The sequence below is a fragment of the Halichoeres trimaculatus genome, unplaced genomic scaffold, assembly GCF_033239565.1.
Source record: "Halichoeres trimaculatus isolate MK-OKI-2021-1 unplaced genomic scaffold, fHalTri1.1 fHalTri1_scaffold_12, whole genome shotgun sequence".
Lineage (NCBI taxonomy): Eukaryota > Metazoa > Chordata > Actinopteri > Labriformes > Labridae > Halichoeres > Halichoeres trimaculatus.
Genome location: NW_027437190.1, coordinates 19,712,011 through 19,833,906, shown reverse-complemented (window position 1 = coordinate 19,833,906; position 121,896 = coordinate 19,712,011). Strand labels below are relative to the sequence as shown.

The 121,896-nt window shown below is 39.5% G+C and overlaps 5 protein-coding genes across 9 annotated transcripts; 2 read left to right on the top strand and 3 right to left on the bottom strand.

Moving 5' to 3' along the window:
• The first annotated feature begins 10,465 nt into the window (after positions 1-10,465).
• On the top strand, positions 10,466-28,313 carry LOC141800607 (protein lifeguard 1). The gene is made up of 12 exons (XM_074683270.1): positions 10,466-10,564; positions 18,105-18,355; positions 19,269-19,377; positions 21,760-21,919; positions 22,345-22,423; positions 22,893-22,946; positions 23,245-23,335; positions 23,485-23,522; positions 24,117-24,204; positions 26,890-26,979; positions 27,544-27,591; positions 28,164-28,313. The coding sequence occupies exons 1-12, from the start codon at positions 10,466-10,468 to the stop codon at positions 28,311-28,313; spliced, it is 1,257 nt and encodes a 418-aa protein (XP_074539371.1).
• Positions 28,314-28,710: 397 nt separating this feature from the next.
• LOC141800420 (ankyrin repeat and IBR domain-containing protein 1-like) lies at positions 28,711-63,932 on the bottom strand. 4 transcript variants are annotated; one of them, XM_074682935.1, is made up of 20 exons: positions 63,629-63,932; positions 61,260-61,543; positions 59,949-60,249; positions 58,318-58,500; positions 57,518-57,635; positions 54,001-54,209; positions 49,790-49,878; positions 49,508-49,652; positions 49,028-49,194; positions 47,237-47,325; positions 46,294-46,424; positions 42,589-42,723; positions 41,349-41,435; positions 40,958-41,024; positions 40,256-40,401; positions 39,587-39,765; positions 39,412-39,463; positions 35,264-35,375; positions 33,393-33,436; positions 28,711-32,455 (listed from the first exon to the last, which is right to left on the bottom strand). In XM_074682935.1, exons 2-20 carry the CDS (start codon positions 61,445-61,447, stop codon positions 31,529-31,531), a joined length of 3,369 nt encoding a protein of 1,122 aa, XP_074539036.1. In that variant the 5' UTR covers positions 61,448-61,543; positions 63,629-63,932; the 3' UTR covers positions 28,711-31,528. The 4 variants fall into 4 exon arrangements, with proteins under 4 accessions (XP_074539036.1, XP_074539039.1, XP_074539038.1 ...); XM_074682938.1 differs by lacking the exon at positions 63,629-63,932 and adding an exon at positions 63,382-63,493; XM_074682937.1 differs by lacking the exon at positions 63,629-63,932 and adding an exon at positions 61,690-61,806.
• A 2,319-nt stretch (positions 63,933-66,251) lies between these two features.
• eomesb (eomesodermin homolog b) lies at positions 66,252-71,298 on the bottom strand. The gene is made up of 7 exons (XM_074683827.1): positions 71,140-71,298; positions 69,248-69,925; positions 68,950-69,104; positions 68,658-68,779; positions 68,003-68,161; positions 67,654-67,715; positions 66,252-67,397 (listed from the first exon to the last, which is right to left on the bottom strand). Exons 2-7 carry the CDS (start codon positions 69,769-69,771, stop codon positions 66,623-66,625), a joined length of 1,797 nt encoding a protein of 598 aa, XP_074539928.1. The 5' UTR covers positions 69,772-69,925; positions 71,140-71,298; the 3' UTR covers positions 66,252-66,622.
• A 16,722-nt stretch (positions 71,299-88,020) lies between these two features.
• Positions 88,021-94,704, top strand: cmc1 (C-x(9)-C motif containing 1). Its single transcript, XM_074682660.1, has 4 exons — positions 88,021-88,159; positions 88,566-88,658; positions 93,801-93,891; positions 94,087-94,704. The coding sequence occupies exons 1-4, from the start codon at positions 88,132-88,134 to the stop codon at positions 94,205-94,207; spliced, it is 333 nt and encodes a 110-aa protein (XP_074538761.1). The 5' UTR covers positions 88,021-88,131; the 3' UTR covers positions 94,208-94,704.
• A 550-nt stretch (positions 94,705-95,254) lies between these two features.
• On the bottom strand, positions 95,255-106,877 carry azi2 (5-azacytidine induced 2). 2 transcript variants are annotated; one of them, XM_074684247.1, is made up of 8 exons: positions 106,723-106,877; positions 104,235-104,488; positions 103,489-103,605; positions 103,170-103,275; positions 102,419-102,552; positions 102,101-102,165; positions 100,030-100,154; positions 95,255-97,484 (listed from the first exon to the last, which is right to left on the bottom strand). In XM_074684247.1, exons 2-8 carry the CDS (start codon positions 104,451-104,453, stop codon positions 97,051-97,053), a joined length of 1,200 nt encoding a protein of 399 aa, XP_074540348.1. In that variant the 5' UTR covers positions 104,454-104,488; positions 106,723-106,877; the 3' UTR covers positions 95,255-97,050. The 2 variants fall into 2 exon arrangements, with proteins under 2 accessions (XP_074540348.1, XP_074540349.1); XM_074684248.1 differs by having other exon boundaries at positions 103,176-103,275.
• Positions 106,878-121,896: the final 15,019 nt, after the last annotated feature.

Sequence of the window (121,896 nt, the reverse complement as noted above, 5' to 3'; positions counted from 1 at the left end):
AGAGACACATGGAGAGGAGGAAGCCATGGATTAATGTGTGACATTTCATCTTGTCAATGAAGTGTTTAGACATGATGTACAGCCGTTCAGTAAAGGATTGTGCTATAAATCATGGGCTGCTGGCATTTGGGATTTGTTATCATGCATGCTCTGCAGAAAGTGAAAGTCCTTTCAGAATGAGACTGAAGGGGAGGGGAGAGTGTGCCACATGTGATGCTATCTAAGCATATGATTGAGCATGTTTGTTCTGAGAGGACCAGTCACATGGCTTCTGGCTGATATTAATGTACCACAGTGGTGCCTGCAGCGCTCTTTGAACGAGGGCGGCTTATGTTGTCAATTAAAGGGCTCAGAGAGAACTTGTGAATTGCAGGAAATCGTGTCAAAGTAGCAGGTACAAGGACAGCTTTGTGCATCCACAAATGTGGCGTTTTGTTGAGTTGACATGAACTGAACTATAGCTCAGTGGAAGGACAGCCGCTGCATGTGTTGTGTGAAAAGTCATTTTAAAGTCAAGTATCACTGGTTGTGTACTTTTAGATGCTTTCCTGCTCACAACAGGTCAAAAGCACAGAAACACAAGTGCCCAGCTGCATTCTGGGATTGAAGAACACATCATTTCGGTCTGTTTGTGGGTAATTTGGCAGATTTTATCTTTAAGTAGATAAATTAAATCACTCGTGCATTAAAGCAGTGCAATCATTTTTCATCCAAGCTGTTTACTGTACATAATGGCTGTGTGTTATAGCGCTTGTGCGCGACATAATGTATGAGTTAGGGAGTGCGGGGGAGGCTACATTCTCTGCAGATGTCAGGGACTGTTTGATGGATGACCCAGACTGTCCCTGCAGTCTGCTGCCACTTCTGTTTGGCTCTTTGCTAAATTTTGTTGAACCATCTCTTTGGACCAGAGTACATGAAGAGTACAGAACATGCGTTATCCCCCCCAATCTGATCTAAACCAGGGCCCCATCTATTGACCTGTGGCTGTGCATCAAATCCCACACAAGGACATTGGATTCCTCTTGGCTCACACTTTTGTTCTCCTTCTGCTCAATTTATAAACATCACTTAATAATCTCAGCCTTCTGTTCTTTCTTTTACTTTTTCACAGATTTTCAAGATAACCAAACTGCAATAATCCCTCTGCAACTTATTATTCAGAGAAACTGAGCATCTTGTAAAACAAGAAGTAGAGCAAAAGAGACAAAGAGAGAAACAGATGTACATAAAAAAGATGTATGAAAGCAAAACAAAATAAAGATCAAACACTTTGATTCAGTTTGTGAATCTACCAGGTTGGCTAAAGCAAGCAGCTACATATATCAGGGCCTTTGCATTAAAAAGAGTTGAACTCTAGGCATATATGTTTGTTGCTCAGGGGTATAAAACGTGCTATTTTAAACCACCATTGTTAACTGATAATTACCTGCCTCTGATGGCAGATACCCATAACATGTTGGTACCTTTTGAATAAAATTTGTTTTTAAATATTTAGTTTTTTTGCAATTGACAGTATTAAGGGCATAAATCATTCATAATTTCATCCATTTTCTACGACTTATCCTGTTCAGACTGGCAGGTAGCTTGAGAATATTCCAGCTGTCTTGGGGCAAGAGGTAGAATAAACCCTGAATGGACACGAGTCAATCACAGGGCTGACACACAGAGACGGACAACCTCTCGTGCGCACACACACACCTACAGGCTATTTAGAATCACCAATTAACCTGAGTAGCATGTTTATGGACTGTGGGAGGAAGCCGGAGAACCCGGAGTGAACCCAAGCATGCACAGGGGGAACATACCAACTCTACACAGAAAGTCCCACCTTGTCTGGACCAGTAATCTAACTGTTGACCTTGCTGTGAGCCCATGTGTATATCCAGCAAAAGACATATGCTATAGAATCTGTACACCGTCTTTACTTTCACTTTACAGTTACAGAAAAGGAAAGCTGTCAGATTTGAATCTTGGCTGCAGCTCTTAAATCACAAACAATAGAAGCTGATACACACTCCTGAACCACATGTTGTTCTATTCTCTGTTTCACCCTGGAGGTTTTGCATTGTTCATGCAGAAAAAAAAGAAAAGCAGTTCCAGGAGCAGAAATCTAAAATACTGTCCCAGGTTTGTTTCTCTCACACACTGCAGGTGCTCTTCGTTTGTTCCCTCACAGTTTGCTCAGGGCTGAGGGCACAAAAGAATATCTGACAGCTGAAGTTGCTCTGTAGCTGCTCTGGCCTCTGCTCTGCTGCAGACCGAAACTGTCTGTCTTTAACTAAAGAATAGCAGACACGGCCAAATCAGATTATCAAGAAATGCAGGGCATTCTGATGTGCTCTCTGAAAAAATCTGAGACATGTTCAAGCTGTTAAGGATGATTCTTCAAAACCTGACTCCCATGCAGGGTGGAAAGTTTTGTTGGTCTGTCTGTGGCTGCATCTGTCCTCTACATTCAGTCCTGGAGCAACAGCTGGCTGGACAGCTTTCCATGGAGTTTACTGTTGATATTAAACGGTCCAAGAGGTTTATCCTAAATACCTGATGTTAGGTCCCATGCCCCACCATGTCAGATAATTTAGTAAAAAGAAAGCTAAATTTTGATCACTTTTTCTTACAGTTGCATGTCTCCTGGCCATGATTAATTTGCTATTTTTCGTTTGATAATTTTTGGATTGTTAAGACTTTTGTCATTTTTAAGCGTCTCAGTCACAAATATTTGGGTATTCATTTAACAACAGGTAAAAGACTGAAAAAAATATTGCAGAAGTATCCTTCAAAGCAGTGCATTTATTCACTGAATTAGCAACAATAAGGGTTAGAGTACATATGGAAGTTTTTCTTGATTTCCAAGTTAAGGCAAAAAGGAATGGAAAGTAAATGACTGTTATATAAAGATAAACTGCTACAGGGTTTGCATCACAACATAGAATAGAAAAACAGTAAATTCAGCTGAGCAAAGCAATTTCAGTCCATCAGAGATCATGAGTGTAAAACCTGAAATGTACAGTGGGTGGTAAACTTCAGTTCACTACCATAAAAAAAAAACAATGATTCAAAACTTTAACATCTCACAGTACATTTTAACCAATATATTCATATTATACAAGGGAAAAGAAAAGATGGTACAGTGTGCTCTTGTGGGTGGAATAAGCCAGGCGCTCTTGAGTAAAACACTCACTGGAATCAAAGAGTAAGGTAAAAAAAAAAAAAAAAATTAACAGATCAAAGCCTAACTTGTTAAAACATTTCATTTGCTAGGAAAAAAAATTCCTGAGTAACTTTTGATAATTAGCTTTGCCCCCAACATTTAAACATATTTTAACTTTACCCCTTGACTCTAGCAAGTCGGGCTGAACAGACTGTTGTAAAGATGGGGCAAGGCAACTTCAGCAAAATACTTGCAGCTGGGCAGCACATACCCAAGGTCTATAGTTTTCAGCAAGTGAATAAACCCAGTCTTTTCCACTGTATATATGTGTACCATATCTCCAGTGATGTTGCAAAGTGACTGCTTCAGTGATCGCTCTCTGACATGCCCTTTTCTTATCATACGCGGTGCCTTGGGTAAATGATTCCACCACAGTAAGCTGCTTATTAGCGAGAGTTTGTTGGTTGTAGCGGTCTTGTTCACCTTGTAAAGAATGTCATTTCGCCCATTCTGCTGGATGCCTCTGTTTAGATGCTGGAATAGGTTTGTTGTACTGCTGATTTTTGTTGCTATGGGCTTTAGACGAACTTTGCAGCATCCAGTAACTTGTTCCATATCTGTTGCCACAATTCCAAAAAAGTTGCAAACTACTGATGATTCTTTCTCAGGAAAAATTTCTTGCTTTCGTAAGCTGTTGCCATGTTGTTGCTGTGTGTGCATCTCCATGAAGGAAACATAGGGGGTTGGGCTACAAAAGCTCCTGGGGTCAAGCAAGAGGAGGACTTTTTTTTTTATTTTATAAAATGTCAGCGACAAAAAAAACTATAGAAGAATCAATAAAACTGATATATCCGTCTAAGTAGATAAGAGGTAATTTTACAATTGGTACTACATGAGTGATGCAATCATACTTTTACACACCATGTATATTGAACGTAGTATATACTTCTGTTAACTGATTTGATTTGACATGAATTCTGACTAAGTGATCAATCAAATGTGAAATTTCATACAACAGATGTCATCCCTTGATCCCCACAACAAAGAAATGCTTCCATATGCAGCCTGTGCGGCTAAAAGAGGAACAGGCCGACATTTGACCACATGATGGTGGCAGCGGTGGTTCCTCCTGTCAGATCCATACCAGCAGTGAGATGCCTGTCTGTTTCTGTTCTGCAGTTGTCACAGCTTATGTGAAATCCATTTTCTCTCTTTGAATGCGTTCTGTCAAGAAAGAAAAGGCCCAAACTTAAATCGTCTCTGCCCAGTTTTTGACGGAGAGAACTGACAGCAAATGGCTGCGTGGCCTCTTCGCAGATGAGACATCCGTCTGTCCTTGGACTGCCTACTGTTTCTCACAATAAGTTCATTTTCTCTATAGCGTCTCAAGATTGCTTTACTCCTGTGCCCTTGATTGTCTGCCAGATTGGACTGGAGACGTTGCAGTGTGATCAAAACATCACAAGATGTTGAAAGTATTTGTCTCTTGACAAAGTCAGAATGCTGCTTTACATTTTTTGATATGAATAATTCTTATAACAGTCAACAGAAAACACTCAACCTGATCTCTCAGACTTCAGAGGTATGTCACCTTGGCTGTTAAATGACCAGTACTGTTGAATTAGCTGAAGGAGAGCAAGAGTTGGCACCTGCCCACACAGCCAAAGGTACCAAAAGGGGATGAAATAACCAGGATGCTACTGTGCTTGATTGGCTTGATTCCTCCTGTTTGGGGATCAATAAAATATATTGTCACCAAGGTTATAATAGTTTTGGATTTTTCATTATAGTTTAGTTTTAGTTAGGTTTGACATTTTATTTTCCATTACAGTTTAGTTTTAATTAGTTTTAGAGAGGGCATTCTAGTTTTTATTTAGTTTTGATTTTTGCAACAAGGCTTAGTTTTAGTTTAGTTTTATGACTCGTGGACTACCAGTGAAGTCAGCATTTCAGTGTTAATAATTGAATTGTTTTTTTAAAGATTATTTTTGCGACGGCAACAAAGAGTCATTATAAATGTTCATTTTAACATCACTTGCAACCAACACATTTCTATGAATAGATCCACATTTGGAGGGCTTTTACCATGAATAATGTCTGTCTGTAAAAACACAATGCTCTAATAATGAGAGATCAGATTACAGAGCATCAATTACTCTGTGTACAACAAAATGATTTTCACACTTGGGTTTCTCTAAGAGGTGAGTTTGTTTACCGCAGGGTGGAGTGTGAGACGATGGATGTGACATTAGCTACATCTAAGCATGAAGAGAGGTTAAAGATGATTAAAGATGACACATTACCTGTGGATTTCACTACAAACTCAAATAAAGCAGCAGCTTGTTAGCATGTTTAAAGAGAGGGTGTTGTTAGTCAGAAACCTGTTGACCTCACTGAGACTAAATCCATGATTTATTCAGACACTTCACACACGTTAGATAAACAGATACACACACTTAATGTAAAACTTCAGACTGATTTGATCCAAACAACCCTTATTGTGTTAGTGTTACTCTGAAAGAATAAAAATTTATATCCCTTAATGACATTTTTTTTTTTTTTTTTTTTTTGCTTTTTATTCAGGGTACATTTAGGAGGAGAATGTACAGAAGGAGACATGGGTCTCCAGTTTAAGCTCTGCTCTTTGGTTCAAAGGCACAACTTGGCAACGCCTGGAGGGAAACAGCCGTGCCCAGAAAGAGGGACCCTTGGTCTTCTTCTCCTTCTTCTTCTTCTCCTGTTTGACGACGTTTTCAGCTGAATCCGTCTTCTCTGCCCCCTTTGGCTTCTCCTCTTTATTTTTCTGAAAGTATGAAAACAGACACAACATACATGAATATATAAAGCTCACAGTTCAGAAAACAAAAAAAGGACAGATCCCTTTATTGTTTCACAATAAAAAATAATATTAAAATGATGCAGCTGCAGCACAAAAGAATCTTTACATCGAAAGGTGCTTCTTGAGCCAACAAAATGATTATTAGCTTGGATGTATATTCATCCTTACCTTTGAGAAGACTTTTCTGATGTGAATCAGGAGGGATGTCTTTTTCCTGGGTTTGGTTGCAGGCTCAGGGTCTTCAGTCACTTCACAGCCCTCTAGAGGCTCAGGATAGCTGGGCTGGTAATTGTCCATGTGTGAACTTGTCCCCTCAGCCACTGATGTGTCCTCTGGCACTTCACATGATGTAACCTGAGGGTCTGAGCCGGTCTGAGTCAAAAACGGCTCCACAGGTTCAGCTTCTGATTGTGCCTCGTCATCAGTCTCTGTGAAGTCCTCCAGGACTAAAGGAATGGACTCGTGGACTGCACCACTGCAGGAAGGTGGCTCTTGTGGACAAGCACAGTCCTGTTTGTCATCGACAGACCTGCAAGCTGTGGACCCAGGACTGGCTGAATTAATTTCACCATCCACGTTATTCTCTGGAGCTGGATTGATCTTTCTCCATGCTCTCCATTTTAAAAAGCTCCTCTTCCTCTTCCTCCTCTGTAAAAACCCTCCTTCCTCTGGTTTGTCTTTGAAGACCACAATGACCTTAAGGCTGAATGGGTCAGAGTTTAGTTCCTCAGTGACCCCTGTTTCTTCTTCGATCCCTTTCAGAGCATCGTCTTCAAGATCAAGGACAGTGACCTCTTCAGGGGTAAAGACAGCGTCCTCTTTAAGGTCAAGAAAAGGATAGCCAAGGTTGTCACTGCTGGTGATTGACTCATTGTCCTTCATTTTCTGGTAAACCTCGGGCAATGTGTGGATGGAGGATGAAGAGGACCATCTGGAGGTAGCCCAAGATAATACAGACTTTACTGAGGCCCATGATGCCTCTGATCTGATGGAAAGTCTAGAGGCTGAATCTGCTTCCAAAGTTTGGTCTTCCTCTTTGTCTTTGTCTTCTGCCTCAGTCTCCAGGTCTTCTGGGAACAAGGTTTGGCAGGCCTTTGAAATCTCCTCATCGAGATCCTGATCGAGACATGAGATGGTTTCAGAGATCTCGTTGTCAGAGGAACACTCTGAATTGGTGTAACCATCCCAGCTATCTTCGCTGTCTGACCAGGAGTCCCCGTCCTGTTCAGTTGGTGAGGCAGCATGAGAGCTGGTGATGTCTTCCTCATTCAGGACAGCGTCTAGGTTCTTGGACTCATTGAGATCAGCTGTGGTTTCCTTATGGACAGTGTTGTTTGTCTCGGCCATCTCAGAGGTTGTGGGACATGCAGTAGTGGCGCTGACTTTGTCCATTTTCTCTGTTTCTTTGTTGTTGGAGTCACGAGAAACAGGAATCTGAAGCAGAAAAACACAAACATCAGAAAACGTTAGACTGTGCTGAAGTGATGGAGAGGAACTCTTTGAAGGGGAGATATCATGTTCCTCTCAGGCTTCATTTTGTTCCTCTGAAGCTTTACATGATTCACAGCTTAAAAACCTAATTTATTATCTGTTGTCTTTGTAAACCAACATTTTAGTTGCTTTTGTTTTTAGCTAAAGCCTTTTGAAAGACCCCTCCCTCCCCCTACAAACCCACTTTCTCATCAGTAAATGTTTGCTGTGAGCAACACATTTTGATCAGATCTGATATATATGTATTTTTTTCTGTTGTAGCATCTACAGGACAAGACCAAGAAAGCAATATGATGTGAATCTCTGCCCACAAGTGATCCGAAAAAACAACAACACAGACTTCAAGTTTTTAACAGGAGTCTGAAAATGATAACGATTGGCTTCATTAATTTTGATATTGCAAATGCAAATATAGATTTCAGTGAAGAATATTTACAGGTAATATGAAAGACGGTTGTTGGGGAGAAATTAAGAAGCTGAAACAGAAAAAAATGTAGTTCAATTTGTGATATAGTGGGTTTATCCTTGTTCATTAAATCAGATTCGCTAATAAAAACACTGGGTATCCAGAAGTTAAAGCTCTTCAGTTTACACCTCGTCCCCAAGTAAATCAGATTAACTAACTTATTAACAGCAGAGTAAACTCAATTTGTAAACTATTTACCTCTTTTGAATATATTTACTCAATAAAAAAACTTAAACAACATGACCTTAAAGTGTGGGCACAGCTCACCAACTTACCTGTCTAGGATCAGACGTCATCAAATGAATTATTTTTTGAATGAAGGTTGTTTCTCTTCCTCTGAGCTTTCTGGACTCAGTCAGTCAGTCTCAGTTTAGGTGGAAGGAAAATGTTCCAAGTTTCACTGTAAATGGTTTGTACTTCGTGCAGGTGAGCGCTCGATAGAGTTCGTCTCTGTGAAGAAATGTGAACTGAAATGCTGGTCTAGTCTGAAAACTGTAGAACATGTTCTGTGAGGTCACAGTGCTGTTGGAACTCCTCACTGTGACCGTGTTCTGACGGAACTCTGTGTTTACATTCAAATCTCTCAACTCAGTTTAATGTAATTCAACTCAACTCAACTCAACTCAACTCAAATAGAATAGAATAGAATAGAATAGAATAGAATAGAATAGAATAGAATAGGACTTTATTTTCATTGTAAAAACGAAATTGAAGTCACAGCAGCAATCAAGAAAACAAAAGTAAGAAAGTTAATAGAAGGTGCAAAAATGTCCATAAGAAAATAGATGACGACGGCTTGTCCATCATTGTCCACTTCAGCCAGTCTCCACCTCCACAGGGTCCAGGACTGAGCTTCTTCAGCACTCTGTTCAGTCTCTGTCTCCTGGATCCTGTCTGCTCACAGTAGGTGAAGCTCTTCCAATGTGCCGTTGGTGCCTGATGTTAGATTTGTTTGCCATGTCTGTGAATAGCATGATGCTACTCTGCCCTCTGGTATTCCCTCTGTTGCTGGGTTAGCATGGCTAGCTGGTCCATCTTATTGGAGAAAGATCTTACATTCCCAGTAACGATGGAGTGTAGGACAGGTCAATGTTATCACTTCTTAGCTCACACCTGAGAACCAGCACGTCGTCCTCACCTCCTTCTCCTCACCTTGTGGGAAGACATCAGGCCTTACACCTGTTAGCATTGCATGCTACAGGCTGCTAACAGCTGAGTTCACATGTATACAATGCAGCCATGGTTACATGTAGGATCTCCAGACAAACACTGGAGAAAAAGTAGTAAAAACTACTTTTTCTAACTCGGCCATTCAGAGGATATTCTGATCGCGAGCTCCCCCAATAAGAGGCACAGCTGAGGGTCACGTGACCGACAGGTGCCCTATGGCTGTTCGCAAAGCCCATGCCACTACCAATATGGCCGCTATAGCCGATGTGCTTCATTTTCCATTTCAGAAACATATGGGTGACGCCGGTGAGACTACGTCCATGTTTTATACAGCCTATGATCGTCACCCTATTAAAATAATGGCCTAAGTAATTTTTTCAAGTGTTGGGGAAAACACAAAAAACTTTACTAAATACCTCTGCACCAAATATTCAGTTTCTTCTTGAAGCAACCACCGTCATGAAAGCTTGTTTAATTCCAGTCACACATTTTATCCTAAATAATCCCATTCTTTGACTTAGGCTAGAAATAAAATGGCCTAAGTTGCCCTCCTGAAATAGGCCGTTGTCCAACAAGGGCATAAAGAACCTTTTAGCTAAACCTTTAAGCAGTTTGAACAGAGATGGACAGCATTATCAAGAGACGATTTAAGCAAAAAACTCATTCTTGTCAAAAAATGACTGAGGCCAGTATTTTAATAGGGTGGGGATGTATTATGTAATCTTATCTACATACTTTTCAGAAGGCCAACTTTCTGTTATAAAAATTCTTTAAATTGGTCTGATGCAATGTTTATTTTCTTTTTCCAATTCTAGATTTTGTTTTCAGTTAAAAAAATAAAAATAATGAAAATAAATGATTAAAATATTTTACTGTGTGTAATGAATCTATATGAGTGTGTTGTTAGTCATTAAACCACTAAAATAAACGGACATTTCCACAATATTCTACTTTAGTGCACCTTATATAAATGATTGACACATTCTGGTTGAGCTCTGAAACACATGATGAAGAATTATTTATAGTTTTTAAGACAAATTTTAATCAAACATTCAACCACTCAAAACAAAGGAAGCGATAAGCCCTCTAAAGTGTAAGATAACATTGCTTTGGGTTGGCTTTCCTCCTGTCCTTTCACATTTAATGGGTCATCAGCCGCCACAGGTCTGCAGGTCTGCAGCAGGAACGTGTAAGAATGAGAAGACTTTCCCATCATGACGCTTGGTTTAAACCCTTCAGGGATTTCACAGAGCGGCAGCCTATATTTGACCTGGCAGCATGTACCCAGCCTGTCAGACACTACCAGGGCTTTGAAGAAACTTTCCCTAAATCCTTTCCTGGCATCATGACTCCTCACTCCACTCTGAATGAGCTCCAAGATTCCAAACTCAGCATCCCTAAAATCATCAGGAAAGTGAGCAGTGTTCGGATCCATCTGGAGGGGGTAAGATCAGTTCAATCAGGGGGTGGAGGGGGGCTTATTTCAACAGTGCTTTTAGAAAGATCACACAAATTTATTGACGAGATTCAGCATATACTGAAGAAATGGTGTCTGCTGTGATTAGACCCGTGGAGATGAGGTTATTTTTTAGAGTGTAGGGATGCATGAGATGAAAAGGAATATGCCCTGTGGAGCCACGACACTGTAGTGGTGATGAAGGGCTGAAGAGCATTGCTTGAGATTTGAATGAATTTGGAGCAGATCCTCTTATGAGTTTGTCTGAAGAACCCTGCAGGCTGAATGTGATGAGGATTGTGGGTGAACAGGGTAAAAAAAAAGGGCACATTGATTTGCTTAAAATGACAAGTGACAGCAAGAGAGCGGCGGAGATCATTAAACTTTGATAGCTCACATGGGTCGAGTCAAAAAAATAATCAGTAGAAGAAAGAGTGAAACAACCAGGGTCAGCTGTTGAGTCTGAAGCAGGGAAAGTGTCAGCATGAGGATAGTCCTCCTGGTCTATAACATGAAGGTGGACTATGCATCTCCATGTCTTATTTGTTATTCAAAAGGCGATAGGCGCTGACATATTTCTACTGGTGATGACATTTGGAGACTGTGAGGCAGGTGTTGAGGATAATGGGGTCCGTATTATCATTATTTTTTTCTACAGCTGTGAATAATACATTTAAACAATAGGTTGTACAAAATGTCAGGGAAACACTAAACAGATTTTAAAAAAAGATATTTGTCGTATTAACTCTCCACATTTCTCACAGAACCACTTCATTATTGAAAACAAGATCTGAATGCATTGCAGACACGCACTAGGATGAGACCAGATAGCAGCCATACCTTGGAGACTGTTAAGGTCTCAGTCAGCACAGCATCCTAACCTGAATTAAAACAACTTCAGGAGTTCTTCAGATATCTGAATGTTGCTGTCATTTGTATGTAATTTTATGTCTAGTGGAAACAGACCGGCAGTGGATTCACCTGTGAAATTCACGTTTTTCTAATAAACCTTAAGAAAAATAAGACATCAGAGTGTGACTGAAACAAAATCAGTGATTTTCTGTTTTAGAAGCTTGTAATGTCAAGAAACACAGAGAATGATGATTAAATCTTGGCCCAATGATGTGACAGTTTGAATCAAATAAAAAGCTCATTTGAAGGATCTTCAAAAAGTTCAAACAGAATTTTCACACCCACAGGGAGTTTGTAAGTTTATTTTTGCATTAGCTAAAACTTTGTATTGTTTTAATTAAATTTGCCCTCTCAAAGAAAGAGCACAGGGAAAACTTCTGCTGGGTCGCTTTGTCTCTTTTTAATACCAGTCTCAAGCTCCAACAACTGATTCATCTCACTGCTGAACATGTTATCACTGCCAGTCTTCACCATCTATAAAGATGTGCCCTGTGTTAGAAAATGAGACTAATAAAACCGTCTAGGGATGCTGTGGTATCATCAAGTTCACATATCAGGAGAACAGAAGTGTCTTGACACCATCATGAACCTGTGACTGTACAATAGGTCTTCTGGGTAAGAAGCAGAGCGGAGCAAATTGAGAACTACAAAGTCCATCACCTCATGTGACTACATCATATATTTACAGAGTAATACAGACATACTCAGTATTTCTCACATGAATAATAAAAAACCAAGCTCATCTTAAATTTGAAAGGCACAGAGCAGATTCATGTGCCACACTGAAAAGGATAGTGAGGGATCTCTTCGTCCCAATTGCACCTACTGCTTTTGCCCCAATGTAGTGTTAAAAAGCCAAGTGCACAGCCATCAACTAGCACCACAGCTTCATAAAGCATCACCACATACAACAGATCCAAATCCTGTTTATATGAGCTCCAGTGACAGAACTTATGTTACTAACTCCATCATCAAGCCCCTGGTGGCCCCACATCCCCGATCCCAGCCAACACATGAGTTTATGATTTTATTATGGGTCCCCATCAACTTTTCTCCTGATCACATTTAATCTGTCCGCCTGGAGTTTTAATTGATTTTACAATAATTTGGTAGATACTGAAGCACTTTGATACTTGCCCATAGGACCCACCAAAATTAACTTAGATTTCTCCATAAAGAGCTCCTGTTTCATAGCACTTGTTTTGGTTTCTTGGGGTATCAGTAGAGCCTAGAAGTTTAGTTTGCACCCCTCATGAGGCAAGTTACTGCTCTATCTACTTTCCTTTTCTCTCCAAATTAAGACTTAACAGCTTGGGCTTTTCTCAGTTGTAACTTTTACAATTCATGCATATGACCTTTTTGCCTAAACTAGAGTCCCCACAGCCCTTAGGTCACTTCTTCATTTGAATCAAGGAGTCCTTCCAATCCTAAAAGGTAAATGTGCAAAACATGCAAAGCACATGTCACTTTCACTCATTCACTCACACACTCATTCAGACACTGATGGCAGAAGCTGCATTGTTAAGTGCTCATCAAGACTAACTAATTCTGCGCACACGCACACTGAATATGCCTCCAGAAGCAATTTGCAGCACAGTGTCTTGCCTAAAGAATACTTTGGTACGTGACTTGCAGGAGCTGGGGATCAAAAGCACTTTCACAAATACCACGAATGGGGGAAATTTTAAAAGCATTGCTTTGCTTTGCGTAATAACAAAACCTTATCTGGCATGCTTAAAGAAAATACTGGGGTATTTATTGCTAAACTAGCATGATTTTCCTGCAGCTTTTTGACAGTGTAGCTCAGTGCAGCTGTTGCATTATGATTGCGCTCTGCTAAGTAGATATGTTGTTCTATTTTTGGCGCAAGTTGCAGAATTAAAAAAAAATGTAATTATTTTTAGTCAGTAATCCTTAGGCCTGTTGTCAGGGATACCACTTCTGGTCTGGAGACCCTTAGCCCTCAGATCAAGGCACCCAGGTTGATTTTTAAATATTTACAGCTTGAATTTTTCTTATGAGTTTTCTCTCTAAGCTTGCATATTTTGTTACATGTGCTGTCTTTGGTGTCCCTCTGTAACAGCATTACTTAAAACTGGATCCATGAGGTTATTCATTTCAAAGATCTGTTCTGGTATTAGATCAGACCACTCACTTTCCCTTTTATTCAGTTATTTTCCAGACAAATTGTGACTCAGCCATAGATGAAAATAACTCTATTATTCTGGTCTATCTCTACAAATACTGTTTAGGTATGTCTGCAGCACAGTTGATATTAATCAGTCAGCCCCTTGTTAAACGTACTTATATCTGAGGTTAGTTGGAGATTTTCTATAATTAGATAATTGAGCGCTTATTGTAGACACAGCTAATGTAAACTGTGACTCTAATAAGGATAAATACATCTGCAGTTTAGTGCTCTCTGCTACACTAATGTAATTAAGTAAATCAACAATTGATAACGGTCATTTATTCGTTTAATTATGTCCATTGAGTTAAGCTAACTGCGATGGGCTCTTTTGTCTGCGCTCACTCGCTGAGCAAGACAAAACAAGTCTTTCCTGAACCCAAGCATCACCGTTCCACTCTCATACTAAGTCAAAATAATGTGTCAGGATTGTTAATTTTAATGCAATCATATTTCTTACTTGGCATTGCTGGACTAGCGGATGTTATTAAAAAGAGCACAGTGCAGCGTGTCTCATTATTAACAGTAACACATGCAGTCCCTCTGTGTACTGCCAGGCTCTGTAGAAGTCTCCCATCAGCCATACATCCTGCTGCGGTTCTGCATTAGCAGTTCCTGGAGGGTTGTAAATTAGAAATGAAGAGGCATCTAGTGACATGGACCTCCAGACCTGCACAGGGGTTTTCAGAGGCCCCACACCAAACACCATTTCAATTCTCCAAATAAATCCTTCTGTGGCCAGAAGAGCCAGGAAGCAGTAATTCAAGACTGAATGCAGCGGAAAGAGAGAGAGACTCACATGGCTGCTACATCTCTGCTTCTCCTCTGAAACCAGAACTCGCTCCTCTGTGATCTCCCGTCCCAGGAGCCCCAAAGAGCATCACATCAGTCTGAGAAAACAGAGCTGTCACTGTCTGTCTGCAGAGAGACAGAAAACATATCCTGTCTGTCTGTCTCAATGTCTATCTGTACATCTGTCTTCCTGTGGGGCTGTTCACTCTGTATCAAGACAAGGACAAGATTCTTTTCCTGTCTGTCTCTCCGTTTTTTTAGACTGTCTGTCCGTCTGATTTTTTATTCTGTCACAAGTTGCATGTTTCCCGTTTTCTCTGTCCATCCGTCTGTCCTTGTATGAGTCTGTATGTTCAGCACAGTCTGTCTGCAGCATGACGAGAACAATCCGTCTATCAGTCTGCGATCTGTTTCTTGTCTGTATGTCTTTTCCTCCTTACAAGTGAGATGATGAGACAGATATCAGGTCTGTCTATCCGTCTGTCTGTCTGTCAGTGGTTCTTATCTTATATCTTGAGAATTTTCTATTATCTCAAATCTCTAATTTAGAAGTCCATTGCTTAACTGTTATGCACATATTCCTTACATTATCCATCCATCTCTCCATCTCGTCCATTTCTTTGATTATTCTTTCTTTCTTTCTTTCTTTCTTTCTTTCTTTCTTTCTTTCTTTCTTTCTTTCTTTCTTTCTTTCTTTCTTTCTTTCTTTCTTTCTTTCTTTCTTTCTTTCTTTCTTTCTTTCTTTCTTTCCTGATTCTATTACCTCCATCCATCCGTTTTCTTCCACTCTAACTGCCTTTTATCTTTTGTCTTTTGGTATATCCATCCATCAATCTCCCCTCTTTTCCTCCCTCCCTCCCTCCCTGGCGTGTCACAGTGTGTCCCCAGCTCTGCTCTCTGCACACGCTCTGCACACGCTCTGCACCGTGTGGTTTCATGTGTGTGGCTGCTGTTTGGTCAGTGGTGAGAGCATCAGATCTGTGTTAAATGCAGCCTCACTCTGGGCTCCACTCTGACTGCTGTGTCAACACAGGCTGGATTTCAACTGCCTGCTCAAATGTGACTGTTTGTCGTGTCGTCCATTCAAATCCGACTCAGATCTCATGAATAGGTGAGAGCGGGCTCATCAGATTTGAGCAGGCGGTGAAAATCTAACCCATGTTGACTGACACACCAATCAGCAGAGAACAGGGAGAATGAGTCTTTTTGTCACAGAAAAAGCTGTCTGTTCTTTGAAATATGATGCTCACGCTGCTTTGTGGGCTCTTTTGTTCCTCTGTCTTAAATAAATCTTTATTTGGGCTGTCAGAGTAGAAAAACAATCTTTTCTTCTGTGCTCACATTACTTTGAAAGAAACAAAAAGATCACATGTAGGTGAGAGGATTGGAGGGTTTGATCCAGTTAAAGTGATCTCTCTGGAGGATTTGCTGCTGCTGGTCGTGTGTGGAGGTGGCAGCAATAGAAGTGGGAGTCGCAACCAAATCACTGCAATTAGTAGAGGAAGCACAGGAGACTAGTGCCCCCCAGTGTTTGCTTTCTGTACAGGATGATGAGATGCTCCTATGCTGCTGTGAAACGATCACATTTAAAGCTGTCACCCAGGTAGAATATTCATTTTATGATGTGCTCTGACTCAGTGTGTTTTGATTAAGTTCTGGGCCCCAGTATTCCATGAAAACCCACATTTAACTGCAGATCCAATCATTCATAAATCATTCCAGGTCTCCTCTGCAGCTTCATTATCTCTTGAATCAAAAGCCAAGCAGAGTCGCTGAGTGTTTGGAGGTCTGCTGCACTCTTTGCTTGTTCAACCATGACATGAAGAGAGGCTGGAATGCCATCTAGAGGTTAGGCTGGCTATCTCATTGTTCTGAATTAGAGGCATGATGGCCTTTAACAAACGCCCTCGGTGGCCTCACACCCTTTTCTTACGGCACTTAAAGCTCAACCAAAAACAATTTTCAAATCTTAGAATAAAGCAGCAGCACACTGATGCACATGGTGTGACACAAACTTTTTCATCATTCAATTGTAGAATTAAAAAAAAACAATTATGTTCACTTTTACTCTATACTTCAATACAAAATATCTGAGATTTAGAGTAAATTAAAATTCAATTACATGTACTTGGACGTGAAGTACATCAGAGTATAGATCAGCCCGCAAATCTGTGATTCACATTTCTTCAACAAACACAACGTTGTCTGCCAACTGAGGCCTGATAAACCTACCAACCAAAACACTCATCTTGTTTTAAATGTTTGCTCTATTTGGAAATGATTCAAGGCTTCACTTTGCTGTTAGAAACCTGGATGTTTTTTTCTTCTCTACAGACGTGACACATTCCACTCTTGGCAAACTCCGCTCATCTTTTAATTTCATCTCAGCTGCTCACACGGGGTATTTTGATGTGATAACCATATCATGTGGACTTTTGGGTTGTGTCAATATGCAAAGAAAAAACACAGAGGTAAAAACCTACTTTGAAGACTCTGTTCCATTCAGTATTTCTGATTTAACCACTGAAAACTGAAGAAAGTTGATAAAAGCCGTGAGAGTAGGGAACTGGTGAGTGATGCAGACTTCAGCCACATGAGTTGTTGGTATCCTTGGATTCAGGAAGATCCAGAAATTCTTTTCCCCTCTCATGACAAGGTGTCCTCTTGTGTCCACAGCTAACTTCAATCCCTAAGAAACTCACCATAAGAATCAGACTTTTGATTTTGTTTCAGCTTAATGATAATAATGATGATAATTATAATAATACAGATTTATAAAGCCATTTTTATCAGATGATCTCAAAGTGCATAGTAAAAAAATAATAAAAAGATTGGGGGGAGCCCTATCTCCCTATCTCCCATGGTCCTGAGTCTGGTTCTGGGTGTAAAGAGGAGGTTTGAGTGAGTGGAGCGTAGGGAACGGGTTGGGTTTTGTGGATTTGGAAGTTCTTTGAGGGAGGAGGAGGCATGTCCATGGATGCATTGGTGTGTGAGAAGGGAAACCTTATACTGAATCCTGGTGGACACGGGGAGCCAGTGGAGTGAGTGAAGAGTGGGGGTAATGTGGTCATGTTTAGCTGCAGAGTTCTGGATGTATCGGAGCCTCTGCAGGCTCTTGCTCGGGATCCCGATGAAAAGTGCATTACAGTAGTCCAGTCTGGAGGAGATGAAGGCATGGACCAGCTTTTCAGCATCTCAGAGGGCTCTGGTCACTTATTCATAGATCTGACTGGATCTCTGTCACTGCTGATTGTCTGTAAATAAGCACTCAGACTGTACTGACCTACGTCATTTCATGTCCTTCCAGTATGTTATATTTCTATATCTATTCCTCTGTGATTCAGGACCCAGAAGGTCTCTTTCCAGACATTCCTCTGTCTGTCAGTGATACTGTCCTGCTGCAGGTTGCTATTAATGTATAACCAAGGTGAGCCATGAAGGACACATGACTCAGAGGATTTCACAGCGTGTCATTGTGTGCAGCATTTGCTTTTTTCTATAAAACGAGGAATAATTACCAGGCTTATCACGCACAGCCGGCTAATGATACATCATTACAGGAAATTGGAAATTTAAAACATACCTTTATTGAAATGTGTGATATAAAGTATTAACCTGATCTTAATGCCTGTGTAGATCAGTATCAATGAAAGAAAAGAGGTAAAGACAAGATTCGCTCTGATAAAGTGGCAGCCTGGTCGGTTTAATGACATTTTAAGAACTTCATTTGAATATCCCATCGAGTCTAATGAGGGATACATCCTCTTCCCCCCGGAGCTAAAGTCCTGTCTCTGTGGGAACCTGCTGATAGCAGGTAGACTTTGCCCTGAAGGGGAAGAGCCTCTACAGGAAGAGCAGCAGGGCAGGAGCTCGCCGTCACAGCCAAGGTAAGACACAACATAATGGTTTAAAGGTGTAATTAATTGATTTATGAGAAAAGACTGATGTCAGACAGCAAACCCCCACTTTGCTGAAGTCATGTTACATGAGAGGGAGACTTCTGAACTTCAATTATCACAGAGTGAGAGTCTTGTTCCAGGCCTTGTGGCGATGAAGGCAAACAGAAACTAAATCTACTTCCAGTCAAACAAATACTCAGATTTATGCCCGTCTGTTATTCAATGTTTTTCTTGAGGATAGATGTGAAAGAAGCTGAAGAACAGGGTTTAAGTTGGGAAAGGATTTATCTTTGCTTTGAGTTCAAAAGTCATTAATAATGGCTGCCATTAAGGGAGTGTAACTTGTTATCAGTTGAATTACAGCTAGATTATTTTCATTGCTGACGTTCTTTCAAACTTGACTCTATCTTACAGACTTGGTCACAGTGTGGCTGACGATGACTTCATTCTAAGGTTTATCAATGCAAAAGTAGAGACTTTTAAAAGGAATGTGTTCCTCTTGTCTTTACTTATATAAAATAAATCCAGACAGATTCACTATTTGTCTGTCTGTCCTTTGGTGACAACTAAAAATTCCTTAGAGATCAATTAACCACAAAGTATTCGGCTATTAAATATACATACAGCTCTATTAAATGGAGGCTTGGGGCCATAATTATGGATGTTAGTCATGGATGGCTTTTAGTGTTTATGTGATGCATCATTTCGTAATTACCGCTTTATTTGTTCCACTCTGACATTGCCCCATTTAGCAATTTAATATCATTGATGAAAGTGCTGACACTCTTCAGAGAGATGCCTCTGCTCCTCAGCTGTGACCGTACCTCACCTGTAACTTTGACTCTTCTTCTCTGTCAGCTGTGGGACTCAGGGGTTAAGAAGACCTGCACGTCTTTTGAAGAATGGACCATGAAAAAGGAATCAGCAGGGATGAAGAGAATGGAGCTCGTCCCCCTCCGTACAATGCTCAGGGCTATGGAGAAAATACCTACACAGGGATGAGCTATCAGGTTGATATCCAAACATTTGTGCTTGTTGTCAAGAATAAGTGGGAATTCAAGAAAGACTTTTCACATGCAGCTTATGTCGTATTTTCAGCAGTGGCAAAAGTCTGGAGCATCAGGCACCAAGCTGAAATGTTTGACTATTTGATTAATGGAAAAGTAAATAATTATTGTTTGATATTAATTAACTATAACTAATTTGGTTGTTTTTAAGCAAAGACAACCAAAAGAGTTGCTTTTCCTGTTTTTTAAGGCATGCTATGAATTATCTCAACTGACCAATACTGTTTCCTATGACTCTAGCAAGAGGGCAAAACTCTCTTGATATTCCAATACTAACTGAACATGGATGGATTCAATGAGGCTGAGGCATTTTGAACTGGCTCCTGTTGTGATGTAGCTGATGAGTGATTTTGCATATGCATGCAAAATCACCACCAAGGCTTGGATTCTGAACAATTCTTGGTGAACTAAATTAAACAAGTGTGTGACATGAAAGGAAAGAAAGTAGGAATAAAAGCGTAAATTTGACCGTACTATTCAGAGACATGCTATTGTAGTTGCAGCTACCACCCCAGCCTCTGTTTGTACCTCTCTGCAACCCCACCCCCACGACAACGTCAGGACAGCCAATGAGCATAGTTCTCATAGCACCCTCAATCTTTGCATGGATACTTAGATTGAAAAAATAATGGCTAAAGAGCCTCCACAGGATCTGAAATTTTTATGTTTACTCCTACTTATTTTAAAATCTTGCTCAAAGGTTCTCTCGGACGTATTGTGAACAACTAACAATAGCCTTATGTGGGACCTCGAATGCACGAATCAAAGCAGATTAAACTTTTATTAAGGGGCCGCTTACGCAACAACGGTTTTAGGCTCAAACGCTTTTTTTGCGTTTCAGCCTTGCGTTAATATGGAAACGGCGTTGACCTAAAACGCAAACTTTTGAAAACAGCCTCCAGAGTGGGATTTTGAAACCGTTTCCGTTTAAACAGTAAGCTAGCGTTTTCAGTGAGAACGCTGATGTCACACTCGGCCTCGTGCGAGCGCATACAACAGAACAACAGTACTGTTGTTACGATCGTCGCGAACTACCGTGTTGTGCTTGTGCTGCTCAATCTGCTGAATCTGCTGACTGTCTTCATAGAAAAAGTACATTTGTTACTCCACTTTTGCACAGTGTTGCCAACTCCTCAGCATCAGAAGTAGCTAACGGCCCACCCAAAAGTAGCTAGAAGTCGCCAATATTTTTTTTTCTGTCCAACGGTGGGTGGGTGGGTGCTAGTGTGTCCCTACACCGTACAGCCGGAGGGGGCTGAACCTTTTTTTTTTAACTTTTCTCCCGTGATGTTGGAGCCTCCGACCACCAAAAAAGTCGCTAGATTTGTCGCTAGTCGCTTTTCTCAAATTTTCTCGCTGGAGGGTCCAGAAAATCACTAAAAATAGCGACAAAGTCACTAAGTTGGCAACACTGCTTTTGCACTTTGTATTCCCCAATACACCAGATGATCGGCTCAACTCTACTTTGGTGGAGATCTCCCCAAAGCTGCTTCTGGGCAAGACAGTTATAGCACCACCTGCAGGCCTGGCATGCTTACTATAGCGTTTTCAGTCCCTCGGCATTTCCGTGTAAACCATAGACAGTAAAAAAAAATGGACGTCCGCTTGCTTGGCTCGAAGTGAGGTCTCCACAAAAACTGCCCCCCCTGGTGGCTGGCTGCAGTATAGGTTAACAAATTCGGCTTTCCAGCCATTCCAGATGGGCTGTGGTCAAACTTAAAAAAATTAATACTCTTCGTAGAAATGTTTCTCACGTCCGATTGTTGTGGGGATTTGAAGATATAATTTGGCTGTCTTGTATTCAAGTCCTCTTTTTTTCTGAAAAGTTTCATTCTCATTAGTTATCCAAGGTTAGAAACAAGGCTTTACGTCATGTTTAACGATGATTGACAGTTGCTGTTCTCGTGTATTTTTTTGGGGATAGTAAGATATGTCGGGAGGGAGAGTCAAGAAGTGATTAGACTCTCAAAAGAAAAAAAATAATTACTATTTTTGTCACCCAGCTCCACTCAGATTCTCCCAGAATCCCTTACAGTATTTACTGCGCAGACTCTGGCTGCAATTGCTACCAATGGCTGCACCTGAGATGGTGGTATTTTGGCTTCAAAACCGTACAATGATAAATGGCGGCGCCACACTGTCCACTCTATATACAGTCTATGGTGTAAACGCACATTTTTTTCACTGCGTTTTTGCTGCGTTTTAGCGTTTTTAGAAGAAACATTCTGTAAATGGGGCCTAAGAGTCATGTTTGAAAATAGATTCTTCTAAGTGTTGTTTAAAGTAATTGATTTTTTGCTGTTTGTATTTTTTTTCTTGAACGAGGTCGGGAAAGGAAACATAGCGGTAGTCTCCCCTCCTTCCACCTATGATAATGTGGCCCACTTTGAGCCCCCGGCTGGAGGCAGCCCAGACTACAGCACTCCACCTGACTACTCTGATGACACAGAGGACAGCATCTTTTCTGACCGTAACATCAGAAGAGGTGAGTGATGTAAGGGAGGAGCCATGGAAACAGGATGAAACAGAAAAAATAAGTGTGTATTTTTATATGTTTTGTCAGAGCTGTAAAAGAGTTGAGGAAAAAAACTCCCTTATTGGCTTGGCAGAGTTTTTCTGAAATTGATTTAAAATTGAAAATTGTTTGCCTGATCTCTGCAGCATTACCTTGCCTCTGCTCCTCACCTCCTACGCAAAACTAAATCATTTTAAATGAGAAGATGAAACGTGGGTTTGGAGGAAACAAAAGCATTTGGAAATGTTATGCAGAATAAACAACCTAGTTGCCTGTCTCCATCACTGCGGCAGAATGTTTTACCTGTGGTTGTTCCTCACCTTCCCGTCCGTCTTCCTCTCTCCCTGTCTTGTCTCTTTCTCTCTCTGTCTGTGTCTTTTTTTTCCTCTCCTCAGGTTTCATAAGAAAAGTCTACTTGACCTTGATGGTTCAGCTGCTGGTGACTGTCGGGATCATCTGTGCTTTTCTTTACTGGTGAGGCACTCAGTCTCAGGGGAACTCCTTTTGAAAAAAAAAAAAAAAAGACGGGTTGGTGTCAGGCACCTATCAGTCCCCCAACATTTAGAGCAGCCTGTCAGGGTGTAATACCATCCGGCATCACACAGGAGCACAGGTATCTCAGCTGTCCTTACAGAAAGTTTGAAGGCGGCCTCAGCTCTGCGAGTCTCCATGAATATGTGAGGTGAAACAAAATGCTAGATAATAGGAATACATTTCTCCCACATGATATTTTTGCTTACAGTCATCTGAGAGCTCCATATGTTTGTATAATGGATGAAGTCGAACACTACTGCAGTCATGTTTTTTCATAAATTGCATTCAGCTCCCTTGTGCACAATGCTGTGTCCTCTGTTAATATTTAATAACGTCATTCTTCTACCTCTTTTAAATAAACAGCACCTCTATTAAACCCTCTTTCTTCTCATTTTCCATCCACTAACAGGGAGGCTCTGAGGGAGTGGACACTTGAAAACCCCTGGCTCACCTATACCATGATGTAAGCCTTCAAATGCGTTCAATTTAACAGTCTAGACGCTTCACATCTTCTTGTTTTGATCGGTTTGTTCACATCCATACTGTGTTTCTTGTTTGTGAGTGGCATTAATAAAAAATGCTGCTCATGGAAATCCATACAAGTAAATCACAAACTGTCGCCTCATCTGAGAAGCTGCCAGCCAGACTGTGCATAAATAAGGCACTGTGTGACTTCACATACCCAACACAGTCGTTTTGCCCTGTTTTTATAGCCTGTTTATTTGCTATTTACGATACACTCTATATTCTCTGTGAAACAGGCCGGCAACGTTGGTTCTTGTCATGGCCTTGGCCTGCTGCGAAAACCTCCGCCGTCAAGTCCCCCTCAATTTCATCGCCCTGGGCCTGTTTGTGAGTCGACGCAGTTTCAGCCAGGCATCAAATTAAAGCCCCAGCTCACCTGCTCTATTTCACACCTGTTTTTTTGTGTCTTGTATTTCGTTCTGTTTTTCCCTCCATTTCTCCGTCCTCCTCTCCCTGTCTGTCTCTCCCTCTCTCAGACTGTCATAGAGGGCCTCATGCTTGGATCTCTGGCAGCGTGAGTGTTTGTTTCTGAGCATGAATCCTCACCTGATGCTGATTCATTTACACAATAATAACCCGATTTGATCCAGATCTGATAGCAGGCTGCAGCCCAGCAATGAAGCCATCAAACCTGATAAGATGTTATCTCGACAGGTTTGCCAATCAAACATCTCATAGAATACAGATTTTCAGGCTCCAAAAATACTGAAGAAAAATCATTTTCAGTCCCTGTAAACACGTTACCTTCTTCATGTGCGAGATTTGTCTTGTTTAACAGCTTGTGACTCCCACAGACGAGGCTTCAGTCACAGCCTGACCATCAATAAAACATTGAAATTATCATATTTATGGGATATCACCATGACTGAAGCTGTTCTGTAATTGATATGAAATGAGCAGAGGAAATGCATTATGCACTGAGTGTTCAGAGGGGGGTCCCTGTCATCCTCACTATTACATTGAAAAAAGGACGTATCCCATGATACAACACTCTGCTTCTTTTTGGAGAAGAACAAACTCTTCTGGTCCTACTCATGATTGCACTCTGCTGAAGACTTCAACATATACTTCCCTACAGCGCGTCTGCTTTTGATATTCCTTTCTGCAGGTTTTTTGATGCTGAGGCTGTCATGTGGGCAGTGGGGGCCACAGCACTGGTGTCCTTCTCCTTGAGTGTATTTGCCATGCAGTCAAAGGTAAGATCTGTCACACACTCACACACACACTGAAGTCACTTTTAGAGAGGCCAAAAGTGAAATTTCAGACGCTGCGGTCAGAGTTAAATGTCCTCGCAGAGAGTAAAGAGCTGTGTTTCCTGTGCACTCAGAAGGAAAAGTGTTAATCTGAGCTGCTGGCCAGGTTTTCTCATGCAGTGTTTGCTGTATGCAGCCACCAGCAAGGGTTTAAAACTCTGATGAGTTTGCTGCTCAGGCACAAGCTATGATTACTGCTGAGATCAGAGTATTTGTCAATCAAGTTAATTCCTTCTGTCCAGGGAAGGGACAAAGTTAAACCTTTGGCCTGTCCTCGCGCTGGCAGAGGCTTCCAGCCATAAATTTGCAGCTCAGAAATGGCCCAGAGCTTTTTTGTTATTAGCTAAATCCACTATTAGCCAAGTCTGCCCTTGTTTGTGGCTCTCATTTTTCCAAGTAGTCCAAAAAAGCCAACGTCCTGAAATGAGTTTTTTAAAAAAGGAATCATGATCCTTCTTTAGCATGTTGTTTGTGATATTGAGAAGGTCATGTTTGATAGGGGGGTTTTGTTTAATGATGGGCACTTACACTTTGAAAATAACAGTGACACTTTAAAATAACCATCATCTATAAAGGGTAAATAAGGGTTCACAGATCTTAACTATTAGCAAATAATTAGTTATTATTAAACTGACTGAAAGATTTAAAACCTTTGAGATGGCTTAAAAACATTTATAAACATTACAGAGACATGGAGCAGATATTTGTTCATGGTTTGTAAATATTTTATAAATCATCTATTGACATTATTTGGATGTTTACATTAACAGATGAAGAAACTAGGGATGGAAAGTTGGAAATGACTTATGGCTAAGGCCCAAGAGTTGGAACCAAACCCAGTTCAAAAGCTCCGAGATGGGACGACTAACTTAACCACTCCGCCAAACATGCACCAAGATTTCTTTACTTCGTGTGTGAACGACCCTTTGCATTTATTACCTCTGCCAAGGAGGTTATGTTTTTGGGAGAGTTTGTCTGTGAACAACAAAACTACAAAAGTAACAAATGAATCTTCATGAAACTTTCATGAAATATTCAAAACGGGATAAGGAAGAAGTGATTAAATTTTGGAGGTGATCCAGATTATCGTCTGGTTCCAGGATTTTTTTTAAGGATTCTTTATCATTGTGAGATGGGGCCGTTTTCACTCCACGATAAATGGTCTGATTGCTTTGCAAAAAACAATACAAGACAAGGTCACCATAATTTCTGTCAGATGTAAAGTACAATCCAGATCCTGGCAATAGTCTGGATACTAAGATCTGGAAAATGAAATCCTGCGTCATCATAATTTTCAACGCTGTCAGGCAACAAGTTATCGTACAAACCTGCAACTAACACCAAATTGTAGCAGACAGTCTGCTGAAAAGGAGTATAACATTAAAGTAGGACTAAAGTGTTGCGTGACACAACACAATATGCTTGGTGGAGGTCTGTGCTCTCTGAGTGCTTTTCTAGTTTAGTTACATTTGAATATATGTTAGTTCTTTCCTCTCTAGCAAAATAGTCTTTAGTGTTAGAATAGTGTGTGTGTGTGTGTGTGTGTGTGTGTGTGTGTGTGTGTGTGTGTGTGTGTGTGTGTGTGTGTGTGTGTGTGTGTGTGTGTTTTATCATGTATCTGTTCAAAGTTTGATTACACGTCGTGATGTTGTACCAGCTACAGTAAATGTGCACCAGTGAAGAGACCTTTTGAGACTCTCTTGGTTGATGTCTGAGCGTGCCGCTTCAATAAATGGCTCATAATCAGAAAAAAAGTAATCATAGAGTCAGTGGGGCAAAACATTAAACAAGTAAAGTAGATGTCGGCCAAATACAGATTACGTTTCGAGTTTCTCTTAATTGCTGTAAAATGCTGTTTGGCTTTTCACATGTCACCACTTATTACATCTAGAGGAGCTGCAGACATTTATTTCTACTGCTTAGGTTAAAATAAGCATATGAATATTTATTCAATATAAATCTATATGTACAGTTTAAATGCTGTTATTTAGTCCATGGAAAAAAAAAGTGTATATTTCAGATTCAACCAGCCTGCATACAGAGGGAGTAACTATGATATGGCTGCATCCTTTCAGCTCCAGGCATATTTTTATGAGCTGAGTACAGGGTCACCATGGCAAACACTTTTGGTTTATGTTTTTTTTATGACGTTGCATTGACTTTGCAGATCCCAGCACCTCTTGTGCTGAGTGCAGAGCTTTTTTATCTCTGTCGCTGTGATATAAATGTCATACAGCCTGCCTTGCATGTTTAGCTTGCTGCTCCTCAGGTGATCAGTGTTAGAGATTCTCCGGTGGTGCCTGCCATCTTTTTACTGTCTCTGTGAAAAGGGCATTTGGGCCACAGAAAGGCCATGTCTTCTCTCCTTCTCTGTGCCAGCTTGCTGATGAATTATCCAGCATCATTACATCCAGAATCGTTAGGGTTTTCTTGTGTGTTGAACTGCAATGTGTCTTCATCATTTACTAATCTGCAGCACCTCACAGCACAGCTGCAATGCAGGCGACCTTGAGCGCCCTGGCTTTTATTGCGGGGATGAGTGTAAATGAGAGATGTTCAGCAGTTTTCTGTTTAAGAGTCTTGTCACATTCTGTCCACACACCCCCCTCTCTTTTTTTCTGTCATCAGTGGGACTTCACCGCCAAAAGTGGGAGCCTGTGGGTGTTTGCTTGGACCCTCTTTTCGTTTGGATTGCTTTGTGCAATCTACCGATCCCAGGTAGATCAAGAAGACACTGTTTACACCTGTGTTTGCAATGAGAACAGGTTGGAAATGAATTGCAGTGAGACAGGCAGACGGCACATACAGACCCACAGCTTTTATCCTCGTGATGCCCTGGCACCGACCTGTGTGCTCAGCAGACTGTAAAGAGGACATCGCAACTCCAGTGATCACAGACTGATGCATTTAAATGTACACTGCTGTCTGAGACGCCTGTTTGTGTTTGAGCCTTAAGCAGAGAACAGAGCAGTGCAGAGATTTTTAAACTGCTATTTTTACACCACAGAGGAAGTGGAACGGAACGTAAACACTGCTTTCTTAAAGCATATTGTTTGCACCCGTTATCAGCTGTTTAGATCATAACTCCTGCAGAGAATAACTACAATAGAAGAAGACAAGCGAGCAAACTCACCGTCACTTTACTGATGAGCCTGAATCATTACATTCTTAGAAGTGAAACATTTCATTTCCATTTAAACATTTACCATATGAGAATTTCAACCATACTCTCAATGTATTTGTGTAGAATAAATAATCACTGCCCTCTTCTGTCTCCAACAGTTCCTTCACATCCTGTACGCCTGCCTGGGAACCTTGGTGTTTTCTGTGGTAAGTTCACTCAGACTTGAGCAACAGATTATACGTATGTGCCACACAGTAAAAATAAAATGACCTTTTTTAAATTCAAGGGAGCAATGTAAATGAGGGTTGGACTGAGTGTATGCCATATTAGGGTGGAGCAGCCTCCTTGCAGTGTCTGTCATAGTAGTTAGTGTACAGAGAGAGACTTTAAAGCCTTCCTGCCCTTTAAATTCAATTATGCACCGCTTAACAGCAGTAGGCTTCATTTTCACAGCCACCTCTCTGCTTGCCTTTGGCGTTAGCAGCAAATGTTGTGACCCGTTCTGTCAGCTGGTGGAACAAACTGCAAACACACACAGGGCTGATCAGGCTGTCAGCGCCGAGTCACAACTTATTTTCAGCTGCACAACTCTCGACTACAGGATTATTTACACGGCCTGTTTATCTCCACAGTCGCCCCTCTCTCACAGATAAGAAATACTGCCCGTGTTTTCTTTCAGAACGCTTCTTGTAACCGGCTTCCTGTCTCTTTCATCACACAAACACCGCAGCCTTCAGATGTCAGTGCTGAAGCATCTCATCTCTTTCTGTCTTTGCAGTACTTGGTGTTTGATACCCAGCTTATCCTGGGGGAGAACAAGAAATACAAAATCTCTCCGGAGGAGTACGTGTTTGCTGCTCTCAACCTTTATTTGGACATCGTCACTCTGTTTCTCCTGTTGTTGAAGCTCATCAGCATCTGCCGCTGAATCACAAACTCCATGAAGCTACTGTTAGTCCTGTGGGAAAGGGAAACCACAGTAATCTATCATGGAGGCTGTTTCAGGGGCAAACTTCAGGGTTCATGTCACTGTTAATTTAAAGATTTTATGCTGCATTGACTCACATTTTATCCAACTGGGTACAGGTAGATGTTGCTGAAAAGACCTCTGTAACAGGGAACTTTGAGTCTAAAGCAAATAATATTTAAACAATTTTCCTTTTGACAAAAATAACGTGTATGGAATGCATCGCAGCTTAAAGATTCTTAAATCTGAACTCACTCCTTTGGACGACTAAATCAGTCAGCTTCAGCACTGCCATGAAAGATTGTTAGAGTGTATTTCTCCTCTCTGAATAAAGGTTTCTCTGAGAAATAACAGACACTTTAAAACTCAACAAGTTTATTGGCATAACACATCAAACATTGTTCATATAAAGAGGGAATGTATCAAGTATAGACTATGAAAGTGCAAATAGCATTTTAAGGATTAGTTGCTTTACAATAGAAAATGTCAATGAGTTACAAAATGTTTTATGCAGTTTTAAAACCTGGACTTCAGAAGTGAATAAAAAGTAAAAACTCATTTTAGTCTTAAACCCGGTTCATGCACAGTTCACTGTAACACAAAAGGGGCAGCACACATTATCTCCTCTGTTTATTATCTCACTAACAGAACCACTAACCATATGGCACTCATAGTTTCACAACTTTAAGACACTTTTCAAAGCTATCACTATCTTCAGGTTTAATGAGGCTCTTTAAGTCTGATAGGACAGAGAAGGTGATTTACCTCAGACATTAGTCTGTACAAAAAGAAAATCAAGAACACTGATCAGTGTTCATCTTTTATCAGGTATTCACACCCATTTTCTATAACTGATCTACTTTATTGAAATAAATATCTATATTTTATTGCAACTGTTCTCTAATACACGTCTTCATGGCCAGATCCACGATACACACACAGCAGGTGAACTCTCTCCAAAGTCCATACAGTGAATTTTTAGTTTCTAAACCACAGAAAAACCAACTGTTTCAAAAATGTAGGACAAGAATCCCCTCTGCACAAAACAAGAAATCAAATATTCTTTCAAAATATCAGCAAAAAGGATCTGAAAGGAGGATATCAACCATTATCTGTTCACATCAAATCTTTATCCACTCACATGATACTAGAACCAACAAAAAGCCTCATGCTACAAGTAAAGTGGAAAACAGATCAGTAAGTCATGTGTGCACACTGTATGAGAGAAATAAATTTAAGGTAACAGGTGTTTGTTTAGTTCACACAGTAAATGCTGTGTAATAATTAGCACTCAGAATCAATGTGTGAAGAAGAAACAAGTAATGGTGGCTGACATAAAGGCACTGTGTCTCTGAGTAGGACTGTTTTAAAGACATGGACTCCCCATGTGTTTGACATGTAATTCACATTCATGAATTCTCCATGCATTCCCCTGCAGGGCTCTAAAAAGGCTTTACATATGTTTCACATAAATAAGACCCAGAGATAAATTACAGTGACTAAGGTTTGATTAATTAACTCACCAAAGTCTGAACGTGATTGCCTGATTATCTCTTGCAGTGGCCTTCCTGCTGTATATAAACAAGACGACTCACTAAGTCTGCCACACTCACATCCTGCTGCAGTGCTCAAACATTAATTTAAGTGAGCTAAAGCTGGAGTCAGAAAAGAGCGTACTGGATGACACTGAGCAACCCCTCTGGGCCTGTCAGGGCTTCTTATTTCTGACGATCAGAGGACATGTCCCACCGGAGGTGTGTTAGGATTGAGGCTCTACGATGAAAAACCATTGTCAAGTCGTTTTGGAAATGTTCTCAGGCAGGCCACCAGCTTCATCTGAATAATTAATCTCAACTGTTCACTGAGAATGTTTCACATAATAAACACACAACCGTTATGGTCTTGAACCACAAATTTACACAGCACGCTACAACTTTTTAGATTTGAAAAATACCACTGAGCTGCAATCTCAAATAAAAATATGGCTCCAGACTTTCACATTAGAGTTCAGTTGAGTCGTTGAGATTGTGACAAGCAGGCACAATTTGCTTTGAAGAATCCACTTGGTGACGGCAAATTGTGCTTTTGTAAGTCAGTGTTTGGCACCTTATGAGTAGGCAGATTTGGACAGGAGTGAGAAGTTTTCCAAGCCTGTCCCCCACAGGTTCAGTGTTGGAGCAAATTTGCTCATAAGTACAGATGGAAAAACCTGCATCAGACCTGATTCAGACACTTACAGTAGGCTTTTACTCCAGTGGAAAAATATTAATACCTGCACTTCACAAGAGTCTGTGAATGAAAAAGCTACTCTTCTGTAGTCCTTTCAGCAATAACTCAATCAATACAATCAACCACCTGTAATCCCTCCTTCTGTTGCGGGTGAAACACACCAGATGCGTCTTCAGTCCGTCTCTGTTCCATCACGGCAACAGATCAAATAGGTTTCATCAAGTCAGCGTGTCGACTTACACTCGATTCGTTCTGTTGCAGTCAGTCTGCATGGTAGGCCATGTCCCAGGTAATACGCAGCTATCCTGTTCTTGCCAGACACAGAGCTGTGACTCATAAATTCAGTGTAGGGAAGCTCTAGCAGAACAGAAAGTTGAGACAGGAAACTACCTGAAAACACCTGGTGACTTTCAAAATAAAACAAACTGTGTCAAAATCAGTTCCTATTTATCTTGACTACAATGACAAACGGACAAAATGAGAGGAGCCAGACCAGGAGTCAACAGGTTTGAGGTTTTACAGCCCAACATGAATGAAGAGAGACTTGTCAATGGAGTGGGAAGCACAGGAACTTCTTGGTCTCGTGACTCCAGCTATCTGTCCGTCATGCAGCTTGCCAGACTGACCACGCAGCCAGTGTGAGTTGACAAACGCTGTCAAAACGCAACGGGATGGAGTTGGACTGCAGACGCATCTGGTGTATTTGAGGCATTAGTGCTTTTTTTCACAAGAGCAGCTAGTACTGGAGCTGACAAACCAGTGAACAAAGGAAACTCACTACACTGCAGTGCTCAACTACTCTAGAAGTCTAAATACTTTTCTGTCCAACTTTCCAAAAAAACATTCTTTTTTCTGTTTTCACTCCACTTGAATTACTAGAACACCTTGTCTTCAATCTCGCCATCTTTAGTGTTGTTTTTGGCCTTTTTTCATCTCAGCCCACCACTTCAAACCAAGTGTATCTGCTCCTCCCAGTCAGAGGAGCTGGTGCTGGCCAGCTGGTCAGAGACAGAGTCACACTGTGGAGTGTCTACATGGCACACCTTGGAGCCTCTCCGCTCTGAGCAGTCTCCACTCGGCTCCAGGTTGGCCACGTAAGGAACTGGCACAGTGTCCAGCCCCACCAGATCTAACTGTGTCGGCCTCTCAGCGACAACACACTCCTTCTCTTCAACAACACTCGTTCTCTGAGAGCAGGTACCAGCCTCTGACATCACTTCCTGAGGCTTCCTGTTGTCAGGCAGGACGACCCCAGCCTTCTCATCACTCTGCAGGCAACTTTCTCCTCCTACGCCAGCATGGAGTGTGCCAAGGTGTGAGTCAGTGTCTGAGGAGGAGGGGGGAACAAGAGTGATACCTTGGGGATTCATATCATGGAACCAGGCCATGATATTGCCCAGCAGGTTGGCATTTGCAGCTAAAGCAGAGGAGGATGATGGGTCCTGGCTGCCACATGTGGTCGAGTCTAACGTGTCGCTGGAAGATGAGAAGAGACCTGTGGATGAGTTGCTGCCGCCTGGAGCCGTTGGTATGGGCACAGAGGCCCTGTGGGCCCGGTGGGGAGCGTCACAGTGCTGTACAGTAGTGTGAACACCAGGGAGAGCAGAGTACTGGCTGCTGATGTTGCCGAGTCTGGCCAAGTTATCACCCAGCTCCAACAGCTCAGAGCTGCTGAGTGAAGCTCTGGAGAGGACCTCCACACCTGGAGCACTCTGTTCAAGCCTAGAGGGTAGGGAGGTGCCAATGGCACCCAGCGAGGCTTCCTGGGAAAAGACATCATGGTTTGGTCCAGTCCCTATCATCCCTGACTCCTGCAGAGACAGCTGGATGGCCAGAAGAATGTTCGGGTCATCGTCATCCAGAGAACCCAGACCCTGCAAGGAAACACAAAACACAGAATCAGCAATGAACACTGAACCGTACCTCTGAATACAGAACACCGACTGCTTTCACACTCGCAGCTCAAGACAAGCCTGAGGAACTTATCAGCAAGGAAAGTAAAAGAAACACAAGCCCAGAGCAGCAGATGTTAGCATGCTGAGCTACATCTGAAACTCTGAACTCCCGCCTCCTGTGGCAGCTGGGAAAGTGAACTTGTTGATTAAAAGATGCTGTTTAAGGCAAATTTGAAGGATTTTCCAACTTCCCAATCCAGTCTTTCGTAACATTTATCAAACAGAGATTAAACCTCTTTAAATTGTGTTTCTATAGAGGGAATATTCCAGCAGGCTTTGTTCTCCAGTCTAAATAATGTCACAACATAAACTTTGATGTAAATGTTCATTGTAATGAAAGGGCATGTCACCTATTCCAGTTGCTAGGTGAGGCCAATAGATGTGTTTTTTACATTGTTCCAACAACAATGGTACACTATTCTATTAGTTTTTGGAAAAAGCTTTTTTTCACATCAGAGAGAAATCCAAAAACTTTTAGAAAATGATAACAAAGATGAGTCAATGCCTCATCACATTCTGTTTTATACTTGACCAGTAATTTCTAATTTCTGTCAAATAAGCTCTACAGTCACATTTCCCCTGCATTCAAATGACCAATTCAATTTTGTACCTTTTGTAAAACTCTACAGTGAGCAAAGGGACAGTGGGGAAGACGCATTAAGCCTTCAAAATATCTTAAGATTGAGTTAAGAAAAAGAAACAGGATTTTTTTGTTAGCCCACTTTTATGAAACCACAGTGAATACAAGGTGGAAAAAAGTCCATCAGAAATCATTTCAGCAAGACTGACACTACTTTGTTTGACATTGTTCGAAAAGTTTCAAAGACTCAGATGATATTAGTAACTGTGAACTCACCATCAGAGGGCCTTGTCTCCGCCCAACTCCAATGTCCTGTGTGTCTTTGTGGAGATAGAAATCGACAAAAAAAGCCCACAGTGAAAAAAAACTGTCATTAGATGGAGTCTTGATGGCAGTACTTGGATTGCAATAAGCCGTCACTAATTACCACTTTTAGGAAAATCATTATCATTTCAGTGAACACAGCATAATGATCAGGTAATAACAACCTGACAGGGTGTGTGCCTCCAGCATTTTTGCAGGAAATTCACCAATTAATTAGAATCTTTATCTGAAATCAATTAATCCTTACTGGCATCCGAAAAACTGGCTTTAAAACTGCACACTCTGTCCATTGTCACTCCAAGCAGCACAAAAACAAACGAGCTGTGATGGACAAGACTTATAGATTAGAGGTACTGGCTTGTCAAACTCGAGCTGTTGAGATTTCTTAAGTTTTGGCTGAGACTCTCAGTGAAATTATGGCCATATGAATAAAAAGGCAGAGAGGATTATTTCATCTAACACAATTTAATCCTCAACTATTTTTTTTTAGTAGTTAATCATACATAAACAATTTCGCATTTAACCAAGTGGGCACGTCTCCTTTTGTATGTCATGTTAATAAATGTAACCTACTCTCCTCACAGCACCCATCTACACTGTACTTCTGGTCCTTCACACCACTCTTCTGTTCTTTCGTCTCTTCTGTTCATATTAACAATTTACAAATTATTGATGTATAAATATGTGTTTGTAAAGATTTGAAAAAAAAAACTTAGCTCATATTCAACCAAACCAGGTCAAAGTATTACGGAAGCGTATTGCATTCACTTGAAGAAAAAAAAACAACTCGTGTTTTTTCAGAGTAATTTATTATTCGGTTTGTTTTTTGTGGTAATTAGTTTTGTTTTTCTGATTAATATTTTTTATTGGTTTGTTTTTTGTTATAATTAATTCTGTTTTTATGAGTTTTTTTTTGTGGTAATTAATTTTGTTTTTCTGATTAATATTTTTTTATTGGTTTGTTTTTTGTTATAATTTTTTCTGTTTTTATGAGTAATTCTTTTCCTCCTGTTTTTAGGAGTAATTTTTTTTTCATGAAGTATCGAGCTACTTCGAAATCCCGTGAGAACCTCCAACCTGCAGACGACTCCCGTGGATGCGTGGTGGCTCCTGTGTCCCGCACATAGGCTGTATGCCTTATCCTTAATTTTCTATCGGTCTGTACTGGGTCAATAAAAGTAAGGTATTAGCCACACACAGGGTATAACACCCTTGTTATGTTTTCGACTTTATCCTTATATTTTATAAAAGCCTATTGTTCGATGTAATACTTAAGGAATAGACAAAGATGTGGCATTAAAAAAATGCATTGCTTCTACACTGGAAAGCCAGTAGAAAGTTAAGGATGAGGCATATATGTGCCGCACAGGATCTCTGATCCGTGCGGGACACAGGAGCCACCACATATCCACGGGGGGAGTCTGCAGGTTAGAGGCTCTCACGGGATTTCGAAGAAGCTCCATACTTCAGGAAAAAAATTACTCCTAAAAACAGGAGGGACAAAAATTACTCATAAAACCAGAAAAATTATAACAAAAAACAAACCAATAAAAAAATATTAATCAGAAAAACAAAATTAGTTACCACAAAAAATTACTCATAAAAACATAAATAATTATAACAAAAAACAAACCAATAAAAAATTATTCATCAGAAAAACAAAATTAATTACCACAAAAAACAAACCGAAAAATAAATTACTCTGAAAAACATGAGTTGTTTTTTTTTTCTTCAAGTGAATGCAATACGCTTCCGTAAAGTATAACTTAAAAAGAATTATGCCATGCATGTAGAGATAAATGCCACTTTATCTTCAGCAGTACCTGAAGTGCTGTCACTGGGGTCATCAGGGTCAGGTGTGTTGCTACGGAGACTGGACATGTCTCCCCGCCTCCGCTGCCTATGTCTCCGTCTGTACTGGAACTCTGCATACTCCTAAAATGGATCAGCACAAGAATCTGTAACTTACTTCCATTTGTGCAGTTCGACTCTCACTGTTATCATCAACATGTTGCTCTCTGACCTGAAAGAGTTGCAGCATATTTCTGATCTGACGGCTACACTCAGATCTCTCTTCCACTCACATCAAAGTGTTTTGTTAGGCACATTTGAAAGGTGAATTTGTAAAGTGGTAAGTGTGGTTTAAGTGTTGAAGAAGTTTTCTTTTAGTGTGATCCGAGTTTTCTTTCCCAAGAAAAATCAGCACCAAGAGGATGATTCAGAGACTTTCATCTGCGGACCAGACCGTTGGTCATTAGGGTTTAGTCTAGACTGAGTCCAGCAGAGCACACGCTCACTGGAAGGGAATTGGAAATGAAGCAACATGAAAATCAAGATCAGATGTAAAAATACTTCAGTGCGTACACTCAACTGATCCCCAAGGCAATCAGAATACCTAATCAAAGTGGAAGTGTCGGTACTTACAGTTAAATGAAATATCCATCAATGGCAAGTTGTGAAAATACTGGTCAGAAATACCCAATAAGACATGGTGCACAAACTTTAACATGTTTACCTCTGCAGAAAAAATGCTATTTAAAGCACTTAAACAGAGAGTGCATTGTGGATTGTTATTGTGGACACTGGTCTTACGTGGACAAAAGAAAACAGCTGTACAGAATTTTTTTTTACAAGAACAGAACCATAAGATAGTGAAATAAAGTCGTGAAATAGATTTTTTTTTAAAACAATGACAACAACAATGATTCACTTGAAAACAATTTTTTTTTTTTTTCTTTTTTTTTTTTAACTGAAAGCAAAGCAGTTCACCCAGGCTGGTGTTATTCTGGAAATATATAAATGATTGTTTTTTAAGATCCTGTTTGATCAAACATTTATTTCAGGCTTTCAAAATCAACAGTTTATGCATGGCTACTCCAATAAGGAAGGTTTTAGACCATCATGACATAACTGTTGGCTGCATGCTGCATTGAATTTACACATCTATAAATCAATACCCCTTGGTATAATTAAAGTGCTTTCTTTATCAATCATCATACATTTGCAGATGTCATTGATTCACACGTACACAATTCAAAGCTGGTAACAGACTGTCTTTCATGATTCCTGCTCTCTAAAAATAGCCCACCGTGACGTGATCTGCACGCATTGTGAGGGCACATACTATCTGTAGCAGAGCCTGTGAGGCAGTGTCATCAGGCTTTGATTACTATGCTGTTCCCATTAACTACTGCAGCTGAAAGGCAGAGGCGCTTAATTAGGGGACCAAAATAACCCCCCTCTCTTTTTTAGGGGTTTAGTGTTCAGCATCTGGTAGCAACATTAACTGATGTATCCAACAGATAAACATGCCCAAAATAATTTGTAGACAGCAATAAATATATTATTGGAGGCTTCTTTGTCATTTAAATCCTGCAGAGATGAGATGAGGGGATGAAGGTGAGATGAGTTTTACATTGATTATTTGTTCCTTGGAAGATAAGCTGCATCTTTGAAGTTTGCACCTAGCTTAATTAAATCCTTTCTTGTCGTTTCTGAATGTAATTGGTTTAATATTCTTTTGTTGAGCTGTGGTGTACCTTTTTTTCTGTGAATCGATCAAAGCAAATCGCACAAAAGAAAACAAATAAACACACTTTAAGGTCTGACAGGGATGGCAGTCAGACACAGAGATAGACGATGATCTCATTTTCACTTCCATTTATTTCCTATGTGACAAACCAGCAGACAGTAATGGTCGCTTAGTGCCCTGTTTAAAAACTGACGGCTGCTTCACTTTCAGGTGTACTCCATCTAGCAGGCACAGATAAAGCAGATAACCTGACGCATAATTCAAAGAGGCTTAATATTTTATAATCTGCAGAAAACGGGGTATCTGAAGGGATTATGTTGGAATTCATTTCTGCTATCTTGTCAAAGAGCCTCATACCACACATTGGCACACTTCCTGAATAATGCTGAAAAAAAGTTGTGGAGATGATCTCTGACATCTTTGGCATCTGAGTGATTTCTGCCTTCTGCAGACAGGCTTTAAACTTTGTTGTACAAGCTTCCTGGTTTACTGCTTTGGTTTGGATAAAAAAATATTTGTCCAGCAGTGACTGTTTGCTCAGTAAACCTTGAGCAAAAAAAAAAAGAAGCCTCACAAAGCTTAACTCTGCCTGACTGCATGGTGCTGAGCAGGCAAAGAATAAGGAGTTTCACAAGTCATTCATCAAACTGGCAGACTGATGTTGTCATTTGTTTTCCTGTCAATAGGGAAATGCCCGCTTATGCTGTAAAAAGATGTGCACAATAACCCGAGAGGCTGAGGTTTGATGTAAAATTTGCATATTTGTGTCTTGTCTTTTTAACACTTCAGACAGAGCCGACACTAAGAGCCTGAGGAGTGATGGAGCTGCTGAGCTGAGTGAATGTGTTCCAGATGAAAAGCTTCTGTGTTTAAAAACTGCTGCAGCCGAGAAACTAAACAATAACAGAAACTGCAGTATATTGACTTATACGCCAGTAATGAGCGTGCGCATCAAGCTGTGCCGAAAGAGGAGGGAGGTCAATAATCAAACCATTATGTGGTCGACAGTTTTATGACTGTAAAAGTTAACTATAAGCGCCTGGTGCTAATGCACAATCATTGGAAGCAACCTGCTTAGGTGTCTGCCAGAGTGTGCTGTGCTTTTCATCACCGCAACCGGGTGCACAGGGGAACACTGAACCATCTGGCCTGCTCCAGTGTGTTAAATAACACAATGATCTGCTGGTCATCATGGTTTTTTAAATGCTGCCAAACAACCAAAGTTGTGCTGGAACTATTCAAACAATTACAAAATAAACACTGTCTTAATAAAGAAAGGCACACTGTAGTGCTAAATTACTAGATAACATAGTCAGGGTTTATGATGGAGCTTTAGTCAAACCTGTTGAAATCTGTTTTTATGGATCAAACAAAGCACAGACAAATGTCCAACTGTCTGTTTTAAGAGCAAAGATCAAACACAAGAGTGTGACAGGGGGCGAAGGTTTAATTACAGTGTAGCAAGAATATTTTTTAAGCAATGATAAATTCACTAGGGTAATTAATTTTGTGACAATACTTATGAGGAGCTAAGTCTTGCAGACATTGGACTGTACTGGTCTAGATTAAGCAAATTTTAAAAACAGCAGATTTGTCTTTAAATGTTATAGTAATAAATTAGGGATGCACGACATTGGATTTTTGCCGATATCCAATATGCTGATATATCGAAACCCCTTTTGGCCGATACCGATAATCACAAGTTTGTCTGTTTTTTTCACTGTTTAGAAAGCCAAGTCTATCCTGTACTGGAATTTATATGTTACTCTAATTGTGACGGTCTTATTTGTTTAAGAAACACACATAAAACAAGACAAAAAACATTTGATTTTACCATAAATAAGAAATGTATTATTTTTTCAAACTCAAGACATTCAGTATTGAAATACAGAAAAATAATTTCTTTAGATCACATGAACTTTAAATGTACAATGCATTTTTAAACAATACCAAGTTGCATTTGATTATTTTAGAGCTACTGTAACAACCTGGTGACAGACACAGAGCTCTGCAGTGCAAATAAATGAAGTGCTACATTTTATTTAAGGAGCTTATTTTTCAGATGGAAAATAATAATAATCCTAACTGAATAGCACCTTATCGGCTGTGCCTATCAGCAGAAATGTTCATATCTGCCAATAACCGATAAACGTGTTTTTAAGCTTTTATCAGCAGATACCGATATTGTGCTGATAATATCGTGCATCCCTATAATAAATATTTGTGAACATATCAGTCAAACTTTAGTAGTCTGATCTTAAATAACCTAAGAAAAACAATTCCAAACCCAGGAAAATATATATTTAACTAAAGAATCTGATCTGTGTTAAGTTATATATGAAATGCCAAGTCACACGCTTTGTTAATGCTGTTCTGAAAGCAAATTTGACATTTAAACCAACAAGCTTTTACTGCAACTAATGAGGCCTTCATTCTTACCTCTGGTGATGCAAAGCCCAAATACTCCCAGTCCCAAGTCCCGCCCGCAAAACTGACAGGAAGAAAAAGACAGAGAGTTTTTTGTGAGCACAAGAATTCATCATTTACTTTACTCATCATGTTTCACTGAAAAGAAGAGATATACACGAAGAGGCCTACATATCTTTTAGATTACCTGCGTCTGGGTGCCTCAGGTGAGTCATTTGGTGCCACGCCTCGGGCCACCGATGCCAGGAACTCCTGCCTCTTCTGCTGCACGAGACACGCAGCACGAATTATCTTATGGCGGGGTGTACGCAGATAAGGCCGATTAACCTTCTGTGCCAGGTCTTCAGTCACCATCTCCAGGTCCGTCTGAGGACACAGAGAGAGCTAGCTGAGTAAGTGGGTCATCTTTGTGCAAGTACAAATTCACAATTTAGAGTTTAACTTTGTCAAATAAAAAGAATCTCTTACAAAATGCGATGCTGAAGGGCAATGAAACTTTAGAAGTTATCCTACAACAGATCTACTTAGTAGAGCTGCTGAGTACCTTTCAACTTAAAGAATGTTTTCATTTTACAAACTTTCATAAAACAGGGAGACCTTGGGGAGCCTTTCTAATTGTTTTAAGAGATTTTAAGGCCACAACATTAAAGGGAGCAGGAAGTGCAATCCTTGTTTATGCCAGAGTTTATGAATTACATAACCCAGATATTTAACTAAAAGCTGAGATGTGCAGGTTTAACTAGGTCAGACTGTGAAGATCATAAGGTAGATTCTCAAGTCCCACATCTCTAATGGCCCATATAAAAGCTGCTGCTGTGAACATTTGTCTTTTTTCCTCAATACATTGGGCAGAAACCTGCATAAGCTCGTAGATCTCTTTCTTTGTGCTTTTGGGCTCCAGGAAGAACCCGTAAGGATAAGAGCACTTGAGGATGCGGCGAGTCTTCAGTAGTTCTAGGACTGCATCTTCAATGAATGTGGTGTCAGGTGGTCCTCCTTCCCCTGGGACAGAGAATGAGAGAGCATCAGAGCACAAAAAAGGGCTTCACTTTTCCTTTGAAGAATACAGCTCTTATTCCTGTTTAAATTACCTTCACATACAGAATATTGGTACAAAATGAAGAGAATCCTGAATCAAAGAATGTGAAAACAAACAGATCTACTGAACCAAATGTTCTGGATACTGTTTTTCTACATTAAAGGCTGTGAAGTGCCCAGAAAATGTAGGTTTCATAAACAGTGAGTTTCAATTTTTCTGTCAGCTGTCAGTGCGAGTTACATAAGTAACATCATAGCAACCTCCTAAAATTTGTACTGCATGTTGTGTGAGAATAAAACTTGGCTGTGCTGCACATGTTGAAACTGCCTCTGAACAAAGACCACTCAGCATGCACGGCTCAATCATAAGCATAGAGTATAGCTCTTATAGACATCTCAGCTGTTCATGAATTACTTGAACACTTTTGTTCTTTCCCCCCTTCCTGTCTACATGTGATAGCTCAACAGCAGACCAGTAGATTAAGACATGTCTTTCAGTGTAACAAGGATTGACACTCACTTGCACTCAGTGCTCTGCTGAGCTGCTCCATCTTCTCTTTGGCTGTTTTTAAGAGGCGCTGCTCCAGCTATTGTTAGGAAGACAGACACTGTTAGGTTTAATTATTGAGTAAAAACATCTTGGGAGACTGCCTCAACAATAGGCAAATGTCACAATATGCTAAATATGCTAAATATGTTAAAAACAGTAGGAAAAGTAGAACCTTTAATCAAGGCATTATGATGACTTCAATAAGTGAAAAGGGTACACCAGTCTCTACAAATATTGTTGACAGATCACAGATACAACAGATTTCACACTATTTCAGGAGCCATACTACGAGGTCAACTGACTGTAACTGCATGACTATGCAAAGCAGACATCACTGAGAGGCTAAGCCAGGCCTGTTTACCTGATAGCTGTGCTCATGGTTCTTGAAGCGTGTGTAGTAGTGCATAAAACGGTCCAGTTCCTGAAAGCTCTTGTGCTTCTTCTCTGCCTGCGAAGTGTGATGAGACACCAGTCACAGTTAATAAACTGCAGAGCATGCTGTTACCCTCACAGAGAAGAATGCTGCTCCTTTAGTTGAGAGCGTTCACAGTAAGTGAGCTGTGCCACAGGTGAAGTCAGCTCTCTTGATTGGGGGGAGCACTCGTGCAGACTGGAAATGAATTTCTTTTTACCTCAGATGAAGGAAGGTGGAATTGATTGTGGATAGCTCTGGGGGAAAAGGTCTGGACAAACCCTGTTTGCACGTGTCTATTTTTTTAGGTTTGTCTTGTTTATGCAAGTTTACTGGACTTAAGAGCTTCCAACAAGAACTGTATGTCACATACATTAAACACTAAAGTGTGTTTAAGTTTGAACAACATAATGGTGGACTAAACATTCCTCTTAGCAGAGCTTATTTAACTGTGAAAGTTAAGAATGAGGAAAAAGTGTGTGGGTGAAGGTTGGACTGATGAACAAACTGACAGCTGAAGAGATGACTGCCCACACTGATACTCCTGTCAATTTCAAGAGACTTTTAGAGGGTAGTAAAGAAAAAGGTATTCATCAATTACATGTACACTGTGACCACTCCACTTTGGGTATCCATTGTTCTCAAAAGTGTTCAAAGGGCAACTTCCCTGATTTGCACTTCAAAGTCTGTCTACAGGTATTGAGGAAAACAAGTTTTTCAAGTAGCTGCATCGATCCTTTGTGGCTCAAACCGAAGCTGTTTGAAGTCTGATAACTTTCCCCATGTGATGTCACCTGAGTCAGCAGTAGTTTGGGCCAAAAACTACGAGTCTGACATGAAGATGATCTTGGAAAAGGGAGTTCAGGAGAAGTTAGTTTAAGAGACACAGACAGCCCTTCTTCTGGCTGAAATCTGAGTTTTACATCAGAAAATGAAGGTAGTAAAGTTAGTGAAGCATTTTACAGTTAACATTCAGAAAAAAAATAACACTATCCCCTCCAGTCACAATTCTTCTTGATTTTGTGTTAAATCTAAACAGATCCACAGCTGAGCTGCAGTACTTTGTCCAGACTGGCAAGTCTCCTCACCGCCTTATCACAATGGTAACAATTGATCAAACATATTGACATCAGAAAGGTTGAACAAAGAGGTCAACTGTACAACACCATGTGTGTAATTCTGTAGATACCTCTTCAGTCATCTCCTTTGACTGCTCTTCTACTTGCTGGATAACTTCATAGCGGGTGCAGCGGTAGTAGCCTCCTGTTGATGAGCTGTGTTTTTTCCACTCCTCCAAACAGATCCAACAGAAGTCATATTTGCACTGCAGGGGGAAAAAAGGAGGTTTTGGACTTAACTTTGCTAAATGAAATATAACAACAAAAACTGGAGAGAAAAATAATATGTCCAGTTGCACCAGGATAATTTACAAGTTTTAACTACCAAAAGTGACATCACTTATTGATTTTTCAATGTTTAGCTCCCCAGAGCCACAACCACAGATAAGTTAGGGATGCAGGATATTGGATTTTTTTGCTGATACCCAATATACCAATATTTAACAACTCATTTAGCCAATATCCATACTGATACAGATACTTTTCTGTGTACATAATTGCAGAGATTATCAACTTTCTTCTGTATTGGAAGTAGCATATTGTATTATGGTGCATTCTCTTATCTTATTTGTTATGTAATATTTATTTCTTGAGCAAAATAAGAAAAATATGTACTTGAAACTTATTCATGGCAATTGCTTTTAAACGAAAAAAAAAATCCAAACAATAAATCAAACTTGAAAGCTAAATAATGCTCTTCCTGAAAAAAATCATAACAATATGCACAAGCAGGGCAATTTCATAATTGAAAATTGTGAATTTACTTTTAACTTAAAACAAGAACCAAATATGGGACTACTCAATCTGAACTGTGCATCACAAGAAGTCCAAAAAAATACATGCAGTTTAAGCCCATTATTTTCCAGCTGAATTTAGTGTTGGTTGAATTCTGGTATTTTATTTTCAAGCACGCATCTGCCGATACCGATAAGGTGCGTTGATAAAGCGCATCCCAACAAATAAGTCGCACAAAAAGGACAAAAATATTACATAACGACAAGTCTTATCAGGGTATGTTTGCTTATCTTTTCAATGCCCTCTTAATCACAACAGATTAATATTCAAGGGGTGCATAATACCTCCTAAACCTCTCCTATGGTCTATACACTTGTCTCTGTCTTGTCTGTATCTCACTCTTCTTCTCGACTTTTTTCTTTAATGATTGTCAGAGTTTAAAAGAGGACACCGGCCCTCTTTGAGAGTGGTGATGAATCATTGTAGCCCACTGCCACTAGAAGGCACTCAGACATCACATGAGATCACCAAGTCCCATTGGGTATTGTAGAACAACAAAACACTACAGCCACTCGAATCCGCAGCCTATCGGAGAGTAAGTGATTTCTCTCGCTTTGCCACATGTACTTCTGTTGGTGACAAGTTGGCCTGAGCAACAAAAAACCCTAAAGGCTGAGACCTGTGTTTTCCTCAAAACACCACGCTTACATGATACTTCAGAAAAATCAATACAAAAAGAAGGTGTGGGAGGGGGAATGAATGAAAGCTTAGAGAGACACAAAAAGACAGCGTGTGAAATGGAGAGACTTAAGATAAAAACTGTGAAGTCAGACCGGAGGGGAGAATATGTCTGCGGAAAGACAAAGAAATGTTACTTGGCAACACTGAGTCTCCTGTTTCCAAGCAACAGGGGTAAAACCATTTCTTACCAGGTAATAACAGGTCAAGAGGCTGAGCCCTAGGTGGCCTTTCTGCCTGTGAAAGCTGTTCTATTTCTCTAAAACTAATCTCAATCTCTAGCCTGCCTCTTTAACCAGGACAGGGTCACTGAGGAGGCAGTTGATGAGACAAAGGGAGACTGGTCGTGTGGCTGCACTGTGCTGATTTTATGGCCTGCCCCTGGGCCACAGTAGTAACAGAGACACTGTCAGGGAACATGAGTCAAACACTACTGCCTTACTCTCACTTTGACATTTCAGAAAGACAGAGGCTGCTGACTGACTTCAGAACTCACAGGCTCTCTAGCTGTGTGATGGAGCTGGCACAACAGCATCAGCAGTTTTAAAGTTTGTGTGTATCATTTTAAGCAGAACTTTTTTTTAGACATTTTCACCTCAACATGACATTCTAAAATCACTGAAGCAGTTAGCTTTAACAAGTCTGATGTCAAATAAGAGGACATGGAAGCAGCATTTAAATGATTCTTTTGGGAAGTCAAAATTCATCAGTATGAAAAACAATGACATGCTTTATCTTAAGCATTTACATTGATTGTTCACACACCGTACCAACAAAACCTGTAGAATTTAAAGAAAATGAAAGCAGGTTATATTATCTATTTCAAAGCAGTAAAGCAGTAAGGCAGTGAATGAAGCCATCACACTAAAATCAGATCTCATCCAAGAGCTATAATGTTCAAGTCTATGTACTGACACAGGAAGCATGTTGTCTGTCAACCACACACCCATCTGGAAACAATGTACGACAAATCTTTTAAAGCTTGTCAAAGGCTGTTTGCACTATTGTACTTCATCAAAACAGTCATCCATGAAATCTGAAACCTCCAGAAAAAAATATCTCAGGTGATTTCTCATACAAATCAATGCACTTTGATTATGCTTCACAAACAGTAAAACAGATAAGACTCAGTGTCAAAAGCTCGACAGAAACCACTGTGCACCGAAACATTTCTTGTTCGTTGTTCCTTGTTGATGTCCTGCTGTAAAGAACAACTTACTGTAAATAGATTTATGCTACCTTAACAGCATGGCATGTGGAGTGTGCTAGGAGAATTTTATGGCCATTAGCCAATTAGCTTATAAAACACTGTGTGTCAACTTGTAATTTTGTCATGAGCTCTGAGTATGAGGAGTGTTGATGGGGGTTCCAGGTTGGAAAGAGTTCATTCTCATGTTTTAAAAGTCTCACTGAGCTTTGTTTGTTAAGTTATCTGACCAGCATATTCTGACATGACATGTAAACTCATGCACATTGTTACCAAGGATACAGGATGTCACGAGGAGCATTTTTAGGTCAAAGGTCAACCTTTCAGACAATTACTGTCCAGGTGGCTGCAGCATTCAGGATACAAAGGACAGCAATGATACCAAAGTTGTTGAGAGAACAGCATCAGCTCTTGTGTTTTCTTTTTCAGATTAAGTTAAAGTGATTAAAATTAACACTTAACATAAGAAACAAATGTAAATCTGAGCATCAACAACAAGACTGATACCGCTTCATATATATTTTATTCACCTGTCATGGCAGAGATTTGTGATGAGTGCACCTGAGACATTTAAACTGAAGAAGAAAGGATCTTTTTTCAGACACCTCTACCTACACTTGTTTAAAAAGACATCCTCAAAGACTTGCTTTTTGTCCACAGGGGCAACAAAAGCAACATAACCTGCAAATTCCTCACAGGAGCCTAGAGCGCTATGCTCCCTTTAATAAAGAACAGCACAGTTAATTTTCATCATTATTGAAAAGTGCCTGTAGCAATTTTAATTGAGGAACAACAAATGTGCTTTTTCCAGAGCTACTCGCAGGCTCTCGGCTGAATAAATTTTCAGCACATTTAAAGATTAAATCTTGGGCTGAGTTTTATGGCGACGATCAAGCAATCTCCAAGGTTGAAGGGCATAGCAGATGTTTAAAAGTTTTTCTGTTTAAATTTTGTATAGAAAGCAAAAAATGTGTTCCACCAAGAAATGTTTCTGTTCATTAAAAACCTACTTATTGTTTCCCAAGAGATAAAACAAAAGTCTTGTTATGTGTTGTGTTAGCAGGACAGAGATGTGAAAACTCTGAACTTGAGTTACCTTTGCACACTGCATGTGATTGCAACCCTCGTTTTTCTGTATTGGGGACTTGCAGTTGGCGCACGGTTTGGAGTTTGAGAGTAACCACAAGCAGTTGGCTGCATCCTCATACGCTTCGCTCACACCAGCCACTTCATCACGAGAGGGGGAGGGGGTTGAAGAGAACAAATAAAGGCATAATGAGACAGAATGAGAATGGCTATTACCACAAAATCTAAACAGACCACTGCACTGAGTGGGAAATTGTCCTGCTTGACTAATGTGTATTGCTTATTTTTTGCTAACATCTCCATAGATGCTCTTGCCACCCTCGCTCACACTCTCACACAACGGAATAATTGGCCATTATCAAAGCACCTCTGATGTGCAGTTTGAAATGATAGGATAAACATGAATCCAGAAAAATCGAAGGGGAGGATGGTTCCACAGCAAAATAATTGCTTTTATGTGTGGACAGTCACATCAAAGAAGTGGCACTTTGGAGTGACTTGGACCATCTTAAATCATCTATTAGATTACCCACAGTCCAATTACTGCCTCTAAACAACAAACACTTTAAATGAGAGGGGCTGTTCATTTCAATTAATAATTTATCATCAAGATGGTTGGTTTTAATAGGCTCAGCACTAAACAGTTTGTAATTACTGTGCTTGAGTTCCAGGCCATTTAGCTCCAAATCAATCACTTGACTTCAACCCAAAAACTAAGGGGCAAGGAGATAACACCTCTGGACTAAACTTCTTTGGTGGAACAATTCACACCACAGAAGCTCAACACAATCCCTCTGGTGTGTTAGGCTTAGTCAGCTAAAGTTAAAATGTGGAAAATATGTAATAAAAAAAAAAAACAGGATATCTAACTTAATGGATTATGAGAACTGTCCTTAACAATTGAACATTAAAGCACAAACCAACAAAACAATTCTGTTTAATGTCGTACTCACATTCATTCGGTCTCATTTCATTGACTTTCTGAAGCCACATCTTCCAGGTCTCACAGTCACAGGGCTCATGAGCCTCACCTTGACACTCCCTGGAACATACACAAAAGAGGAGCAGCAATTATCCAACTTTGTTGACAAAAATGGTTTGCAAAACAAGGTTGTCAAAGAATCAGATTGCTGATAATTAGTCAGTTTGGTAACCCTATGTGTTTTGTAATGCTATGAAAAGATAATGATATTTGATATTTGGGAGAGCAGGGATGTGGGGTGAGCCATCTCCCATCCTTACTGTCTCCACTGAGAATTGTGCATGCAAAACAGCAACCAGGAAATGCCAAGTGAACAGAAATGAGCAAAGCAGTGGAGGCTGATGCAACATAGTTCCACTCAGGAACCTTTAAGTCTGAGGAGATTTTGCACTCAATGCAAAGAAAAAGGACTGCCTGCAAATTTCGAAAAATGACTCCACTTGTCAGGGGAAAATGTTGCCTATGTACAAGCTTTTAAAGGGAAGGGAGGCTAAGCAACTCTTCTAAATGTCAACTGTAACTTCAAATTTGATAATCCAAAGTTTCAGTCAAGCTGTGTGATTCCTCTCATATTTTTATTCTTAGCCCAACTAAAAATCAGTCCCCTGGAACAAAGCACCCTTTTCCTTACTTACAAATCCTTTTTTTTTCTACTTTTTCTTATTTCATATCAGTGAAGCGAACACTACCCTCCAAACATTAAAACAAAATCAGTCTGACACCGATCCCAGTTAATATTAAAGAAAAAATGTGGCTTGAATCGAGATAAAAGCATGCATGTTTTGAGTTTAAACAGTAATGTTAAATTCAAAAGTTGATTCTTTTATTTAAAAAAAACGGAAAAATGGAACAGAACAACAGCACAACCCATGACTGTGCCACTTAGTAATCGCAGTCTCAATGCTCCATGACCAGTCAATAATCTGAGAGGTCTTTGGTTGTTGCACCAACATGCGGACATACAAAGGTAACAGAGAGCTGGATAAAATGACTCTTTCAAAGCTACTGTTGGCTTTACTTACAATTACAACAAATGAACACGTCAATCACACTGTTGTCACAGATACTGTCGACCAAGTGCCCTCCTCGTGTCAAGGAGGAGAAATTAGACCTGTGCTGCATCCAGTTCTATTAACCGGTGTCATTTTAACTGACATCTTGAGCAAACCTCACAAGTAAACCTGACGACCACTTTCAGGCGTTATATGGTCAGGTTAAGTGCAGCCATGTGTGTAGATTGAGTTGGAGATGGGTCGAGGTTATGACATAACTGTGCTATAGGAGGACTGATACAGAGGAAGAAATGTGGAGGAGTACGTAGCATCTGGGCTCTTCTGCCCATAAGCCGGCTTCCAAGCTTACACACAAGGGACAGTGTGTTGCAAAAATTCAGCGAGGAACGAGAGTTTGGCCTTCACATGCATGGGTGCTGCATATTCATTATATGCATAAAGACAAATACAGTATTCAGTATTCATATTGCATGCATGTTTCTGAATTTTGTTGACTTACAACATTATTTTTTTTGGGTCCAAATATATCAGCACATATGTCATGATGGCAAAACAGCTCAGTTTCTGAAACGTATACTAATCTTAACAGTTACATGATAAGTAAAGCTGTTTGGAAAATATCAATCTCACTCCTCTGTGTTGAGTTAAAATCTTGAATTCAACCTAGCTTTGAAGATTGTTTTAATGTTTGCTTTAATGCCTACACACACAACTTCTGAAGTGTTTATGCAATGTGGGTCATGACTGACCAGCAGAAGAGGTGGCTTTTGCCGCAGTCTACAGCAGGAGCTCGAAGGAGGGGAAAGCTGAGAGGATCTGAGCTGGAGTTTCCAGGTCCCTGAGTGTTCAGTCTCACTGCCCTCTCACACCCCGCCTCAGGACACCAGCGGATTGCAGGATTGTTTTCAACAAAAGCCTGTTAGAAAAAATAGTGGAGATTAAAACCTATCTCTAATACAGTAATCACTGCTCAGCCTGGGGGCACTCTGGTGATAGTAACTGTATTATAGTTAGTATTTTTGCAAGAGAGCATTGTAGCTATTGTTCTCCTGGTGACCTTTTATTCAAAAAATGTCGACTTTTTTTACACTAGTACTCTTTAACTGTACTCTGTACTATTAGCGCCAAGTCTGTTTGCCACTATAACAATTCAAAAGAGCAGCCAAATCTTAAAGTAACTGTATGTTTTATAAAAGGTACCCTGCATATGAAGACAGAATTTCTAATACCTTTATATCAAACTGAAGGTAGCGTCTGTCCATCTCCCTAGACACCACGCTCTCAATGACCTCCACAGGCACCAGCTGGTAACAGTCGAAGGCTGGGCAGAAGATGTTGTGAGCTTCACCCTCTTGGATCTTTAGGTTAAGAAACCTGAGGCAGTGTGCATATATATTTTCAAATAACAAGGTTTAAGCATGAAAAAACACAGAAGTATACCATTGTAAGAAAGTCGAACAAACTATGAGCTAAAACCCAGAATCCTCAGGTGCAACCAAATTATGACTTACCCTTCCCAGCATGCCCTGCAAAACTCATGGCCACAGGACATGTCAACGGGTTCTTCAAAGACGGAAATGGAAGACATGCAGATGCCACACTGTTGAACAAAGAAGAAGCTTGAAGTCTGTGTGGAAGGCCAAAGTTCAAACTATGCCAAGTCAGTCCAGATGAATAATGAAACACAAACAGCTTTAAATCTTTGAATAGACAGAATGATTGGATTAATTCCTCAAATTCTATATGATGACTGGGCTGGTTGAACTATGTCTTAAAAGGGTGATATGACTCAGTAGAAGCTAATACGGTCCAGAGCCAAAAGCCAGCACAGGTCATAGAGATAATCCCTCATTAGCGTGTGGCTCACAGATTACATGTGATTAAACCCATTCACAGAAATTTTGGGTATGAACAGACAAAAGTGGGTACAAACACTCACTCAACACAAAAGACTTAGACTGAGAGACTGAGTCTAAAAAAAAAAGAAGAGGAAATGTACTTCAACAGTGTGAGTATTGATTTGTGAAAGTGCAGCATGTGATATAATCAACTATAACCTTTAAACAGGCCCGGGAGCTGGCCAGGTCGATTGGCACTGCGCAGTTCAAGATATGCTTTTTCACATCCAATACAGAGGATGTTATCCAAGAATGAAACTTATAATCCTTCATGAAGCAACTTACAAATGAAGTCTGCCAAATCAAACATTTTTAGCTTTGTTTGTCTCACATTGGACTCAAGATTAAAACAAAAAGAATGTATATGTTATGTTGTTATATTAAAGGCTTGAAGAAATTGGTTGTCAGTGTCAAGTATGAGAAAAAATGATAAAAATTGATGGTGTATAAGTATTTTTGGAGTCTAGAGAAAGGTAAACATATATGTAAGCTTCCCATACAAGCTTACAGAATAAGTACAATAAAGCGGTAGAAAATAAATTTCAAATACCCCATGCATTTCTGAAATAAGCAATAAGACACTCTAAGATCTTTAAGTGCAGTGTCTTTTAGTACAATCACAGCCAAATTGCTAAACCTAAAAATACATCAGAAATTTTGTATATTGGGTCATTTTGGTATCAGTGATCCCCTAATGTGGTTATGCTTTTTACTAAGTGACAATTTTTTTCTGTAGCTATGTTTCAAGTTTATGTAAATTTAGAACATTTGAAAGTTCTTCAGGGACAAAAAATGGCTAAAACAAGGAACCTAACGCAAAAAGTGTGCCTGAAGTAGGGATGGGTACCTTTCACATTTGGAACGATACTGTACCGATGCCCGGTACCTGGCAATCTGTACCGGTACTCAATGGTACCAATTTTTGGTCCTTTTTTGTGTTAATGTGGTAAAAAATATCAATTTTTTAAATAATAAAATATAAAATACTTTCAATTTAACGTATATATTTTTCAATATATAACCTTGCAATGCTGTGTTCATTTCCAGCATGACAAACCACCCATTCTTCCACTCACTCACAGTCACAAGGGTGCATTTAGGTACATAAACTTGGTACCTTTTGGTTTTACTTGAATTGATACCCGGTACTTTTGATAGAATTCGGTCGGTACTTTTAAAAGTACCTAATTCGGTACCCATCCCTAGCCTGAAGATAGAGATTCACAACCAGTGAGGGTACAGCTGCCACCAGATAGCCAGTTAGTGCAAATGGATCCACTCTGTAGAAAATACAGATGAACCAACAGCATGAGAGACAAACCAATATCTGGGTCCCGAAGGGTTTCTTCAGCAAAAAATGACGACACCCTGATTTGCATGCACAGGGATAACCACTGAATGCCATCACAGGAGCCTCAGCTGTAGTGGTCAAATCAAACTGGTGTACAGCATTCAACCTGCACTACATGTCCCCAACTTTGGGATCATCGCATAAGATCCTACAAGGCTGTCAAGAAGCCCCTGATCAATGAGAGTCAGAGGTTGGCCAAACATTGTTGAGCACAGGCACACAAGGACCGGACAGACAGGAACTGAAAGAGGAGCCTGTTGTCATGTGAGTCCAATTTCCAGTTTTATCTAACTCCTGCTAATATGAGTGGACACAGAAGGCCTGGCCAATCATTATCTCCAGCAAGTAAAGTACCTACTGTTGAGCATGGTAGAGGCAGTATCGTGGTTAAGTGCTGAGTGCTGCTCATGTTGGTCATCTCACTTTCTGATCGCACAGTGAGCTCTGCCAAGTACTGTGCCATTCTCCAAACCCACATGCTTCCTTCTGCACTTGCTCTGTTCCGCCGAGGTCAAAACTGGATGTTCCAAAAAGATAAAGACCCTTGCTACACATCCAGGGCGAGTACAACTTGGCTGCAGGAGCACAGAGTCAAGGTCCTAGAGTGGCCAGCTTAATACACAGGTTGACTAGTTTTTTAATTTTACAGACTAAACAGCCTTATGTTATTTATCTAATTTACATTGCGGGATGTCATTTACGCACACGAACACACTCTATATAGGGGACAGAGGTCTGGGACAATCACCACAAGAAACAGTGTGGAAGACTCACAGGAAAACATGCCCATTATATTTGATGATGTTATGGTTTCTTAATTTTTTCTGGTTTGAATACGCTGTGTTATTTTTTGATTTTGATGAATGTTGAGAATTGACGTATTGAAACTGTCAAGAATTTAGTTTTTGTTTTTTCTTCTGAACAATAAACAAAACAAATATAATTTGTATTTGTGTCTGTTTAATGCATTCATATTGTAACACAAAAAATATTTTTTCATAAGTATTTTAAAACAAAAATTAAGATTGTGTAAAATTTTATGGGAGTCTGGAAACTTTTTTCCACCACTGTGCAACTGAATGTACTGATGAAACTCCAGTACTGTATAAAACAGAGCAGGTAGTATTTACTCTTTTGTTTAGCATTAGTGAAGGATCAAATTATTGTTCTGAAAAAATTATCTTGCATCCATATGTGACCAATTTTCAGAAGTATTGTACAGCTCAGTAAAAAAAATAATTAAATGGAGCTTTGTTTAAAGTCAGCATGCATCCTCAAGCCAAGCTCCAATTAGAAGGCAGTACAGTCGACTTTGGCTTTCTGTGCTCCTGTCTTCCTCTGGGACTCCCTGATTGTTATCAAACACACTTGATACCTTCATTGGCAGTCTTCTTAAGAGAGTGGTTGAGCAAGACAAATTGCCAACAGCAAAAGAACATCTCACATTTCCTTGCATAATTTCCATCTTTAACAGCTGCTCACAAAGGAGACCGCTGAGGAAAATGTCAAGCATGTTTGATAATTATCTAGAAATTTTAGACAAGGTCAGGTTAATGGGAGTGCAATCAAACAGAGGGAGTGCAAACCCACACGCAGCAGGGGGTCAATATGGCTACATAATGACCTTGTAGACGTGCAGGTTCTGTATCCACAGCTGAATATAGAACTGACATGCCAGATTTTTTTTGCTTCACTGTAGCTGAATGCATACCAAGCATTTAGCTGTGAGCTTGTTTTACAGAGACACTAAAAGTTGAGTATCTCCCTTTACTTCATTCATCATCCCAGCGGAGGAGCAGCATGATGAGCATCAAAATTGCACTATAAACAAATTTGGAGGCACATGTTGTTACAACTCATTGTTCCTTTCACCCATTTCGATAGTGGGGCTTGTTTGCCAATGAACACTTTGACAGTAGTTTCATTTCTAATAGAAATATATGTCTGGAAAATAATACTAGACTTCTCAGAAGGACAGGTGTAGTGATGAATATTTCAAGACATTGGCAGCAGAACTTAAGGGAATTTGTGTCTATAGGGGCTCAATTTAAGTAAACACTGTTGAACGGTTTTAATGAGTACACTGCCAGTTTCTATTAGTTGGTACCTCCATGTTAGCTTTATCCTTTGCTGCTTAAGAAGCTTCTTGGCCAGGAAAACACACTGCTCCCTGGAGCTTCTGATCTTCTGCTTTAACTTTATCTGAAGGCTCTTAACTAATAAGTGCAGTTAAACAACAGACTTCATTAAAATGATGTTGGTCTGCTATACCTTCAGGTTTCAAATTTCTTAAAAATAAACACATTCACTGAAAGAAGAATGGTGGATTTATGTTACATCTTTGGGGTAAAACTTCGACACATTTTATGTTAAGAATAAATAAATAATAAACAAAAACCACATCCTTCTCAAATTTCCCCTTTTTTTGATTCCATTTATTTCTTGAATGAAGGAAACCAAAAGTCCCTCTCACCAGAGATGACTCATCATCAGCAGGCACGAGGCTAATTTGGTCTGGGGAAGTGATGGAGGAGCGGGTGGTACGTGGTGTCCGGGGTGAGGGTAAAGTGTCCCAGGCATTGTAGCCACTTGGAGGTGGGTTAGGCATCTGTACTCCTGAGCGTTGGCAGCATTCCTCAGCATTGGACATCCAGGCTTCCAAGAGCTTCTCTCTATCCCAGTCTAAGGCAAAAAAGAGACGACTAAAGATAAGGAGAAAAAAAACCTTACAATAAGCTACACTAAATTTTTAAATGAATTCTTAAACATAACAGATAAGTCTGCACACGCCAGTAAAATGTGAGCTGAGGAGAAGTCTGTATAAAAAAACATAAGATAAATCAAGCTGAACGTGAGAAAATGCAAAACCAACAGGAAGAGAAAAGGGTATACAAAAAACGGGTACATTATCAATAATCAAGAAATCAAGCTTGAAAAGGTTTGTTTGGTTGATTAAACAAAGTCAACATGTGAAGTTAACGTAAGCTCATGTAGGACATGGAAGTCATACGCCCAGCTGTGATCAGCTGACAGGCTGATGTTCAATCGCTAACCCCTCACCACCAATTTCACCGTGTGTCTAACGATAAGGCGGTGTATATAAAACAAGTCTTCACTCTCTCATCCCTGCGACCTCTTTGCCACCCAGCTGCTGTTGTCTTAATAATTCCTCCTCCACCCCAGCCTCCTCCTATTAAGACCTTGTGTATGTATCCTATTGCTCTGTATGCATCCGTTTCATCTGTATATATGTATGAGGGTTTGCTATGCACTCCCTGGAAAGCTCGAGCAGGCTGCTCAACTAACTCAGGGTTACTCTGAAAAGCAGAGCTAAAACGCCAATTCTAACTGTATCCATTTGGCAATAAATGGTCAAATCTATGATGAAAGTGTGCCTGACTGAAATCACTTTAAGATGGTGTAAAAAGAAAACTGATCAACCAAAAAAAAAAAAAATCCAGTTACAAGAAGCCCAAAAAACATCAGCTCTGGCAGAGAATTACTGGCGAACAGCAACAGGCATTGTTAATTTTCATTTAGTAATAACATTTTATAAATCTCCATAAAAGCTCCAAGAGACATAAAGCAAACATCAAAGACAACAACTGAAAGCACTTGCATTCAGCCTCAAAAACAAAGACTTGTTGTCAACTAAATTCTCATTTCATCCACAGAAAATGTTTTCATACAAAACATTTGTTCAATCCATCCTGCCTTATATTTCTAAGAAACGGTAAACACAAAGCTGAATCCTCCAAAGCCCACACAAATCCCTCTCCAGTAGCAACAATACCACCTAAGCCTTTCAAACAGCCAACAGCATAGACCTGCTGCCATCTGGTTTCCTGTTTTAGAATAGCTGCTTGTTCTCACGTTAGCAAAGAGCAGGTCTGGGAGCTTTTTAACATGAATACTGAATGACTTGTGGATTGTGCCTCAATCCAAAATTTCTCTGGCGGAAAAGTCAGCGCCCAAAATAAAAACCATGACCGGGTCAACTGTGCAATTAGGCCATAATCAGCCTGCAGACACATTTCACCACCACTCCAATGCCTCAGACTCTAAATGGCCTCATTTGGATAATGAATATTGCAACAATTTCTCCCATCTCCATTCAATTAAAACTCATCAATGAGTATGACCCTATCTTCATGCTTTTGGCCGTTAAGAAGAGTCTAATGTTGAAAGTCTTTGCATTTGTCTTAAATGTGAAAATTAGCAGGGACATAAAAGTTGTAAAAAGCAGAAAAACTGTCAGTCTGGCAAGCACCTAGAGTTGTGATAAGAAAACTGAATACGTCCAATATGGAAATAAAAAAGTTGGGAAGTGTGGAAATTTGTGAAAGTTTTCTCAAGAAATTAATAATACATAAGTCCAAGAAACTGTTCTCCAAGAGATTAACAGAAATCCTGAAATGTGCCTTCCCCTATTTAACAGACAGACTGCATTCCCATGATAGAGGTGCTTATATATAGCAGGAATCTGGAGTCACTCTCTCCCCTCTAAGCTCCCAAAAGTATGTCGAATATGTGGCACACAAAGCTCAGCAGCCAGCCGCTCAACCCTCTGAATTAGAGGAAAGGGTATATAAAGGCTGAAAATCAAACCCAGACTGTGACACTTTTCTGAAGTCCCTCACAAATCTGTTCTAGTTCCATCAAGGTGGGTAGTGGTCTTTAAAAGAATCTGTTTCAAACATTTGAGGTTCGCCACACACAGCATCTTATTTTGGTTTAAGTGAATGAGTGGCTCAAGGCTGCATATCAAATCCAAACTAAGACACTGTTACTCAGTATTTGCTAAGCCTAAGCAACAAGAGCATCACTGGAAAATCCAGGCCAAGTGACTGATGTCTGCAGGCATGAATAATGCGGCTAAACGAAATCCTCTCACTCTTCACAGGTTAAAAGGCTTTAACTGATGTGGCCCACTGGTAACTAATGACTCTCAGATGCATGTGTCCTCAGGTATGTCTGTTTGCTTTAGAGACACAAACCTGGTTTGGCATTGTGCACCCAGTATCTATCAAGTCAAATCATGCAGATGATTATTTTTAGATTGTGATTGTGGATGTGTATCCTCCATACCTTCACAAAGCCAGAGAGTTTAAATTCTTAGATACCAATACTGTCCAAATCTATAGGTTAAATAAGTAAACAAATTTCAAAGTTTTCTAACTGGTCAACCCAAATATCAGGATGCATTATCAATCTCTGATGGTACCTAATCTATTATACCTACTGAGTAAAAAGGCCGATGTTAGCTAAATAAAAGAAGATGTTGTGATGTTGGGCAACATCCCATGCAGAGCCAACCGAACGGTTCATATTTCCCAGCATCCTTAATGCCCACTAAAAACACAATTTAGAGCATGTGACAATCACACTCTTCACTGGTAACATTCCTAGTGAAATTCTTTCTGTTAACAGAGGCTGTTCATGCAGTGGATCTTTCCCTGCAAGAAAATCACTGCAGTGTAGCACAGAGTTTATATGATATACTGTCTCGCTGATCTACAAATAAAAAACACAACTGTGCAAGTAATAAAGTAACAAAAAGTGTATTTATTGGGCAAATGTGGGATGTGGTCTGCTTTACAAGGAAATGCTCTTTGTGGAAATAAGTGGTTCATATTGAGAAACATTTCAAGATTTTTAACAGCACTCCTCTTTTTATAAAGCAAAGTTTGTGCACGGCCTTGAGTTTTACTATTTGACGCCTACTTTTTATTTCAAAAACTAAAAGGTGGAAAACACAAAGGACACACAGGAATAAAGAGAAAAGAAAATAGCATGCCAAACTGGTCCCTGAGCAGAATCAAGCCTGCCAAGTAACAGATATGTGGTTTGGCTTTAAAGACCGCACAGAGACAGGTAGCAAGTGTTGTGTATGTGTGAATGTGTATGCGTGTGTGTGTGTGTGTGTGTGTGTGTGTGTGTGTGTGTGTGTGTGTGTGTGTGTGTGTGTGTGTGTGTGTGTTTAATAGTACCATGGGCACGTAGCAGCCCCTCAGCAGTGAAGAGAGGGGCCTGCAGCATGTCGGCTGTCTCCACTATCAGCATGTCCTTCAACCTCCGAAGATCCTGAGGCCGCAAGCCCTCGTAGAGCTGAGGGTGGGGAGGGGGGGTATGGGAGAGGAAAGGACACAGAGAGCAGAGAAGGAAAGGTGGAGAATGACAAGAAGAAAATAAGAGGGGTATGTAGTAAGGGAAGGATAAAGACAAAGAACAATCCAAACAGAGTGACAGGTAAGATAAGGGCAAGAGGAGAAGGGGAGAAATTAGGGTGGGAAAGGAAAATTTGGAAGTGAAAAAGACAATAGAAGTATTAAAAACAAATCAAATACAGACAACTGCTGACACATGATAGAGGCAGACCCAATAAGCTCTCAGGCTGATGATTATCAGAGTCACATGCCTCATGGCAGACGTCTTTGTGTTTGTTTGTGTCTCAGAAGAATTTGAAATGTGGAAGGCTGGCCAGCTGAAATACAGACTACAGACAAATATTTCCCGGAGTCAAGTAAAAACAAGGAGCTATCGCAGTGCTCTTACGAAAATACACTTATTGTTCTGTCTATTGCAAATGCATCGAACAGTATGGGATATGTTTTACAATGGTTCTCAACATTCTAAAAGATTTTCAGATTGTAATATAGACCTTATTCTGCATCAGTTTTACAAAATAAACTAAGTACATTGGGAAAATGTTGAGGATTTTAATTTTGGTGTAATTTTGAGTGAAACTTGATGAATGTTATGGTGCTCATCTTGGTATGTTATTTTGTACCTCTCTCCGGTCGAGGGCTGCGTACTCTGCCTCTATACCCTCGGCCTCAGGGGCAAGAGAGAAGACCATCTGTGACTCCAGGCACAGGGCCAGCTCCTTGTGGTGCTGCTTCTCTGCACAGTCACATGGAGTCTCGCGGTTTTCATTCTCTGCAAACAGGTCCGCTTCTCTGTGCACCAGGAACTGAGAAAGTAGAAACAGGAGAATAATTAGGCTTTAAATAATGGGGCAAACAACTGTATACAGGGGTATTCATTTACCTCAGCTATCTGGCAAAGATCCATAGTTCAAAACTCTTGGATACACATATCTTATTGCAATAGTGTTTGGCCAGGCAAGGAAGATGTGAAAGAAATGTTTGTCCTTGCTATTCCTTGATGTACTGGAAATGTTATCAATGGCTTTTCTGAACCAACTTAGATTTTTCACTCTTTCATTTTGAAGGTGCAGCTTTTCTAAAAAAGTGGCATCAGAAAAAAGTCTATTCTTGCTATTATTATTATTTTTCGTATGAAAAAAATTGATGAGCCTTTTTGAAAAGTCCAGAATTATTCTTGAGCTGCAAAATAAAATTACAGCTATCACTTGTCCAAATCATTAATTTTCAGTTTGGACGTCAGAAAATCTTCCAAATTCCAATGAGACTAAAACATAACAACATTCAGCAGTACAAGACTAGTTCATTAAAATGGTGGTCATGCATTACAATTACAACAATGTTATCTGCACTTTGTTATGAAGTCAAAACTGGCCTCATCTAAAACTGGTGTTTTTTTTTTTTCTTTTCTTTTTTTCACAAAACATTTTTTTTGTCTGGAGAAAACAGTGCAGATGTAGGATGTATACACTCAAACTTTTTAAATACCTATTTGCTTTAAAAAGGCACAATCTGGGTCATATTTACTTTTATAGTACCAAAGAAACAGATGTAAGAAAAAAACAATAGTTCTATTTCCAAACAAAAACTGCTGCAAGTGAAAGAGAGGAGCAGTGGTCAAGCAGACATTAAGTAAGGAGCGTGAGCTTGGCAAGTAAGTACAAATTTGTCTGGTTGTTTCACATCAGTTGTGCTCCAAAGAACTTATACACGTGCCCAAACCTCTACACAAACATGAAAGAACAAACAGTATGTCAAAAGATGGTTAGGTGGCATTTCTATATCAGCATTGTGTGCAGCTCTGAAAACAAAAAAATGAAATCAAAATGTGCAGTTTTTGTGTCCTCTGGTTTCTTCTTTGTTTTTGTGGTATCAAAACAGCTATTTGTGTTTTTTTTTTCTCCATATGATGTAGTGCATTTAATCCATCCTTCTGCATGGATTATGAAGATGTTGAAATATAATTACACAGCATCATCACAAAAGACTGAAGGGAATGGTTTGTCTGAACAAAATAGATGTGAGGTAGTCTTTACCAGAGACTTGAGTGTATCTGATATATTACAACGGATGCACCTACCTGCAGACATCGGGATTACTTAGACCCTTTGTCTTAAACTTGATAACATTTTGTCCTTTGAGAACAGAGCTTTATGGTCCCATAATGTAAGCTTTGGCTCCATACCTTATAGTCATGCTGTACTTATAGAGAATTTTACACAAACCCATACTGAAGAAAACAAAAGTTTTTCACCTCCACACAGGTCTTCATGCCTGAGGCAGCAGCATAGTGCAGGCAGGTGTTTTTTTTGTTGTCGGTGGCATTCACGTCAGCCCTCTCATACTCGCCGTGGTCCAGCTTTGCTCCAGTCCAGGCCAGGATGATTTGTAGACACTGTGCTCGGCGATGTCTGTCTTCATCTGGCCGTGAAATACGGGGTTGCAGTGCCCCCTCTGAGGTCAAGATTTGGGGGCCCATGCAAAGAAGGTGCAGGGATGTCTCATTGTGCACATTGCGCTTGTTTGGATTCCCGTCTTTGTTTAGAAGAAAAGACCTTTAAAAAAAAAGGAAGGACAAACAAATTTTAAAGGTTTGCTGGTCATTGGTCAACATTCTAGTTTAGCTTCACTGAAGTGAGTAACCACATAATGTAAATTATTACATGTATATATTGCTTTGCCTTTGTGAGGCACAACACTGAATTTATATGAAATCATAGTACATGTGCAACTTTTTTGAAGTGCAAATGTAAATTCTGTTGCGTCTTAACTCATGTGATTGGCAGTGACAGGAGTTACAGAGTAGAGATCTTAATAAAAATACAAACTGCACATAAAACAACAGAAGTCACTTCATGCTCAAACTCGAGCCATGATAAATATATCTATAAATCCATCAGTCAGTTAACATATCTGTATTCCAATCCTCTTTCGACCCCACCTGCCTTTTCCAACCAGCCATCAACTCTAATGCTTTTTCCTAGCTTTGTCATGGTACCTTTTATATCACGTGCTGATATTCTTCAATCAAGCTAGTGCATTTAAAAGTTGGCTAAAATGCAGAACCTTGCATACTATTAGCACTAGATGACAGCTCCTGAAAGGAGTAACAACAAACACATACAAGGTTGGTAGCTTGTGGGAAGCGAAGCTCCTGGAGCCCCATCCTATTCGAACACAGCATGTTTCATTCGAGAGAGCTGCTAACAGATGGCTTTGTGGGGAGACAGATGGGACTGAGACATATAGAGACAAAACATGAACATTTTTTCTCTCTCTTATGATGAAGAAATACAGAATAAATACGACCAGTTGATCAGGAGAGTTCCAATTTAAGGATGAAGAAAAAATTCAAGGTTACTTCTGATCAGGTTTGACTGAAGAAATTATGATAATACCCTTAACTTGTGGCATACTTAAAATAATAGAGCAAAAAAAAAAAGTGCTCCCTCACCAATCAATCCTCACATATTTATTTATCTTTAACTGACAGCAGCTGGTCTAGGAATATGTGACTCTAAATGTGATCATTTCTTGTATGATATTTTTTGGACCACACCCTGACCTGAGTAAGCGTGTCATGCCATGCCGGGCAGCATAGTGCAGTGGAGTGTTGTGCTGGTAGGACTCTCCGTAAGTAGCGTTGGGATCCAAAGCCTCCTTGAACTGCGGGTTGCTCTCATACAGTTGGCAGGCCAGCACCTCATCCCCATTGATTAGAGCCTTACGAAACTTGGTTGCAGTGTTCCCCATATCTCCTTTTCTGTGGATCCAAGCTCTGTCTGATACAGCAGCCACTTAAGTTGTCTTCAAGCTGTTCAGGTCATAAAGGCCAGCATACTGAAAGTCCTAGGGGAAAGAGTAGAAAGACAGAAGAGAAATTCCTTCCTGATTGACTCTGAATCCAAGGCCTAGCTAATTCAAAATGAAAACTGATCTTATCTCCATATCCTCATCTGTCAAAAAATTGTTTTAAAAAATAAAGCAGCATTTACTCCCTCTTGAGTCACAAGAACAATGGTGGCATCTCCAAGGTTACTCAGGCTGCTTTGCTTTAAGCCCCCGTGTCAGCCTCACCACTGCTCTGTAACCTATCTCCCTGTGTTTCTTTTTTTTAATTTATTTATTTATTTTTTCTAAACTCCACAAGGTAGAGCCAACAAAGCTCAAACAGAGAGGAGGACATGACTTCCTCTGGCATCACTAGGAGCTTCCGCCTCTCTGTGCCAATGATGCCCATCCCACTGAGGCCAGGAGTCATTGTGGAGCAAGATATCCTTGACTCACGTACAACATGCAGCGCGTCAGCATTTCGCCTCCACCAGAGTGCCATATGGTCATAACTGTTTGGGTTATGTGATGGGTTTTTTGTTTTTAGTCAGCTCCAAACAGAGCAATATATAATCTCATTCAGTTCCATAGATCATAAAATTCATTCAGGCTAAATTCACTGATTTCATTCCTTCTGCTCAAAATTGCTCTGGTGTGGGTCAGCTTTGTAAACAGAGGAGAGAAAAAACTGTCCCAATTTGTAGAGAGAAGTTGTAATTTAAGTTATTTTCAACTTTAGACTTGCATAACTGTGGTAAAAAAAAAAAAGATGAAAACTTGAATAATATACATAGTACAGGTGGAAAGTAACATTTACCAAGGGAAAAATGATGAGATGTTCCCAATCAGTGATCAGTTTTTTCAGTTTTTCTATAACTGATAGTCTGCCACAGTCCTGCAATAAGTACAAGCATCTAGGAGTTTATTATGTTCTGCTGGTTGAAGTTAAAAAATCAACAATAAAAGGAAATGTCTGAGGTGTTACAATATTTTCAGAAAAAGATGTTTCTGTTGCAAGTCAACTGCATTGAAACTTAACTGTGTTGAAATAGAGAGATACTAATTAATCTCTTGTGTTATAGATGGGGCTTATAAAAAGACAGACACCAGTCAGCAATGAACAACATTATGGACAAACATTTTCATTCACAGATTGACTGTTTGGCTTGTTAATTGATTGATAACTGAATGTTGTAAACTTTTAAGTGAATCAAGTGCAATAATAAAGAATGAATAATAATAAATTTATATATAGCACCTTTAGCTCCTACAGTATCTGCCCCGTTTAAACATGCCATCATTCCCTGCCAACCTTCCATAGGAAGCCAACCAACATTAAAACTTGAAAATAACTCAACGATATTTCAGATGACACGGGCTACTAACTTGCCTTAGATAAGGAAATCTGTGCCAAGTTTGAGCCACGCAGGGACAGACACCATCCTCAGTCAATTGTCGAGGCAAACAAGACAATGTTCCAGTTTAGGGAACACTTGAAAACACCTTATCTCGAATTACATAACCCCGGCGATGGTAACATTAATCACTCTATAAGGTTATTCCTTGCATGCATGTCTAATTCACCTGTCTGACAGTAGTTAACGACACTCCCCCACGACAGTGCTAGAAAACAATACCTAATGCCATCAGTCAGTAAACAGCTAATGATATAAACCTGTTACAGTATGTCTGCGTAGCTTGCCACTTGTCACTAAACTCCCTCATGCAGGCCCTTCTCCACGCTGTGCAGTGTTTACCGTTTTCGCTAGCTCTAACCGACGTGTGTTGTTAATGAACACTGATATAACGCTTTAGTTACATTTCTGCTCCTTGAAACCGTTTGACAACAAACTGACCTTATATAACGTGAGCTTTGAACCATCCCACGCGTTGACAAAGACTGTGTTCATCGTTATTCAAAACATTGCATGTTAGCTCTGTATTATTCAAAAGATAAAAACATCATGACGCTGCCATCTGCGTTGGCTAACGTCAGTGCACACGCTAACGGCTCAGCTAGCGAGCTAACCGCGCTGCTAGCCAACTTAGCTAGCACTTTGATAAACTCAAAGTTAACAATGAGTAACAAGTATTAACACTTACACGGATGGGACATCTCGCCGCTGCAGACCTGATACCGTGGATTGACTGTCACTTACTGGCAGAATAAACAGAGACTTTTCTTATAAGTGATGCAATCCATAAATAATTTCTGCTCAGAGCGCTGTTGTTGCTCCTGTCAACTCTCCCGTTGACTCTCTGCTGCTGCCTGATAACCGGGTTGCCAGGTTTTAGCACAACCCCCCAAAACAGCTAGAGAAACATTGATGGCTCTTTTCAGGCTGATGATATCGTTTTTCTGAGTCAGGGAAAAGGCTATTAAGCAACCCCACAGATGGTCTACACTGTGGGGTCACACACTCTCACGTGTTCTGATTTCATTTGTTGTTATTGATATAGCCCCTTATTCCTGTCTGAAGTGTCGGTGGGTGACATCACCCCGACTTGAAATCTGATTGGCCACCCCGAAATCCTTGATTGATACGATTGACTTTCCAGAAGGGATACCTCATTAACTCAACTATAAGTGCCGCAACAGGCTGATAGTTTCCTTTGCCTTTCAACTTAGCCGTTTGTCGTTATTGTTTCCTTGAATTGTGACTATTTTGATATAGGCTGTCCTAAATAATCATTTTGAAAGAATTTTGTATAGAAGATTTAGTTTTAATCATGTTGTTTTAATTTAAAAGCAAAAAAAAAGTTTAATATTCAGCTAAGAAAACGAAGTGCCTGGGCTGTTGTGGAAATATACAGGTACATCTCAATAAATAAGAATATGGTAGAAAAAAAGTTTAGCTAGTTAGTCAGTTACTTTCTTACTTACTTGGTTAGTTCAATTCCAAAAGTGAAACTTTCATAATACATTATGTATTGATTTTGATTATGATGATTTATAGTTAATAAAAACCCAAATCCATTTTTTTTTAGATTCTTTGAATGGTCTCTTAGTCTAGTTCGGCATACACAAACATAAGGAAGACTGCTGATACAGTTGTCCTGAAGACAACCATGACACCTTCACAAGGATTCCAAGTTCATGCATATTACTAAAAAGTTGATTGGCAGGAAAAAGTTTGGCAGAAAAAGATATACTTTCAAAAGAGATAACTGCAGCCTTAAGAGGATTTTCAAGCAAAACATTTCAAGAATTTGAAGAACTTAACAAGGAGTGGACTGAGGTAGGAATCGGTGCACCAAAGGGCAACACACACAGATGTACCAAGTATCAAGCCTCTCTTGAACCAGAGACAATGAGACAACCAGAACTTAACTATAGCTTATTGGTCTCCTTTTCAGAGTAATCTTTAAATTACATTTGGAAATTAGGGACCCAGAGTCTGGAGAAATAATCAGTGACCGTTTGGGGTGCCACTACATCTGCTTGTGTTGGTGCACTGTGTTTTAGAGTCCAGGTTCAATGCAGCTGTTTCCCAAAAAATTTAGAGCACTCCATTCTTCTTTCAGATGACAAGCTTTATGGAGATGCTGGTTTCATTTCCCAGCAGGACTTGGCACTTGCCCACTCTGCTAAAAGTACAAAAAGCTAGTTATTACCATAATATTACTATGCTGGATTGGCCAGTAAACTTTCTGGTTCTGAACTCTATAGCAAACACCAGACCCTACAGACAACCTGAAGGCCACTTCGAGCACAACCTGGGCAATCATAACTCCTCAGCAGTGCCACCAGCTTAATGAACTTACTTTTTAGAAGGCAAACAGTTCTTTAAATTAAAATATTTTCATTTCTCCCATGAAATATTTGGAGATACTGAAATTAGGTTTTCATTACTGGAAGCCACAGTCATCACAATTCAAATAAATAAAAAATGATCTAAATACTTCACACAGTGTTTATTTAATCTTTACAATATATCAGTTATGTATGTTATATATAGTTATGTATCAGAAATAAATTAATGTTCCCACTTTTTAATTGAGATGCACTTGCATCTCTCTGTATGTACACAATGGAGATCCTAGAAAAAAATAACCTCCTTCCCTGCTTTTTTCCCTTGGTTCCCCGTTTTAATATGATAGCAGGCTATATAAATGTTTGATAAAGAACACATTAAAATCAAAAACTTGCACATACACTGAAGTCTCAACTCTGCAGGCGAACAAAAATGATTTACTGGTTGCAAGTACAACAAATGTCCACTAGAGTGCAACAGAGTCCACATAAACCAGTAGTGTTTCTGATCAGAGTTGTGCCATCTTTTTGACAACAGTTTGACTGTCCAGTCTTGATACAGTTGTAAGATACTTGGATCATCATATTTTACAATCTAAGCTCTTAATTTTCTTTTGCGGTTTCCCACTCTGTCACTCTTTTGTGGCTGTCATTTTTGTGCTTTCAACCTCTTCAGAATAATGTCTGTGAGTATTCATCATAAATTTTACAGGGAAATGAAACTGCCTGTCATATAGTACTTATGGAGTCATATATCAAGTGAATGCCTGGATAAAATAATAATGATTTTGTTTTCTATTTATCTTCATAGTATGCTGTGCAGAGAGGCACTGAGACAGGAAGAAATGACCCAAATACTTTATAGAACATATATGACTTTTATTATCAAACATCTGAACATTGCCATGAAGTTATATACAGCATATTAACCTCACATTCATGAGTGCACAAATTTTGTATCAACAGGCCTTTAATAAATAATTTGTAAACACACAACTTCAGAGTAAAGGCAGATACAGCAATGCAGTCACAAAGAAACATACATAAACCTGTTTTTAAAAACTGTGACACCCAAAAAAACAAATGCTTTGGCACTTTCTGAAACATGACATTAGAACTTTATGGTAGATGGACTGAACAGATATTAAAAGCAAATGTCCAAAAAATCTGATTTTAATGCCACTATTTTGCAACACCCCTCAAATGAACAGTGTCATAATAACAAAATAAACATCACAATAGAAATACCGATTGTGTGCATGGTGTAAGCAACTAAACATTCTTGTTCATGGTAGAAAGCCCCTAATAAGCAAAATGAGAAAGAGATTTTTGGAGAAAAGCACTCACGGGTTTGTGTAAAAGGAATAGTAAGCTGCCATGCTTTTGGATGAGGGGGCCTCTTTGCTGTAGGAGCTGCCATTTGGTGCAGCAGAGGCCAAGTCCTCACACTTTATTTCATTGGACTCCTCTGTGCTAGGGGCATTAAGAGACAAGCGCCTTCGTTTACAGGTTGAAGAGTAAGAATCAGTCTTGTCTAGAGACAGAGCTGATGGCTGTGCCTCTGTCCAGGAGATCAGGCCTGCACTGCCGTTTACCTCTTCTATCTGTGGTTTCACTTTGTTTGAGTCTTCTGGGAAACAAGTGGTGGGGCTAGGTCTGGGGGACCAAGGCAGACTGGGGGTAACCTTCCTCTGGTAGGCTGCTCTGGACCCCCACCCAGACATGGTGGTGAAGGGAGAATCTGGGTAGTAGCTGAGAGCATGGGATGTTTGCATGGACAGAGATTTGATACCATAAGGCAGCAGGGAGCTTGAGTATTCCCCCTCATATGGTGTGAGATCTAGCTTACTGCTGGTGCTCGTGCTGTTTCCTCCTTGCTGCATGGAGGTGACAAACCACCTCTGTGATGCACCGTCTTCAGTCTGAGGTGAGAGGAGGTTGTTAGTCTGCGGCACAGCTCTCTCACTGTTGTAGAAGCGGTGCTGGGGAAGGTTGTTGACAAACTGGTCTTGGAAGAGGGGCTGCATGGAGTAGCGGGTGCTGGGGACGATCTGGTGTGCACGGGGAGAGTCGGTGGGAGAGGGGGTGAGGCGGTCATTCTCTCCAGCAGTGTACATCCTAAAAATAAAAATTTACATGTGAATATGAGCAAAGAGGAGAGATGGGAAGATTCTGTTAACATTTCTTTACAAATGCTGAGTACTGACACAAATAAGAAGCAAGAGATCTTGAAGGATTTAACTTATACTCAACATAACAAGAAAGGAAGACTGCTCATAGAATGAAAAATAGCTCAAATAAGTATTTTAAAGATGGGATTTATGCACAGTTTGTAATTTGTAAGTAATAATTGACTATGTTGTAAAATACTTACGAATCATAATTGTCTCTGAATCCTTTGGCGAAAGGGTTGTGATCAATTTTCAGCTGTGTTATCTGGAATAAAGTCAAATGTAACAGTAAGCTTCATTGTGATATGTTGCAATAAAAAGAACAATAAACAAAGCACAATACATTAGATGATATATGCCAAGCTGTAAATATAAATAAAGTTTTTTGAGCTTTACCTTGAGTAAATTTCAATGAGAGAAATTAAGCCCACTTTAAGTAATGTAAACAGGATGTAACAGGCAGTTTACACAAGAGTTTAATGGACTGATTACTTTGCTTGGCTTAAAAATGTAGTTTGGAGGCTCATAGCATGGCTAAGACTGCTTGCTCACGTCAGTGTTTTGGTAGGCAGTGACTGCAATAAATTGAGTCTCCGGGAAAGTGAAACTCTGAGTCTTCATGTCACTGCCGATGTCCTCCACCCCGTCCTCCGTCACCTCCACGATATGAAGCCTCGGCTGGTACTTGTGCAGCGATTGCAGGACAATCATCTACAGAATCACATGGAATTAACTGTATCATTTTGAAATACCTTAATCATTCAAAAAAAATAAAAATAATGATAATAATAATAAACTACAAACGCTCTAATTTCACCGAATGATATGCAGTTTGCAAAAGTGTGCGCACAAAATGTGTAATCAACCCATATTGCCTTTTATGCCGGGTAATCTTGACATGTTTTACAAGTTTGTGTTTTAATCATCTCTGTTGGTAAAAAAAAAAAAAAAAATCGTCGTAAGCTAATTATTTTGACAATGAATCTAACATTCAAAACAAAATTACATCCAGCAACTAAGATGCGCAGTTATTACCCACATTTTGTACAAAATTAAATTAATTATGAAAGATATTTAAGATTTATATGAAATATGGCACCTGCTCAATCTAAAATAAATTAGGTGAGAAATGTATGTGAATGTATATGAATGTAAACTATCTAGCCTACCTCAAAAGGCTATTCCATTGTTTTTGTGTCTGGCATACCTGCGAGGTGCTGTGACTGTTTCCCTTGTTGTTGGTGAGTTTGAGTTTGCTGAAAGAAATTTCTTGTCTCATCCAGTGCGCGCCTGTGTTTGGAGACTCGGGATGGATGTAAACTTTATTTCCTGGCATTGAAAAACATACAATTTCATCAACAAACTCATAATACAATGAATTTTCATTTAAATAAAAATTACACACCTGTTTTTCAGAGTTTTTACGCACAAAAATCAAACTTGTTCATGTCAAATTTCGGGTGATATTTATTAAGTGATAATACTACCCGTCTTCGTACCTTGGCTGCTGTTATCCGCCTTCCCACAAGTCACCCACTTGCCACCTTGAAACCTCCAGTGGTTTGGATCCGCCAGCACCACCTCCACAAACACGTTATAGTGTGATGTCAGGTTCAGACCAGCGATATTAAAACTCAGGAACGGGAACATCCGTCTGCAAACAATACAAATGTGATGCTATAATGAACAAAATTTCTTTTAAAAAATTATAACTATTTTCTCACAGAAATTGTCTACATATTTATTTATTTATTTACACCTAAACCCAGACTCATACAATCCTGCGCACTGGCTCACCTGCCCTGCTTGGTGATGATCATCTCGGTCTGGTGCCGGTGGAACTTCAGCCACAGCTGCCTATTGCACAGATAGACCTGGGCCCTCATACCGGGGCCGGTCGCAGGTAAACTGATGTTGCTGAGAGCGGACCCTGAACCGGTGTAGGGTGGGTAGAGGCAGCCGGGGCCCTGCCCGAGCTGGTACGCCGAGCTGAAATGGGTGCGGCCAGCTGTGGAGGGGGGAAATCCCGCAGGGGGCAACACGGAGCCCAGGTGGAGAGATGAGGGATACCTGCCAGCGCTGGACGGGCTGTAAACCGTGCCACCAGGAGTGTAGGGGATGAAAGAGCAAGGGTTTGGTGTCTCTGGGCTCTGTTTGGAGACGGCTGGAGGGATGTAGTAGCGGTCAGCTCCCAACCCGTGCTCTGCGTACCTGCTGCCAGCAACAGGGTCGTCTCCATCCACAGCTGGGGATTTGCACCGCTCATCTGCTGTATCCTTCGTGGATGAAAAAGTGCTGCTTTCTCCTTCGCTTCCCAGCATCACTACTTTGTGTACTCAGACTTGATAACAGGGGTAGATCTCCGTCTCTGATCAAAGGTGGGACGGGTTTCCTGTTTAGTCTTCCTTTCTTCCTTTTTCTCACTTTTGTGCCAATTTTTCTGGTAAAACTTCTTTGGTCAGCATCTGTCGAAATCTGAAATCCGAGAAAGTTAAAGATGTCAGTTGAGATAGTAGAAAACCCACGCTATATATCAACTGCATGAGTCACACACACTTCGAAGGCCTCATACAAGTGAACTGTCAAACTACGTGTCAACGAAAAAAAGGTGTAATATCTGAGGGATGTGACCTTCATATGAACACAGGAAGACAAGGCGGGCATAAATGCACTTTTTAAGACTCAAGATGTTAAATTTCAATTGCCAGTGCATTTTAAAAACCAACTAGGCTACTTCAACTACAAGTACCACAACTTCATCTTTGGCACAGTTGTTCCTCCACATGATCATTTTTTCTTTTTTAAAGTAAAAAAAGTTTGATAAATAAATCCAAACTGATTTTTTAAATGTAAATAAAAATAACATAATTTGATCAACATAATTTACTTGGGGGAACTTGGACTTTTGCACATTTTTGACGATCTGTTTTAATGAAACCTTACATCGTCAATAGCCCACGAAGAGGAATTTGAAATTTAAGACTGTGAATTTATAATGTGACAGTGTCAGTTTCTTGTAAATCATATGACAAACTTGAAAATAAGCACTGATTTTGGAAGGCGTAAAACCAGAGTGAGAGCCCGCCCACGGTGCCTGGGTTCATGGCAAATAATAATGATGACTAAACCGCAAATTTTCGGGGACAACAAATAGTGAGAGTTTGTTCACACAGTAATGAGAAAGTAAACCCACGTTAAAAAAAAAACTGATATACCGGGAATCAAAATATATTCTAGTGTCCTAAACTCAACAAATTTGGTGATTTGAAAGTAAAATACAGAGTCTATAATCCCATCGTATCATTCACCGTAAACGAATTTGCATTTATTCAATCCGGACGCCGCTCTGTGTCCCAACGGAATTCCCGACATGAAAAGGGGAAATAGCCAATTATTTTTCCGTGTGACGAAACCTGTGATGTTTCATGAATCAGACAGCTCCATACGAGAAAACGATAACAAACATATGAACGATCCCATCTAGGGGAAAAAATAAAAATAAAGAAAAAAAATCGGTGCACAAAGACAAATCTACGCAAGTTATCTCACGTGGCTAACAAATAACCACAAATGTCAAACACGTTTAAGCTCCAATAATGCTTTCATTTTTTCGTAATTTAAAATTTACCACAGGAGTGTGCTTTTTTTGCCCATTCAAAACATATAAAATAATAACAATAAAAACTTACCAAGCGATCTTTCTTGTTTCCTTTAATAAATAAAAACCTCTAAAGTTAATAAAGTACTCTCTCACGCAAAACATTCGCGCATGATAACCTGAGAGTCGGAGTCCATACCGGCACATGGCATCATGTTGTGTTTGTGGGCGAGGAGGGAGTTTGAATTAAAGCCTGAGCCATGTGAGGCGGAGTACAGGCGCTCTGCTCGCTCCTTGTGGCCATGACGCACAGATCAGATCCTCCTCTGATCTCCAGAGGAGGGGCAGGGGATCCTCTGCATCTTAACCCTCAGTGTGTAAGAGATAGACTCCATCCTAGTCCACCAATGTGTCCAGCTCATCATCTCGATAGTAAAACATGAGTAGAGTAACATTTACATGGTCTGAGGGGTCAATGTTGCAAACTTTTCCACAGTAAAACAATTAAATATTGCCAAATGAGCTGATCATTTCACGTGAGTTGACAGTGGTGGGGGCTGCATTTGAGTTTGTACTTTTGATAACTTGCACACTTGGCAAAACCAGCTTCTGAAATGAATCAGATAATTAAAGTGAAAGCTTCTGCAAATGTTACTTTCATGTTCAATTCTCATAATGAGAAAAACAATGTGAATGTCATACCTACTTATGGCAGTGAATATGAGATCAAAAGACTGGAAACTAATGTTGCCTGGTGAAAAAGTCACTAAAAACAAAAGAAAGCCCCAAATTTTTAGCACATAACTTACTTGAAAGAAAACTGATCAGAGCATGTCATGATCAAAATTTAGCCACATCAATGTTTTTGTGTTTGTATGCCTGATCCCACTTAATCAGGGCTGATGGGGCTGCTAGTGGAGTCACCAAAGCATCAAACGGAACAGAGTGAACATTGTGGAAAAGCAGGTTTCTGCTATGTGGCGTCATTGACACATACAAAGATATAAAGGATTTTTGATCTCAAAATCAGTATGAGCTGAGCAACAAGTGCACACTGGTTCATGCACAACTGTGCTTTTTGGGCTCTCTGTGGAACCCCCATAAAAATATGGTAGTCCGGTAGGAGTGATGGATGGTGCTGGTTTAGAAGAAGTTTAATCAGGTTTGTCAGACGGGAAGATAAACTGGATCCTTAATCTGAATATACAGTCAGACTTTTTCTTCTTTAGTTGCCCCTCAACCTGCTCCTTCAGTTCAAAGGAAACCACACTCAGACTGTTAATGTTGCTGTTTCACTGTGTTAATGGGGTGCTGTGCCTTTCAGCAGTTTAAAGATCTGCTCTCCTCTCAGGACCAGACGATGCTCAGCTGCTGCTTGAAGAGATGTTTGCATGACAAAGACGGTGAGAGGATTAATGAAGCAGGTCGCTACCCCTGAAATAAACACACCAAACATCAAGCAGGTCAAATCAACTATTTGGGTAAACTGTTTGAACAGCAAACAGTCTCAAGCTGACTCACCTCGACTGATAAAGTGCCTTAGTTCTTTAATTGTTCCAGGAAGTCATGAATAATAAGTAGAAAAGGCAGTTTCAGCCACCCAGAATTCACCTCCCTGGCCGTTTCCTATATGTCTTCTACATGACAAACATTGTTCATGCTGTTGTTCTTATATTATTGTATATATATAAAGAAAGAGTGATGGAATGGGTATCTAAATATAAAGCATGATTAGGACCAACTTTCTCTGAAGCTTTCTCTTTCTTTATTTAGCATCACAAGTATCTTTCAAACAAACCCATCTGATCACATGCTTCACACTCAAACCAGTGAGTCAGAAGTGAGAACATCCTGAGTCTCAATAAGTTTTTATTCAAACCTCACTTTGTCCCATCAGTGCTGAGGCTGTCACTTATCACCCAGACTGTAAAGTGTTGCTGCTTTTGCCTTCTTTAGGATGTACCCCACACTCCCTGCTCCACACACAGTCATGTTTTTAACCTGCTGCTTTCCTTAATGGCTGTTATGAAATTGGCAGAAAATGTGCCATCATAAGTACTGTATAAGTAGCAAGTAATAGAATTACACAAGTAGTATGCTGACATAGTTAGTTTGTATCAGTTGTGGTCCTTTGTACAGCTCGACAACAATGTAATGAGTGAAAGCCCTGGTACACACACCCTTGAAACTTATTCATTTGCCTTAAAAAAAAACTCAAACAATTTGAATATCTGTTTTTATCCCACAATTCAAATATATATAGAGAACTTTTAAAAAAGTCAAACGTTTTTGTTTTATCCTCAAATATAATAATAAAATCAGTAATGCAAAGAAGAGCTTTTTATACCATACACAGTGTTTCTCAAAATGAGACCAGTGGACCTCTCAATGTCCCTGAAACAAGTTTCAAGGGGTCTTTGGCTCCTTACTGTAATTATATTTTTTATCTAGAAGTCACCTACGAACACAATGCAATACTACTGAAGTTCCAGATTTTATGTATTTTTGGTGATCAGAGCTCCTGTGAGTAACCTCTGGGCTATGTTGGCTGTGGTGACCCCTGTGGACAAAGAGTTACACTATCTCCTCTCTCTAGTTTTGTCCTTTGTATATGTAGGCTGTTGTTTTTAAAATTTTATACCTCAGCCTGATTTTTTCTACAAGTGATTGTATCACTTTCTACAAATCTGACAAATAGAAAGAAAACTGTATCAGGGAACAGCAAATGACTGATAGCTATCCTTGGCAGTGGCTGAGGACATTAAAATGAAATGATCTCATTGATCAATCCTGTCCGTTGCTGAAATATTTTTTTTTTCTTTTACCTATTTTATTACCTGCCAAAAATTCCCTACAGGCTTGTTAAACATCTAGAAGTCCAAGGACCAGGGACAACATGTTATCAAATTTGTTTCAGTGTATTTTAAAACCCTGAAACTGATGTATTAAAGGAAAAGTCCCAGGAACACTTGTAACATTCAGATTCTACCATTTCCTTCAGTTTAAATAAAAAGGGAAACACCTGAAATATCTTTGAATCAAAACTTACTTATTTCAATTTATCTTTTTTACTTAACCATTTCCTATTTCCATCACATAATGCTGTTTGGTTACATGTGTTTAGTGGGCAGCCTGTTTGCATAATGGTCTCTCTCCCCTCTGTTACACTCGATGAGCAGCTTCCCCTAGCTGTGCCTGCTTTTTGACACGTCTAAAGGGCTGTTTCTGACATGTTGCCATCCTGCCGGCCACCCCCACCCGCCGTGCTCATGCCAGGCAGGAGGAAAAAGCTGGTGACCTGGCCACTGCCGCCTTGCCCTAGGCCACTGCCACCCTGCTGCCAGCAGAAGGTCTGTTGGTCCGGAGCCATGGCAGGAACTCTGCCCGCCTCAGCTTGTGATGTCACGACAGACACGCTCAAAGAGGAAAGTTCTGATTGGCTCACAGGGTTTGTCTTTCTCACTCCCTGGGAAATACCCCCACCACAACTTACAGACATACAGACCTAATTAATTAGCAATTAACAACCATTAATAAGCTTTCTGACCTCCTTGATGATATGCTGCCTTCACTGACCTCACAGAAAATCAGGAAAATATTCTTCTCTGTTCTGAGGTCATCTGAACATTTGGAACTTAAACACTTTTACAACTCATATTTTAGTTCCTTTTGTTAATTAGTTGTCAGTGAATGAAGAACAGACTTTGCAAACTTTTTATTGCCTGGTATGAACAAAACTTTTATGCCACTTGCAGATTTCAACCAGTTTTTTTTTTCTTACAGCAGGTAGGTTGGAAAATCTTAGTTATACATCAATGTGATGTACAATATAAAAATAATTTGTGCATTTAAAAATGAATTGAAAAGGCGTACACATAGTAAAAAAAATATGAACTAAATTAAAAATTTCATTAGGATCAGTATTTCACTTATTATGGGTTTTTAAAAAAAGGAGTTTCTGCAGCAGGGATATAAATGGCAGAAGGTTAGGGCCACTGGTGACCCACTTCTTCTTCTCTCCCCCATGTGTACATTTATGGTTTGGTCCTACATCCTGTTAAGAGTAGCAGCAGGAGCAGACCATCACATTTGGTGCTCAGCGTGGGGGCAGTTGGTGAGCTGTCATGTTCCAGCTATCCCACCGAGATACACTTCTGCCTCTCTGCGAAGATTTGGTGTTTTCTCATTTGCATTTGTTAATGAGATCCTGTTTGCATGACTTTATACTGGAAGGATATCTCTCTGAATATCTCTTGTCAAATACAGGAGGTGGGTTAAATAGGACTTGTTTATTTAAACTTTAGCAATTTGTCACATTGACATTCAGGTGGATTTTCCAGGGGAGGTGAGACTAAAGATATGGAAGGAAAATGCACTTTTAAGAAACATCTTGTAGCCTAAATAAGAGTTATCTATGTATTCATGAAGTTTAAACTCACCTTTTTTGCCACACCAAAAACACTGAAGCAACAGTTGGGTCACTTACCTCTACCACCAAATTTCAGAACTGAACATTCATCAACTGCATATAAAAAATGCATTTACACAAATTCTTCCATCTCTCGTACTTTGACACTCTGTTGTCGCTACAAGAGTGCATAAAACATTTAGTAATGACCAAGTGTCTGATCCTGCCCTTGCCAGTTCACCCTGATCACAACTTCACACAAGAGATTCATGTTCCTCTAAGCTTTCCTAAGCCAAGATCCATGACTCCCAAATTCACATATCTGAAGGGAAGTTGTACAAGTATTGGGCCAATTAGGGCCCGTTTGGAGAACATACTCGTTATCACCCAATCTGTACTGTTAAGAGTTCCTGCCCACCAATCTGCTGGTGTCAGCAGCCCCCAAATACAGTCACAACTTGATCTTAGGTCACGGCTATGAGCAACCTCCATGATGTAAGTTTAGCTTATGAGAGAGATACAATGTAGCACATAGGATGAGAGACAAGTGATGTGAACTTACCCTTACAAAGCTCATAAGAATGTTCCTCACAAGCACCGTGAAGATGAACATCAGAATCAGCAGCCAAGAAGATCCTGGGCCTCCTAACATTTTGTCATCTATTATCTGCAGAGTTAATTACCAAGGGCTCTTCTTCGAGATCAAACTGCTAGTAAAAGACAGCAAACTGAAAGCAGATGAATGTGACCATTAGTGTTTCTCTATCACAACTTTTAGGTGAGGTCAACAAAATAAGCGTTGTCCAGCTTTTTCATATTCAATGACTTCTCAAACAAGAATAATTAAGCCAGTACTAAGGCGCATGTATTTTGAGCATAGAACTTGGCAGGCTGTAGCCAGAGGTTAGTTTTGATCCTCAATTTATTTGCTATTTGTTGTTAGTACTCAGCTGTTCTGATAACATTAAGGCTGAGAGTTATGTGTACGAGATGAGAGCATTGCAGCTCTCAACCCAACATATTTTTTCAAGTCCTTTTCTGGGGCATACAGGACTTTAAACTGGAGGTGCCAGGAAAGTAGAGAGTGGGGAGAGACATGCAGCAAATGATCATGACTGGGAGTCGGCCCAGCTACCTCTGCAATGGAGACCTCAGCCCATGTGGATGCAAGACTTAGCCGCAAGACCAACAGTGCCCCGGTCGAACAGTTAAGCCCCATTGTCTCCTCTTTTTCAGGTTTTTAACCCCACTTAAAGTTAGTCGATATATTCACTATAGCATCCATCATTTTTAGGCTTCATCAACCTTTTCAGAAACCAATGGGTGATGTTTAAGAGACTGTGTGGATGAGACACTCTCTGTGTGTGGTATTATGGTATTATGTGCATATACTTTGACCTTTATTACCTGTAGAGGTTTCTTTACCTTCTTAACAAAAATCACATACCCTGATTCAAGAAAAAATAGTCAATAGCATATGTTAAAACTGTAGGAAGCTGTAAGCTGAAAAGCCACTCACTTTAGCTCATTCAAGAGATTAAAAAATATAACTGTGTAAGCTTTACACTGAACTGCAAAAAAACAAAAACTGAGTCGGATTAAGTGCTGGTTGTGACGGTAAAGTCACCAAATATAGAGAACGGAAAATTTTATCACACCGTCTCCTTCATTTGCATTGAGCCTGTTGAGACTCTGAACCCTGTAAAAGAAGTTAATGCTCTACAACGGTGTGCTTTTTATCACTAAATGAAGCAGAAATGTGCTTGACTGCCTCGCCTATTCCTTAATATCTTTATAGACACAAGTTTTTATTAAAAAAAATCATTTTATAAATCATTGTTTAAGTTTTCTGTTTAATTCTTAGATATACTTTTTCTTAGCAATCAATGATACTTTATAACTCTATGCAGTGCTTCAGCTTTAATACTATAACCCAGCAATAGCAAAGAACAAATAACTTGTCTGTATTCCCTCTCTCCAGTGGAGCGGAAAGAATATTTTCTGCATTATGTCCTGTCTTTGAGCCAATCGGCAGGACCCTGAGCGTGTTTTTTCCCCTCGTACTGGGAATCTGCTGACTGTGGTATCACATTCTGATTAACAATTTAACTGTGATCCCCTTCTTTCCCCATTATTATTCCACAGATGACTTTGAGTAAGAGTGAAACGCCAGCAACGGCATGCAGGCTTCATTAGATTCATTGATTGATTTATTGTTTTCTATGGTTGTAATCACTTCCCCCAAGGTAATTTGTAAGCTCTTTATGGTTCAGAGGTATAAGCCTGAGAGTTAATTAATCGGCTTTGTTTAGAAGTTTGAAAGTAGAAAGGCCCGTCTGAATTGGCAACCACTAGCAAGGCAGCAGTCCCTGGAACTTAGAGTTCCTTGTTTACTACAGCAAAAGATCAAACCTAAGAAGGTAAACAGACATAATTACATCTGGATGATTCTCACATTGTTGCATTTACCTGATTTCATCTTAGCCTCATTAATTTGTCTTCTTGTAAATGCTAATTCAGGATTTTCCAATGATTTGGAGACAATGATAATCATCCTGGCAAAAACAACAAATCCAGCATAGAAAGTTTTTATATAATTTAAAACTTGTGCACTGCTGAACTTATTCCAATGAACAGTCAAATAAAACAGATCCATATATATGACCATGTTTTTTTCTCACTATGCCTTCCAGGAAACAGGGAGATTTACTGATACATCATTTTGGATTTAGCTAAATACTTAAAGAAACAATTGAACAGCTACCATACTTAAACATTCAAACTAGACTAGAAATTTTAATTTGAAAATCTGATGAATGTTTTGCTGTTTCATATTAAGCACAATAGTTGCAATAAAAGTAATACTAAAGAAAAACATTGTTTAGCTGGTCCAAGGGTGCAGTACGGACTAACCCCTCAAGACAACGAGCCCATTTCCCTGCACTGCTGCTTCTGAATGCTCATACATACTCATGAAGACTTAATTTTTACCTGAGGCTGCAAATAAACCCTGCTTGGCCAGTCTGGTTTGATGATGAAATAACAATGTCTACAGGTTTGCTATGACTTTTAGGTATTTAAATCAGTAGGAATTAAATTTAAGATGACTGTGATTTAAAATGACAATAAATAAATAAATAAATAAATAAGTATTTTTTTCTGTTTTTCAATTATCAAATAATAGTGACCAAAAATATTTTTTCAGGTTATTAATGTCTTTCAACCAGTTGGTGCTATGGCTTGTATATGAGCCAAATAAATCAGGCACCTTTTGCTAATGATAAGTAAATAATTATTGCTTTTTCCATCTTAACTTGGAGTCATTATCACATAATCAGTAAACAGCACCAATATGTTTTTGCCCAAACTCTGTTCCTGACGGATGCAAAACCAACAAAGTCATCTCTGCTTGCTATCACTGAAAAGAAAAAAAAACAACAAAAAAAAAAAGAAAAAGAAAAAGAAATGCTAAGACATTCTCTGGCCTTTGTCAGCCTTAATTTTTGTCCCAGCTCACTTTAATTGACTTTTCAATGGTTTGTGAATGGCGGCTGCTGTTTATGGGTTAAGTGCATCTTAATCAGAGCTTTAATCCAGTCATTAGCCGAGAAACATGAGGTGTTGAGAGGAGTGGAGAGAGCTTGATAATTGAGAAGCTGCCTTCTTGCTCCCTGTGCTATGAGTGTCTGATCTGTGTGTGTGTGTGTGTGTGTGTGTGTGTGTGTGTGTGTGTGTGTGTGTGTGTGTGTGTGTGTGTGTGTGTGTGTGTGTGTGTGTGTGTGTGTGCGTGTGTGTGTGTGTGTAAGACAACCTTCCAAAAATCTGGCAGTGGGATGATAAAAACATCTACTTTTCATACGTGTCATGTTCGTCCTATAATTAAACAATAGGTGCACACAGGCGACAAAAATTCAAAGACTGATGAATAATATTGAGCTTCAGCCCAAATCATAATAAAAATGTCATTCCAAATAGCAATTTCTTTATTTCAGACCATACATCAGAGTTCTTTTAATATATACCTACACAAGAAACAGTTATTGTCTACACAACACAGCTTCCACATACCCGTTTCATTTCTCCCTATTGCTCAGCTGTCACATTCTCACTGAGTTTTTCTCGCTGTATATTTTAGCACCTATCCCCTGCGTGGGGCCTGTGTTCTTCCGTACCCCCACTCTTGTCTCACACACACTGCATGCACATACACACACACAGATGCACAGAGCATTGAGAGAAAAACGAGTCTATATTAAATAAATATGCTGCTTTTAGATAGGAATATGGACTTAATTTGCATCATCCTCTTGCAAGGTGTATTTTTCACCATTTTTAGTGTAATTTAGCACAGACATACACACACCTACTGATCCTATAAAAGCACTGTCAATTGCTCAAAAACCTATGGTGCTAGAATCCCTGTTCAGAGAGGATCATTTAAGAAAAAAAACTTGAAAATAGACCTTTCTTTTGCTGTTCGTAGAACGAAGCTGAGCGGTTTTGAACAGAGGAGGTATATTTAATGCACACTCCAAGGCTATGAGGCTTTTCATTGAATTAATGTCGGGTCAAGTGGTGACAATTGTAGGCTATTGTAAGGATCTTGTATGTAGTTTGGAACAGACTGAGCCTGTATCCACATGTACGAAGATTTTTGTAAACTTTCTTTTGTCTGTATTCATGGAGACAGCTGAAACTAAGGTCATAACCTCAGGCTGCACATTGCAGTTGTTGTTGATATATATACTGCACATCCACCAAAACACCAGGACGGCTTCCAAGCAACATTCTGCTGGTACCTGTATACCTTCAGCAATATACTAGTGGGACACAAAGTAGTATTTCTTAATATTTTCCAACATATGAATCTTTTTCTTTTTTTTTTTTTTTTTGTCTTTCAGTCGTTTACATTTGTCTGCTTTTTCAATGAGGAGCTCAATAAGCACCCACTGAGTGTTCTTCTGTTTGACATGACAGACTGCTTATACATTTTCAACAGTTTCATCTTTTGATTGAGACAGAGGGTCACAGATACATATCCACAAACATTGCTGGTGTTTTTGATGGAGAGTGAAAGACCTGTTCAACAAAAACAAAACACTTTTTGTGTGAATGTAGCCTGTTAACAGATGAAATTACCAGATGCCTTTTTGTGACTTATAGCAGCAAAAGGAAAGTGAAAGAGAGAAAGTGTGACTAATGTTTATCAGTCTCTAGCTTTCCTCTGAGACCACAGAACAACCTCAGCAAACTCAGCACAGTGTTTCTGCAGGAGAGTGGAATAATTTTCAGAAACCAGAAGTCACTCGGAGCAGATACACTCAACCTTATTTTCCTTTTTTTTTTTTTTTTACATGCTAAGATGTTTTAACATTTTTTCGTAGTTGTTGGTGGGTATTTTCATGTTATGATTGTCTAGTTATTGTGTTGTCACTATGGGTTTGGGTTCAAATCAAATAATCTAAACATAAACTTTAAGATTTTATTAGCTTTATGTCAGGAACAAACTGTATAACAAACTGTATAATTTTCCGTTTTTTTAGGATGATGGGTGAAATGATTCTTTCTTATGTTCTTTTCTTTTTTTAAAATTTCACAATATGCTCAGTGCCATGACACTACGAAAGAAACATAACAGTAAACTCTGTACCACTCCTTCCCAATATAAAAAACAATTACAACACAAACCTTTCACAAACCTACATTAATTAATTGAGAGACGGAAAAAAATAAAAAGGGATTCGGTTTAGAACTAATGGAAATTCCGTCATGTACACAAACCTCCATACGCTCAGATTTCATAACATGATTCAAAGTAAGTTCTGAAGAAACAGTTTCCTTTCCATGATTCTGGTACATCTCTATCTTTCCTTTCAAGCTCAGGGCCTTCATGTTTTTGTGACTTAATACCTTGGGGTCATTCTTCAGAACGGGTGTGTCTAATGAGAAAAGGTTTGAAAGACTTGTTCTGGTTGGTTTTCTGGACAGGTTTTGATGAACTGTGGTGTGCATTTTTTGATACAATTTTATGTATTTGGAAATACTTCATTCAAAGAAAAAGAAACAAACCCCCTCTAACTAATTTAACTGTAGCAAGGGTACATGGTTTTTAACAGCAGTTACTTGCTTGTAAATCTAACCGCTCTTTAAAATTGTTCATTCCCTCTGCAGGTAGCTTCTTAAATGCTTCAAAGGTTTCAAGGAACTTTTTATTGTTTTTCTCAAGCTGACCATCTTAACCTTTTAAGACAGGATCTTTAGTTGCTCAATGTGAAATTCTCAAATTTTCAGTCCGTCTAACCCCACTGTTCCTCATACTCACTTATGCATGTTTTAATGTTGTCTGTACATTACTGTTTAAGATGTCTCAGATGTAGAAGCTACCCTGAATAAGTCCCTGAAACAGAGAGAATGAAGTTGTTTGAACTGAGTTGATAGTCTGGAGCCAGGCCCTCTTGAGGAAACGACTGTGAGGTTTGTGTGTATTTGTGTATTGCATTAAGGTGTGAAAGGCTTGATGACAAGGTGAATACTGCTGCCCAGGTTTAACATTGCCCAAAGCTTAACCACACACGACTCTCTGTGTGACAGTGTGAAAACATTTATGGGCAGTGTTCAGCGTGAGGTGACCCTCCTTTCCAGGTCAGTGGGTCCTTCTTTCCCTCTGTATCTCTCTTTCTCTCACACACACACATACACACACACACTGCCGCAGAAATCACTGTCAGCCAAATGTTGGGAGAAAAAACGAGGTAGCACTTTTGCTTTGAGACATTTATGAAGAGGAGAGAAAGAGAAGAATGTGTCTGCATATTGTGAGAGAAACTTATGAAGATCTCTGAGCATCGGGCATGAAAAGCAAAGATTCAGACATCTGTATCTGTAGAAAAGCTATACTGACTGAAAAATGGATAGAGAGCAGATAAAACGGCTCAGAAAAAAGTTACAAATGTGATTTTTACTGGAGCACACACACACACACACACACACACACACACACACACACACACACACACACACACACACACACACACACACACACACACACACACACACTGATGCACATATGTGGGTGCTTCTCAGATGTTATAAAATCTTCTCTTTTATCCATTAAAAAAACTATCGATTTTGTGCTTTGCCTTTTCTACTTGATGGTTTTTTTCTGTCATAATGGAAAGTCTCCCCGGCCATTTCTTCAGCCTATTCTTCATTTGGAGTAATTATAGATGGAGAGGTAAAAGATTTTTTTTCCCTTTTCTTTTCTCTTCTTTTCTCCTACCTACCTATCTTCTATCCTCTCCCCTGCGTGCATTCAGAGGAGCTCTCACCACTGCATTCTTATTAGGGACAAGTCTGAAAGGCTCCCGCAGCATGTGGTGTCCTCTGACCATCCGCTGTGGCTGCTTTTTGTTGGCATTAACAAGCCAAGCAACCAAGGATAGCTTTTCAACAGGTACAAACTTTTCCTTTTAGATAATTAACCGCATTCAGACACTCAGTGTAGGTAATGTGGGTGCAGAAGCCTAGAAAGGATCATACACAGGAAAAAAAGGGACAGAGAAAGGGGAGAGAGATGGGGAAAAACTTGATCAAAAGACAAGATGTTCTCTTTGGTGTTGTTTAGCGCGAGTGGATTCTATACCAAACTCCTATTCAAATGGTGTGGTCTTCATTTCTGCTCCCCTTGTTGTCCTCTTCTCTGTCCTCTTCATCTTTTTTTTTCTATCAAGGTGGACCATGTAATGAGGGAAAACTCTGGTCATTGTAGAATGGTCAAAGGTTTGCTGCTTTAATGAATGGGAGAAACACAAGAAGGGCTGAATGCGCTCCGCCGCTCTCCCTGCAAAAGCCCCAGGATGCCTCCTGAAGAAGGCCTCCTCCATCAGCTGCCACCTCGTCTCTTGATAAAGGGGGCATAAAGCGAAGGCAGAGGGGAAAAGTAATTTTCTTCTCCTGTCTATCCATTCTTTTGGGTGGGTTTCTTCCACTTTTTGCTGTATACTTTCATAAAGCTTATAATTATCTTGGCGAGAGCCCCTCAAGTGAGAACGAATGGGGTCTTTGTACCATTCTCTCTTCAGCTCCTCTCCTGTTTCTGGGAAGAAGGAAGTCGTATTAACATTTGGTCTTCCTCTTTTACGGATGCAGTGAGAAAGCCAGATGTGTCTCCGTTAAAAGAAGCCTTTCAACAACTTGGTTTTACAAACGTATTTTCTGAATCACTACTGAGCTCGTCAAAATGGTGAAATAGCAAAGGCAGTCACCGTAAAAAGTCAGACTTTTACATTTTCTTTTAAGCTAATACTAAAAAAGAAATAGGTATTTGAAACATTTTCATCTAATTTTTGTACACTAGCGAAATAATATCATAATAACATTACTACTCACTCATTATGTTTATCTTTTTTAAAGGTTGTTAAGGCCCAGAAAATACTCAAAACTTGAAAAACAATCATAAGTTGATCTTGAGGTGTTGTTTTATGCTGACCTTTCGTCAGAGATCACAAGTAAAGTCTCCCCTCTCTTAACAATTCTCATCGTACCATGGCTCACCTACCCACACCGCCACCCCTAGAGCCCCCTGACCTCCATCCCTAACTCTTCCGGCTGATTACTCCTAATGTAATTTTAATTAAAAACTGTGGTGTCAAAGGGTTTAGCCTGCCTGAGAAGCGGGTGCAGATTGTGGCACAGTGGCAGACCCCTTCACTTGCATGAGAGGAAATGCATCCTGACATCGCCTGGGTGGTGCCAACACGACTGGAGCCAGGTTAAGCAGTAAGGCTTCAGGCCCATTTCAGTGAAACAGTATAACTTTATTCCCCGTGATCTGCAACAGCTTTTTGCCTAGCGATATCTGCACCAGTGCCTTTGACACTTCAACGATGAATCAGTTGAACTCAAGAAAATTGTTTTATGCACACTTACAAAACATCTCAATACACTTTTGGTTCTGCTGCTCTGAAAAAAACTGAGCTTTATCAGGATAAAAAGAGCAAAGATGTTTGATCTGAGATCTTTTGCCAGTCATTAGCATTAGAAAACACCATGAAAATGACAACTAAATGTCCGTAATCCAAAAGCAACCAGAGGCCAACAAGTCTTGACTTTTTCTCAAATAAAAATACACATTGTTGATATTTATGATAATCCCCTCTGCCAAATTTCACAAAGGTGACCTGTGAAGGTGCCCCACAGCAGGACTCAACAGCAGAGGTCTGCCTGTAGATTTGTAATCCCCTCACCCGATTCGTTGGATTATCTGCTCTCCATCGACCCTGAAGAGGCTCCCTATGTGTCGGGCTTAAACACTCTCAGAAATCTCATCTCCACGCCCCATCTGCTGGCCACACGACGTCTTGGAAGACACAGAGGAGTGGGGACTTGAGGCAACAGTAGGAATCTCCTGTATGCAGTCTGGTATAAAGATCATGACAGCTAATTTAAGAATCAGTTTGAGTTTCTTCAAACTGCCATCTGCGATAGTTTCTGTCTTGTAACATTTCTTTTGCTACACAACTGTTTATAAGTATGAGACCAATACACACACTAATATAGATCTTGAGGACCATATATGCAATCGGTGTCAGTGCTAATGACCCCTTAACATTCTCTGACAGGGGCCATGTTTTGAAGCTGTCGATGGACAGTTGGAGGAGCTGGTGGTTGGCCAGAGCACTGAAGCATATTGAAAGAGGGTTTAACTTTGCTAACCTCCTTCTGCCAGGTTCATGGGGCCCTGCTGCTTGGGTAATATTGGATCAATGTTGGGAGCCCGTGGCCCTGCCATATCAACCAGCACGCCACCTGAGGGAGTGAGCACTTTCCACACTGCAGCCAACTGGGCTTGATGCACGCTTACTTGCTTTCCTCTATGCACTCATGGTTGATCTGATTCCTTCAATAACAATATTTTATAGAGAAAGGTTTGATGATTTGGATTTTTCATGATACAAAGTCAAGCAACATATGTCTGAGAGTATTAACAGTAATATGCCATGAGAATCAACAAAAATCATCTTTGTGTTGAGATTTTCATCTTTAAAAGATGGCTCCATTAAAAATGAAACAACCACAACTGCTACCTGAGCTGTTAGACTACTGTTCCTTTACTTCTGAAATATTAGTTTAAAGAAAGTTGTAACCATGTTGTAAGATAGTTTAAACTTAAAATGACCAAATGATAGAAAAATGTCTTCATTTATTAACATTTGTGCAAGGGCTGAGGTCAAACATGAACTGCTGTAATTTGCTTATGAAGAACACCAGCTTCTATAAATGTGCATTGAAGAAGAATAATCATCCAGCAGCCAATCTTATATCCAGGAGTGGTACATATCTGCGTACTGTGTACTCATTTTAGAAATGAATTGAAGTCTTTCACAGATTTTTTTTTATTGCTTCAAAGACAAGTTATTTGGAGGCTAAAACAACATCATATTTTATCAACACTTAGAGAGATACCGAAACACCATTTTCCTCTGCTTTGGTTCAGTGCTTGTGAAACCACTCGTATGAGCCCCACTTGGCCTGTTAAAAAATTTGGCAAGTCCTGCTGTTTGGAGCGATCTGCTGTTTTAAAACCTGCAGATGCCCACCTGGTGTATGGGGGTGTAAAAAGAAAAAAGTAATGTCTGAGTGTCTAGAGTGAAGATATGGAAGAAAAAAAACGTCAGTGAACACAATTCATGGCTTGTGGTTTCATTGGTCTTTTTTCATGTAAATGTTTGTTTCTTTCTGGCCTTTGATTTACAGATAAAAAGAACGTGCTTCTCTTTAGAGGTAAGTGGCAGCTGTAAAGTCACACAGCCGTGAGAACTTCAGATAGAAGAGCAAGATGTTCACTTTATTCCTTCTGTTGTAGGTGCATGTGGGTGAGTGTGAGCTGTGTGTGGTTTGGATGCGCTGGTGGGTAGCGTACGCCTACCTCTTACAGACTGCACTGTCTCACTGTAGGTGTGAATTTTGTCCTTTATTTCAAGGCGTGTAAGTGTGTCTGTGAGTATGTACCTGTCGCTTTGGCTGCACAGGTGGGCCCTCTCTTCATGAGATTCAGACAGCCGTTCCATCTCACAACTGACTGTGGTCAGATTCACTGTGCACTTCATGATGTCTGGTTCAAGGTGACAAACAATGTGGTTGGATAGTGATACACTTCCAATGAAGTGAAGTTTTTTTCACCTTATTGTTGCTCTATTCCACCCTTGTCAAACAATACATGTTCTTAGGCTTGGCATGTAAAGACAAAAAATATATGAAACTTTATAAAAGTACAATTATTTTAATGGAGTATTAAGTGAGTTTTACTGTTTGTTTTCTAAGTAAATTGGCTATTACTACTTTTATTATTATCATTATTAAATCAAACATTATCATTGTTATTTTTACTTTTAACTTGCATTTTTTTAATCATAATCCTCTTACTACTTCCTACTTATTTTTATTAGTATTGTTTTTATCTTTTATACCATTCCTATATCTTTTAAGTACCTCCTCTTTCCTCTGGCCCTTGTGATTTTAGTCTGTGTTGATGGGTTCTTGTGCTGTCTGGATTGTCTTCTCCCCAATGGGTTTTATTTACCATGCTGTACATTTTAGGGTTGTACCCAAAGTTTTAATGTTTGATTTTTTAATAACTATTAAAAACAATGCAGTGAGGGACAGGCTGACCCATCTTATTGTTTATTAGGTAAGCTCAACAAGCAAGTTATTAATAGTTTGAGATAAGAATGTGATGTCCTATTGCATAAATTCCAATCAAGATACTCTTAAGTAATAGGCTTAACTACTATGACAACTATGCTATGATAACCTCTGTTGTGATTTATTTTGAGTTTTCTGCAAATGATTTGAATAAGTAGCAGTCACAAGTTCAATATTTTAGAGTTGGAGTACTTAATGAAAGTGAGAATTAAATTAGACTGGTAATTTGAAATATTTGGACCTACTGCTCTACTGTTCATTTGGAAATTGAAAGCTTTTACAATCATGTATTTGAACTACTTCCTTGAGCCGACAAGGAATAAAATGAGTAATCTGTATTAAAATTATGAGGGAGTCCTTAGAAAAATTTCTCATTTGTAAGGGGTCCCCTCCCCAAAAAACCCTGCGAACCCCTGGTTCAGCTTTTTTTTTTCCCCTTGGACTTTTCTTGTTTAAGAACTTCGTATGATGTCCCAATGTTTTGGAAAATGCTAACAAAATAAAGTTATCAATATTGCAATTACTATCTAAGGTGTCACTGCAGTTTTGTGTTCTATTTATTCAATGCATGAGATAAAAACTGCGTTTTTCAATGATTTTTATGTAGTTATGATTATTAATATTGTAGTTTGTACTTCCAGTACCAGTAATCTACAGTTGCTGGTAAATAGTGATATGTAATTATTCACAAATCATCTTAGAATTGATCCTCATCGTTTTTACTGATTAATCATCAGCTTCACCGTAGCTGAGTTTATTAAAGGGCTGCGGGGCTGTGCGGTGATGAGCAGCTATGTATATTTTGGTTACAACCACCACCCATAGCCACTACCACACACACTGGCACAACGATCTGCGACTCTGGGATTTGTAGTTTTTCCATGTGGCGACTCGACGTCAGCGGAAGTATTGTGCGCTTACGTGAGCTAGTCAGTTAGGTCACATTGGCTCTATTTTGTAAGGTTTGGAAACATGGCTACGATGGAGGCAGCTAACACGGGTATTTCATTGTTTTTCTTCTTTCACACAAGCTTGGGTTTTGAATGTGCGGTATCTGGACTGCACTACAGAGCTTTATTTGGTCACGAGCACTCAGGGAGAGACTTCTCACCCAGTGTTGATTCCTTGTGAAGCTAACGTTAGCCGGACATGTCACCTCAGGTGGCTTACCTCATATGTAAGCATACAAATCATGGAACTTATTCGTGTTCCCGTGGGTTAAACAGAGCTAAGTTAATCGCCTATTGCAGCGCATGATAAGTTGTATGTAAGTGGGGGTCATCGCTATGAAGTGAAGTAGCTAGAGCCTTAACAACCTAACATACAAAAGTGTATGGTGTAATGATAAAGCTGACAGAATTTAACGGTTCACCTGAGTATGACTTCCTTTTGTCCTGCTTCCGCAGAGGAGATTCCCCTGAGACATGTGGAGAAAGATGTCCTTATCCCAAAACTGATGAGGGAAAAAGCAAAGGAGCGCTGCGTGGAAAAAGTTGAAGGTGTGTGTTTGTATCTCGGTGGCTGATGGTATTACTCATGATTCCCTTCCTTAAGTCCATGACACGAGTTAAATGTATTAAAAAATTCCCCCCCAAAATAATAATAAAAAACAAACAAACGAACCAAAAAAAAAGCAGGCTGATTACTTTTCATATACTTTGCAAATAACATTGGTAATAATTTAGATAATAATGTTGAAAAATACGACTAGATATTAACAAATAACTTAGCTTTGAATGAGATATTTGTACCTTTACTTGCTATTTATTTCTTCCCAAAACCTTTAAGTTGTGCTTTCTGATTAAAATGAAACTCAGATTGCATAAAACATATATCCAGGCTAAATTAATGCACAACAGAATAGAATAATTTTTTTGGCAAATCAAGGGTTTTTTTATACCTTGACATCCCATATTAGTGTTCAATAATGCCCTAATTAACCAATTTTGGTTGACCTTTTAAATAGCAGATATTTTGACATGATACAAGAGTTGATGCAAAATTGTGTTCAGTTATCCTTACAATGACGACAGTCCTTCCCAAGGCTCTCCAGAGCAGTAGATAAGTATAGAGTAATTATTACTGTAATTATTACTTTATAATTATCATAAGTTATCAGCATATGTTCTTCTCTTAAGATCAATGTCAAATTGTCAAAAATACAAACCAATTGGGTGTGCCCCCTACCTGAGGACCACAACCTCTGCACATAGAATAGAAAAAAAATAGACTAGAATAGAATATTCCTTTATTGATCCCCCATAGGGGATTTTTTTTTTTTTTGCCACAGCAGCTCACGGAAAAAGTGCAAAAAATGCAACAACAATTAAAAACAGAATAATAAGAAAATAAGAATATGAAATTACTGGGGTGATGTGCAAAAAAGACAGTATTTTTTGAATGCTGGATGGTATATGGTGAGAGTTCTGGTTTGATATGATGTGTTGTAAAGTCTTATTGCAGATGGGAGGAATGACTTCAGGTAGCACTCCATCTTGCTGGGAGGGAATCTTAGTCTGCTGCTGAAGGAGCTACTTAAGTCCCCCAAAGTCTCCTAAAGTGGGTGAGAGGGATTGTCTATAATGGATGCAAGCTTTGCCTGCATTCTCCTCTCACCCACAGCCTCCAGGGAGTCTAAGGGGCAGTTCAGGACAGAACTGTCCCTCCTGACCAGTCTGTTCAGTCTCTTTCTGTCCCTCTCTGTGCTTCCCTCTCCCCAGCAGACCACTGCATAGAAAAGTGCAGAAGCCACCACAGAGTCATAAAAAGTCCTGAGCAGATTCCTGCAGCTTTGTACAGGACGTCTGTGTTGTGTGTCACATGGGATGTTCAGCCCAACTACCAGACCAAACCAGTGCCCCGGACAGTCATTATTCATAAAATAGGCTTTCCTTAAAACATGTGGTAAACATGAAAAAATATAGCTAGGTAGAACATGGGAACACATTAAATTAAAAGAAATACACCACCTTCAGCAAAGAAAAAGTGCTCTCTTGCTGTGAACTGGTCGCTGGTCACAAAGGTGTTGTGTGTGCAGTACATCACAAATGCTGAATGCTGGTGGGTCCTCCTCGGCTAGAAACACTTCCACCCCCTTTTTTCTTTTTACTTAGAGCTCAGCCGTTTCATACTTCTATTCATGAAGTGTAGCCACTATTTAAAAAGACATATTAACATGTTTGCAACATTTAAGTTTGCAGTTGTATTTTCTTTTTCTTAATTAGGGTCCTCGGCCTGAGCGGAGGACACCCTCTAGTTCACAAGTCTTTTCAAACTTAACTGTTCCTTTCAATTCTGTCTAATTATGACTTGCATCTTTCGTGTTGCTGTTGAAACACATTCTTAAAGTCTTTACTGAGGAGGAATAGGCCATTTGGTATTGCACTAGTTGCCCTCTTGACTGTGTAGAAACTGTAACTGAAGCTTTGCAAACGTGCCCTGTGAGCATAGGCCAGATGCTGACTAGCTTTTGTGGTTTCTTGTAATATGATGACAACCTGTTCAATGCAGTGTGCTGCTCACACTGAGACACTGCACAGGCAACCAGAGGTGATGGGACAGACTGTGGCTGTGTGGGTGATGGAAACCCCCCCCCTCTCACACTACTAGCTTCTTGTTCCACTCACTTTCACACCTCTATGCTCACCCTCTATCATTTTATTCTGCATGTTTATGTCTGCACTGGGCTCTTGCATGTGTGATGTGTATGATTCACTATGATTCTCCTTCGTAAAAAGAAACGCTATGAGCATGTTTTCCTGTGTTATCTTCTCTTGCATGTATGCCTCTAACACTCTTTGTATTTAGGGCTTTGTTGTTGAAAGAAAAATACAAATAACCCGTTAAAATGCTCCCAGAGCCTATCTATTTTATCAACCTGCACACTCAATAAGGGACTATGTCCTGAGACCACCTTAACTCTGAGTGAAGGAGCAGGCCAGTTGACAAAGCAACAGTTTCACTTTGTCTTTAAAGAGGGGGTGGCTGCAGAATTACAAACACTGCAGTATATCAAAAAACAAATAATTTCCATAAGTACTTATTTTTGCTTTGATATTGCTGTACTGTGTTATGCAGGTACTGAGTTATTTTTTTGTAAGTTATTTTTGGAGATTTATGCCTTTGATTGGATAGTAGTGGGAGCAGTGGATAGAGCAGGAAACAGGGTGAGAGTGGGGGGTGACATGCAGGACAGAGGCCACAGGCTGGATTCAAACCCTCATGGAGCGCCAACTACACCACTAGGCCACCTGCACTTCATTAGTTACTGAGTTCTATATTCAACTCCCTTGGTCCATGTCAAAATCCTAAAACCAAAATATTTATCAAACTTTAAAAAATGGAACATGGAAGTTATGTAGGATTGTTCAATGGCTTCAATACCTTATAATTTCAACATGAATTGCACAAATTAACTCTTACTCCAAAGGTCCGTGTTAATGACAAAGCCTTTAGCTTTTGCCTGACTACACCACCAAAAATGGTCCAAAAAGCTTTGAAGATGGCATCCTACCATTCTTTGTCTTCTTTAAAAGGCCTCCTCTGACATGAAGCTGTTCTCTTAGATTTATGGTTGTATAGCTGCAATCTGAAAGGCAACCCTCTGCAGCCTCTATTGGTGCCATGGGACAGGGATGAGGCGTTTGCTGATTAGATTAGTCGCACTGTTCTGCTTCTCTAAATTGGTTTTGCTGTTGGTTTTGCATCTGCATTCTGATGAAAGTGTCTGTGTGATAACAATACTGATGCCACTGATCAAGGTAATTAAGATATCAGTTGTTTGAAAGCAGCAGTTTTTTAATTAAGTCTGTTGGAAAGAGCTTGCTAACAAGGTGAAGACTCAAGGTCCTCAGCACCTTGTTTTCACAGAAGACCTCAAACATTTAATCAGGAAAGTACCACAAGCCAGAGCACATTGTTGAAGAGGCTGGCATAGAACCTAATATACGTTTGTCGAGCCAAAACAAATAGAATTGAGTCTTTTGTATTTGAATTGTTTCGTGTATTGTACTACTTTATACTATTTTTATGTTGAATATTCAACATCTTTAGAGCCTCACAGTCATTTGCAGAACTTTAGACTTTAGAGTTTGGTAAATTACATATTATCAAGAATTTTGTGTGACTTGTAGGCTTCTTAAAATAACATCCATCCACAGGCACTGATAACCACAGCAGTGCCTGTGCAAAGAATGATTGGCGAACCCTTTGTTTGGACACTGTTCATGCATTCTCTCTCTGGGAAACCCCCTTCAGAAGTTGATGCTCCCAAGTTATGTATCAAGTTAAGTTGTAGGTGTCATGCTGCAGCAGTGGTCTCCACCTTTAGGGGCTGTAACCTGCTGGTGACAAAAAAACCTAAGCTTGCTCTCAGTCTGTCACTTCTCCCCTGAAGGTTGTGGGTGACAGCAAGTTGTCACCTTGAAGACTGTTTTAAACTTCTGCTTCTTAGGGCCGGTGACTTGTGAGCAAGCCTTCTGTAACATCAGGAGGCTCAAACCCTACCTGACTCAACAGGCCACACAGCTTCTGGTACAGGCCCTTGTGATTTCATGCATCAACTACTGCAACTCCCTCCTAGCAGGCCTCCCTGCATGTTCATTTAAACCTCAGCAGATGATCGAGAATGCAGCAGCACGTCTGGTCTTTAACCAGCCCAAAAGCACATGTCACCCCGCTGTTAATCTCTCTTCACTGACTTCCAGTGCCAACCCAAATCCCATTCAAAGCTCTTCTCCTTGCTTACAAAACAGTGACAAGAACGGCTCCTGCCTACCTGGAGCCCCTCACCCAAGTCTGCACTCCTTCTCGCCCACTGCACTCTGCCTGTGAAAGACGCCTGGTGCTCCCAGCACAGCATGGCTCCAAATCTCTTGCCAGACTCTCCCCTGTTGTTCCCAAATGGTGTAATGAATTACCTAACTCTATACGATCCAGAGTCCCTTTCTACTTTAAGAGATGTCTGGAGATGTCAGAAAAAAGGCACTTCTTCTTGCACTTGATGGCAGCACCTGCAGCCACAAAACTTGAAGCTTCGTGGCACCAGCTAAGGTTTTCCCTTCTGTCTAAATTCTTGCTTGTGTTGTACGCCGCTTTGGACGAAAGCGTCTGATAAAATTGAATGGTAAATTGTAAGGCTAAGAATGTGAAGTGATAAAGGTGGGACAGCTTTTCACATTAGCCTTAGAATGAAACCAGTCAAACCTTGATCACAAAGGTTACACAAAATGTGCCAAAATGTAATCTTTATATTGAAAATACAGGCAAGATTCTCTCCTGCACAACTCTACAACAAATACTCTGTTAGTATTTGTTTCGGAGGCTGAATATTTAAGCCAACATGGAAAGGGGCCAACCACAGACAACCATTCCGTCACAGCTTTTGCTCAGTTCTTCATTGAACAAAGAAACATGGCTTGATAGGCTTGATAAAAGACTCGGTAACATGAACTGTGAACAATGTCCTTGTTGTGGTGGGGTGCTAAAATGAGACCCACCTTGGTTTGCTTGTGGCTACATGTTTCATGTCTGGGCTTGGACCTAAAGAATTAGTAAGGTGAGCAAGAAAGGATGTAAACAGCCTGAGCTTCTTCTTATGTGAGCCTGTTTCAGCTCTTATTTTGCCATCTCTTTTTTTCCAGCATTCAACAGCTGCTGTAAAGACTCTGGTTTCTTCATGGTGTTTAAGTGTCGAGAGGAGAACGCAGCACTAAAGGAATGCCTGACAGTACAGTGAGTATTTTACACTCCACTCCAACACTTGCACAGTGCTGAACCACGCGTTATCTCACTCATACCTGGTACATGTGCTTATCTGCACTCAGCTGCCCTGCACATACTCTTTTGCACATCAGTGAAAAAAACAAAACTTTTATGAGGCTACACCCGTTCTCTAAACTAAATACTGAATTTTCTGTCTTTCACCAGCTACAATGACCCAGCTTTCTTTGAGGAGTGTAAGCAGGAATACATCCGAGAGAAACTGGAGTTTGAGAAGACAGGTGTCCCAGCAAAGAACAGGAAACAAAAGCTGCCAACAAGCATGTAATGAACAACATGGTACCCCAAAGCAACTTCCCATTCAACGCTGGCGGGGGAGACTGTGAGGCACTGGCCAGAATCTGCACTAAGCCCACAAAAGACACCTAATGGGCTGTCACCTGGCAGGATTTATTACATACTTGTAACATGAATTAAAGTCCCAATCCTGTGCATTTTATTTAAATCTGTCAAATCTGACCCAAACTACCTTAACAAGCAAGGTGGCTCTTTATCTAAATAATGCCTTTTTTATGTTCTGTATATTTCCTATTTTCTTGAGTGAGCATAACTTGATGTCAGATATCTGCAGATGACGTGAACAGTATCTCGATGCTTTGCTTGGCTCTACAATTTAGTCATCTGCTGAGGAAACCAGAATACAAACAAGAATCAAAACAAAGGCTTGGAGATTTAAGATATTTGTACAATGTATATAACAAAGATCTGATATTAATCAAGTTATGAAGACTTCGAGATCATTTTGCAGTGTAATGTGAAAATGTAAATAAAAGCTATTCAATATCTGTGAAATTTGAATTTCTTTATTTGAAGTGGAGCTTTTCTCAAATACTCTGCTTTTTCCTTTTATCTTTTTTTTTCTCTCTTACACACCTTTTTTTTTTTTCAAATGATTGTTGTTTGCGTTTAGCCAACAGCTGACACTTTTTAAAAGTTGAGTGACTGAAAAGCATGAACCATGTACTAAAAGTCAATTTGAATTTGAAGTCAATTTAAAAAATTAGCTTATATTTTCTTTGATTAGACACATTAGATGCCTAAAAACGGTCAATTTGATTTTTATTTGCCAAATTTCGGTGTATTTTAATATCAGTTTTGGACAGAGAATGGTCAACAGATCAATCTTTTGGACAACAGTTACATTTAAAAAAATATTTCTGTTCTAGGATGGCATCCTTGTGTATAACAGCTGTAGTTCTGTTGCAAAAGATAATCTGAATATGAATTATAAAGTTAAAAATAAGGTTGTTTATTAACTGTACAGAACCTTATCTTAGATATCTAAATGAGAAAGATGAAACTCACATTCCCGTCCTTTCCTTTAGTTTAATTGATCATATTTACAAACAGTCTGAAGTGCAGTAAATCTAAAATATAATCCATATCTACTGTACATTGCATTTTGGTTTGCAAATCGTTTACAGAAGTATGAAACTACTGCTGTAAAATAACATTTCTTAGAAATTAACAAAAAGACCACAGTTTTCATGAAGCAAGACAGAATAAAATGAGAAAAAAACAAACATCTTTTCAACAACCAAACGATCTTGTGCTTTGTGCACCTATTTTTCAAGCCACTCACATTTCTTCAGGTTAAGAGACTTTTTGTCTTGCCACTGCAGACGGCTCGACTACACATCAGAAGTCTAAAGAAGTGGGCAGAAAATAAAAACATCCTATGGTTCAAAGTGCAAAACTGCATTTGGCAAAGTACTGAAGCCCACCATGTACATTTATACAGATTCAAACTGCATTCCTATTGTAATGTCTTTTCATTTTTGTACACCCGTCAGGTTTTTTTTCCGACTTAACTTACTCTTAAAAAGAGAATAAAACCTTCTCCTTTTCACACAACTCAAGTCATACTGCAGATCAAATGTAACCTACATTAGATTATCATCAGCACTGCATGAATTGAAAACACACGGTTGGTAATTCAAAATCCTCATCAAGTTGCTAACTTACTGGGGGTCACAAATGTCACAAATACAGGGAGTGTGTGAGTCCTTTAAATTCAAAGTCCTACAAAAGAATATCCAAAAATGCACAGCCTTACTTACACCATCGCATTTGCAGCAGAGAGAAGAAAACAACACAAAAACTACTGACAGCAGCTGTGAGAGGATTGAATTTGTGTGAGCAGGCAGGTTTCAGGAGGCAGTTGAATCAGTTGTGGTGCAAGTGAGTGTGTGGTGTTATTTTAGTCCACTATACATTTTCAGTTTTGGACATTTCCCACACCTTTCTGCAATGTCCTTAAAAATACTCTCACTCCAAAAAAATGATTTAATTAGAATATGAAAGTAAGCTGACAGCCTACTTCAATACTGATCTCTAAGGGATTTGATTAATTTAAAGATGTCAAAGAAATTAAATTTGTCAGACTTTTTGGTATTTGTTACATGTGGAACAAAGATCAGTGATTATCCAACAGTTACTCTATGTCTGTCTCCACTACAGTACAAAAAACAATCACATTTAGTCTTCAGACCAAAAAATCTCCTTCACATAAGCATGAGACGTTAGACTATACACCTGGAATACTTTACAGCGATCAAATGTAAAAAGGCTTGTATTGGAGGGAGTACAGTTTACAACTTATAGAATCATGTTGTGGCCCCAGTGATCACATCAGGTTTATTATTATGACGAGATACAGATACAGGCAGGCGAACGATGCCTGCACACTGATCTGCGCACACAGGCACACTGCTTGATGTGTGTATAAGGACACACAAATAAAACTGCTTGTATGCATGCTTGCACACATGTATGCATGTGCATACAAGGACACTTACACATGGACAAACTATCTATTCTGCTTAGGGTCTCATTAACTTTTCCTCTGCAAAGTCCATTTTTGATCACCGATGCGGCGTGCAGAGTCCATAAATTAATAAGTTTACAAAGTCTACCCCGAAAATGGCCTCCTCTGGCCTCAATCAGGTCCCACAACCAGCAGGAGCAGTCCATTCCAGCCCAGAGGAGTGGTCTTATCAACTTAAGGCAGGTTAGGTGGTAGCTATGTGGCAGGGTTGGAGAGTTCAATTGTTCATCCGTTGGTTTGTTTTTCCTTATTATTTAAGCATCTAGTCCCTGTCAAAGCTCCTCTCAATAGGGCTTGGTCCACTCAGCATTGGGAGGACTCCTGGGAGTGCAGTTTCCAATTGAGGAAGAGGAGTTGGAAGTGGCAGAGTGTCCCTCCCAGAACATCGCATCACTTGGTTTAGGGGGGCTTGGGAAAGACCGTGAGCTGTCATCTAGGGAGGCCTGGTTTAGAGGGGGAGGGGGCAGGACCACAGAGCAGGTGTCACTTCCGAGCAGCAGAGCCTCTCCTGAGCAGCTCTGGGAGGGCCAGGGTCCATTGTACCAGCAGTCCTCCCTCAGACTGTCAGGCAGCAGGGTGCCTGAAGGCCCACAGACAGGGGGGCAGGGGCGACCGGAGCATGAGGGGAGTGGGGGAGCACTGGGGGGGCGAGGCACTGACACCCGGGGAATTGTGTGGTGGTTGTTCTTTTCCACGTCGTCCCGACACTGAATTGGAACTGTTGAGCGAGGCAGAAAGAGAGAAGGGTGGAGTTACAGGATGAGAGAGGCGAGATCAAGGATTTAACCAGGTGATGCCAGATTGTTCTGAGGACTAATTATTAGTAGTTGAGGAATTACCAACAGTATAAATGTTTATATATTCATTGATAAGAACAAATGTTGTACAAAAGCTTGACTAATACATCTTCTGGTAGTAGCAACATTTGCGTCGCCTTTTTTTTGTTATAATAACAGGAGGGCATATTTGCACCTCTGATCCCTCCAAGATTGATAACTGATGGATAATTGACCATTTATTTTCTTTGTTGCATGTGAAAACTGGTTCATTCTTGAACTACAACAGTGCTGCCTGTAAATCCAGCTTATGGTATAAATGAAGTTTTATCTCCTACCTTGCAATAGCTGGTAAGTTTTCTTTTTGTATTTGGCACCAAGATCACACCTCTGAGCTTATTTCTTAACATATTTACTTGTGGATTAAATTCAGGGTTCTGGCGAGACTCTAAAATTCAAAGATGTTTACAATAAAGTCTTTTGATCCCTGACTACAAATTAGCCCTCCCAGGCTACAAACCTTTTCACCACGTAAAAATCACAGCCTGTGATCCAGTAAATATACAGAATAATAATTAGGTTCAGTTCACAAAAACATTATTCCACACAAATCATATCCAGCTATAACTTGGTTGTCCTAATCTCTCTCTCTCACACACACACACACAAACACACACACACACACATCAGCACTTTGCTGTCACATCATCCTGAGTGAATAATAAAGTTTAAATGAGTATCTCCTCCTCATATCATCTCTCCATCCATCCCTCCCTGATACTCTTCCATGAGGGGGTCTCCTGAGTCTGGGATTTGAATAAAAGTGATTCCAAAGGAGAACATTAGAAGAATACAGATGCACGATATGACTGAATAAATACACGTCCCCCTCTCCTCCCCCCTCGTACATTTTCTCTCCTGCTTTCCTGCTTTCTCTCCATCTCTCTCATCTAAGTTACAGGATTACCCTCTTATTCAGTGGAATAAATAGGCCAAGATTTATTTTCTTGCCATATTTCGTTCTAATTTTCACCTCCTAGTCTCTTCTTCTGACACTCGGAGGGAATCAACAACAGAGGTAATCTCCCCAAGGCTCGAATACACCATCACAGAGGGAGAGGAGAGGAGGGACAGACCATTTCATGATGTCCTTTGTCAAAGTGCTTGAGTACTTGGATAATATCCACAGTCTTATCACACCCTTATACAAATTGCAACAAGGAGCAGCAGGAGAGATCTTCTCAGGAAGTTGTTCTTCTTCAGAAAAGCCTTGCTGAAGAGAGAGGCAGCGCTGAACTACCGTTTCATTTGATGTTAGCCACAGAAAGTTACTATGCTGAGAAAAACTTAAAGTGCGATCACTAAACTAAAAATTAACTTTGAAGTTTCACTCTAAACAAAACTCATGATGGCACGCTTTTTAAAACAAGTCTCATTGGTCATGAGAAATTTACAATCTCCAAGTATTGTTCTTGGTTTAAGTTTTACTAGGTCTCCTTTTATCTAGTTGTCATATCGTTTTTCAAACTTACAATGTATTGTGACGGTTTAAACAAAGTGCTGAAGTGTAATGAGGTATGGATAGAATATATGACAAGATTCAAACAGAAGTGAAAGTAAAACAGCAGGAATGACTGAATAAGTCTTTTGGTATGCTAAAATAGTAAGGATGTTTTAAAGTGAAACTAAATTTACAGATTAAAGACTCAGACTATCAAACCTCTTTCTTTACCTTAGCGCCAAGCTTCAACAGGAAAGCTCTAATTCCCTCAAGACAAAGACTCTCATTTATCCAAAGTGTATCACCAAACTTAGATCAATGATCAGCCTAAAGTTTAACTTTACATTACATTAATGCACTATGGACTGAAGTATGATCTGGAAACACATTTTCCTACCATATTACAGTTTTTATATTGCCAGGTATTTGTGCTACATATAAAATAGCACATATCTGTTCAATTACAGGTCTGCTGTCACTCCCTTACTTATATTGATATTCTATTCAAGTGCAACACTTAGCTAACTTTTTACCTATTTTCTCTACTTCTGCTGTCATCAATTTTACACTCTAACACTAAGACAAATTTCTCGTATGTGTAAACCTGGTTGAGATTCTGATAAAAATGGGTAAGCATTTATGAGGGTAATGTTGAAAAGAAATAAACCAACCACCCAAGTCCTTGAGATAAAAAGAGAATTTGCCTTTTTAGTCTAAAAGATTTAAGAACCTGCCCCCCCCCCCCAAAAGAAAGCAAGCCTGCACTCACATTTTCTCTGTAGTCACTCACCAGGGACACCCTGTTATAGAGGAATATAAGGGATACAGGATGTTGCTGCTGAACATACTGAGAAGGTATGGAGAGGCAGAAGGGGAGTCAGTGCTGCCAGGCAATCACACAGTCATACAAACAGGGTACAGGCTGACTTATATGTATCAAATAGACACCATGAATGATACAGCTGAGCGTGGCATGTCTGCCTCACCTTGTCTGCTCTCACTGACGAGTGGCCTGAGTTTCCTGATCAGGTCAGTTTGGTGCTTCAGCTCTGAATGAAGACGTGTGACCTCACTGCACAAAGCTTCGTACGTCTGCTGCATGCTCCTCTCCCTGCAAAAGACCACAGCTTTCATTCAGACATGTTCATTAAATAAAATTCTACTTCACATGAAATTTCTTGGATTTCTGAGAAACTAATTTTTCAGAGGGATATCATCAGGTAAAGATCACACCATTCATGTTACTACATTTAAATATTACAGGAAAACTGTTCAACTTTCCGAAATTTAGAGTATTATTATAAGAAAAGTTAACAATGTCAGCAAAACAGGTCTTTGTACTATTTTTCATTTCCTAGACTCAAGCAGGAGTATTCTGCTCTAATGCTCCATCATTCATAGACATAAAATCAGCAACAAAGTCATAAATTTGGCCAAACTTTATCGTACTTAATTTAGAATTTGGCAAAAAAAAAAAAAGTTCCAGAGAGGCTTGTTAGTAGTGTAAAACTGTTTATCTGTGAAATATTGTTATTTGTTCACATATTTCATTTTGTCACTGACTGTGCTGATACAAAGCTACAGGAGAGTTTCACAGGACAAACCACATAGCAGCTTATTTCACATTATAGAGCATATTTTGGGTTTGTTTAAGGTACTTGCAATGCAGAGTCACTCAAATACAGTTAAAATTCTATTTTTTAATCTCCTAAAAAATAAAAAAGGAGCTAAACCGTTCATTAAAATAATCTGTTTCGCAATCTAACACCTTAATTTAGAACAAAAAATTGAGAACTTTTAACAAACACCTACAAGCTGTCCTTTCCACACCTTATGTGAAGATGTAAAATCTCATCAACACTTTTTTCCTTAGCTTCACACACCTGCCTCAAACAGAAACAACAAAAAACACTGAGGAAAAAAACTGCGAAGAAATACAGAAGCATTTTGTGCTGCTTAAAACTAACACCACCTTAAAACTGCTGACACGTGAAACACTTGAAATGCACCACAAATAAAGAGTTTACTCATGAGTTATAAGGAAAGTTATTAAAGGAAACAATTACTCCAAAGGGCTGAGTAAAGGTTGATTTTATCTTTCAACCTTCTAAACTGCAAAACTATCAATTATGACTGCTGGAAAATGATCATGTCAAAGTATTAGGTGGAGAAATCCTCCCAATGTGGGATATTCTGCGGAGCTGCACCCTCCTCTAGTGGCCAGACAGGAGAATTACAACCCCAGGATGTTAAACTGATACAGTAGGTGTATCAAGACACCAATCACATCAGTGCAGTATTTCAGATGCCATTTCTTTTTAAACAAAGTGCCTTCATATTACTTTCTAAGAAAAGTTTTAAGAGCATATTATGGTGTTTTAGTCAGATTAAGTTGCTTAATTTTTAAAATTCAAAATATATTTTTTCTCTGATTCTGATTATTTCCCATCTTTCAAAGTCAGGAAATATGTACTCTTACAGTTCAATCAATCAATCAACTAATCAATCGATCCATGAGGCTTTAATTGTCAAGCACTTTTTCCACAAACATAGTGCAACACAAAGGGCTGTATATTTTATGCGGCCTCTCTTCCTGGTCTTACTCAGCATTCTAGCGGCTGAATTTTAGAGCAGCAGTAAACATGGATCAAAAAAAGAACTCTCAGTGTTGGGTCACAGTGTACACCTAGAGCACTGCATTTAGGAGCTGTCTAGTAAAACATTAAATAGAGGAAAGAGAAAGAAAAAATACTAAAAGAAGGTTTGAAAAACATTAAAGTTTAGCTCTCTGCCTCAATTACTCAACAAGTATCTGACTCAAAAATCAGTAAAACCTGCATTTGGTAGAAAAAGACAAATGAACAGGAAGCTTGACTAAAGACTTCACGTCTTCATTGTGAACGGTACTAATGATGCCTTTCCTTACTGAAGTATAATCATGGCATCAAATGCAATCAACATGTTTGTTTTTTCTGCTTAGCTTAACTTAAATGTAAAGAATGTAGGGCCCTGCTGAAATTAAAGCAATTCAGAAGAACAATCATATAAAAATGTTACCTGGCTTTGTACTTTGCGTCACAGGTCTGGTCCAAGTCTGGTCCGTTAAGGCAGCGGGGTTCCTCCTAAAACAAAGTTTAGAGCAAAATAGGTTTAAGGTGGTGTCTGAAATTAATATTTATTCCAACAAAATCCATAGCTTCAACTCGCCCTTGTTTATATTTGTGTTGTCCTTCAGCACTTTTCTTTTCTACTTTTGAAGTAAAGCATTATGACCTCTGGCATTCCCTCTCAGTCCAACTTCTCTTCACTGATTTAATCCTTTGAGTCTTTTTTTGCATCTCTTCTCCTTTTTCCATCCTTCACACCTTTACTCACCCCACTTCTCCCCAGCAGTCGACTGTTTTCCAGGGTCATCCTCTCCAGCTCGTCCTGCAGCTTGTGGATCTTTTGCTCAGAGCTAACCCGGTCCACCTGCCAGTAGTCTTGAGGGCTGTTCAAACTCTTCATCACTGCAAAATAACATTCAAAAACAGTTTTATTGTTCGAGTCAATGAATGTTCAAAATAAAAACATTTCGTAACGACTGAACTAAAAAAGTAGAATTACTAACAGCCACCACATTGTTGATTTTTATTTACATCTTACAACAAAGGTAGACACTAGACAGATTAATTTTTGTACTCGCTTTATTATTTGACCCATCCTAAATCCAACTCCTTAAAGCAATGATCCCCTTAGCAAATATTATCATGTTATTATTGACAGTCAAAATAGTTTGAACTTGTGGAAATGGTATCATCATGAATAAGTGGAATAAAAAAGAAAATGACCCCTCATGAAATTTAACGAGGAAGTACTTGATAAACAAAGGAAACACTCAACAACAGGATAAGTGCTTCAAGGCTATACACAAAAGCCATGACAGATAATAACAGCTGTTTTTACATATCATAATTTTAATTTTATTGGAGTAGGTGTTATTAGCTTTTCAAAGTGTGGAAAATAAGGCACATCTTGTGTACTCCCTGTCTTTTGTCAGAGCATCAAATAAAATCTCACTGTTAGGAAATGTTCAAAGGACAGCTGGCCTGTTACTCAAAACAAAAGACAACTTTGTGTGCTCTACCTGTACCTTGGCTTGTCTCCATCTCTGTTCTCAGCTGAAGCAACTCCAACTCTTTGGCCTGGAGCTGCTCCGTCAGCAGCCTCTCGCTCTCACTCTTCTCCTTTTTCTAACAGAGGAAGATGACAGAAATCAGCATTTGTATACAAGCTTGACACTCTGATGTACTTTTTCAAAATCAATATTATGATAAGAGGTAGCCAAAAAATTACATCAAACTCCCCTGGGTTCAAATGTACACATTCACATGTTTCCAACACACTAAATCTTGTGCCAGGCTTTAGTTGATGCAAGGAAGGTTTAAATAACTTAGCACACGAACCAGTTTGTTTAGCTCCATCTGCAGATCCTCCTTCTCTATATAGATACCACGGTAGGCACTGAAGGCCTTGTTCACATACTGGGGACCCTCTGATGGAGGAGCATCGGGCCTGAAGAGCTACATGGGTGAAAGATAAAACACATAGACGTATCATTTTATCTGAGTGTCTATGATATGAAGCTACTTTCCACTCATCATGTTCCATCTTGATAAGCTGTAGAAAAAAGCCTCAGAAAATAATCCTTTCCTGTTTGAATAGCTCCCTCTGTTTTGTGCTCAATGTGTTGTTTTTTAAAAAAATCCAATTTCAGGAGCTTTTCCCCGAGAGTAGTACAGCAACACATTGTTTGGCAATGTCATGCTTTTTTAGGCATACGCTCTGTTTCAGACAGTGCAGATTTATGTCTCATTGTTTTCTTGCTTTGACTATCGACCAACAATATTAATGATGCTGGCATGCAGACTCTCCCAAAGGCAAGTATTTTGTGGAGAGCTGTTGAATTTGCTGACTCTTTCCAAACTTTCTCTGAGCACTTTTTGTTTGTTCATAATTCTAAGGTCCTGGAAATTGGAGAAAATCTATTTTTTATTGATCTCCGTTTCCAGCATACCCTCTCGAATGCTCGCTCGCTGGCTTTTTCACTCTCTGTATAAGTTTTACGTTCTTTTATTTTTTCTCCTCAAACTTTATTCTCCTTATCTTCTACTTCTCTTTTAATGTCACTCTTTTGTTTTTACATCATTACCTTGTCTTCTAGTTGCTTAACCCTCTTCCTTAGCAAGGTATTCTCTCGCTCGGTGTCTCTCAGCCTCTTCTTAATATCCTCATAGGCTGTGACCAAGGCGAAGTGGGAAGCAACAGATTCATCACCGGCACATACTGATACCGGACTCTCGCCAGCAGCGGTGTAAGCCGTCTCGTGTTTAAGAATGCAAATGTCATCATCCACTGCCAGGGGCTCCATGCCTGCAAAGGCCTGCTCTGAAGCTGAGTGAAGACCTGGGGATTACATGAAGAGTGTTTCACGTTAAAATCATAAACGTTCATTTTTGCAAGACAAAAAAAGATTGAATCTAGGGAGTTCACTTTACATCTCACAACTTAGTTTTAAAACACCTTCTATCATAATTCCTTTATCTTTTCTTGCACTGTTCTTGATAGGAAGTTTGTAAATGTTCTGTAATATGCTGGGGGATAACTTGTCACTATTGTTTCATGTGAGAGATCACTCTACAGTGAACTAATGCTACTTTGTTTTTTGATATTTTGTGTTTAATGCCTTGAAAATCACTTTCTATAAGCAAGAGATATTTTTTACAAGGAAAGAGCTTCACGGTCTGTGTTGATTTGTGATCATGTTCTCAGAAAAAATTGTGGCTTTTCCAAAAACTTATCCTGTTTGTCACAAAAAGGAGAGGCCTGAATCAAAACCCTCCAAACTTGAGAAACAGCCTTTTTTATTATTTATGTTGTAAGGCTGGCTATGAAAGGGAACTATAAATATAACAACAAGCTCCAGAAATTTTACAGAGTTGAGCAATAAACTGTCTTTTGATATTTTCTCTCCTTTTGAGGGAGCAAAGTTTAAGCTTATCCGGCCCACGAGTGTGTTTGGTTATTTGAAATCATCAGCAGATGATCTGCAGTAGATTCTAGGGGCGAGTGCAAAAAAAGCATCAAGACACATGTGAATGAACTCAGTTTTACCTTAATGAGGCAAACAAAACAATTACATTTTTTCTTTCACAAAGTAAAAAAGACTCAATCACTACTGGGAATAGGTCCTGTGGATTTTTGAAGCCATATAATGTATAATACAAAAGGGCTTAACATTTTTAAGAGAAATAGAAAATAAAAGTACTAATTAGATAAATACCTTTAGCCTGCAATAAAGTGGTGTTCGTCATCAGATAATTCCAAACCTGAGTTCATGAGATCTACATAACGAGCAGCTTTGTGGGGAGCTCTAAACAGTTCTGTCACAATTTCAGCATTTTAAAAATACAACTAAAGATAGAAATTACACGACACATTCAATAATGAGGTTGAGTTTTTGCATCAGTGGTAACATGAACCATATCATGCAAACTAACATAACTTGAAATAAACAAACAGCAAAAACACTACCCTGCTGAAGACGGGTTCAAAAGAAAATGTACTCATCCATGATTTGAAGACTCTGCAGTTGTAATTTACTGGAGCACCAAAGATGGTGCATGGGACAACTTGGAACAACTGCAGGGAAATGAAAATGAGACTTTCCCAAACAGTCATGTAGACACAAATCGTTGGAGAGTTCTTATAATTAGGTAGGTTATAATGGATGTAATAAAAATGTGTGGTTAAAATAATGACAGTAGATAGAAATAAAGATGTCCTTCGATTCTCCACTTGTACAGAGTCATCCTCACCTGTAACACACTTCAGCCTACTTCCAAGTGGTTATCAAGAAAAACACTAACCGCCGCTGATACAGCCCAAAATGTACTCCACACCCTCCATGACCCACTCTGTTACAGTAGCTCGGCAGAGACAGTGCAGCTACACTGGGGGGTGATGTCAGTGTGCAATGATGCAGCAAACACTGAGGAGCCAAGTTTTAAACACTGAGGGCCTAGGCTTACAGAAAAATAAGTTTCCGTAAACTAAGACCAACAGGCTGTTAGTTCCCTGTCATTGTTATAAACTTAGAAAAATACTTACGAAGATCCGCTAGCTGAAAAGGCGATTTCAGCAAATGACATGAAATCGAAAGTCACCCCCGGAAAGTAATCAAAACGAAAGTCAACTTGAGTCCAAAACAAGACCCGAAGAGCGACGTCATGTCTAGCTCAATGCTCCAATAACCTCACAAAAGCCAACAGCTAACAGGACAAAGCCACGATTTTAAGTTATCTATATAAATAAGCATTAGAAAGCGGTCACAATCTGCATGTAAACAATCAATGAATCTCGTTTGTATATGTTGCTAACATTAAGGTGTTAGCTTCCGTAGCTCATTTGTCACCAACAAGACACACCGGTGGGAGGTTCAAAAACAGGTCTCAGAATAGATAATGTAACTGGAAGACAGTAACCGAAACAAGCACCAAACATGTATCGATATGTGTGGTGTTTACAATGATCGATCTGTTATGGTAACTGTTAGCCAGCGCTAAGCTAACGTCTCCTGGCTATTTGTTGCTAGGTAAAGCAAAGGCAGTCGATTATTTTTACTCTCGACTTTCACTGACCGTGTTAGATGCTGTCCTCAATAAGGTGGCTGTTGGCAAAACGGTACAATCATTTATTCTGAATAGAAGAAGGCATTATGATCTGAGGAAAACAAAGAGACGAGGCTAGTCACTCGCACCGTGTCAGAACTGACAGGTGAGGAAACAAAAACTTCCGGGAGTCACTTGACTGCCAAAGTCCTTTCAAAATAAACGCACAGTATAAACGAACTGAAATAAACTTGTGACGAGAAAGCAAGTGCACTAACGAGGTAGAAACGGCACAAGCCTACATTTAGCTTAAAACGCTGGACCAAAAACTGCTGCGTCAATTACTAAACTTATTTTGACTTTTATATTACTATTTAATACAGGTTAAAATTAAAGAAAATAGTTTGCTTCCCAAATAAAATTTTCATCATACTGACCATCAGCCCATTTTCAGCTAGGTGACGCACCTACGATTTCTCATCCAACGAACAAACAGGTAAATTAACTTTCAACTGCAGTTCTTAAAATACATTGCACAAGTCTTTGGGAATTAGAAAACACACCACAGCACTTTTTCCTCTGATAGCACCGACTGTATTCATTTTGTCAATCTGGGTAAACTATGAATCTAAGCTCGCTACTTTCGGCTAGCTAGCCCGCTAGCAAATCAATTTAATCACAAAACGTTAGCATCGGTTTACTTTTATCACTTCATCTTTTCGTTTAGCTTTTGTGTTCATACTGTAACTATTAAAAATGACAAAGAACCCAAACCTTATACATACCTTCTCTTGTTCTCACAGAGAGAATAGTAAGAAGGCAACTACCCTATTATGCAGAACTTCTTTACATATATGTGGTTTAATATCTCACTTCATAAAACATTATGTAATGACTATATACTGTTTATTTTAAATGTGTGTAATTTTTATTAACTCTGCAGATTTAAAGTCAGAAGTTTAAACTTGAGAAATTATTTTGAACACATTTAATAATATAGTTAACATGCATTTACCCATTGTAACAGTTAATACCAAGAAAACCAAAGCCTTATCCAAGTCAATTGATTTTAGCCTCTAACCAAGCTAAACCCTCCTAGTGTCCGGTCTGTTCTCAGAGAACTCCTTTTCTAGACATTAGCATCACAACACTCTAACATGTGATAATATAAGGTAAATGCTTTTTCATTCAAATGCTTGCGTGAAATGTTAATAAGAGCTGAATGTGATGGTTTCATTCATTTAGGCCCCTTATTTTGTTGAAAGATAGACTTCACGTCTTTATTGTAAAGGGTACTAATGATGCCTTTCCTTACTGGAGTATAATCATGGCATCAAATGCAATCAACATATTTGTTTTTTCTGCTTAGCTTAACTGAAAGTCTGGTCTGTTAAGGCAGCGGGGTTCCTTCTTAAACAAAGTTTAGAGCAAAATAGATTTAAGGTGGTGTCTGAAATTAATATTTGTTCCAACAAAATCCATAGATATTGAATTTTGAACAGAAATGTTTGTTTTATGAAAAATAATAAATTCAATTAATATTATTTTTGGCAAGCATCTAATTAAAAATTTTTTGGGTTGCATTACCCCTCGTGTTTTATGGATTTCAGTCCAGACTGCAAGCAGGCCAGTTTAGTTTTAGGACTCTTTTACTATAGCACGGTAATGCATAATGTTATATGGCATCGTCTTGCTAAAATGTGAAACATCTTCAGTGTGAAAAGCTTTGTTTGAAAACCAATATTTTGTTGGTCTATAACCTGTATTGTGTTGCATTTATGGTTCTCCCTCGTTTGAACGCAATGATATCATGGGCACTTATGCATCCCCATACCATCAAGGATACTGGCTCTTGAATGATGGACTGATAAGGCCGCAGGGCCATAAGTTGAATGGTCCACTCTCTATATCTATAGAATGGAAAATGCAGCATACATGATTCCCGAAAAGAATGTCAAATTTTAATCTATCAGACTACAGGACAGTTTTCAACTTCACATAGGTCCTTCTCAAATTGGCCTGAGCTAAGAGAAGCCTCCAGTGTTTAGCATTTCCTTATCTCTTTAAGAAATATGTCAGATGAAACATTTTCTATTTCATTTTCTACATTTGATGTATTGTTTTGGCCCTCAGAACTAGAGTTTAAACAAATATATCAAAAACAAATCAAATGATTCTTGACAACCTACTTTCATGGTGTTTAGTGTTAGTCTTCTTTCATTTCACTTTTAGGAGTGTTTTATTTATTAAATAATGCACATTTTGTATGACTAAAAGTGATGTAATTTATGTTCTTTACTTCCTGTATTTTTTATCGAAAGACCTCTGCTATAAAAGGAGTGACACACAGACCACTGTCTTTGGCTGTGGGAAAAATTTTGAAGATCAGATGGCATGTGAAGAGGGATCTAATATCAGCATCTCAAAGACCCATGAGAGTAAGCAAAACACATGCACACAGGAGCCGTGTAGACATGCTCGAGTTAAGCTTTTTTCTCAAACTTTCAGAAGGTCAAAATGCTCTCCTGATGCAGCATACTTTTAATCTTGTTTTTCAAATTTTATTTCGAATCATTTTGCATGTAGTTTATTTATGGTTCAAAGAAAATGTCCTCTGGGATTTTTATATCATTTAAACATTTTCAACATTATTTTTATAATATCTTTTTTTGTTTGCTAGTCTGATACATCTGTTTGTTACTGATTATGACATCATAACTCTAAATAAAGTCTTATATGTGGTTTTTCTCTGTCATTGCAGTGTTATTAAAGGCTCAGTTGCTGTTGAGAGACATAGAGGAGCTGCTGGACTCCAGTGCATCAACAGACACCTCCAAACAGAAACAGGTCAGAATTAAAATCTGAGTACTAATCAGGTTTCATGCCATGCAGATTTACACATTATGCAGAAGTTTTAATGGTGTTTTGGTGTAAAACAGTAAATAAAGAGTAAAGTAGATAAAAAGAGGACACATAGTTAACTGTAGTAAGATCAAAATACTAAAGGAGTGTTCAGCTACAACTTGACACCAGCATGCTGAGGCAGCCATCTGGTCTGCCTTTTTGTCTAAGCGCAGGAGCAGGTGTGTGGTGACTTTAAAAATGACAAAGAACAATTTGACTTTGAACAATGGCAAAATATTCCTGCAACCCTAAGCAGCTCGTTTTGTTTAATCTTAACCACATATCCTTTCAGGACCTCTTTTTGTTCTGCCTTGTTGCATGGTGTTAGTGTTTTGCCTGCTTACACTGTAGCTATTATCTTCAAGATGAACCAGAGGTGTATCTGTGTAATTCGTGTCATCCTGTCTTTTAAGCATATAATGAAACAGATAGGAGTATTACACTCACTCAATAGTGAGGTCACAAGTGGTCATGTTACAACTATTCTCTACAGTTGCGTAGCAACACAGTTCATTTGCCCTTTTAGCTGCAGAGCACTTGCTAGAGATATAAACTGGATTGCCATCGATGAAGTTGTCAAGTGACATAGAATCTGCTCGACTATTTTATTATTTAACTCTCACAGCACACCAAGCAGCACCTCTCAGCTTCTCTAACATGGGCTTCCATCAAAGTGATGGAAGGACAAACAGCATTAGGTATTCAATTCTACAGATTTGTTTATGGGGTACCTGAAGGGCCAGCAAATTATTTTTCCCCTAAACATTTAGTCAGAAAGGAGATAAACGTATTAACTTTAAAGAACAATGTGGCTCCAATGCACAGTACTTTGATTTAGGAGCTGGTGCTTTTCTGTCAGTTGATTTACCACTGCCTTGATGTGTCTGTTAATTTAATCCTCACTTGTCGCCATTTTTCCTTGAAAGCTGGCTGAGGCCCAGTGGGATGACATTCCTGACATCATTCCCATCTATGAGGGCAGCATTTTTTTTTTGTTGCTTCTCCAACTGATAGTACTGCTGTCTGTGAATAGCCATTTTTAAACAAAATTTGAGATGTAGACAGTTATCTGTAGTCCTGGAACCATGCTAGCAAAATGATTTAGCGTTAAGAGAACTCTTCAAAGGGCCTTTACAACAGTAAATACACTGGCACACATTTGTACACTCACAGTCTTTTTGTTGCAGATCCTGCACAGGGTCATTTTGAACAATGATAGATTTACAAGTGACCTTGTTTATTTGAAGTGCTCAGGCATGTCGTGCACAGCATGGTCTAGTGTACATGATGTGTTGTTGTGACAAATTCAGCAGGAGCATCAGACCAGCACAGAACAGGATGTAGAGACCTTGGTCATCAATGGCTTCAGGTTTGTGAGTGCAGCCAGCAGGAAGGACCTGAGGAGGCTGAGTTCACGGGCTGCTGGTGCAGGACGCCAGGGTGACACATGACTGATGGCTACTTGAGTGATTCAACCGCACAAGGCCAACAAGGTGAAATGACTGACAGAGGTAACAGTAGCAGACAGAGCGCTAACATATGACAAATGATAGAGACAGGAACACCACTGACATGTTTCGCTCTTAGCAACAGTTCAGTGACACTCAACAGTTCACTGACGCTCTGCTTTATTTACAACAGATTCATAGTGAGATGTTTCACTCAATGTGTTTTTTAACATTATTTGTCTATCAAAGCTTGCTTCAAAATGAGTTTTACACAGGCTAAGAGATTTAGAATATTGAGTTTATTTATTTATATTTATTTTTTATTTATTTATGTATGAATTGTGTATACAACACTTAAGGGGCAACTGTAAGGGAGAACCAGAATGTCATTGTTTGGGATTCTAGTTATGTGATTACATCATTTATAGTTAGCTTCTTGTCCAACTAAGCACAGAGTATTCTGCCATTGCAGTAAAGCAATCTGTCATGGTATGTGTAGTACAGTTATATCTGTTTCATTTCATTACAGTTGTTGCCTTTAAAAGAAACCTGAGTCAGTTACATCTTTCTGTATACAACTGTGTTGGGTTAGATGGGGACATGGCTTTCTCTTTGATTACACAGAGCTGTTGAAGTGTTCACTGTCCCTTCTGTTTGTGCCATGTTGTACATCATCTTAGCCCCTAAAAGCACCACTAGTGCTCTGCTCCAAGTAAAGTTTCACTGCATAGAATACTTTTTACTATGGTTGGTATGAAGAATAATAGAATGAGAAATTAACATGACAGAGATGTACTTGTAGCTGCCTTAAGGTTTGCAAGAGACCTTAGTCAAACTGACTAATAACCCAGAGTCTAGATCTTTAGAATCTATAAATCTGTTCAGGGTTTTTTTTCTCTCTGTTAAGTTTCATTTGCATTGGTCATAAAAATTCTATTTTACTTCCTCTGCGGACTTTGGTTGTAAAACTCAGTATTTCGAACATTTGACATGATTTTACATTTATAAATTACTCGTTTGAAGAAAAAGCATCAACTCACAGTGTTTGATAATAAACGTCACATTTAGTTATGATGTTCCCTAATTCTGCAAGTGAATAATTGAAATGCATTTTTCTTTTTAAACTGACCACTCACGGCACACTTTTAAATATGACCCAACATTTTACAAATATCAACTTTCTTTAAGTCTGCGGAAGATATGAAAAAAAGAGAACCTTGATCAGATTGTGTCAGAAGCAAACACTAGCATTGTCAGTAAGAACAATAAAAGCGTCAGCTTTTTATTGGCTCGTAAACACCAGTGTTCCAGTAAATCCCCACTGTAATCACAAAGTTATTTCCTTTGTAAAAATTCAAGTTTAGTAGCTGACTTTGTGACATGGAACTGAAGGCAGAAGTTTTCTCTTTTGAAAACAAATGTCTGAAGAAATCCTCCTTGAGGTGAAAATGAACAAGTCTTGCCTGGTCATGTAACACTTGCTGTAAAGAGGGAAAGTAATCTGTTGTGATTCTGAAGTGAACAGAGAAGACCTGCCAGTAGATTAACAAGTGTCAGAGCATCAATGTAACCAATTAACAAACTCCCAATTAGAATGTCTGCTCAGTGATTAAGCCCAGAAGTTTACCGAGCATTAACATACTAAACAGACCGACATAATAAATGCAAATAAGGTCATTATTATGCATGTGCTAGTTCAGTGCCCAAATGAAGTGCTTGTTTGGAGCACTCAGGATGTGTTTGCAAGCATGAGCTCGATGACAACATACTGCACAAATAACGGTCACTTGAAAAATCTTTTTCAATTTACATTTGGCTGTAAGCTCCAGCAGTCAGTGGAACTCCAGGCTGCTTCAATTGATTCCAGGAACTCGTTTAAAGCTAACAAGTGAAAAATTTTTTATATTTTAAAAGGAGGGTTTTTAATAATAAATTGTATGGACACATTTGTAATACTGACACACTCACGCTTTCCCACACAAAAACATGCATTCTGCCATCAGAGTGTCAGAAAAAGTGGAGAAGAAGCATTCAGCAGATGCTGAATTAGTGATGACAGAAGTTGCAGGCTGGTTGTGTTGATTGTCATATTTTTGTCCTAAAGTGCTGCATGAATTATTAATGTTACAACCCATGTAATTAGATGTTGATGGGAAAAGACTGGACAAGGAGAAGTCAAGCTCTTGCTGTGTCTTTGGAAATGATTAATCAGTTTCTTGGCCCTTAGTTATATTGTACACTTCCAGGACTCTGAACCTCTTTGAGTGAGGGTTACTGGCCACACTCACCACCACAACACAGCAGATTGACTCGGCTGTGATAGGCAGTATTTTCTGTTTTGTGATTAAAGTTGTGGTTTGTTTCTCTGATCATCTCATGCCTGTTTTAAATATAAACATCTGTTGCCCATAAATCTGACAAAAAGGGAATTGCAGATGCTTGTTACTGTCACATCCCACCAGAAGAGGGTGCTGTTTCTTTGGTATATTCCTCAGTCCTTGAAGAGGACCCTTAGGAGATAACCATGCATGACAAAAGACATTCAAAAGCATATGAAACCCATTCTGGAGACAAAAGTTGGAACCTTATTAAATTCTGTTGACCATATTATAAAACCGTGACTAGAAGCAAAACAAGAGTCATGTAGAAAATGCTCACCTTGTCCCTTGGCAAAATGATTCACCTGTATTTAATCAATGGTGAGACATGGTGGGGGTCACCCTCCATGATCCCTTTGCCTGCAATATAACACCCCATCAACTACAACTGCACTGCTGCAGTTAAAGTTTAGGAGCAGTGATGCCAGCAGTATAGTCATACATCACGCTGCTGTCTCAGAGTTGTTTCACACTGCTGAACTAAACTGCAGCAGCACAAATTACACCTACAGTCGACATAACTCCAGTATTTTTCTCTCTCTGTTTCCAAACACTGGTGAAGCTTGACAGCTGTGGATTGCCATGATGTGGGGAAGACTTATTGCCCATCAAACGCTTGTCAGGCTGCACCGAGAGGAATGTTGTCATAAACTTTTGTTTGAGGCAGGGGAGCGCCGCTTTCTCAGGCTGGGTTTTGACAAACACTTGATGAGAAAATGGCTAAACCAAATTATGAATCACACAGTTGAGCATTTTCTGAGATGCTCTTCTCAGAGCACTGCTTTCAAGTAGACACACCTTTGCAAAAAGATTCTTAGAAACACATGGGGAATTTTTATACTGTGCTCAGGAAACCTGACGCCTGTTTACTGATTCTGTGCATTCCCTGAAACTGTGCCACGTAATCAAGAACTGGCCTTCTTTTGCCAGCACAGGGGTCAGCCGTGTTCAAGGCCCCCTATATGTGTTGGTACAGCAGAAGACATCCCTGTAGACTGAGTAAGCGCTGCTGCAGCAGGGCATCCAAGGCCCTTCCTTTGTTTTTGCTGAGCCAATTAGAGAGAGATAGCATCTGCTATGAAGGGAGAACAATGGCTTGTTCGCTGCGTGTTGGAGTACATGTGTGTGTGGATGAAATTTGAGTGTGTATGTCTGTGGGCTAGTTAGTGATTATGTGTGTGTGTTTCTACAGCTACAGTATACAAGCATGTGGAGTATGTGTGTTGAATAGTAATCAGGGAAAGAGAGGGGGTACTTTGTATAGCAGAGGAGAAACAAGAAAATGACTGGCTACAAAGTATGACAGACAGCATATGGCTTCATCTGGTGTGATTTAGTTAAGCCCCACACATAAACACACACACACACACACACACACACACACACACACACACACACACACACACACACACACACACACACACACACACACACACACACACACACACAAACACACACACACACGCACAGAGGAAAATCACCAGAGGGGGAAATATAAATTAAAAAGACTTCCTGCATTTCTGCGCTGAGGCACATACAATGCCTGTAATTAAAAAGTCACTGCTGGTGAGTGACACTCTAACTCACGAATAGTTAGTTTTTGTCCTCACCCCAACTTCTGTGAAACTTTTTGACAGGAAGTGCGGTGATGATTTCACAGCACGCCATAACACTCCATCTCTCCAAAGGACCTGGAGGTCATTAACCCCTACCCGCTGCTGTCTCGAGCTGTGCAGAGTTTGATGACTCCTCTTTTCTGGCTTAGCAGTGAAAAGAGAGGTATGATGATCTGTAAGGGTGTGTGTGTGTGAGAGAGAGTTTAGCAGAGCTAGCTAGCACCCCTGGCTTGGCCAGCCGGCTCCACCATATGGCCACATTTATCATGTATCTCACTATTCATTAAGACTGCCCTTGCTGGCTGCAGTAGCACTGCTGGGGGCCTCAACCTCACCTCAGAAACACTGCGGACAACCAACTGCAGTACGGTGTAATTTTCGTGTGAATGCTGCAAATTTATATAATTATATCCTGCTGGACCCCATAAACCCAGGGTTATACTGCATCAGAGGAAACATTGATTAAACTGCAGGTCTTATTCAATTATTAACTAAAGTAATAGAACTCTTTATTGTGCCTAAATGTGTTATTTGTGTTTAAAAGCCCTGCATGGATGCAAAGATCAATTTGTCTATGTGTGGTTTCCCACAGTGTGTGGTTCTCCGAGACTGTGTGTCATATTTTCATTAAAGAATTGAGAAAAATGCACCCCCCTTATTTTTATAAAGATGCAGCTTTATTCATACATTGTTGACATGTTTAAATGAACTAATTTCCCTTCCTGCTCTGAGACCTTTTATATTAAGTTTGTGGTTTTGCTATGTTTCAAAAAACAGTTTGTTTCTACAATCAGAAAAAAAACTGCCTCGATTTTTTAAGACCCAAGCTTTTGTATGGTGTGCATTTTTTAATTCACCTTGCTACTTGGGATAAGTAAGACCTAATAAGTATAATAACTAAGCTTGTTCATTGTACTGGAAGTTTGATTATTTTTGTTATGAGATCTCTTTCAGTTGTTTGGTATTTGTGTTATTGTGTTAAATGCATTGGGTTTTTTTTCAACTAAAACGGGTATAATGTTGTGATATCACCAAAAGATGTGTGGGCTGTATCTCTAAAGGCTGGGAAAACACAACAGGATAATTGGGCTGATTTTTGTCCCGATCATCCCCTTACGATCAGAGCCAACAAAGGCCCGGTTGTCTGATGACAACATGTGGGATTTTCCTGTAGTGTGGGGTGTGTTAAGAGTGATTTCTTCTGGTCGGGGCTGCTCAGAAGGCCTCTGATTCAGAGATTGTAGATAATAAGCATGTTTAATATTTGCGACTAAAAATCCTGTAGTGTGTGGGGCCCTCTGAGAGGAGCCGAGCAGGTACAGCATGTAATGTCACGTGCACCAGAGCAAAGCCAATCAAGATGCGAGCTGACTCAGCTGACTGACCGAAGAGGACGAAAGAATTCTTTCTGTAATACCTATATCAACTTTACTCACCTCCAACTCGCATTGTTATACATACAGCCCATATCCCAGCTGTCTCCACAACCTTTTCTATGAGCCCTTTTCTTTTGTGTGTTTTTTTTTTGAAGTTCTAGAGTCTAAAAATAAACATCTTTGCTTTTTCCTGTACGTCTGTCATGTTTGTTTACACTGAAGACAAGTTTCACTACGCAAGATTTGGAATATTGAGCGTGAAGAAGCTGAAGCTCTGCTGAAGAATCTGCTAGTGTGTAGTGTCCTCAGAGTGCACGCCACACACTGTAAGATCAGGAGAGAAAATCTTGTGCTATCTGTCTTTTGTCATCATCAAGCATGTGGTCTCTAAATATGTGAAGTTTTGGAGAATTCTGTAATGTGTACCAGCCTTTATTGTGGCTAATAGGTCAAAGCTAAAAAAAAATAGTGTCATGAGTCTGAGAGGCAGAAATGTAATGTTGATGTATGTGAATGCTGGGTCTTAAGAGGTTATGGCATACTTGATGATAAAGATGAGTTACCAAACACACAGTTGTGTTTATTGACAAACTTTTACTCTAAAACGTGACATTGCATGTTACAGCAGAAGAGCAGACATGAAGTCTTAATAGATGCTTTCCTTCATCAAATACAGTGATGAACACATCAGTCTCGTTCCCTGAGCAAACTTTGCCAGAGCGAAATGATTACCTGAGCAGGGGAGTATTTAGTTTGAATTGCTTTTTCATGCAGTGTGTCAGACTGTATTTACACGGTGCACCGTCCCTGACGTCTCCTCTAGGTTTGCTTCTTTTGGTCTGGAAATTTACTCCTCCTGGTGGAAGACAGGCATGTGATACAGAACTGACATTGAGTCCCAGAAATCTCTTCTGGGTGAGCAAGAGATGGAAAAAAAAAATGACTGTCAATGAAATAGCTCAACTGGTGCTCTCTCTGGTCAGGGGTGTTCAGTACTTTTAGAATCATTTGTGTAATGTGCTACGTATCTTGCACAGTTTCTCCCTTTTTTTAACCAACTAAACACTGTGAAAAATTAACAGCAATATAAGTTGATATACACACTCATGCAGCTATTATCTTTTCTTTTTAATATAGGTAACTCTAAAAATCTCTAGATCTGCCAAAAATGTGGCTACAAAGAGCTCCAGTATGTGTCTCTTTGTGAATATATACCAGACAAAACAGGTGGGGAGCTCAAACCTCACTCTGATCAAATGTTTACTTGTTGAGTATCCATCTGCTGACAGCCTCCTCACTGGCAACAATTTGAAACTATCCACTCAAAGAATCTGCAAAAGTGGCAGACTGAATGATTACGGTTGATGAGACAGAACAATTATACTGTATTCTGCATCTTTCTTTTCCTTTTTAAAACACAATTCTGGTGTAAAGCATTTCTAACATGGGACTTTGCACGAAAAAAACGCTGAAATATGATGAATCACATTAGTGATGATAATCTTATTTTGTAGTTTCATATATGGCATAGAGGTCTAGACAGTGCTGGGGCTGGAGAATAGAAGAACATTGAGCCTAGCCGGGGATCTAGATGGATGAGATCTGGACAGGATGTGTGATGAGCTCATTGGACACCTGGTTCTAATGAAAACAAGAGCTGGAGGTTTAGACAAGCGAGCTGCATCAGTCCAACAGTTCAGACAGATTTTAGGTGTAAGAAGTCGGCTCCTTCCTGAACAGAAAGAAGTAGCTTACACAAACAAAAACCAACCAAAAACTCTTGGTCTGTAAAATTAAGAGGATATAGATGAGATGATAATATGTCAGGCAACCCAAAGTAGCTAAACTTGTGTTGCAAATTTCCCAAACTGAGGCAATTCAAATTGTTTTACACAGTTTAAAAGGTTGAAAGGTACAACTTTATACTATACACCATACTACAAAACATGAATGCACACAGTCACTGCTCTACAGATGTAAAGTATGACTGTAAAATGCAGACCTTTTTAAACTTCCCCAGAGAATTTAAAGTAGCCGCTAACTCAGCTCTTGGACATTAACATGGCAACACTAACAGTAAGCAGAGCACACATCCTGGTTTGGTGTTCATCAAAGCCATACTCCTTAAATCCTACCAGCATGCGGAGTGGGCAACCAGAGGAGTTACCACAATGGATGATTCAAACCTCAAGCTAGGCTTTGAGGCTATACCTCTACCATACCTGGCCCGGTCTGACCACGTCACTGCTTTTAATCCCTGCATAATCCCCTCAGGAGAACTGCTCTTACAAGGACTGTCAAAAATGTTCTGGTGGAGCCCTCAGCACTGACAGGACCCACCAGAACATTTTTGAGCATCCAAACCCTACAGTACACTGACAGTGTACTGTATTACAGTAAGAACTGCATGGACATTATCATAAACACACCCCAGGTTGAATGACCAACCTGAAGAGAGGCACCTTGAAGGCCAAGTCAGAGTACAGTAGGACTGAGGATCACCGAGACAGCAGCAACAGCAGGTGGAAGTAGCAAGGGGTCCAGCACATCACCAACTGCAGGACCGACTTCATTTTACCTGAAGTTGATGCTTCATCTTCAGTCAGTCACTTTCTCTGACCACTGTCCCATCATAGCTGAAGTTCTCCACAACCTGTTTGACCTGCTGCCCTCACAGAGGTGATAGAGGTGCATGAAAAACAAAACAAAAAACTCAAAACCAATATCTTCATCATATCAATGCAATAAGTGCTGCTTAACCGTAATTCATTATTTTGCAAATTATATTGTGGAAAACCTTCCTTGAGGGATTTGTGCAATAACTTGAATGTACTTAAGTGTGAATTTGTCTGGTATTTGTTTTTCAGTCTATTTTTGATTACCCTGGGACTAAATTAGGATGGCACTCAATATCATTAGAATGATGGTGAAGACATTCTAATAATTTTATTTCTGATGTGATCTACTGTACAAAGCACACTTACTCTTGATAAGAAGCTCAAACAACCACACTTCAAAAAACCCAGATTGTCCCATCTCAAATCCTTCCAGCAGGTTAAAGCTGGTGATTTTAGCTTTAGTATGTTCTCTCCTGCATGCTTCAGCTGGGGTTTGGACTCTGAGGTGAGTAACTGTTTCAGTTCTCCCTTGTTAAACATCAAAACTTCAAAAGCCAAGCATGACTGAACTGCCCTCAGAAAATCACAGACTGTTGTTGTGCCTGTCATTTTTATCTCAGGAAGAAGTCTTTGCATTTCTCTCTCTCTGCAACACACTTGATTTTCCTCTCATCCAGCCTGTCCGTCTTCCTCTGTCTCTCCTTGATGGTTTGACAGCGTGACAGTGTTGGAGAGACATCTTCAGTCTTGTGAGGGGGGTGCGCTTGTCGACAGGAGAGAGATGTCTGTCTTGGCATCACTGATTGCCTCGCGTGTGGGAATGTGTGCATCAATGCTCGTATGAATATTGATGCTCGTGTGAAAACTTAAGGTGCGTAAATGTTTTGAATATGTTTCACTGCATACTCTTTGACTTACTTTAGCATAATTGTGTGCATCTTTGCGTTGTCACTGTGCACTTCTTTAATTGTTATGACAGTATGTCACACTCATAAAGCATCAAAGGAGGAAGCTTGTCTTCCTCATTATTCCCTGATTACAGAGGCTTTGATGATTCAGCACATCCCAATATTTTGCATGATTTATAAATAGTGTGGTGATTTTTATAGCATGTAAGAACAATCCATTTGCTGTGAAGGATATAGAAATAGGATCTGAGCTAAATGCTTCAACACAGCTTGATTTTCCTAAAGATTTTATAATTGCAGTGCTTGCTGTGCAGTTGCATCCTTCAGGGATTTTTACATCCAATTGCCTGTAACTGTGGTTCAACAGTTAAAATACTGTAGTGTTTGATATTTACTTTAACCTGGTCTGTTGCAACTCTCTCGCTGTATGTTTCTGTCAGGAACATCTTGCCCACAGCTGGTTGAAAATTCAACGGCCAAACCTCTTAAAATGGTACCAAGAAGACAAACTACAACTATAAGAGAAACTATAGCTAGGGTATACTCCTTGTACTGACCTTTCTTCACTTTTTACCAGTGGATTAAATGATTAATTTTAGGATTCTTTTTTTATTAATGCTTTAGCACGGACTCTACTCTACCTCCTGACCCATCAGAACAGCTGGCATTGAACTGCTCCCTACACCACATAAATCTGCTGGTAATCTAAAGCATTCTGAACATTGTTAGCTGTTGGAGTTAAATTTTTTGATATTTTAAACATGAAACATCTCAAATAAAACTTGTCTAAAAGCTCAACTTGTGTCTTTGAACTTTAAGTTTAGCTGTAATGTGTTTTCTGTTTGGACTTTTTAAAGTTTTCTTCAGAGTTACCTTGCAGACCTCCTCCAATGTCACTCTCCCTCCCACCATCTCAGATATTCTGACATTATTGGCGACAGAGCATTCTCAACTTCTGCCCCAACCCTTTGAAACGCCCTCCCTTGAAACGGGTGCAATTTGGGCTCACTTCTCTCTTTAAAAAATCAACTCAAAACCCACCTTTTCAAGACCATGATAATCTCCCTTTTCTGTTTTTCTTATCCCTGTTATGTATTTATCTTTGTTTTCTTGTCTCTTGTAAAGCATTTTTGGGAACATTTAGAAACTGATTTATTGTTACCTCCGCCAAGGAGGTTATGTTTTTGGCAGAGTTTGTCTATCTGTCTGTCTGTTTGTTTGTTTGTTTGTCTGTTTGTACACAAATTAACATAAAAAGTAACAAACAGATCCCGATAAAATTTTCAGGAAATGTTCAAAATGGGAAAAGGAAGAAGTGATTACATTTTGGAGGTGATCTGGATCACCGTCTGGATCCAGGATTTTTTTAAAGGATTCTTTATCATTGTGAGATGGTGCCATTTTTACCATATGTGTATATGGTAAAACTGCTGAAAGGGAGTATAACATTATAGTAGGACTTCAGTGTTGCATGACAGTCTTATTATTATCATCTTTTTTTATTATTATTATTATTATTATTATTATTATTATTATTATTATTATTATTGTTACCTGCAATATGCATATTTTGGGGGTGGGATGTGTTAATCTGCTACGTGAGCTCAGTTGTCATGAATCTTATTCACTTTGCAGCAAAATGTTTTCCAACTTTGTTTGGCTGACGCACAAGCTTCATGGTTAAACCGCACTGGTCATGCTACTGCTGAAGGAGGCCTTTATTGTCACCATTTTTTTTTTTTTTTACCTGTGGTGAATTTGCACCCCTGTATATTCTAAAGTCTCTGGTCTAACACGGCAAATCTAAAATATACAATTAAAAGAATGCAGTCCTTTTCACCTTTAATCCATGTCCTCCAAAAAAAAAAAAAAACTTTTTTTTTCCAAAGTAAAGGTTATATCAGAAGAATATCTTTTGAAGGGTGAACTTTTGAAGAGAGCAGATAAACACCAGCG

Bases quoted from the DNA above. Each gene is read 5' to 3' on its own strand.
- LOC141800607 (XM_074683270.1), top strand. From the start codon at position 10,466: ATGACTCCTCACTCCACTCTGAATGAGCTCCAAGATTCCAAACTCAGC. The intron at 22,947-23,244 runs GTAAGCCTTCAA...TCTGTGAAACAG, and splicing joins TGGCTCACCTATACCATGAT to GCCGGCAACGTTGGTTCTTG. The intron at 23,523-24,116 runs GTGAGTGTTTGT...TCCTTTCTGCAG, and splicing joins ATGCTTGGATCTCTGGCAGC to GTTTTTTGATGCTGAGGCTG.
- LOC141800420 (XM_074682935.1), bottom strand. From the start codon at position 61,447: ATGGGGAACACTGCAACCAAGTTTCGTAAGGCTCTAATCAATGGGGAT. The intron at 57,636-58,317 runs GTACAAAATAAC...CCCCACCCTCAG, and splicing joins CAGCCCTCGACCGGAGAGAG to CTCTACGAGGGCTTGCGGCC. The intron at 39,464-39,586 runs GTAATCTAAAAG...TCTTCCTGTCAG, and splicing joins CCTGAGGCACCCAGACGCAG to TTTTGCGGGCGGGACTTGGG.
- cmc1 (XM_074682660.1), top strand. From the start codon at position 88,132: ATGGCTACGATGGAGGCAGCTAACACGG. The intron at 88,659-93,800 runs GTGTGTGTTTGT...CTTTTTTTCCAG, and splicing joins CTGCGTGGAAAAAGTTGAAG to CATTCAACAGCTGCTGTAAA. The intron at 93,892-94,086 runs GTGAGTATTTTA...GTCTTTCACCAG, and splicing joins AAGGAATGCCTGACAGTACA to CTACAATGACCCAGCTTTCT.
- azi2 (XM_074684247.1), bottom strand. From the start codon at position 104,453: ATGGAGCCCCTGGCAGTGGATGATGACATTTGCATTCTTAAACACGAG. The intron at 103,276-103,488 runs GTTCGTGTGCTA...TTCCTCTGTTAG, and splicing joins AGATGGAGCTAAACAAACTG to AAAAAGGAGAAGAGTGAGAG. The intron at 102,553-103,169 runs GTAGAGCACACA...GTTATTTTGCAG, and splicing joins GGAGACAAGCCAAGGTACAG to TGATGAAGAGTTTGAACAGC.
- eomesb (XM_074683827.1), bottom strand. From the start codon at position 69,771: ATGCTGGGAAGCGAAGGAGAAAGCAGCACTTTTTCATCCACGAAGGAT. The intron at 68,780-68,949 runs GTACGAAGACGG...TTTCAATGCCAG, and splicing joins GGCGGATAACAGCAGCCAAG to GAAATAAAGTTTACATCCAT. The intron at 67,716-68,002 runs GTGAGCAAGCAG...ACTTTATTCCAG, and splicing joins CTGCCTACCAAAACACTGAC to ATAACACAGCTGAAAATTGA.